Source organism: Ranitomeya variabilis, chromosome 7, assembly GCF_051348905.1.
Source record: "Ranitomeya variabilis isolate aRanVar5 chromosome 7, aRanVar5.hap1, whole genome shotgun sequence".
NCBI classification, from domain to species: Eukaryota; Metazoa; Chordata; class Amphibia; order Anura; family Dendrobatidae; genus Ranitomeya; species Ranitomeya variabilis.
The window spans coordinates 180,966,196-181,097,813 of NC_135238.1; the positions used below are offsets into that span (position 1 = coordinate 180,966,196).

A 131,618-nucleotide genomic window follows, 5' to 3' on the forward strand; every position below is an offset into this window, starting at 1 on the left:
TGTAGTAACCTGTTGCCTTTATTCCCAGCGTATCCGTATTCTGCCTGTAGTAACCTGTTGCCTTTATTCCCAGCGTATCCGTATTCTGCCTGTAGTAACCTGTTGCCTTTATTCCCAGCGTATCCGTATTCTGCCTGTAGTAACCTGTTGCCTTTATTCCCAGCGTATCCATATTCTGCCTGTAGTAACCTGTTGCCTTTATTCCCAGCGTATCCGTATTCTGCCTGTAGTAACCTGTTGCCTTTATTCCCAGCGTATCTGTATTCTGCCTGTAGTAACCTGTTGCCTTTATTCCCAGCGTAGCCGTATTCTGCCTGTAGTAACCTGTTGCCTTTATTCCCAGCATATCCATATTCTGCCTGTAGTAACCTGTTGCCTTTATTCCCAGCGTATCTGTATTCTGCCTGTAGTAACCTGTTGCCTGTATTTCCAGCGGATCCGTATTCTGCCTGTAGTAACCTGTTGCCTTTATTCCCAGCGTATCCATATTCTGCCTGTAGTAACCTGTTGCCTTTATTCCCAGCGTAGCCGTATTTTGCCTGTAGTAACCTGTTGCCTTTATTCCCAGCATATCCATATTCTGCCTGTAGTAACCTGTTGCGTTTATTCCCAGCATATCCGTATTCTGCCTGTAGTAACCTGTTGCGTTTATTCCCAGCGTATCCGTATTCTGCCTGTAGTAACCTGTTGCCTTTATTCCCAGCGTATCCGTATTCTGCCTGTAGTAACCTGTTGCCTTTATTCCCAGCGTATCCGTATTCTGCCTGTAGTAACCTGTTGCCTTTATTCCCAGCGTATCCATATTCTGCCTGTAGTAACCTGTTGCCTTTATTCCCAGCGTATCTGTATTCTGCCTGTAGTAACCTGTTGCCTTTATTCCCAGCGTAGCCGTATTCTGCCTGTAGTAACCTGTTGCCTTTATTCCCAGCATATCCATATTCTGCCTGTAGTAACCTGTTGCCTTTATTCCCAGCGTATCTGTATTCTGCCTGTAGTAACCTGTTGCCTGTATTTCCAGCGGATCCGTATTCTGCCTGTAGTAACCTGTTGCCTTTATTCCCAGCGTATCCATATTCTGCCTGTAGTAACCTGTTGCCTTTATTCCCAGCGTAGCCGTATTTTGCCTGTAGTAACCTGTTGCCTTTATTCCCAGCATATCCATATTCTGCCTGTAGTAACCTGTTGCGTTTATTCCCAGCATATCCGTATTCTGCCTGTAGTAACCTGTTGCGTTTATTCCCAGCGTATCCGTATTCTGCCTGTAGTAACCTGTTGCGTTTATTCCCAGCGTATCCGTATTCTGCCTGTAGTAACCTGTTGCCTTTATTCCCAGCGTATCCGTATTCTGCCTGTAGTAACCTGTTGCCTTTATTCCCAGCGTATCCGTATTCTGCCTGTAGTAACCTGTTGCCTTTATTCCCAGCGTATCCATATTCTGCCTGTAGTAACCTGTTGCCTTTATTCCCAGCGTAGCCGTATTCTGCCTGTAGTGACCTGTTGCCTTTATTCCCAGCATATCCATATTCTGCCTGTAGTAACCTGTTGCGTTTATTCCCAGCATATCCGTATTCTGCCTGTAGTAAGTTGTTGCCTTTATTCCCAGCGGATCCGTATTCTGCCTGTATTAACCTGTTGCCTTTATTCCCAGCGTATCCGTATTCTGCCTGTAGTAACCTGTTGCCTTTATTCCCAGCATATCCATATTCTGCCTGTAGTAACCTGTTGCCTTTATTCCCAGCGTATCTGTATTCTGCCTGTAGTAACCTGTTGCCTGTATTTCCAGCGGATCCGTATTCTGCCTGTAGTAACCTGTTGCCTTTATTCCCAGCGTATCCATATTCTGCCTGTAGTAACCTGTTGCCTTTATTCCCAGCGTAGCCGTATTCTGCCTGTAGTAACCTGTTGCCTTTATTCCCAGCATATCCATATTCTGCCTGTAGTAACCTGTTGCGTTTATTCCCAGCATATCCGTATTCTGCCTGTAGTAACCTGTTGCGTTTATTCCCAGCGTATCCGTATTCTGCCTGTAGTAACCTGTTGCCTTTATTCCCAGCGTATCCGTATTCTGCCTGTAGTAACCTGTTGCCTTTATTCCCAGCGTATCCGTATTCTGCCTGTAGTAACCTGTTGCCTTTATTCCCAGCGTATCCATATTCTGCCTGTAGTAACCTGTTGCCTTTATTCCCAGCGTAGCCGTATTCTGCCTGTAGTAACCTGTTGCCTTTATTCCCAGCATATCCATATTCTGCCTGTAGTAACCTGTTGCGTTTATTCCCAGCATATCCGTATTCTGCCTGTAGTAAGTTGTTGCCTTTATTCCCAGCGGATCCGTATTCTGCCTGTAGTAACCTGTTGCCTTTATTCCCAGCGTATCCGTATTCTGCCTGTAGTAACCTGTTGCCTTTATTCCAAGCGTATCCGTATTCTGCCTGTAGTAACCTGTTGCCTTTATTCCCAGCGTATCCTTATTCTGCCTGTAGTAACCTGTTGCCTTTATTCCCAGCGTAGCCGTATTCTGCCTGTAGTAACCTGTTGCCTTTATTCCCAGCATATCCATATTCTGCCTGTAGTAACCTGTTGCCTTTATTCCCAGCGTATCCGTATTCTGCCTGTAGTAACCTGTTGCCTGTATTCCCAGCGGATCCGTATTCTGCCTGTAGTAACCTGTTGCGTTTATTCCCAGCGTATCCGTATTCTGCCTGTAGTAACCTGTTGCCTTTATTCCCAGCGTATCCGTATTCTGCCTGTAGTAACCTGTTGCCTTTATTCCCAGCGTATCCGTATTCTGCCTGTAGTAACCTGTTGCCTTTATTCCCAGCGTATCCGTATTCTGCCTGTAGTAACCTGTTGCCTTTATTCCCAGCGTAGCCGTATTCTGCCTGTAGTAACCTGTTGCCTTTATTCCCAGCATATCCATATTCTGCCTGTAGTAACCTGTTGCGTTTATTCCCAGCATATCCGTATTCTGCCTGTAGTAAGTTGTTGCCTTTATTCCCAGCGGATCCGTATTCTGCCTGTAGTAACCTGTTGCCTTTATTCCCAGCGTATCCGTATTCTGCCTGTAGTAACCTGTTGCCTTTATTCCCAGCGTATCCGTATTCTGCCTGTAGTAACCTGTTGCCTTTATTCCCAGCGTATCCTTATTCTGCCTGTAGTAACCTGTTGCCTTTATTCCCAGCGTAGCCGTATTCTGCCTGTAGTAACCTGTTGCCTTTATTCCCAGCATATCCATATTCTGCCTGTAGTAACCTGTTGCCTTTATTCCCAGCGTATCCGTATTCTGCCTGTAGTAACCTGTTGCCTGTATTCCCAGCGGATCCGTATTCTGCCTGTAGTAACCTGTTGCCTTTATTCCCAGCGTAGCCGTATTCTGCCTGTAGTAACCTGTTGCCTTTATTCCCAGCGTATCCGTATTCTGCCTGTAGTAACCTGTTGCCTTTATTCCCAGCGTAGCCGTATTCTGCCTGTAGTAACCTGTTGCCTTTATTCCCAGCATATCCGTATTCTGCCTGTAGTAACCTGTTGCCTTTATTCCCAGCGTATCCGTATTCTGCCTGTAGTAACCTGTTGCCTTTATTCCCAGTGTATCCGTATTCTGCCTGTAGTAACCTGTTGCCTTTATTCCCAGCGTATCCGTATTCTGCCTGTAGTAATCTGTTGCCTTTATTCCCGGCGGATCCGTATTCTGCCTGTTGTAACCTGTTGCCTTTATTCCCAGCGTATCCGTATTCTGCCTGTAGTAACCTGTTGCCTTTATTCCCAGCGTATCCGTATTCTGCCTGTAGTAACCTGTTGCCTTTATTCCCAGCGGATCCGTATTCTGCCTGTAGTAACCTGTTGCCTTTATTCCCAGCGTATCCGTATTCTGCCTGTAGTAACCTGTTGCCTTTATTCCCAGCGTATCCGTATTCTGCCTGTAGTAACCTGTTGCCTTTATTCCCAGCGTATCCGTATTCTGCCTGTAGTAACCTGTTGCCTTTATTCCCAGCGTATCCATATTCTGCCTGTAGTAACCTGTTGCCTTTATTCCCAGCGTATCTGTATTCTGCCTGTAGTAACCTGTTGCCTTTATTCCCAGCGTAGCCGTATTCTGCCTGTAGTAACCTGTTGCCTTTATTTCCAGCGGATCCGTATTCTGCCTGTAGTAACCTGTTGCCTTTATTCCCAGCGTATCCATATTCTGCCTGTAGTAACCTGTTGCCTTTATTCCCAGCGTAGCCGTATTTTGCCTGTAGTAACCTGTTGCCTTTATTCCCAGCATATCCATATTCTGCCTGTAGTAACCTGTTGCGTTTATTCCCAGCATATCCGTATTCTGCCTGTAGTAACCTGTTGCATTTATTCTCAGCGGATCCGTATTCTGCCTGTAGTAAATTGTTGCCTTTATTCCCAGCGGATCCGTATTCTGCCTGTAGTAAATTGTTGAGTTTATTCCCAGCGGATCCGTATTCTGCCTGTGGTAAATTGTTGCCTTTATTCCCAGCGGATCCCTATTCTGCCTGTAGTAATCTGTTGCGTTTATTCCCAGCGGATCCGTATTCTGCCTGTAGTGAGCTGTGCGTTTATTCCCAGCGGATCCCTATTCTGCCTGTAGTAAATTGTTGCCTTTATTCCCAGCGGATCCCTATTCTGCCTGTAGTAAATTGTTGCCTTCATTCCCAGCGGATCCGTATTCTGCCTGTAGTAACCTGTTTCCTTTATTCCCAGCGGATCCGTATTCTGCCTGTAGTAAATTGTTGCCTTTATTCCCAGCGGATCCCTATTCTGCCTGTAGTAAATTGTTGCCTTTATTCCCAGCGGATCCCTATTCTGCCTGTAGTAAATTGTTGCCTTCATTCCCAGCGGATCCGTATTCTGCCTGTAGTAATCTGTTGCCTTTATTCCCAGCGGATCCGTATTCTACCTGTAGTAAATTGTTGCCTTTATTGCCAGCGGATCCGTATTCTGCCTGTAGTAAATTGTTGAGTTTATTCCCAGCGGATCTGTATTCTGCCTGTAGTAACCTGTTGCCTGTATTCCCTGGTGCTGCATCTCCTGGAACGTGTGGATTTGCCAGAGTTGCTGATTCAATTAGCAACATTGGCTATTTTGGAGACTGTGGATGGCCTGAAAAGTCAGGTAATGCCATGTACAAGCTCTTGTCTCCTTCTCTATGTATCTATGATATTTTTGGGTGAGTGACCAGATGTCTCCTGATTGTAGGCAACTTTGAGGACTCGTATCTTCAAGCATCACCTGGATTTCGGACGCAACGCTGTTGCACATATTCCCGATCACAGCAGGTGAGATGGAGGTCCGATAACTCGTGGTGTGGGGTGCAGGGCCGACAGCTCGTGGAGTGCAGGGCTGACAGCTCATGGAGTGGGTTGCAGGGCTGACAGGTCGTGCTGTGGGGTGCAGGGCTGACAGCTCATGGAGTGGGTTGCAGGGCTGTCAGGTCGTGCTGTGGGGTGCAGGGTTGACAGCTCGTGTTGTGGGGTGCAGGGCTGACAGCTCGTGGTGTGGGGTGCAGGGCTGACAGCTCGTCGTGTGGGGTATAATGCTGACAGCTCGTGGAGTGCAGGGCTGACAGCTCATGGAGTGGGTTGCAGGGCTGACAGCTCATGGAGTGCAGGGCTGACAGCTCGTGCTGTGGGGTACAATGATGACAGCTCGTGGTGTGGGGTGCAGGGGTGACAGCTCGTGGTGTGGGGTACAATGCTGACAGCTCGTGGTGTGGGGTGCAGGGCTGACAGCTCTTGGTGTGGGGCGGAGGTGTGTACGTTGTGCCTGAGCCTTAGACCCCAGAGTATGCTCCATACATGGCCAAATGGAGTATGGAAGCATCTCTTTTTAGTGACAGGCCCTGATCATGAGCCGCTCCATACACCGGCTCCTGGCCTGTAACATACATGCAACTCAATGGTTGGGAATGTATTAAAGGCACCGCAGGAAATAGCAATGGGCAGAAATCTCACAGTGACCCCACTCGTTAAAGTGATACTGTCACGTCGGTTTGCCCCTGTAAGCTGCGGACACCGCCTTTCAGGGCTTATATACAGTATTCTATAATGCTGCAGATAAGCCCCCGGCCCAACCTAAAATAGAAGAAAAACAAGTTTTATTACACTCACCCTGGGGCGGTCGGTTCCGATGGGTGTCTCAGGTCCAGGTCCGACGCCTCCCATCTTCATGCGATGACATCCTCCTTGCTTTGCGCGCCTGCGCTGGCGTACTTATCTGCCCTGTTGAGGGCAGAGTAAATTACAGCAGTGCGCAGGTGCCTGGAAAGGTCAGAGAGGCCCAGAGACTGCAGTACTTTGCTGTGTCAACAGGGCAGATCAGTACGGCTGCGCAGGAGACGCGACACGAAGCAAGGAAGAGGATGTCATCGTATGAAGATGGGAGGCTCCGGACCGCGATGCCCATCGAACGGGGCAGCCCCCCCCCCCCCTCCTAAGTGAGTATAATCTTGTTTTTATTCTATTTCAGGGTAGATCGGAGGCTTATCTACAGCATTACAGAATACTGTAGATTAGCCATGAATGACAGTGGCCGCAGCTTAGGCCTCTTTCACACTTCCATCTTTGAGCTCCTGTCACAATCCGTCGATTTTTGAAAAAACAGAATCCAGCAAATTTTTATGCTGGATCCTGTTTTCCTCATAGACTTGTATTAGCGACGGATTGTGACAGATGGCCTTCTGTTTCATCGTGCACTGGATCCGTCTGAAAATTGCTGTTCGTCGGGTGGCGAAAACGTTCAGAGGAATGTTTTTTCTGCACATCGTAAAATCGCTCAGCGACGGATCCTGCACTGTCCGTCGTTGGCTATAATGGAAGCCTATGGACGCAGGATCCGTCGCTGACCGTCAAAAGCAGGAATCCAGCGACAGGTCCCGTCTTTTGAAATTGCGTAGAAGAATTTCCCATGAGGGAAATTGTCTCTCTCTCTTTTTACTATTGACGCTGCCTATGCAGCATCAATAGTAAAAAGATATCATGTTACAAATATGAAAAAAAATTAAAAACTTCGCAATATTCTTACCTTCCGGGGTCCCACGCAGCGTTACCGATGCTCCCGATGCCGCCAGTAATGCATAGCGAAATGTTACGATGACCTCGCGGTCTCGCAAGACCGCTAGGTCTTCTGGGTTATTGCCGCAATGCATTACTGGGAACACTAGCTGCCGGGAGCATCGGTAACGCTGCGCGGGATACCGGAAGGTAAGAATATTGCGATTTTCTTTTTTCCTTTTTTTCACCTGGGTTGTGCTGTGTATGCTTTTCGCATCGGAAAACCGCTGCGAAGACGCATACACAACAGGTGCACATAGCCTCGATGGATCTGTCAGTAAAATGGGCCCAGTGCACACGTTTTCCACGATCTTCACAGGATCCGTCATTTCAACTTCTTGACGGATCCTGTGCAGATTTGGAAGACGGAAGTGTGAAAGAGGCCTTACAGGGCCAAAACGACGTGACAGGTTCTCTCTAACCCTCACTTAGCCAGAGTAGGTGCCCAGTTACATACTGCGGGAGTGCTGGAATATTAGGGGCTGGTTGGTTCCTCATCCCCCGTGCCCTCTTTTTGCAGACAGCTGGATTGCCTTCGGCAGCTGGTCATCATCCTGTGTGAACGTTCACAGCTCCATGAACTTGTGGAATTCCCTTAAGTGAATTTACAGTGAGGTGAGCGTCGCCTGGCCGGAGCCATCGTCTTCTTACCGAGCCGGCTGTATATCACTGCTGTGTCTCCCTCAGGTTGTGAGCATCATTGAAGCTGGGGCTCAAGTCGTGGATCTGCTGACCCATAATTACTACGACCTCCTGTATGCTTTCCATATTCATCGGCACAAACTCTTCTGATCTTATCTCTAGTAAGAGATTGTATTACAAATTCTGGAGCCGCTAGTTTTAGTACCGTACATTCCCCCTGGACATATGTGCGTTATGTGAAGCCCCTCCATTTGTCTTTGCACACAGAGGGGGGGGCACACTCGGGGGTCAGGTAGTTATCCGTCGTATTTGAGATTGTCCCCTCTAGTGATATCCATTCCTCTTTTGATTTCCGTCTCTGCTGAATGTCGTCTCCTTCCTCAGCCGACACCGTGATGTTTGTGTACAGGATGCATCTCAGCAGAGAGGTCCGAACCCTTATAGGTCTTCAGAAGCAAGTGAATGCGTACCTGGCATTTCTGAACTGTCTGCAGCTTATACGGCCCGAATACTCCTGGATTGTGCTGCCGGCGTCGGGGGCATTGGGAAAGAAATGTATACTTACAGGGGTTTTCCTGTCCAGGGGTGGATTCTTCTCTCAGGCGTTCACAGTAAAATCTGTCAGTCAGCACAAGTGTATGCCATTTATTATTATAGCGCCTTTTTTTTTATTACAGCACCATTTATTGCAGTACGCTATAATACGCCATTCACCAAACTCTTCATTAAGAGTCACAGAACCGGCGCAGCACACCCATATCCGTAGCTTCAACTCTTAAACTTATATTGGGGTCCAAGCCGTGAATGAACTCTGTCTATGCGCTGGTCGGAGCTGTGGAAATGGCTGAGCTGGTCGTGCAATGCCATTTCTGTAAGTGGATGGGCTACGGCCGAAGTGTCTGTAACTCTGAACACTTGACATATTCCCATCAGTGAGTGAGATAAGAAAGTCCCTTTTATTTACCCCACATAACCAGAGCAATTTAGTTTGCGTGATCCAGATTGATAAACTTCTCCGTCTAGAAACTTCTGTTATAAATTTTTAATCTTTGCGATCCAGTATACTTCTCACCAGTGGCCTCTGTCTGTCTTGTCTCCTTTGGTTTGGCTGCTGTATTCCTCCATCAATCACCTTCTGCAAGCGCTGGAAGAAAACAACAGTCGGCTAAACCGAGAGGTAAGAGCCGCAGTCACCGTCACACATGTGTGTGGTGTTCGGAGGGTTTGGTATATGCTCCAATTATAGGACTTGTCCTCCATTAGGCGCTGCACATTCTGCCGCCATACTTACCGGATGCCACAGTAGACCCCATTCTAAGTCTGTGCTGCCTGGTGCTGCTGGGATGATTGACATGTGCCTCATACCCATTTGTGCGAGAAACAGACGAGTGCAATCCGATAAATAATCAGATTGCACTCGGACCAATGTTATTCAATAGGGGACATCTCATTTGCGAGATTATTCTCATCCTAAATAGGACTGATAAAAAAAAAAAAAAAAATCGCACCATGCGAGTGCTCTCCGATTTTTTTACGCACCGGTGTCCTTTGAAAAGCCGGTAATTCATGTGCGGTGTACAGGAAAATCACACTGGCAGGTTAGAATGGAATAGATATCTATACATATAGAATATATATTGTAAGGATTTCACTCACTCAGGTGCGACGGCTGACACTTAGGAGGCAGGTTCCAACAAAAGTTCAAGGGTTTATTGCTTCATAAACCAGTTTAGCATAAACAGAAAAACAAAATAGCCTTTAACTCAGGCAAAAGGGAAAAACAACTGTCCATTCCTTCAGGCTCAGTGCTGGAGCCTAACACACTGGAGGCTAGCAGCTCCACACATATCCCCCTGTGTTAAGGATTAGCCTGTCTTATATAAAGCTAACCACACCCAGTAACCCATCACATGATTAGCCATGTGGTCTGACATCACCACAGGTCCTGAACACACATATATACATGGTAATATACAATCAAGAAATACTCCGGGCTACATTAGAGCAACAAGGCACTTATGTGGCACATACCTCCCATCGACTACACACCCTTTAGCCATGCTACATACTTCCCCCCTCTGCCTAAAGCCGTGGGGCTTGGCACTTTTTCCCACTAAACAAGGGATTCTTGATAGGGCATCCGCATTACCATGCAGCTTTCCGGCCCTATGTTCCACATGGAAACTGAAGTCCTGCAGGGCTAAGAACCAACGGGTGACACTAGCATTTCTACCCCTTGTTTCCCTCATCCATTTTAGTGGGGCATGGTCAGATATCAGTCTGAATTTATGACCCAGCAGATAGTACCGTAACGTGTCCACCGCCCACTTTATGGCCAAACACTCTTTCTCAACGACTGAGTAGTTCTTTTCAGACGAGGACAACTTCCTACTCAGATAGAGAACAGGATGCTCCTCCCCATGTAGCTCTTGGGAAAGGACTGCTCCCACCCCGACATCTGAGGCATCTGTCTGAAGAATAAACTCTTTTTTAAAGTTTGGGGCCATCAGAACGGGTTGCTTACACAAAGCCTCTTTCATTCCTTGGAAGGCTGACTCTGTTTCTTCGGACCACTTACCATTACTGATTTTGTCCCTTTTATCAGGTCAGTCAGAGGCGCAGCCATCGTGGCGAAGTTTGGGATGAACCTCCTGTAATATCCCACGATTCCCAGGAAGGCTTTAACTTGCTTCTTGGAAACTGGTTTTGGCCATGTTTGAATTGCCTCCACTTTACTGATTTGGGGTTTTATTTCTCCACGACCCACTATGTATCCAAGGTACTTAGCCTCTTCTTTACCCAAGGCACACTTCCTCGGGTTTATTGTAAATCCGGCCTCTCTTATAGCATCAAACACCGCTTGGACCTTTTCCAGATGACTTTCCCAGTCCGGGCTAAAGATGACGATATCATCCAGGTACGCAGCAGCGTATGCCTTATGGGGGGCAAGGATTCTATCCATAGCCCTCTGGAAGGTCGCCGGAGCTCCCTGTAGGCCAAACGGCATCCGGACATACTGGAAACATCCATCTGGTGTAGAAAACGTCGTCTTCTCCTTGGCTTCCTGTGCCATGGGGATCTGCCAATACCCCTTCGTCAAATCCAAGGTGGTTATGTACCTGGCGGGCCCAAGCCTTTCGATGAGCTCATCAACGCGGGGCATGGGATAAGCGTCAAACTTGGAGACCTCATTCAACTTCCGATAGTCGTTGCAAAACCTCCACTCTCCATCAGGTTTTAAGACCAGGACAATTGGGCTCGACCAACCGCTCTTGGATTCCTCAATGACTCCGAGCTTCAACATACGCTCCACTTCCTTGGAGATAACTTCTCGACAAGCCTCAGGAATACGATAGGGCTTCACGTTCACCCGCACATGTGGCTCTGTTAGGACCTCGTGCGCTATGACCTTCGTCTGTCCTGGCAACTCTGAAAACAGGTCCCTGTTTTTCTGGAGTAACTCCCGGCACTGTTGTTTCTGGGTCTTCGATAGCGTCTCCGCTATAGTAACCGCTCCAACCTCACCTTCTGGGTTGCTTAACAACGATGGAGTTACTGTCGGCTCTCTATCTTGCCACGGCTTGATGAGGTTGACATGGTACATTTGGAATGGTTTCCGTCTTCCTGGTTGGTGAATTTTATAATTTACTTCACCCAGTTTCTCGACAACCTCATATGGCCCTTGCCATTTGTCCAAGAACTTGCTTTCCACCGTCTGAACTAACACAAGAACTCGGTCTCCCGGATTGAACTGCCTCACTCTTGCAGACAGGTTGTAGATTCTGGCCTGAGCTTCTTGTGCCTGGAGGAGGTGTTCTTTCACGATAGGCATCACCTTTGCAATCCTCTGCTGCATCAGGGCCACATACTCAATGACGCTTCTGTGGGGCGTGGCTTCGGCTTCCCAGGCTTCCTTGGCTACATCCAGGAGTCCTCGCGGATGTCGGCCATATAGAAGCTCAAACGGTGAGAACCCTGTGGAGGCCTGTGGAACTTCACGAATGGAAAACATCAGATAGGGTAAGAGACAATCCCAGTCTCTACCGTCTTTCTCTATAGCTTTTCTCAGCATGCTCTTCAGTGTCTTGTTAAATCTCTCAACAAGACCATCTGACTGGGGATGGTACACCGAGGTCCTCAACTGGGAGAATTTTCAGGGCTTTGCATAACTCCCTCATCACTTTGCTCATGAAAGGTGTCCCCTGGTCAGTCAGAATCTCCTTCGGCAGACCTGTCCGGGAAAAGACATGGACCAACTCGCGGGCTATACTCTTCGAGGAAGAATTTCTCAAGGGAATTGCCTCAGGATAGGGTGTGGCATAGGCCAGGATGACTAATATATACTGATGGCCCCGGGCTGATTTAACTAAGGGACCAACCAAGTCCATGGCAGTTCTCTCGAACGGTACCTCAATAATGGGCAGTGGCACAAGGGGGTTCCGGAAATGAGGAGTGGGAGCAGTTAGCTGACATGTAGGGCAGGACCTGCAATAGTTCACTATTTCTCGGTGACACCCAGGCCAATAGAATCTCTGCACAACCCGTTCCTGCGGTTTTTCCACCCCTAGGTGTCCACCCAAGATGTGTGAATGGGCCATGTCCAACACCTTCCGTCTATATGGACCCGGCACTACCAACTGCTCTACCAACTCCTCCCTTATTTTCGTGACCCGGTACAACAACTCCCCACTCATCAGAAAATGGGGAAATCTTGTGTCTGCCCCCGGCTCCTGTACCACCCCATCAATAACTGTGACATTATTAAAGGCTTCCCTCAGAGTGGGGTCCCTATGTTGGGCAGTCCCCAAATTTTCACCGGTTACCTCTAACTCCATAGTGTCAGATGCAAGGGATACTTCCTCCTCATCCCCAACCAGCACACAAAAAGGAAACCTGTCTGTCTCTGGGTGTGGTGACACCCTTCCAGGGTTCACTGGTTCCCTACTCTTGCTAGGGAGCTCAGAACCTTTTCCCCAAAAATCCCAAAACAGACAGAAATCCTGGCCAATAATTATAGGGTGCAACAAGTCCTGCACGACGCCGACTATGTGGGACTCAGTGCCACATGCCGTTTCAATGTCCACCCTGGCCAACGGGTAGTCCTTGGCATCACCATGTATGCACCGCACGCCGACCTTCTTTCCCGGGAGCAGGTGGAGAGGGAAAGTGGCCCTCACCAGGGTCACTAAGCTCCCTGAGTCTAACAGCGCCGTTGCTGCTCGACCGTTCACCTTTACGGGACACGCTTGAGGTCCCTCGTTGGGCGGAGAGTTCACACTGCAGGCAGGATACGCATAGTATGAACAACGGCGTCCCATGCTGCAGTCCATCTGCTCAGTGGTCTGGGAACAACGAGCAGCTATATGTCCTGGCCCGTGGCACTTCCAGCAAATAATATCACCCGTAGGGACCTTGGGCACCACCTCCCCCACCCTTTGTGACCTTGGACGCGCCACCCCTTTTTGGGACTCAGCAGCTTTCTGGGACCCCCAGTATGGCACGGGCTGCCTCCCAAAGGAGCCTTCCATCCCTTGGTATCTCTCGACCAGTCCGATCAGTTCGTCGGCATTCTGGGGATCACCCTGGGCAACCCAAGTCTGTATGGACCTCCGGAGGGAATGCACAAACCGATCCATCATCACTCGTTCCACCATCTGTGCAGGTGTACATGACTCTGGCTGCAGCCATTTCTGGACCAGGTGCAACAGATCAAACATTTGAGAGCGAGGCGGGTTGTCCCGGTGATAGGCCCAGTTGTGAACTCGCTGTGCCCTGACAGTCAGTGTCACCCCCAAACGTGCGAGAATCTCGACTTTCAATTTGTGATACTCTTTGGCATCCTGCAAGGTCAAATCATAGTACGCCTTCTGGGGTTCTCCCGTCAGGTATGGCGCCAGTACCTCTGCCCACTGCTCTGGCGGGAGTTTTTCCCTCTCAGCGACCCTCTCAAACACCGTCAGGAAGGCCTCAACATCATCCCCGGGGGTCATTTTCTGCAATGCGCGTCTTACCGTCTTCCGGACGTGGGTGTCAACAGCCAGACCTGGGGTTGGGGCACTCGTCTTGCCCTGGATGGCGGTTGCCAGAAGCTGCATCTGCTCCCGTTGCTCCTGCTGGTTCTGTTGCATCTGCTGCCGTTGCTCCTGCTGGCTCTGCCGTTGCTCCTGCTGGCTCTGTTGTATCTGCTGCATCAACAGCCAGTTGGTCTCTTGCTGTACCTGCTGCCGTTGCTCCTGCTGTGATTGCAACTGGACCAAGTGTTTCAGCAGTTCCTCCATTTTCCCCAGCTGGCTTACAACAGACTTGACCCAGGACATTCAATAACAGACTTTCGTCTCCGCTGGGAACGCTGCCTGCACGTCTACCACCAATTGTAGGGATTTCACTCACTCGGGTGCGACGGCTGACACGTAGGAGGCAGGTTCCAACAAAAGTTCAAGGGTTTATTGCTTCATAAACCAGTTTAGCATAAACAGAAAAACAAAATAGCCTTTAACTCAGGCAAAAGGGAAAAACAACTGTCCATTCCTTCAGGCTCAGTGCTGGAGCCTAACACACTGGAGGCTAGCAGCTCCACACATATCCCCCTGTGTTAGGGTATGTTTCCACGGTCAGGATGGCCGGCGGTATCGCCGCTCGGCGCTAAGCCCCGCCCCCTTTCTGGGACGCGATGATGCCGGATGTGTTAACTGTACACATCCGGAATGATCGCTCTCCCTGTCATATGCCTTGCGGGGACGCTGCGTCCCCGCAAGGTGTACGGACATGCTGCGATCTGAAAAGACGCGCAGCATGTCCGGAGTCGCAGGCCCGCCGCGTGCGGGTTTCCACGCATAGTGGAGACGGGATTTCATCAAATCCCCTCCACTATGCTGGAACATCTGGACGCTGCTTGTTTGATGCTGCAGCTCTGCGCAGCGTCAAACAAGCAGCGTTTCCTGACCGTGGAAACATACCCTTAAGGATTAGCCTGTCTTATATAAAGCTAACCACACCCAGTAACCCATCACATGATTAGCCATGTGGTCTGACATCACCACAGGTCCTGAACACACATATATACATGGTAATATACAATCAAGAAATACTCCGGGCTACATTACAGCAACAAGGCACTTATGTGGCACATACCTCCCATCGACTACACACCCTTTAGCCATGCTGCAATATATATATATATATATATATATATATATATATATATATATATATCTATATATAAAGATTCAAGAAAGAGGCAGCACTCCATTGTAAAGGTGAAAAATGTGGTAGGTTTAATCGACCCACATAGCCGGGCGACGTTTCAGCTCAAACTGAGCCTTTATCAAGCAGTGAGTAACCATACCTGTTACTTATTTATATGTGTTTCAACAAGTGTTATATTGGTTACAATCATATTTTACATGCACTAATTATCCATTAAAACATTTACATTAATCATCTTATACTCATGTGTAGTGCTTGTGCATAAAGTGCTACGTGCCTTGTGCAATAAAAAATCCAAAATTCCACATTCCATTTATCTCTCAGAAAGCTTTGCTTAATTGCCTGCAACTTTACAAATAATTAATCTCTTATTGGTGACCATTGCACATACATAATGCTATTGATAATATCTGCTCACCTGCAACTCACTGCAGGCTCATGGAGGACGCTGTATACAAAAGTCGGCGTTCTGTGCTGCTTACTGCGCATGCCCAGAGCGCATCACTATACTGGGACATCATACAAACCAATGGAGCACTCTGTGTGGCAATTTCTTCTCGGCGCATGCGCAGTAGCTCTAAATATCGCCATATTGGTAGAGGCACTCTGTGTGGCAATTTCTTCACGGCGCATGCGCAGTAGTGCTAAATATCGCCATTTTACTAAGGACTCCCTAGATTCTATATACCACCTGCGCTATAATATATATAATTATATAATATCTCTTACTATTTTAGAGAAAGATAGAAAAGCTGGTAATTCAATTGACGGCTTCTGCATAATCATTACAGAAGCTGACAGGATATGAGACATGGTTTACATGCAGGAAACCTGTTGTGAATTTGGATTCTGGGCTCCCCCGGTGGCCGCTTGTGGAATTGGACTTGTCATCCTCTTTCCTGTTTCACCTGGTTCCATCAGTAGTGGGTGTCGCTATTTAAGCTCATTTCTCTGGTGGTTTCTTGCCGGTCAACAATGTTATCTGATGCCTCTCAGTGCTTGTTCCTGCTTCTAGACTACTACTAGATAAGTTGGACTTTTGTCCATGTTTTGTTTTGCCTATTTGTTCCAGTTCACAGCTGAAGTTTTGTTACTGTGTCTGGAAAGCTCTCGTTGATCAGGGATTGCTACTCTGGCGTTATGAGTTAATGCCAGAGTTTAAGGTAATCTCTGGATGGTGTTTTGTTAGTGTTTTTCTGCTGACCATGAAAGTATACTATCTGTCTTCTGCTATCTAGTAAGCGGACCTCAAATTTGCTAAGACTATTTTCCTGCTGCGTTTGTTGTTTCATCTGAACTCACCGTCATTATATGTGGGGGGCTACTGTCTTCTTGGGAATATTTCTCTAGAGGTGAGCCAGGTCTTATATTTCCCTCTGCTAGCTATTTAGGTCTTAGGCCAGAGCTGGGCATCTAGCGATAAATAGGAAATGCTACCTGGCTATTTCTAGTTGCGCGGCAGGCTTAGTTCATGGTCAGTATAGTTCCATCTTCCGAGAGCTTGTCCCTCTATAGGCTTGCTATGATCTCTGCCTGCAGAGATCATGACAGAAACCATTGCATATCCGTTAGATTTGTATATGTCCCTCACTAATAATGTTAGTATTGTGTGTGTAAAATTTTGGAGCTGTAGGTGTTAAATTACGCTACTTTCACACTAGCGTCGTACCGACGCATACTGTGAAATATAAGCACAAGGGGGGCAGCGTATGCAGTTTTTCAATGCATCCTCTGCCCCATTGTAATGTTCGGGGAGGAGGGGGCAGAGTTCCGGCCGCGCATGCGCAGTTGGAAATGGCGGACACGACGCACAAATTTTTTGTACATGTAACGTTTTTTGTGCCGACGGTCCGACGCATCAGTCGCACGACGGATGCGACGTGTGGCAATGTCTCGCTAATGCAAGCCTATGGAGAAAAAACGCATCCTGTGGGCAACTTTGCAGGATGCGTTTTTTCTCCAAAACGACGCATTGCGACGTGCGTCGTACGATGCTAGTGTGAAAGTAGCCTTAAAGGATTAATACACACATCAGTATCACGGACCTGCCTGTTGTGTTCCTTGGTCTTCATGATGCTCTCTGTGCTTCAAACAGAACCCTGAGACTATCACAGAGCAGGTACATTTATACGAAGAATTGATTACACACAAGTGGATTATATTTATTATCATTAGGCATTTAGGACAACATTGGATCATTCAGAGATCCACAATGAACTTCTGCACTGAAAGTAAAGGGGCCAAATAATATTGCACGCCCCACTTTTCAGTTTTTGAATTTCCACATAAATTTTAAATCATCAATAAATTTTGTTCAACTTCACAATTGTGTTCCACTTGTTGTTGATTCTTCACCAAAAATTTACATTTGGTATCTTTATGTTTGAAGCATGATATGTGGGAAAAGTTTGAAAAGTTCCAGGGAGCCGAATACTTTCGCAAGGCACTATATATATATATATATATATATACACACACACACACCTATACTATGTGTATATTTCTATTCTATCTATTGTATTGTAACCTGTCGGTGTGATTTTACTGTATGCGCACAGGAGTTGCCGGCTGTTCTATCTATCTATCTATCTATCTATCTATCTATCTATCTATCTATCTATCTATCTGTCTATCTATCTATCTATCTATCACACACATATTTATTTTTATATATATACAGTTAGGTCCATATATATTTGGACAGAGACAACATTTTTCTAATTTTGGTTATAGACATAACCACAATGAATTTTAAACAAAACAATTAAGATGCAGTTGAAGTTCAGACTTTCAGCTTTCATTTGATTGTATCCACATTAAAATTGGATGAAGGGTTTAGGAGTTTCAGCTCCTTAACATGTGCCACCCTGTTTTTAAAGGGACCAAAAGTAATTGGACAATTGACTCCAAGGCTATTTCATGGACAGGTGTGGGCAATCCCTTCGTTATGTCATTCTCAATTAAGCAGATAAAAGGCCTGGAGTTGATCTGAGGTATGGTGCTTGCATTTTGAAGGTTTTGCTGTGAAGTAAACATGCGGTCAAAGGAGCTCTCCATGCAGGTGAAACAAGCCATCCTTAAGCTGCGAAAACAGAAAAAACCTATCAGAGAACTTGCTACAATATTATGAGTGGCAAAATCTACAGTATGGTACATCCTGAGAAAGAAAGAAAGCACTGGTGAACTCATCAATGCAAAAAGACCTGGGTGCCCACAGAAGACAATCGTGGTGGATGATCGCAGAATAATCTCCATGGTGAAAAGAAACCCCTTCACAACAGCCAACCAAGTGAACAACACTCTCCAGGAGGTAGGGTGTTATGATCCTTAGTGGTTGAGGATCACGAATTACTCCAGCTAAGTAACAAACATAGGACAAGCTCTAGGGAGGTGGCAAACTGGACTGACCGCAAATCTGAACCTATCCAAACACACTAGAAGTAGCCGGTGAACGTGCCTAAAAATCCTAGACGTCTCGAGCCAGCCTGAGGAACTAACTACCCCTAGAGAGAAAGAAAGACCTCTCTTGCCTCCAGAGAAATAATCCCCAAAGATATAGAAGCCCCCAACAAATAATAACGGTGAGGTAAGAGGAAGGCACATACACAGGGGTGAAAACAGATTCAGCAAATGAGGCCCACCAATACTAGATAGGAGAAAATAGTAAAGGGGTCTGTGCGGTCAGTAAAAACCCTTACAAAATATCCACACTGAGATTTCAAGAACCCCCGCACCAACTAACGGTGTGGGGGGAGAAACTCAGTCCCCTAGAGCAACCAGCAAGCGAGGAGATCACATCTTAGCAAGCTGGACAAGAAACAATGAATGCTGATAATCAAAAAATGAACGGACAAAAACTTAGCTTGTCTTGGAGAGGCTGGGAGCAAGGTAATCACAAGGAATCTGAAGAGCACTGAATACATTGATAGCAGGCAAGGAACTGAGTATGCAGGTGAGCTAAATAGGAAACCAACCTGGATAACGAACCAGCTGATGCAGCCAACCTGCAGAAAGACAACACTACACAGTACCGCTTGTGACCACTAGAGGGAGCCTAAAAATAGAGTTCACAACAGTACCCCCCCTTGAGGAGGGGTCACAGAACCCTCTGTTATGACCCCAATGGCGAGGGTCTCAGAGGAACGTGGAAGTCTGCAGAATACAAAAATCCAGCTCATAGGGCAGTGGTAACTGGGTTGACCATATATCTACTCCTAACGCCAACACTAGAAGTAGCCGGGGATCATTCCTACGTTGATTCTAGATGACACGCGCCAGCCGGAGAATCTAGCTACCCCTAGTAGAGGAAAACAAAGACCTTTCTTGCCTCCAGAGAAGGGAACCCCAAAGCTGGATAGAAGCCCCCCACAAATAATGACGGTGAGGTAAGAGGAAATGACAAACACAGAAATGAACCAGGTTTAGCACAGAGAGGCCCGCTTACTGATAGCAGAATAAAGAAAGGTAACTTATATGGTCAACAAAAACCCTATCAAAATCCACACTGGAAATTCAAGAACCCCCGAACCGTCTAACGGTCCGGGGGGAGAACACCAGCCCCCTAGAGCTTCCAGCAAAGGTCAGGATACAGATTTGGAACAAGCTGGACAAAAATACAAAACCAAAACAAATAGCAAAAAGCAAAAGGCAGACTTAGCTGATATAACTGGAACCAGGATCAGTAGACAAGAGCACAGCAGACTAGCTCTGATAACTACGTTGCCAGGCATTGAACTGAAGGTCCAGGGAGCTTATATAGCAACACCCCTAACTAACGACCCAGGTGCGGATAAAAGGAATGACAGAAAAACCAGAGTCAAAAAACTAGTAACCACTAGAGGGAGCAAAAAGCAAATTCACAACAACCCTCATCAAGACCCCCAGGGCGATCAGGATGAGCCGCGTGGAAGGCACGAACCAAATCGGCCGCATGAACATCAGAGGCGACAACCCAGGAATTATCCTCCTGACCATAGCCCTTCCACTTCACCAAATACTGAAGCCTCCGTCTAGAGATACGAGAATCCAAAATCTTCTCCACCACGTACTCCAATTCTCCCTCGACCAGCACCGGAGCAGGAGGCTCAACAGAAGGAACCACAGGTACCACATACCTCCGCAACAAAGACCTATGGAACACATTATGAATGGCAAACGATGCTGGGAGATCCAATTGAAAAGACACCGGGTTAAGGATTTCCAAGATCTTATAAGGACCGATGAAGCGAGGCTTCAATTTAGGAGAGGAGACCTTCATAGGAACATACCGAGAAGACAGCCACACCAAATCCCCAACATGAAGTCGGGGACCCACACCGCGGCGGCGGTTGGCAAAGCGCTGAGCCTTCTCCTGTGACAACCTCAAATTGTCCACCACATGGTTCCAAATCTGCTGCAACCTATCCACCACAGAATCCACCCCAGGACAGTCAGAAGACTCAACCTGACCCGAGGAAAAACGAGGATGGAAACCAGAATTGCAGAAAAAAGGCGAAACTAAAGTAGCAGAACTAGCCCGATTATTAAGGGCAAACTCGGCCAATGGCAAAAAAGTCACCCAATCATCCTGATCAGCAGAAACAAAACATCTCAAATAAGTTTCCAACGTCTGATTAGTTCGCTCGGTTTGGCCATTAGTCTGAGGATGGAAGGCCGACGAAAAAGATAAATCAATGCCCATCTTAGCACAAAAAGTCCGCCAAAACCTGGACACAAACTGGGATCCTCTATCAGACACAATATTTTCAGGAATGCCGTGCAAGCGAACCACATTCTGAAAAAATAGAGGAACCAAATCGGAGGAGGAAGGCAACTTAGGCAAGGGCACCAAATGGACCATCTTGGAAAAACGATCACACACCACCCAGATGACAGACAGTTTCTGAGATACTGGAAGATCCGAAATAAAATCCATGGAAATGTGCGTCCAAGGCCTGTTCGGGACAGGCAAAGGCAAAAGCAAACCGCTGGCACGAGAACAGCAAGGCTTAGCCCGAGCACAAATCCCACAAGACTGCACAAAGGAACGCACATCCCGCAACAAGGAAGGCCACCAGAAGGACCTAGCCACCAAATCTCTGGTAGCAAAAATCCCAGGATGACCCGCCAACACCGAAGAATGAACCTCGGAAATAACTCTGCTGGTCCATCTATCCGGGACAAACAGTCTCTCTGGTGGACAACGGTCAGGTCTATCCGCCTGAAATTTCTGCAGCACTCGTCACAAATCTGGGGAAATGGCAGACAAAATCACTCCCTCTCTGAGAATACCAGCCGGCTCAGAAACTCCCGGAGTGTCAGGCATAAAACTCCTAGAAAGTGCATCAGCCTTCACGTTCTTCGAACCAGGCAGGTATGAGACCACGAAGTTGAAACGGGAGAAAAACAGCGACCAACGAGCCTGTCTAGGATTCAGGCGCTTGGCAGATTCGAGGTAGATCAGGTTTTTATGATCAGTCAAGACCACCACACGATGTTTAGCTCCTTCGAGCCAATGTCGCCACTCCTCAAATGCCCACTTCATAGCCAACAACTCCCGATTACCAACATCATAATTCCGCTCGGCAGGCGAAAACTTTCTTGAAAAGAAAGCACATGGCTTCATCACAGAGCCATCAGGGCTTCTCTGCGACAAAACAGCCCCTGCTCCAATCTCAGAAGCATCAACCTCGACCTGGAAGGGGAGAGAGACATCTGGTTGACATAAGACTGGAGCTGAAGAAAACCGGTGCTTCAGTTCCCGAAAGGCCTCCACGGCCGCAGGAGACCAATTAGTCACATCAGAACCCTTCTTGGTCAAATCCGTCAAAGGTTTAACCACGCTAGAAAAATTAGCGATGAAACGACGGTAAAAATTAGCAAAACCCAAGAACTTCTGAAGACTCTTAACAGACGTAGGCTGAGTCCAGTCATGAATAGCCTGGACCTTGACTGGGTCCACCTCCACAGTAGAAGGAGAAAAAATAAATCCCAAAAAGGAGACCTTCTGTACTCCGAAGAGGCATTTTGAGCCCTTCACAAATAAAGCATTAGCACGCAGGACCTGAAACACCATCCTGACCTGCTTCACATGGGACTCCCAATCATCAGAAAAGACCAAAATGTCATCCAGATAAACAATCATAAATTTATCCAGATATTCTCGGAAGATGTCATGCATGAAGGACTGAAACACAGAAGGAGCATTAGAGAGTCCAAAAGGCATCACCAAGTACTCAAAATGGCCTTCGGGCGTATTAAATGCTGTTTTCCATTCATCTCCCTGCTTAATGCGCACAAGGTTATACGCACCACGGAGATCTATCTTAGTGAACCAACTGGCCCCCTTAATCCGAGCAAACAAATCAGACAATAGTGGCAAAGGATACTGAAATTTGACTGTGATTTTATTCAGAAGACGATAATCTATACAAGGTCTCAAAGAACCATCCTTCTTGGCCACAAAAAAAAATCCTGCACCAAGAGGGGAAGAGGATGGGCGAATATGTCCCTTCTCCAAAGACTCCTTTATATAATTCCGCATCGCGGCATGCTCTGGTATAGACAAATTAAAAAGTCGTCCCTTAGGGAATTTACTACCAGGAATTAAATTTATAGCACAGCCACAATCCCTATGAGGGGGCAGGGCACTGGACCTGGGCTCATGAAATACATCCTGGTAGTCAGACAAAAACTCAGGGACCTCAGAAGGAGTGGAAGAAGCAATAGACACCAACGGAGTATCGCCATGAATTCCCTGACAACCCCAACTTGACACAGACATAGCTTTCCAATCTAAAACTGGATTATGAGTCTGCAGCCATGGCAGACCCAAAACAACAACATCATGCAAATTATGCAAAACAAGAAAGCGAATCACCTCCTGATGTACGGGAGTCATGCACATGGTCATTTGCGTCCAATACTGAGGCTTATTCTCAGCCAATGGCGTAGCATCAATTCCCCTCAGAGGAATAGGAAACTCCAAAGGCTCCAGGACAAAACCACAGCGCCTGGCAAACGACAAATCCATCAGATTCAGGGCAGCACCCGAATCCACAAAAGCCATAACCGGGTAGGACGACAAAGAACAAATCAAAGTAACAGACAAAATAAATTTAGGCTGTATCGTACCAATGGTGACAGGTTTAGCGATTTTTTTTAAACGTTTAGAGCATGCTGAGATAACATGAGTAGAATCACCACAGTAAAAGCACAACCCATTTTGACGTCTATGATTTTGTCACTCAATTCTGGTCAGAGTCGGTCACATTGCATAGACTCAGGTCTCTGTTCAGAAAATACCGTCAAAGGATGAGCAGATTTGCGCTCCCGCAAACGCCGATCAACCTGAATGGCTAAAGCCATAGAATCACTCAGACTTGTAGGGGTGGGAAACTGTTATGACCCCAATGGTAGAGGGTCTCAGGAATAATGCTAAGTCGGTAAATACAGAAAACCAGCTCATAGGGCAGTGGTAACTGGACTGACCATATACCTAATCCTAGCACCACAAATACCAGCAGCCGGGGAACATTCCTACGTTGATCCTAGACGTCTCGCGCCAGCCGGAGAGCTAACTACCCCTAGAAGGGAAAAGAAAGACCTTTCTTGCCTCCAGAGGAAATACCCCAAAAAGTTGGATAGAAGCCCCCCACAAATAATAACGGTGAGGTAAGAGGAAAAGACAAACATAAGAATGAGCTAGGTATTTAGCAAAGAGAGGCCCACTAGCTAATAGCAGAATATAGAAAGATAACTTATATGGTCAGCAAAAAATCCTATCAAAAATATCCACACTGGAAATTCAAGAACCCCCGAACCGTCTAACGGCCCGGGGGGAGAACACCAGCCCCCTAGAGCTTCCAGCAAGGTCAGGAATCACATTTAGTACAAGCTGGACAAAAATGATAGCAAACAAATAACCCAAAAAACAAAGAAGCAGACTTAGCTTAATTTTGCACGAACCAGGACCAGCAAACAGGAGCAAACAGAATGTGTCTGATAACACCGATGCCAGGCACTGGACTAAGGTTCCAGGAGGTTTATATAGCAACGCCCCTGAAGTAACGACCCAGCTGGGTGCAAACTGAGGGAAGGAAATCCCAGAGTCATATCAATAGTAACCACAAGAGGGAGCCAAAAAAGTCTAATTCACAACAGTACCCCCCCCTTAAGGAGGGGTCACCGAACCCTCACCAAGACCACCAGGGCGATCAGGATGAGCAGCGTGAAAGGCACGAACTAAATCGGACGCATGCACATCAGAGGCAACCACCCAGGAATTATCCTCCTGACCATAACCCTTCCACTTGACCAAATACTGAAGCCTCCGCCTGGAGAGACGAGAATCCAAGATCTTCTCCACCACGTACTCCAACTCGCCCTCAACCAACACCGGAGCAGGAGGCTCAGCAGAAGGAACCACAGGCACAACGTAGCGTCGTAACAAAGACCTATGGAACACGTTGTGAATGGCAAACGAAACCGGAAGATCCAAGCGAAAGGACACTGGATTAAGGATTTCCAATATCTTGTAAGGACCGATGAAGCGAGGCTTAAATTTAGGAGAGGAGACCTTCATAGGAACAAATCGAGAAGACAGCCACACCAAATCCCCAACACGAAGTCGGGGACCCACACCGCGGCGGCGGTTGGCAAAACGCTGAGCCTTCTCCTGTGACAATTTTAAGTTGTCCACCACATGATTCCAGATCTGCTGCAACCTATCCACCACAGAATCTACCCCAGGACAGTCAGAAGGCTCCACATGTCCCGAGGAAAAACGAGGATGGAAACCAGAGTTGCAGAAAAATGGCGAAACCAAAGTAGCGGAACTAGCCCGATTATTTAGGGCAAACTCAGCCAACGGCAAGAAGGTCACCCAATCATCCTGATCTGCCGAAACAAAACACCTCAAGTAAACCTCCAGAGTCTGATTAGTTCGCTCAGTTTGTCCATTAGTCTGAGGATGAAAGGCAGATGAGAACGACAAATCAATGCCCATCCTAGCACAAAAGGATAGCCAGAACCTGGAAACAAACTGGGATCCCCTGTCAGACACAATATTCTCAGGAATGCCGTGTGTCATGATTCCCAATGGCAGGGACATGGGCAAAAACGGACTAGCTCTAGGAAGATGGTATCTCAGGTAACCGCGATGCTGAACCTAACACGCAAATAGAAGTAGCCAGGGGGTGTGCCTACGTTGATCTCTAGACACCTCGCGCCAGCCGGAGAGCTAACTACCCCTAGAAGAGGAATACACAGACCTGGCTTGCCTCCAGGGAAACCCCAAAAGTTATAGTAGCCCCCCACATGTAATAACGGTTAGGTAAGAGGAAAACAAAAACGCAGTATGAATATAGTTTCAGCAAAGTGAGGCCCTCTGACTAGATAGATGAAAATACAAAAGAGGACTTCGCGTTTACCTCAAAACCCTAAGCAGCCATCCTGAAACTACCTTAACTCCGTTATCAACTCATGACACCGGAGTAGTAATTTCAGATCACTAGAGCTTCCAGCAGCACAAGAAATATAAATGCATGCTGGACAAAACAAACACAAAAAAAGCCAAAGATTCAACTTAGCTGAATTGCAGACTTGGAGCAGGTAGCAAGCAACAGAGATGCTCTGGTAACATTGATTGCCGGCACTAGAGTGACTGAGAAGCCAGACTAAATAGGAAACTCCCAATTTCCTGATGAAAACAGGTGCACTGGAAACACAAGACCAAAGTCAACCAGTACCACCAGTAGCCACCAGAGGGAGCCCAAAAACAGAATTCACAACAGTACCCCCCCCTTAAGGAGGGGGCACCGAACCCTCATGAGAACCACCAGGGCAATCTGGATGCGCCCTATGAAAGGCGCGAACCAAATCAGAGGCATGAACATCAGAGGCAGTCACCCAAGAATTATCCTCCTGACCGTATCCCTTCCATTTAACCAGATATTGAAGTCTCCGTCTGGAAATACGAGAGTCCAAAATCTTCTCCACAACATACTCCAATTCACCCTCCACCAGCACAGGAGCAGGAGGCTCAACAGAAGGAACAACCGGTACCTCGTACCTCCGCAACAACGACCTATGGAAGACATTATGAATGGTGAAAGATGCTTGAAGGTCCAAACGAAAAGATACAGGATTAAGAATCTCCAAAATCTTATAAGGACCTATGAACCGAGGTTTGAACTTAGGAGAAGAGACCTTCATAGGGACAAAGCGAGAAGACAACCACACCAAGTCTCCAACACGGAGATGATGACCCACACGACGATGACGATTAGCAAACTGCTGAGTCTTCTCCTGAGACAACTTCAAATTGTCCACCACATGACTCCAAATCCGGTGCAGTCTATCCACCACAGAATCCACTCCAGGACAATCCGAAGACTCCACCTGACCAGACGAAAAACGAGGGTGAAACCCTGAATTGCAAAAGAAAGGAGAAACCAGAGTAGCAGAACTGGCCCGATTATTGAGGGCAAACTCTGCCAACGGCAAAAAGGCGACCCAATCATCCTGACCAGCAGACACAAAACACCTCAAATACGTCTCCAAGGTCTGATTAGTTCGCTCCGTCTGGCCATTAGTCTGAGGATGGAACACAGATGAAAAAGACAAATCAATGCCCATCCTGGCACAGAACGCTCGCCAGAACCTAGACACAAATTGAGATCCTCTGTCAGACACGATGTTTTCCGGGATACCATGTAAGCGAACCACATTCTGAAAAAATAAAGGAACCAACTCCGATGAAGAAGGCAATTTGGGCAAGGGTACCAAATGAACCATCTTAGAAAAACGGTCACACACCACCCAAATGACAGACATTTTCTGAGAAACCGGGAGATCCGAGATAAAGTCCATAGAGATGTGCGTCCACGGCCTCTTCGGAATAGGCAAGGACAACAACAATCCACTAGCCCGAGAACAGCAAGGCTTGGCCCGAGCACAAACATCACAAGACTGTACAAAGGTACGCACATCCCGAGACAGGGAAGGCCACCAGAAGGACCTGGCCACCAAATCTCTGGTACCAAAAATTCCAGGGTGGCCCGCCAACACAGAAGAATGAACCTCTGAGATGACTCTACTGGTCCACTCATCTGGAACAAACAATCTCCCAGACGGACAACGATCAGGCTTATCAGTCTGAAACTCCTGCAAAGCACGTCGCAAGTCTGGGGAGACAGCAGACAAAATCACTCCATCCTTAAGGATACCCGTAGGCTCAGAATCACCAAAGGAGTCAGGCTCAAAACTCCTAGAAAGAGCATCTGCATTCACATTTTTCGAGCCCGGCAAGTATGAAACCACAAAATTAAACCGAGAGAAAAACAATGACTAGCGCGCCTGTCTAGGATTCAGACGCCTGGCGGACTCAAGGTAAATCAGATTCTTGTGATCAGTCAAGACCACCACCTGATGTCTAGCACCCTCAAGCCAATGACGCCACTCCTCAAATGCCCACTTCATAGCCAAGAGCTCCCGATTACCGACATCATAATTTCGCTCGGCGGGCGAAAACTTTCGAGAGAAGAATGCACATGGTCTCATCACTGAGCAATCTGGACTTTTCTGCGACAAAACCGCCCCCGCTCCAATCTCGGAAGCATCAACCTCAACATGAAAAAGGAAGCGAAACATCAGGCTGGCGCAACACAGGGGGAGAAGAAAAGCGGCGCTTAAGTTCCCGAAAGGCCTCCACAGCCGCAGAGGACCAATTGGCAACATCAGCACCCTTCTTAGTCAAATCAGTCAGAGGTTTAGCAACACTTGAAAACCCAGTTATAAATCGACGATAGAAATTAGCAAAGCCCAAGAACTTCTGAAGACTCTTCAGGGAAGTAGGCTGCGTCCAATCACAAATAGCCCGAACCTTGACAGGATCAATCTCAACAGAAGAAGGGGAAAAAATATACCCCAAAAAGGAGATCTTCTGAACCCCAAAGATACACTTTGAGCCCTTTACAAACAGAGAATTGGACCGCAAAACCTGAAAAACCTTCCTAACCTGTTGAACATGCGACTCCCAGTCATCCGAAAAAATCAAAATATCATCCAAATACACAATCATAAATTTATCCAGGTATTTACGGAAAATATCGTGCATAAAGGACTGAAAGACTGAAGGAGCATTAGAAAGACCAAAAGGCATTACCAAATACTCAAAATGGCCCTCGGGCGTATTAAATGCAGTTTTCCACTCATCTCCCTGCTTAATCCGCACCAAATTATACGCACCCCGAAGATCAACCTTAGAGAACCACTTTGCCCCTTTAATACGAGCAAATAAATCAGTCAATAGTGGCAAAGGATACTGGTATTTGACTGTAATCTTATTCAACAGGCGATAATCAATACAGGGCCTCAGAGAGCCATCTTTTTTACCCACGAAAAAAAAAACCTGCTCCTAAAGGGGATGAGGATGGACGGATATGTCCCTTTTCCAAGGACTCCTTAATATACTCTCGCATAGCAGCATGCTCAGGCACAGATAGATTGAACAAACGACCCTTGGGAAACTTGCTGCCCGGAATCAAGTCTATAGCACAATCGCAATCCCGGTGAGGGGGGAGAGAACTAAGTTTAGGCTCCTCAAAAACATCACAATAATCAGACAAAAATGCCGGAATTTCAGAGGGAGTAGATGAAGCAATGGAAACCAAAGGTACTTCCCCATGAGCCCCCTGACATCCCCAACTTGTTTTCCAGTCAAGGACTGGATTATGAGTTTGCAACCATGGCAATCCAAGCACTAAGACATCATGCAAGTTATGCAACACAAGGAAGCGAATCACCTCCCGATGGTCAGGAGTCATACACATAGTCACTTGTGTCCAGAATTGTGGTTTATTCCTAGCCAAAGGTGTGGAGTCGATACCCTTCAGAGGGATAGGAACTTCCAAAGGCTCTAGGCTAAACCCACAACGTCTGGCAAAGGACCAATCCATAAGACTTAAAGAAGCGCCAGAATCCACATAGGCATCCACAGTAATAGTTGATAATGAACAGATCAAAGTTACAGACAAAATAAACTTAGACTGCAAGGTGCCAATTGCAAAAGACTTATCAACCTTTTTTGTGCGTTTAGAGCATGCTGATATAACATGAGCAGAATCGCCACAGTAGAAGCACAACCCATTTTTACGCCTATAATTCTGCCGTTCACTTCTGGACAGAATTCTATCACATTGCATAATCTCTGGTGCCTGCTCAGAAGACACCGCCAAATGGTGCACAGGTTTGCGCTCCCGTAAACGCCGATCAATCTGAATAGCCATAGTCATGGATTCATTCAGACCTGTGGGCGTAGGAAACCCCACCATGACATCTTTAACGGCGTCAGAGAGACCTTCTCTGAAATTCGCCGCCAGGGCGCACTCATTCCACTGAGTAAGCACAGACCATTTTCGAAATTTTTGACAATATATTTCAGCTTCATCATGCCCTTGAGAGAGGGCTATCAAGGCCTTTTCAGCCTGAATCTCCAAATTAGGTTCCTCATAGAGCAACCCCAGTGCCAGGAAAAACGCATCCACATTAAGCAGCGCAGGATCCCCTGGTGCCAATGCAAATGCCCAATTCTGGGGGTCACCCCGCAACAAGGAAATAACAATTTTAACCTGCGAGCGGGGTCTCCAGCGGAGCGAGATCTCAGAGAAACATACAATTTACAATTATGCTTAAAATTCAAAAAGCGAGATCTATCTCCAGAAAAGAACTCAGGTATAGGGATCTTGGGTTCAGACATAGTAGCATGTATAACATAGTCTTGGATATTTTGAACCTTAGAGGCAAGAGTATTAAGATTTGAAGCTAAACCCTGGATATCCATTTCTCAACAGCAGAGGTCTGAGCCATTCAGGGGTTAAGAGGAGAGGAAAAAAAAAACAGATTGCAATTATGGCTAGACAGAACCTCTGAGTAAAAAAAAAAAAAAAAGTGTCAGAAACTTCTTTTTTCTCTCCTTCTTTAGCCAATACCTTTAATACATTATGGCCGGCAATACTGTCATGATTCCCAATGGCAGGGACATGGGCAAAAACGGACTAGCTCTAGGAAGATGGTATCTCAGGTAACCGCGATGCTGAACCTAACACGCAAATAGAAGTAGCCAGGGGGTGTGCCTACGTTGATCTCTAGACACCTCGCGCCAGCCGGAGAGCTAACTACCCCTAGAAGAGGAATACACAGACCTGCCTCCAGGGAAACCCCAAAAGTTATAGTAGCCCCCCACATGTAATAACGGTTAGGTAAGAGGAAAACACAAACGCAGTATGAATATAGTTTCAGCAAAGTGAGGCCCTCTGACTAGATAGATGAAAATACAAAAGAGGACTTCGCGGTTACCTCAAAACCCTAAGCAGCCATCCTGAAACTACCTTAACTCCGTTATCAACTCATGACACCGGAGTAGTAATTTCAGATCACTAGAGCTTCCAGCAGCACAAGAAATATAAATGCATGCTGGACAAAACAAACACAAAAAAAGCCAAAGATTCAACTTAGCTGAATTGCAGACTTGGAGCAGGTAGCAAGCAACAGAGATGCTCTGGTAACATTGATTGCCGGCACTAGAGTGACTGAGAAGCCAGACTAAATAGGAAACTCCCAATTTCCTGATGAAAACAGGTGCACTGGAAACACAAGACCAAAGTCAACCAGTACCACCAGTAGCCACCAGAGGGAGCCCAAAAACAGAATTCACAACAGCCGTGTAAACGAACCACATTCTGAAGGAACACAGGAACCAGATCGGAAGAGGAAGGCAGCTTAGGCAAAGGCACCAAATGGACCATTTTTGAAAAGCGATCACATACCACCCAGATGACAGACATACCCCGAGACACCAGGAGATCAGAAATGAAATCCATGAAAATATGTGTCCAAGGCCTCTTCGGTACAGGCAAGGGCAAGAGCAACCCGCTGGCACGGGAACAGCAAGGCTTAGCTCGAGCACAAGTCCCACAGGACTGCACAAATGACCGAACATCCCGTGACAAGGAAGGCCACCAAAATGACCTAGCCACCAGATCTCTGGTGCCAAAAATTCCCGGATGACCTGCCAACACCGAGGAATGAACCTCGGAAATGACTCTGCTGGTCCACTTATCAGGAACAAACAGTCTGTCAGGTGGACTAGAGTCAGGTCTACCAGCTTGAAATCTCTGCAACACACGTCGCAAATCAGGAGAAATGGCTGACAAAATAACTCCTTCTTTAAGAATACCAACAGGTTCTGTGACTCCAGGAGAGTCAGGCACAAAGCTCCTTGAAAGAGCATCAGCTTTCACATTCTTTGAACCTGGTAAATACGAGACCACAAAGTCAAAACGGGAGAAAAACAATGACAAGCGGGCCTGTCTAGGATTCAAGCGTTTAGCAGACTCGAGATACATCAAATTTTTGTGATCAGTCAAGACCACCACACGATGCTTAGCACCCTCGAGCCAATGACGCCACTCAAATGCCCACTTCATGGCCAGTAATTCCCGATTGCCAACATCATAATTTCGCTCAGCGGGCGAAAACTTCCTAGAGAAGAAAGCACATATGGTCTCATTACCGAGCAACCAGGGCCTCTCTGTGACAAAACGGCCCCTGCCCCAATCTCAGAAGCATCCACCTCGACCTGAAAGGGAAGTGAGACATCAGGCTGGCACAAAACAGGCGCCGAAGTAAACCGGCGCTTCAACTCCTGGAACGCCTCCACGGCTGCAGGAGCCCAGTTAGCAACATCAGAACCTTTCTTGGTCATATCCGTCAAAGGTTTAACAACGCTAGAAAAATTAGCGATAAAACGACGGTAGAAGTTAGCAAAACCCAAGAACTTCTGAAGACTCTTAACTGACGTGGGTTGAGTCCACTCATGAATAGCTCGGACCTTGACTGGGTCCATCTCCACAGCAGAAGGGGAAAAAATAAACCCCAAAAAGGGAACTTTCTGTACTCCAAAGAGACACTTTGAGCCTTTAACAAACAAGGCATTCTCACGCAAAACCTGAAACACCATCCTGACCTGCTCCACATGTGAGTCCCAATCTTCAGAGAAAAACAGAATATCGTCCAGATAAACAATCATAAATTTATCCAGATACTTCCGGAAAATATCATGCATAAAGGACTGAAATACTGAGGGAGCATTAGAAAGCCCAAAAGGCATCACCAAGTACTCAAAATGACCTTCGGGCGTATTAAATGCAGTCTTCCATTCATCACCTTGCTTAATGCGCACAAGGTTGTACGCACCACGAAGATCTATCTTGGTGAACCACTTGGCACCCTTAATCCAGGCAAACAAGTCCGACAAGAGAGGCAAAGGATACTGAAATTTTACAGTGATTTTATTCAGAAGCCGATAGTCAATACAAGGTCTCAAAGATCCGTCCTTCTTGGCCACAAAAAAGAATCCCGCGCTAAGAGGGGAAGAGGATGGACGGATATGCCCCTTCTCCAGAGACTCCTTGATATACGAACGCATTGCGGCATGCTCAGGTACTGACAGATTAAATAATCTTCCCTTAGGAAATTTACTACCTGGAATCAAATCTATGGCGCAGTCACAGTCCCTATGAGGAGGCAGAGCACTGGATCTGGACTCACTGAATACATCCTGATAATCAGACAAATACTCAGGAACTTCCGAAGGAGTAGAGGAAGCAATAGACACCGGCGGGGAATCAGCATGAATTCCCTGACAGCCCCAACTTGACACAGACATTGCCTTCCAATCCAAGACTGGATTGTGGGTCTGTAACCATGGCAGACCCAAAACGACCAAATCATGCATTTTATGCAGAACAAGAAAACGAATCACCTCCCGATGTTCAGGAGTCATGCACATGGTCACCTGTGTCCAAAACTGCGGTTTATTTTCCGCCAATGGCGTAGCATCAATACCTCTAAGAGGAATAGGATTTACTAACGGTTCAAGAACAAAACCACAGCGCTTGGCAAATGACAGAATCCATAAGACTCAGGGCAGCACCTGAATCCACAAACGCCATAACAGGGTAAGAAGACAAAGAGCAAATTAAAGTCACAGACAAAATAAATTTAGGTTGCAAATTACCAATGGCGACAGGACTAACAACCCTTGTTAGGCTTTTAGAGCATGCTGATATAACATGTGTAGAATCACCACAGTAAAAACACAACCCATTCTGACGTCTATGATTTTTCCGTTCATTTCTAGTCTGAATTCTATCACATTGCATTAAATCAGGTGTTTGTTCAGACAACACCACCAGAGGATTAGCGGTTTTGCGCTCCCGCAAACGCCGGTCAATTTGAATAGCAAGCACCATAGAATCATTCAGACTTGCAGGAATGGGGAAACCCACCATCACATTCTTAATGGCTTCAGAAAGGCCATTTCTGAAATTTGCGGCCAGAGCACACTCATTCCACTGAGTAAGCATGGACCATTTCCGAAATTTTTGGCAATACACCTCAGCTTCATCCTGACCCTGAGAAATAGCCAGCAAGGCTTTTTCTGCCTGAATTTCAAGATTTGGTTCCTCGTAAAGCAATCCGAGCGCCAGAAAAAACGCATCAATATTCGCCAATGCCGGATCTCCTGGCGCTAGCGAGAAAGCCCAATCCTGAGGGTCGCCCCGCAAAAAACAAATAACAATTTTAACTTGCTGAGCTGAATCTCCAGATGAACGGGGTCTCAGAGAAAGAAACAATTTACAATTATTCTTGAAATTCCTAAACCCAAATCGGTCTCCAGAAAACAATTCCGGGATAGGTATTTTAGGTTCAGACATAGGACTACTGGTAACAAAATCTTGTATACCCTGCACACGAGCTGCCAGCTGGTCTACACTTGTAATCAAGGTCTGGACATTCATGTCTGCAGCAAGCACAAGCCACTCAAAGGTAAAGGGGAGGAAGAGAAGGAGAAAAAAAAAAAAAAAAAAACTCAGAATTTCCTTTCTTATTATCCCACTTCTGCAATGCTTTAAACATTCAATGTTGGCCTGGCATACTATTATGACCCCAATGGCAGAGGGTCTCAGGAATAATGCTAAGTCGGTAAATACAGAAAACCAGCTCATAGGGCAGTGGTAACTGGGCTGACCATATACCTAATCCTAGCACCACAAATACCAGCAGCCGGGGAACGTTCCTACGTTGATCCTAGATGTCTCGCGCCAGCCGGAGAGCTAACTACCCCTAGAAGGGAAAAGAAAGACCTTTCTTGCCTCCAGAGGAAATACCCCAAAAAGTTGGATAGAAGCCCCCCACAAATAATAACCGTGAGGTAAGAGGAAAAGACAAACATAAGAATGAGCTAGGTATTTAGCAAAGAGAGGCCCACTAGCTAATAGCAGAATATAGAAAGATAACTTATATGGTCAGCAAAAAATCCTATCAAAAATATCCACACTGGAAATTCAAGAACCCCCGAACCGTCTAACGGCCCGGGGGGAGAACACCAGCCCCCTAGAGCTTCCAGCAAGGTCAGGAATCACATTTAGTACAAGCTGGACAAAAATGATAGCAAACAAATAACCCAAAAAACAAAGAAGCAGACTTAGCTTAATTTTGCACGAACCAGGACCAGCAAACAGAATGTGTCTGATAACACCGATGCCAGGCACTGGACTAAGGTTCCAGGAGGTTTATATAGCAACGCCCCTGAAGTAACGACCCAGCTGGGTGTAAACTGAGGGAGGGAAATCTTAGAGTCATATCAATAGTAACCACAAGAGGGAGCCAAAAAAGTCTAATTCACAACAGGAAACCCCACCATAACATTCTTAACGGCCTCAGAAAGACCTTCTCTGAAATTTGCAGCCAGGGCACACTCATTCCATTGAGTAAGCACCGACCATTTCCGAAATGTTTGACAATACACCTCTGCTTCATCCTGACCTTGAGAGATAGCCAGCAACGCTTTTTCTGCCTGATTCTCAAGATTAGGCTCCTCATAAAGCAGTCCAAGAGCCAGAAAAAATGCATCTACATTAAGCAATGCAGGATCTCCTGGCGCCAGAGAGAAGGCCCAATCTTGAGGGTCGCCACGCAACAAGGAGATAACAATTTTAACTTGCTGAGCGGAATCACCAGAGGAACGAGGTCTCAGAGACAGCAACAACTTACAATTATTCTTAAAATTCTGAAACCTAGATCTATCTCCAGAAAACAACTCAGGAATGGGTATCTTTGGTTCTGACATAGGGCTATGAATAACAAAATCCTGAATACTTTGCACCCGTGCAGTAAGATGATCCACACTAGAAGTCAGAGTCTGAACATTCATGTCTGCAGCTGAGCTCAAAACCACCCAGAGTTCAAGGGGATGAAAGAAGCTAAACAGACTGCAGCAAAGGAAAAGCGGGAGGGGAAAAAAAAATGTACTCAGGTCTTCTTTTTATCCCACTTCTGCGATGCATTAAACACTTTTTTGGCCTGCTATACTGTTATGATCCTTAGTGGCTGCGGATCACGAATTACTCCAGCTAAGTAAAAAACATAGGACAAGCTCTAGGGAGGTGGCAAACTGGACTGACCGCAAATCTGAACTTATCCAAACACACTAGAAGTAGCCGGTGAACGTGCCTAAAAATCCTAGACGTCTCGAGCCAGCCTGAGGAACTAACTACCCCTAGAGAGAAAGAAAGACCTCTCTTGCCTCCAGAGAAATAATCCCCAAAGATATAGAAGCCCCCAACAAATAATAACGGTGAGGTAAGAGGAAGGCACATACACAGGGGTGAAAACAGATTCAGCAAATGAGGCCCACCAATACTAGATAGCAGAAAATAGTAAAGGGGTCTGTGCGGTCAGTAAAAACCCTTACAAAATATCCACACTGAGATTTCAAGAACCCCCGCACCAATTAACGGTGTGGGGGGAGAAACTCAGTCCCCTAGAGCAACCAGCAAGCAAGGAGATCACATCTTAGCAAGAAACATAATGAATGCTGATAATCAAAAAATGAACGGACAAAAACTTAGCTTGTCTTGGAGAGGCTGGGAGCAAGGTAATCACAAGGAATCTGAAGAGCACTGAATACCTTGATAGCAGGCAAGGAACTGAGTATGCAGGTGAGCTAAATAGGAAACCAACCAAGATAATGAACCAGCTGATGCAGCCAACCTGCAGAAAGACAACACTACACAGTACCGCTTGTGACCACTAGAGGGAGCCTAAAAATAGAGTTCACAACAGTAGGGGTATCAATATCCAAATCTACCATAAAGAGAAGACTGCATGAAAGTAAATACAGAGGGTTCACTGCACGGTGCAAGCCGCTCATAAGCATCAAGAATAAAAAGGCTAGACTGGACTTTGCTTAAAACATCTAAAAAAGCCAGCACAGTTCTGGAGGAACATTCTTTGGACAGATGAAACCAAGATCAACTTGTACCAGAATGATGGAAAGAGAAAAGTGTGGCGAAGGCGTGGTACAGCTCTTGATCCAAAGCATACCACATCATCTGTAAAACACGGCGGAGGCAGTGTGATGGCTTGGGCATGCATAGCTGCCAGTGGCACTGGGTCACTAGTATTTATTGATGATGTGACACAGGACAGATGCAGCCGAATGAATTCTGAGGTATTCAGAGCCATACTGTATGCTCAGATCCAGCCAAATGCAGCCAAACTGATTGGTCGTCGTTTCATACTAGAGATGGACAATGACCCAAAACATAAAGCCAAAGCAACCCAGGAGTTTATTAAAGCAAAGAAGTGGAATATTCTTGAATGGCCAAGTCAGTCACCTGATCTCATGTTTATATTTGAAAAAGTGGATTTATTCACTACCGGTCTTAATAAACAGATTATCTCCAACGTTTCGGCTAATTTAAAGCCTTTTTCACGGAAGTCTATGATAAACAATAAACAACATATAATCATACATTAAATGATATAGTATACAGGACAATTCATCTCATTATCTGTGTATCTAATCAGGTCATACCACATGATAGTGAAAAATCCTAAGGAAAAAAAATCACCAGAAATAAGTGAGTAGATAAAGGAATATGAGAGAAATATATGGGTGAACCCAGCAGCAATAAACCATATGGACATCATGGAGGCTTCAGAACAAGAAAAAAAGAAAAAGAAACAGAAACAAAAGAGCCACGTGCAGTCAGTGAGTAGCTATAACCTATGAAAAAACGCCAGGGTGAATACCATACACTGTAATTCATATAATACCTGAATCCTGGATAAGTGAACAGGCAGTCTAAGGGGAATCAGCCAATCCTATTTACAACAAACCAGAACATCGCTCTAATACCAGGAGGACTGGGTGGCGGTAGAAGATGTAAGATAGAAATATAAATACCTTAATGCATGTCCGTCCTCAGGAGACCGGTGTGTGTATGGGCCAGGAGTGAAAGAGGTGCCGTAAAGTGGATATAAATGCAGTGAACGCTGATACGTCACTTCCGGTCATAGCAAGTGCTATGTATGAAGTAAATGTGAAAGTGAAAGCTAGCACATGCGCAGAAGGCAGCAGGGGGAACTGCTGTAGGTACAACGTGATTCAATGAATTTACTACAGATAATTAATCAGCCTTGTGACAAGCGCCCCCTAGTGTAGTGAGCGGTAACTAACCAGAATAATCTGTGAGAAAAAGTGATGTCTGGGGAATACCAGAGTACGGTACTAACAAACATAAGCTGAATAAATAATACTAAAGCACAATAAATCTGACTTATATACTAAGAACCCACCTGGTCCAAAGGAAAAGAAAAAAAGGGAAACGACACCCATAAGCCAGTGTACTGGAAGACCCAGGCTAGAGAAATGCGAGAAGAGAGAAAATAGAGAAAATCTATTAAGGAGACCAATCAGACTGAAGAAAAAGGAAGGGAACGACATCAAAATATTGTTATAATATAATCCTTATCAACAATGATTATACACATATTATATATAGCAACATATAGTATAGGAAACGTGTTCTCAAGTAAGGAAACAGATCAAGTTGAATAATATTCGAATCAAGAAGGCATCTAGAAAAAAATAGAAACATGATTATACTATGATACAACACAAGAATAAATCTAAAGTTGAATTTCAGTAGGGAAGTACCTCATACTCCCTATTCATACCCAGGGGATGGAGAGTTTGAAGTGTGAAAATCCAAAAGGATTCTCTTTCTTTCAGTTTCGCGACTCTATTGCCACCCCGTCTCAGTAGAGGGATACTCTCAAGAACTTGAAACCTCAATTGAGATATCGAGTGTCCTGCTGATATAAAGTGTGCGGGAATCGGTAGTAATGTACGACCACACCGAATAGTAGACTTATGTTTGGAGATGCGGTCTCGGATATGTTGGGTAGTCTCTCCAACATATCCGAGACCGCAAGGACATTTGATCAAGTAAACGACATGAGTAGAGTCGCATGTAAAAAAACCTTTTATGGGAAACAATTTTCCTGATCGTGGATGTGAGAAGGTTTCTCCTTTGGTAACGTTGGAACACTGTGAACAATGTAGACACGGAAATGTACCCCTTCTCTGTGTCATAAGTGTGGTTTGCCTCAAATCCCTCCTATCACTGCCCACATCTGCTTTCACTAAAATGTTCCTAATATTTTGTGGCTTCTTATAACATAATAGGGGTGGTATCCTGAATTCAGAGATAGTGGGATAGGCTTTATGAAGTAATGGCCAATGTTCCAAAATGGGGCCTTTCAAAAAATTGGTGTAAGGGTGATAGGTGGTTACACAGGCCACTCTCTTCGTCTTTTGGGAACGTATATCAGGTTGATCCGTGGCTCTATTAAGAACCGAGGGGGGGTAACCCCGTGCCCTAAATTTTGTTTGCATCTCATGAATACGTTGTTGCAACACATCAGGTCTGGTGACGATGCGTCTAATGCGTTCAATTTGTGACTTCGGTAAAGATCTTTTTACATGACTTGGATGACAGCTTGAAAATTCCAATAGACTATTTCTATCAGTGGTTTTTATATATAGATCAATGTCTAGTGTCCCATCCTCCTTCAAAATCACCAGTGTATCCAAAAAACTCACTTTCTGGGGATCTTTCACCATAGTAAATGTCAACTTGGGTATCAAACAATTTAGATCCTGAAAGAATTGTGTAAGGGATGACTCGTCGCCTCTCCATATCAAGAAAACATCATCTATAAATCTTTTCCAACATACTACGTGTTGGATATATAAATGATGAATGTAAACAAATTTTTCTTCAAAAAATGCCATAAAGATGTTTGCATATGGAGGCGCGACATTCGACCCCATAGCGGTCCCGACCTTCTGGAGAAAAAACTGATCGGCAAACATAAAAAAATTCTTGGATAAAACCAGATCTAACATAGTCAAACAAAATTCCTTTTGTCTCACAGAAAAGTCGGTATATGTATCCAGAAACCATTGAATAGCATGTAGACCTCTAGTGTGATCAATGCTAGTGTACAAATTATTCACGTCCATGGTGACGAGTAAACATCCCTGAGGTAAGGTACCCATTGACTTAAGATACTGTAGAAAGTCAGTAGTGTCTTTAATAAAGGAGGCAATGTGTGTCAATAGAGGGGTTAGAATTTTTTCAATTGTTCTAGCTATTGGTGACAATAAAGAATCAGTGGACGCTACAATAGGTCTTCCTGGAGGACGTGTTAAATGTTTGTGAATTTTCGGTAACACATAGAAAACCGGAGTTACCGGATGCATATTATACATAAATTCACCAAGTTTAGAGTCAATGACGTTTTGTTCCTTGTACAGTTTAATCAACTGTTGGATCTGTCGGGAGATCTCTGAAGTGGGATCTCTATCCACAGGTAAATAGGTCACGTGATCATTCAAATGTTGAAAAACCATAGTATTATAGTACGAAGTGTCCATAACAACAATCGCACCCCCCTTGTCAGCCGGTTTAATGGTGATAGACTTATTGTTCTTCAGACTGTCCAAGGCTCTCTTTTCAAGGGGGGTGCAATTTCTCTTAATGGGAATAAGACCCTGACCAATTTGAGTACATTTATTCTGAATGTCCTGTGTTACCAGCGAGATGTATGTCTCCACCGGGTGGTTTGATTTAGGCGGATTGTAGTTACTAGGTACAGACAAATTAAGATCACTGAGACTGAATGCACTTTGTGTTATATCAGAGGTAAGATTCGAACTGCGGTCACTGGTTTCAGCCGTAGAAAAATGTACTTTCAATCTAAGATTTCTGAAGAAACGTTGAAGTTCCTGATAAAGTTGGAACTCATTGAATGATGGAGTGGGACAGAAGGAAAGTCCCTTTTGTAGGACAGTTAGTTCAGATGGTGAGAGATTGTATGAGGAGATGTTATAGACCAATTGGTCCCTACCTGAGACCGAGTTCTGATTCTGGAGTTGACGTCGACTGGTTCCGGAGCCCCTCCTCGTCGGCCTCTGTTGGACCGACCTCGCCTTTGCTCTAAAAAAGGAAAGGTATCACGAGGGTTAGAGTCATTATCGGAGCTGGAGGAGGCAGTGGAATATCCACGTCTAAATTGTCGACGATCCCTCTGGGTGTTATTATCACGCCATCTGTATACAGTTTTGCGATGGTAGTCTTCTGTATCTCGTAAAAACTTTAAACGTTTCCTGTCCTGTAGTTGATTTCTGAAGTCCTCAATAGTTTTCTCAATTTTTTGTTTCATACCATCAAATTTCTCAGTAGAAAGTGTATCACGCAGTTGTTGGTGAGTAACCTCCAATTGCTTCTCTATCTCAGAAATCTCTTTCTGAAGATATTCTATGGTTAAAATCATAATATCCATGGAGCACTTATTGAGAATACCTTCAAACTTAGAACAAAAATCTGGTTTCTCTGAAAATAGGGTCGGGCGTAGAGAAACGCGTAATCCCCGAGGTATGCGCTTCACCTTATGATATTCTGCCAAAGTCACATAGTGTAATTCAAGTGCTGTTTTCTTCTTGAGTTCACGTTCCCAATCTCTAGTGCGAATCTCTTCAACCGGAGTGTGTAAAAACTCCCCAGGAATATTAACACGAGAAATAATTTCATCCGCCTCCACTTGGCCATATGAAAGTGTGCTAAATGCCATTATAGAAAAAATTCCAAGGTGCTGCCCTCTCAAAAAATCACAATATATTCAGAGCAGGAGGGGCGCACTCCATATAGTAGGGTGGTGCTCAGAGGAAAAAGAAACTGAATATATATTTTTACAACCTCTGGCACTCAAAAACAGACAAATGTTTATATTTGAAAAAGTGGATTTATTCACTACCGGTCTTAATAAACAGATTATCTCCAACGTTTCGGCTAATTTAAAGCCTTTTTCACGGAAGTCTATGATAAACAATAAACAACATATAATCATACATTAAATGATATAGTATACAGGACAATTCATCTCATTATCTGTGTATCTAATCAGGTCATACCACATGATAGTGAAAAATCCTAAGGAAAAAAAATCACCAGAAATAAGTGAGTAGATAAAGGAATATGAGAGAAATATATGGGTGAACCCAGCAGCAATAAACCATATGGACATCATGGAGGCTTCAGAACAAGAAAAAAAGAAAAAGAAACAGAAACAAAAGAGCCACGTGCAGTCAGTGAGTAGCTATAACCTATGAAAAAACGCCAGGGTGAATACCATACACTGTAATTCATATAATACCTGAATCCTGGATAAGTGAACAGGCAGTCTAAGGGGAATCAGCCAATCCTATTTACAACAAACCAGAACATCGCTCTAATACCAGGAGGACTGGGTGGCGGTAGAAGATGTAAGATAGAAATATAAATACCTTAATGCATGTCCGTCCTCAGGAGACCGGTGTGTGTATGGGCCAGGAGTGAAAGAGGTGCCGTAAAGTGGATATAAATGCAGTGAACGCTGATACGTCACTTCCGGTCATAGCAAGTGCTATGTATGAAGTAAATGTGAAAGTGAAAGCTAGCACATGCGCAGAAGGCAGCAGGGGGAACTGCTGTAGGTACAACGTGATTCAATGAATTTACTACAGATAATTAATCAGCCTTGTGACAAGCGCCCCCTAGTGTAGTGAGCGGTAACTAACCAGAATAATCTGTGAGAAAAAGTGATGTCTGGGGAATACCAGAGTACGGTACTAACAAACATAAGCTGAATAAATAATACTAAAGCACAATAAATCTGACTTATATACTAAGAACCCACCTGGTCCAAAGGAAAAGAAAAAAAGGGAAACGACACCCATAAGCCAGTGTACTGGAAGACCCAGGCTAGAGAAATGCGAGAAGAGAGAAAATAGAGAAAATCTATTAAGGAGACCAATCAGACTGAAGAAAAAGGAAGGGAACGACATCAAAATATTGTTATAATATAATCCTTATCAACAATGATTATACACATATTATATATAGCAACATATAGTATAGGAAACGTGTTCTCAAGTAAGGAAACAGATCAAGTTGAATAATATTCGAATCAAGAAGGCATCTAGAAAAAAATAGAAACATGATTATACTATGATACAACACAAGAATAAATCTAAAGTTGAATTTCAGTAGGGAAGTACCTCATACTCCCTATTCATACCCAGGGGATGGAGAGTTTGAAGTGTGAAAATCCAAAAGGATTCTCTTTCTTTCAGTTTCGCGACTCTATTGCCACCCCGTCTCAGTAGAGGGATACTCTCAAGAACTTGAAACCTCAATTGAGATATCGAGTGTCCTGCTGATATAAAGTGTGCGGGAATCGGTAGTAATGTACGACCACACCGAATAGTAGACTTATGTTTGGAGATGCGGTCTCGGATATGTTGGGTAGTCTCTCCAACATATCCGAGACCGCAAGGACATTTGATCAAGTAAACGACATGAGTAGAGTCGCATGTAAAAAAACCTTTTATGGGAAACAATTTTCCTGATCGTGGATGTGAGAAGGTTTCTCCTTTGGTAACGTTGGAACACTGTGAACAATGTAGACACGGAAATGTACCCCTTCTCTGTGTCATAAGTGTGGTTTGCCTCAAATCCCTCCTATCACTGCCCACATCTGCTTTCACTAAAATGTTCCTAATATTTTGTGGCTTCTTATAACATAATAGGGGTGGTATCCTGAATTCAGAGATAGTGGGATAGGCTTTATGAAGTAATGGCCAATGTTCCAAAATGGGGCCTTTCAAAAAATTGGTGTAAGGGTGATAGGTGGTTACACAGGCCACTCTCTTCGTCTTTTGGGAACGTATATCAGGTTGATCCGTGGCTCTATTAAGAACCGAGGGGGGGTAACCCCGTGCCCTAAATTTTGTTTGCATCTCATGAATACGTTGTTGCAACACATCAGGTCTGGTGACGATGCGTCTAATGCGTTCAATTTGTGACTTCGGTAAAGATCTTTTTACATGACTTGGATGACAGCTTGAAAATTCCAATAGACTATTTCTATCAGTGGTTTTTATATATAGATCAATGTCTAGTGTCCCATCCTCCTTCAAAATCACCAGTGTATCCAAAAAACTCACTTTCTGGGGATCTTTCACCATAGTAAATGTCAACTTGGGTATCAAACAATTTAGATCCTGAAAGAATTGTGTAAGGGATGACTCGTCGCCTCTCCATATCAAGAAAACATCATCTATAAATCTTTTCCAACATACTACGTGTTGGATATATAAATGATGAATGTAAACAAATTTTTCTTCAAAAAATGCCATAAAGATGTTTGCATATGGAGGCGCGACATTCGACCCCATAGCGGTCCCGACCTTCTGGAGAAAAAACTGATCGGCAAACATAAAAAAATTCTTGGATAAAACCAGATCTAACATAGTCAAACAAAATTCCTTTTGTCTCACAGAAAAGTCGGTATATGTATCCAGAAACCATTGAATAGCATGTAGACCTCTAGTGTGATCAATGCTAGTGTACAAATTATTCACGTCCATGGTGACGAGTAAACATCCCTGAGGTAAGGTACCCATTGACTTAAGATACTGTAGAAAGTCAGTAGTGTCTTTAATAAAGGAGGCAATGTGTGTCAATAGAGGGGTTAGAATTTTTTCAATTGTTCTAGCTTATTCAGCTTATGTTTGTTAGTACCGTACTCTGGTATTCCCCAGACATCACTTTTTCTCACAGATTATTCTGGTTAGTTACCGCTCACTACACTAGGGGGCGCTTGTCACAAGGCTGATTAATTATCTGTAGTAAATTCATTGAATCACGTTGTACCTACAGCAGTTCCCCCTGCTGCCTTCTGCGCATGTGCTAGCTTTCACTTTCACATTTACTTCATACATAGCACTTGCTATGACCGGAAGTGACGTATCAGCGTTCACTGCATTTATATCCACTTTACGGCACCTCTTTCACTCCTGGCCCATACACACACCGGTCTCCTGAGGACGGACATGCATTAAGGTATTTATATTTCTATCTTACATCTTCTACCGCCACCCAGTCCTCCTGGTATTAGAGCGATGTTCTGGTTTGTTGTAAATAGGATTGGCTGATTCCCCTTAGACTGCCTGTTCACTTATCCAGGATTCAGGTATTATATGAATTACAGTGTATGGTATTCACCCTGGCGTTTTTTCATAGGTTATAGCTACTCACTGACTGCACGTGGCTCTTTTGTTTCTGTTTCTTTTTCTTTTTTTCTTGTTCTGAAGCCTCCATGATGTCCATATGGTTTATTGCTGCTGGGTTCACCCATATATTTCTCTCATATTCCTTTATCTACTCACTTATTTCTGGTGATTTTTTTTCCTTAGGATTTTTCACTATCATGTGGTATGACCTGATTAGATACACAGATAATGAGATGAATTGTCCTGTATACTATATCATTTAATGTATGATTATATGTTGTTTATTGTTTATCATAGACTTCCGTGAAAAAGGCTTTAAATTAGCCGAAACGTTGGAGATAATCTGTTTATTAAGACCGGTAGTGAATAAATCCACTTTTTCAAATATAAACATTTGTCTGTTTTTGAGTGCCAGAGGTTGTAAAAATATATATTCAGTTTCTTTTTCCTCTGAGCACCACCCTACTATATGGAGTGCGCCCCTCCTGCTCTGAATATATTGTGATTTTTTGAGAGGGCAGCACCTTGGAATTTTTTCTATAATGGCATTTAGCACACTTTCATATGGCCAAGTGGAGGCGGATGAAATTATTTCTCGTGTTAATATTCCTGGGGAGTTTTTACACACTCCGGTTGAAGAGATTCGCACTAGAGATTGGGAACGTGAACTCAAGAAGAAAACAGCACTTGAATTACACTATGTGACTTTGGCAGAATATCATAAGGTGAAGCGCATACCTCGGGGATTACGCGTTTCTCTACGCCCGACCCTATTTTCAGAGAAACCAGATTTTTGTTCTAAGTTTGAAGGTATTCTCAATAAGTGCTCCATGGATATTATGATTTTAACCATAGAATATCTTCAGAAAGAGATTTCTGAGATAGAGAAGCAATTGGAGGTTACTCACCAACAACTGCGTGATACACTTTCTACTGAGAAATTTGATGGTATGAAACAAAAAATTGAGAAAACTATTGAGGACTTCAGAAATCAACTACAGGACAGGAAACGTTTAAAGTTTTTACGAGATACAGAAGACTACCATCGCAAAACTGTATACAGATGGCGTGATAATAACACCCAGAGGGATCGTCGACAATTTAGACGTGGATATTCCACTGCCTCCTCCAGCTCCGATAATGACTCTAACCCTCGTGATACCTTTCCTTTTTTAGAGCAAAGGCGAGGTCGGTCCAACAGAGGCCGACGAGGAGGGGCTCCGGAACCAGTCGACGTCAACTCCAGAATCAGAACTCGGTCTCAGGTAGGGACCAATTGGTCTATAACATCTCCTCATACAATCTCTCACCATCTGAACTAACTGTCCTACAAAAGGGACTTTCCTTCTGTCCCACTCCATCATTCAATGAGTTCCAACTTTATCAGGAACTTCAACGTTTCTTCAGAAATCTTAGATTGAAAGTACATTTTTCTACGGCTGAAACCAGTGACCGCAGTTCGAATCTTACCTCTGATATAACACAAAGTGCATTCAGTCTCAGTGATCTTAATTTGTCTGTACCTAGTAACTACAATCCGCCTAAATCAAACCACCCGGTGGAGACATACATCTCGCTGGTAACACAGGACATTCAGAATAAATGTACTCAAATTGGTCAGGGTCTTATTCCCATTAAGAGAAATTGCACCCCCCTTGAAAAGAGAGCCTTGGACAGTCTGAAGAACAATAAGTCTATCACCATTAAACCGGCTGACAAGGGGGGTGCGATTGTTGTTATGGACACTTCGTACTATAATACTATGGTTTTTCAACATTTGAATGATCACGTGACCTATTTACCTGTGGATAGAGATCCCACTTCAGAGATCTCCCGACAGATCCAACAGTTGATTAAACTGTACAAGGAACAAAACGTCATTGACTCTAAACTTGGTGAATTTATGTATAATATGCATCCGGTAACTCCGGTTTTCTATGTGTTACCGAAAATTCACAAACATTTAACACGTCCTCCAGGAAGACCTATTGTAGCGTCCACTGATTCTTTATTGTCACCAATAGCTAGAACAATTGAAAAAATTCTAACCCCTCTATTGACACACATTGCCTCCTTTATTAAAGACACTACTGACTTTCTACAGTATCTTAAGTCAATGGGTACCTTACCTCAGGGATGTTTACTCGTCACCATGGACGTGAATAATTTGTACACTAGCATTGATCACACTAGAGGTCTACATGCTATTCAATGGTTTCTGGATACATATACCGACTTTTCTGTGAGACAAAAGGAATTTTGTTTGACTATGTTAGATCTGGTTTTATCCAAGAATTTTTTTATGTTTGCCGATCAGTTTTTTCTCCAGAAGGTCGGGACCGCTATGGGGTCGAATGTCGCGCCTCCATATGCAAACATCTTTATGGCATTTTTTGAAGAAAAATTTGTTTACATTCATCATTTATATATCCAACACGTAGTATGTTGGAAAAGATTTATAGATGATGTTTTCTTGATATGGAGAGGCGACGAGTCATCCCTTACACAATTCTTTCAGGATCTAAATTGTTTGATACCCAAGTTGACATTTACTATGGTGAAAGATCCCCAGAAAGTGAGTTTTTTGGATACACTGGTGATTTTGAAGGAGGATGGGACACTAGACATTGATCTATATATAAAAACCACTGATAGAAATAGTCTATTGGAATTTTCAAGCTGTCATCCAAGTCATGTAAAAAGATCTTTACCGAAGTCACAAATTGAACGCATTAGACGCATCGTCACCAGACCTGATGTGTTGCAACAACGTATTCATGAGATGCAAACAAAATTTAGGGCACGGGGTTACCCCCCCTCGGTTCTTAATAGAGCCACGGATCAACCTGATATACGTTCCCAAAAGACGAAGAGAGTGGCCTGTGTAACCACCTATCACCCTTACACCAATTTTTTGAAAGGCCCCATTTTGGAACATTGGCCATTACTTCATAAAGCCTATCCCACTATCTCTGAATTCAGGATACCACCCCTATTATGTTATAAGAAGCCACAAAATATTAGGAACATTTTAGTGAAAGCAGATGTGGGCAGTGATAGGAGGGATTTGAGGCAAACCACACTTATGACACAGAGAAGGGGTACATTTCCGTGTCTACATTGTTCACAGTGTTCCAACGTTACCAAAGGAGAAACCTTCTCACATCCACGATCAGGAAAATTGTTTCCCATAAAAGGTTTTTTTACATGCGACTCTACTCATGTCGTTTACTTGATCAAATGTCCTTGCGGTCTCGGATATGTTGGAGAGACTACCCAACATATCCGAGACCGCATCTCCAAACATAAGTCTACTATTCGGTGTGGTCGTACATTACTACCGATTCCCGCACACTTTATATCAGCAGGACACTCGATATCTCAATTGAGGTTTCAAGTTCTTGAGAGTATCCCTCTACTGAGACGGGGTGGCAATAGAGTCGCGAAACTGAAAGAAAGAGAATCCTTTTGGATTTTCACACTTCAAACTCTCCATCCCCTGGGTATGAATAGGGAGTATGAGGTACTTCCCTACTGAAATTCAACTTTAGATTTATTCTTGTGTTGTATCATAGTATAATCATGTTTCTATTTTTTTCTAGATGCCTTCTTGATTCGAATATTATTCAACTTGATCTGTTTCCTTACTTGAGAACACGTTTCCTATACTATATGTTGCTATATATAATATGTGTATAATCATTGTTGATAAGGATTATATTATAACAATATTTTGATGTCGTTCCCTTCCTTTTTCTTCAGTCTGATTGGTCTCCTTAATAGATTTTCTCTATTTTCTCTCTTCTCGCATTTCTCTAGCCTGGGTCTTCCAGTACACTGGCTTATGGGTGTCGTTTCCCTTTTTTTCTTTTCCTTTGGACCAGGTGGGTTCTTAGTATATAAGTCAGATTTATTGTGCTTTAGTATTATTTATTCAGCTTATGTTTGTTAGTACCGTACTCTGGTATTCCCCAGACATCACTTTTTCTCACAGATTATTCTGGTTAGTTACCGCTCACTACACTAGGGGGCGCTTGTCACAAGGCTGATTAATTATCTGTAGTAAATTCATTGAATCACGTTGTACCTACAGCAGTTCCCCCTGCTGCCTTCTGCGCATGTGCTAGCTTTCACTTTCACATTTACTTCATACATAGCACTTGCTATGACCGGAAGTGACGTATCAGCGTTCACTGCATTTATATCCACTTTACGGCACCTCTTTCACTCCTGGCCCATACACACACCGGTCTCCTGAGGACGGACATGCATTAAGGTATTTATATTTCTATCTTACATCTTCTACCGCCACCCAGTCCTCCTGGTATTAGAGCGATGTTCTGGTTTGTTGTAAATAGGATTGGCTGATTCCCCTTAGACTGCCTGTTCACTTATCCAGGATTCAGGTATTATATGAATTACAGTGTATGGTATTCACCCTGGCGTTTTTTCATAGGTTATAGCTACTCACTGACTGCACGTGGCTCTTTTGTTTCTGTTTCTTTTTCTTTTTTTCTTGTTCTGAAGCCTCCATGATGTCCATATGGTTTATTGCTGCTGGGTTCACCCATATATTTCTCTCATATTCCTTTATCTACTCACTTATTTCTGGTGATTTTTTTTCCTTAGGATTTTTCACTATCATGTGGTATGACCTGATTAGATACACAGATAATGAGATGAATTGTCCTGTATACTATATCATTTAATGTATGATTATATGTTGTTTATTGTTTATCATAGACTTCCGTGAAAAAGGCTTTAAATTAGCCGAAACGTTGGAGATAATCTGTTTATTAAGACCGGTAGTGAATAAATCCACTTTTTCAAATATAAACATTTGTCTGTTTTTGAGTGCCAGAGGTTGTAAAAATATATATTCAGTTTCTTTTTCCTCTGAGCACCACCCTACTATATGGAGTGCGCCCCTCCTGCTCTGAATATATAGTCACCTGATCTCAACCCAATTGAGCATGCATTTCACTTGTTAAAGACTAAACTTCAGACAGAAAGGCCCACAAACAAACAGCAACTGAAAACCACCGCAGTGAAGGCCTGGCGGAGCATCAAAAAGGAGGAAACACAGCGTCTGGTGATGTCCATGAGTTCAAGACTTCAGGCAGTCATTGCCAACAAAGGGTTTTCAACCAAGTGCTAAAAATTAACATTTTATTTAAAATTATTGAATCTGTCCAATTACTTTTGGTCCCTTTAAAAACAGGGTGGCACATGTTAAGGAGCTGAAACTCCTAAACCCTTCATCCAATTTTAATGTGGATACCCTCAAATGAAAGCTGAAAGTCTGAACTACAACTGCATCTGAATTGTTTTGTTTAAAATTCATTGTGGTAATGTCTATAACCAAAATTAGAAAAATGTTGTCTCTGTCCAAATATATTTGGACCTAACTGTATACACATATATATATGTATGTGTGTGTATGTGTATATATATATATATATATATATATACATATACGCATATGGAGCGCCCCCACTGCCGCAGGGCCGAGGGGTACCCGGTACCGGGCCCCTGAGTCTCTGCTCTGGAGTTGTCACGGTGGCTAGACCCAGTCCGTGACCCTGCTGAGGGGCGTCCAGTGAAAATGGAAAGTGATAATGTTGTGGTGTGCGGTGCAGGTCGCGGTGAATAACGAGGACACCAGTTTACAGTCTCTTTACCTCTTTACTGAAGGTCTCAAGGTATCCAATCCAGAGCACTGTTACAGGGCTGTCTGAGACCGGCCAGTCCGAAGGCACATCCGGAGTTCCCTTAACAGGTGGGAATCAGTGTCTACCTCCTAGCGCCTGTGTGTTGTAGTCCTTCCCTGCTGAGCTCCCGGGATAGTCCTCACAACTGATTCTGTCTGTCTCTGATGTTCGTTCTCTCCGTCCCCCAGATGATATGGTTAGGACGCACCCGTATGACGGGGTAGGCCTGGAGTTCTTCCGGGACCCTAGAGTCGCTCCTCTCCCACAGCTGCCTCCGTTGTCTGCTTAGGTGATTTGGGTGAGACAGCCAACCTATAATTGGCTGTCCTGCCGTGGTTTGAAGTAATGCTTGTAGTCTCTTACTTGCTCAGCGTTCCGGCCACCGACTGTTTGCGCCTCAGAAGGATGTTGCCTCGATCTTACAGCATGACTCCTTCTGGTCCTATCGCCTCTCTGCTGTTTTCCCGTTGCTCACTTGTCTGTCCTTTTCTTAGGAGTCTGCCAGGATCCCATCCCTGACAGGTCCTCTCTCTAGCTCTTCCCAGTTACTTCTCCCTGTCTTCCTGTCCAACCCCCAGTTTTACCAGAGTGTGAGGAGTGGCCGACTAGATAGAACCACTCCCCCTGGTAGCCGGAGTGTGAAGTGTAGTGTGTGTGATACCTGGTCGGTTGAACTCCTTTAGTGCAATCAGACGTACCAATACCCCCCTGTTGTGAATTTGGATTTTGGGCTCCCCCGGTGGCTACTGGTGGAATTGAACTGGTGTCTTCATCTTCTCTGTTCACCTGTTCCCATCAAGATGTGGGAGTCGCTATATAACCTTGCTTCTCTGTTAGTTGCTTGCCGGTCAACAATGTTATCAGAAGCCTCTCTGTGCTTGTTCCTGCTCCTAGACAACTACTAGATAAGTTGGACTCTTGTCCATGTTTGTTTTTGCATTTTTGTTCCAGTTCACAGCTGTAGTTTCGTTACTGTGTCTGGAAAGCTCTTGTGAACAGGAATTGCCACTCTGGTGTTATGAGTTAATGCCAGAGTTTTAAAGTAATTTCTGGATGGTATTTTGATAGGGTTTTCAGCTGACCATGAAAGTGTCCTTTCTGTCTTCTGCTTTGTAGTAAGTGGACCTCAAATTTGCTAAACCTATTTTCATACTACGTTTGTTATTTCATCTTAATTCACCGCCAATACATGTGGGGGGCCTCTGTCTCCTTTCGGGGTATTTCTCTAGAGGTGAGCTAGGACTAATATTTTCCTCTGCTAGCATTATTTAGTCCTCCGGCTGGTGCTGGGCATCTAGAATCAACGTAGGCATGCTACCCGGCCACTGCTAGTTGTGCTGTAGGTTTAGTTCATGGTCAGCTCAGTTCCCATCTTCCAAGAGCTAGTTCCTATATATGCTGATGCTATGTTCTCTCGCCATTGAGATCATGACACCCCCCTTAGCGGCGGAGCATCAGTACTGCAACGACCAGGACTCTGGGGCGCTGCACATATATATATATATATATATATATATATATATATATATATATATATATATATATATATATATATATATATACATACACACACACACACACACACACACACACACACACACACACACACACACACACACACACACACATATATATATATACATACATATGTGTTTTGATAAATATTTAGTATTAAAATGATGTGTAAATGACAGATAACTGCTGTATGTAAAAGCTCATGTTCAAATCGCATTGCATACGGATGTTGCGATACAAAATCACATTGACCTCGCATGACACTCGCATATGTTTCTTTTTTTCTGTCCGGAAATCGGACCTTTTTTTTTATCGCAAATGGGTATGAAGCCTAAGGATGAGAATCGGCAAAGCCAAAGCTTGTCCTCTGCATGCGCCTGGACTCCCTGACCGTTTACGGTGAGAATTCACATCACATGACCGTCGTGACTAATGGTGATATCATTCATGGTGACGTAATGCCACACTCAGACACTGTGAGGGATTAGAGCCATGGCAGCCGGGCTCAGACCATGTGTGCACCATTAATGTCTTCCTCCATTTCCTTTACAGCTGCGGCAGAAGCTCAGTGACAAACTCAACTACTACTTTCGGAAGTTGGGAGACTCCACGTACCATCTGCTCCGTTGGAGAAGCGAGCGCCGCTATGTGCTCCATGGTTTTCCTCTTTATATCTCTATTTAGTCATTTTTGTATAATAAAATTTTATATTTTCTATGCTTTTGCGATACTGAGTCGCTGGTTTCTCGGTAATGGGCCGAGTCCTCAGCGTTAGATAATTTACATCAAGTTTATGGCTTATATTAATTAATTAATTAAACCGCTAGCAGACTGCGCCCCTCCCACTTAGCCTTTCCCACTTTTTAGAACTGTGTCATAAAGGTGGGCCCAGCTGGCGGAGCATAAGTAATAGCTCTTTGTAGCTGCTTGCAAGCAGTGAATTGAAACATCCCCATTCTTGCATTTTCACAACTGCCACGATATAAACACGAGTGGCTTGTGGTCCTCGTCCTCACGGGTCTCTTGTGTACAGATGTCATCAGTACGGCCGACGATGTGGTGCTGATCTGCTGCAGCAGCGATGGAGGCGCTGCCATGGTGGGCATGAGCTTTCATCCCTTGAACTGTTCTCTTTTTAAAGGGGTTGTCCATGACCGTGACATTGATGGTCTCTCATTAGAGTATGTCATCTGTGTGTGATCTGTGGGGGTGTGACACTGGCACCTCCGCCTTTTAAGTTGTTGGATGGAACTTGTCGGTCCCTGCGCTGCACAGCTCCGCCGACAGACGTGCTGTACCCGACCTTGGAAGCAGCTCCGGCTGACACCAGGGAAGAGCTAACAGCCAAGATGGCAGGTGTAACCAGTGGTAAAGACGGGCTATCAATGTTAACCCCTTATTGACCAAGGCAATTTTTACATTTCTGACCACTGTCCCTTTGAGGTTATAGCTCTGGAGCCTCAATGGATCCCGCTGATACTGACAGATTTTCGTGACATATTATACATTATGATATTGGTAAAATTTATTCGATATGACTTGCGTTTATTTCTGAAACAAACCAGAAATTTTGCAAAAATTTTAATTTTACAGTTTTCAAACTTAGATTTTTTGTGCCCTTAAATCAGTAAAATGCGACCCGAGTCATGTTCCCTGGAGATTTTCTGATGCTTGAGGCGCCACACAATTATTTCTTAGCACCGTTAAAGTCCTGGAAAACCACTTTAAAGGGAAGGTGAGGAGTCAGAGTATCATGGTGTCACCCCCACACTGTGCACCCCCCAAGGGAAGTCCCGCCCCCGGGACGGATTCAGGGTATGTGGTGGCACTTTTTATAAGTGTTTATTTCAGCATGTACAGGCGTTTGTGACTAAAAAGCCACCTTATCAGAATGCAGCATTAGTGCTGCACAAGGTGGCTCTTTTAGTTACAAACGCCTGAGGGGGGTGACAGGTTCCCTTTAAGGGTATCCATTTTCTGTACGTTTATTATTAGACGGCTTTTGGTCCCACTTGCTCATTCCAGTTACCAAAATGAGTTTGCATAGATCGTAGGGAAGTGTCTGATGCTTCCCCAGAAGAGGAAACTGAAGAAACCGAAGGGGATCTGTGATTCCTATTTGTGTTAAATGACCGTCTCCACCTATAGATTGGTTTTCGTTGGAAGTCAGTGCTGTCACGGAATTTTTTTTTAGCGTGAATGATTTTAATCTGTGTCTCCCACTCTGCAGAATTTTTATCCATCATGTTGTTAAAGGCTGTAAGACCTTCTGTAGTAGCCAACTTCTTAAAATAAAGGTAAAGACAATCACTTTCGGTTTCCAACAGAGAGACCGATTTATTGAGATCAATGAGCAGTTCCATAAATTGAAATGAAGCTTTAGTACAAACCTCCTGCCACTTGGAGGAAAAAATATCAGTCACGGGAAAGGAAGGGAACATTTGGATACGTAACCCCTGTGGAATTAAATGTTTCTTAAATTAGTTCATACCGGGTAGTAACTGATGAAGGTCCGGATGTAGGACCGAAATGTTTCTGTTATTTTGTGGACATCATTAAATCACCTGTCTTATGTTAAGTTCAGTGCCAAGTTTTTGCTATATACTACGGTGTGGGAACCTACTCTGGCACCTCTTTATGGCTGTGCACACGTCAACTTTTTCATTCTCATGTATTTAGAGTAGAGACCCCTTCTGGTCGGATCCGGGAAGATCCGTGATGGTTGAAGGGAAGACGAGGATGACGTGGTGTCCAACGCTTGTCAGTGAGAGTGACGACGTGGACACCGCGTCATCCTCGGCTTCTCTTCAACCAGCGCGGATGTTCCCGGATCCGACCAGAAGGGGTTACTACTCTAAATACAGAGAAAAGACCTCATTTGGACTCACCACAGTTCATCACCCACCATCTTTTCTTACGTTAGTACGTAACTGATGAAGGTCTTCAGGACCGAAACATTTATTTTTGGTACTACGAATAAACAGAAGTTCATCACATAATCCTAAGTTGAGTGCTGAGTTCTCTTTAGGCATACACATGGTGTGGGAACCTAACCTACCCGTGCACCTTCTTCAGTAGTGCTCACGCCATGTCTTTGCACCACTGTTAAATACCTTATCTGGCTTCCTCATCTGCAATCTCCCTCTGAAGTAGTATTTTAGTTGAGTTCTTCTCTTTGACTGCAACTGACTAGCTCTCCTAACTCTACTAAGTTCAGTGTCTCTGAGTGAAGAGACTCTGTGAGGTCACATGCCCCTCACCCTTGGAGGACAGGAGAAGTCAACATCTTTCCCCACACTGCAGAGTCATACAGTATTTGTCTTCACACTGAAGACTAATGTAACACAGTATAGCTGGAGATGTGTCCTTTGTAGTTGGAGGGTGATTACTGGGAGAGGAAGCCAGAGAAGTTATTTAACACTGTCCTAGCCAGTGTCCAGGAACATTATACTTGCTAGGTTGGAAATAAAAAAAATAATGACAGTTACTCTTTAAAGAAATTTCTTAGCCTAACTCTTCTGATGCTTTTTGCCAATCATTTTGACAGTGAGAGAGACTGCGTGGGGCTACATGCTGCAATTTACCAACAGGCATTACCCAATCTGGTTCAGATTTTTTTGAGATGCAGTACCCATGTTCTGCAACTAATGTCCTTTTTGCAGGACGACCGTTTTGCTGCACATGACGACCACCTAAGTATGTATTCCTCCTTGCCACTGCTGTGGGTTGCACAGGAATTCTCCTTGAAGTCCGAAGAGCAGGAGGACCATTTGATTTTCCAAAAGTGTGGAGGGCAGAAACCAGAGAGGCATCTCGCTTCTCCACTGACAAAAAATTCTTATATAATGCATCCACGCCAGGCCCAAAAATATCTTCTCTTTCAGACAATTTTTCTTCTAAAACCTGGAACATGACCTTCAGGTGCCTGCTGTGTTCATTATTCTGATCTGTCCCAGTCCTTGACACAGTTTTCTCTGCACAAGAATCTTCTTCATTGAGGCATAATTCATCTACCATGACAGTGTGGTCATCTTCTTGTGATAGCGCTACTGTAGAAGTAGTTCCTTGCAGTTTATGATGCCAGCCTTCTGGAACTCCTCTGCTTCCGTGCAAGTTATCATACCAGCCTTCTGGAACATCTATGGAGTCCGCCAAGATCTTATGCAGTGTAAGCTTAGCACGTGCATCTGTAACTGGGATAAACTGGGAAGTAGAAATATTGAATTTAGTTGCTGCAGCAAATTGATGTTTGCAGGGAGCCCCATTGGATCCTATCGGACAGAAACATGTGCCTGTCAACATGTTTACAGCATATTCATGGCCAGATGTTGAATTTTTCACATTATATGTGTCATCAGAAATATGTGTTACAATTAAATTGTCAGTTTGTATTTCTGGAATGAAATAACGTGAGCGACTCACATTTACAGTTCTGTTACTGAGAACACTCATGATCCTCTGTTCAAAATATGTCATGAATCGTGTGGTCAGAAAATCAAATAACTGTACAATATTGAAAGCTTTAACACGCATCAGGACTTTCTCTTTCAGCACCCTTATGTTGGCTTCACTGTAGTTGTTAGTGTCGTGACCCCTTGTTAGCAGTGTCGCTCTGTGGCACATTGCCCATTCCCCTGCTCTGTCTCTCATTTTTGCTAAATATTTGTGCATATTCGGATATTTTTGCAATATAGGACTTGACATAACCTCTGTGAAAAGACTTTCAAACTGTAGTTGACTTTGTTCATTTACCAGTTTCTTGAACAAGGTATATATTTCTTGCCTGTCTACTTTCTGTACATGATTGTTAGAATCCCATATGTATCTCCAAAAGGCCTGGAGTACATGGAATTTGCATAGCAGTAACCGTGAGTCTGAAAATCTGTCCTTCAAGCTATTTCTTTCACTGTGGCTATCATCTGTGATAATTATACCCGGACCATGCTCAATACCGCGACCATAAAATGCATCCTCAGGTAAAATAGACTGCAATAGCTTTAGCGCACGGGTGATAATAACTTGTGCTTCAGAATACATTACCAGTATTGCCAGCGGCAATGCCCCTGCGACACTAGGAGCAAGGAGGAGAAATATTCGGCTGTTATGTCTGTCCATTGATCCTGATGAATCCATAAATGCAATTTCACATGATGTCTGCAAGTACTTATGTACACGTTGCATTAATGGTGAACATATGGCTATTATCAGGTCCTTGTCTTCCTCCAATTCCATCTTTGCACAGACGGACCCACATGACTTATTATATGTGTCAATAAATATCTTCAGGCTAGAGATCATTTCCAGTCCATCTGGTGGTCCATACTTTCTTTGAAAAATATAATAATATGTAATATATGTGGTAATGGAGCGCCCCCACACCGCCGCAGGGCCGAGGGGTACCCGGAGACGGGCCTCTGGGTCTCAGTCCTGGGGTTGTCACGGTGGCTAGACCCGGTCCGTGGCCCTGTCTGTCAGTGGGGGACGTCCGTTGTAATAAGTGGTGATGATGGTGCAGTTGTGGGATGCAAGTCGCAGTCAATAATGAGGACACCAAGTTGCAGTCTCTTTACCTCTTTACTGAAGATCTCCGGGTCCTCAGTCCAGAGTCCAGATCACCAGGCTGCGCAAGTCCGGCCGGTCCAATGGCACCTCCAGAGTTCTCCTTACAGGTGGAAATCTGTGCCTTCCTTCTAGCGCTAAGTGTTGCGGTCCTTCCCTGCTGTGCTTACGGAAAGTCCCCACAACTGTTGTGTCTGTTTCTTAAGTTCCCTCACAACAACTCGATTAACTGATCTTCTGCTAATCCTCCGTCCCTCCCTGTTGTTACAGTTAGGACGGCACCCGTTTGACGGGTAGGCTCGGAGCTCTTCCGGGACCCTAGAGTCGCCCCTCTCCACAAGTTGCCCCCCAAGACATCATAGGTGATTTAGGTGAGACAGCCCGCCTTAGACTGACTGTCCTGCCACTGTTTAGAGTATTGCTTGAAGCTGTCTATTGAAATACTCCCTCAGCGTTCCGGCCACCGGTAGTGCGCCTCAGTAGAATGTTGCCCCCTTCTCACAGCATCACCCCTACTGGTATTCTCCTTTTGCGTTGATCTCGTTTCTCACTCAGCACAATCTATCTCTCTTCTGTTCCTTCCTTAGGGCACCGCCGCTTCTCTGTGCAGGCACGGTCCCGTTACATTCTTTCCTGTAGCCAGGTCTCCATCAGGGTCCCAAACCTGACAGAGACCCTACCAAATCTTCTCCCGCAACACCTTCTGCCACAAGGTGTTGCTCGGTTCCAACCCAGTCAGCTCTCTCTCTAACTTCCTGCCTGACCCCCAGTTTTACCTGTATCTGTGAGGAGTGGCCTAGTGAATAGAACCTTTTGCTCCCCCTGGAGGCCCGGCGGTGAAATATATTGGTGTCTGTGATACCTGATCAGAGGAACTCCTTCAGTGCCATCGGACGTACCATAGCTCCCCTTAGTGGCGGAGCCACAGTACTGCAACGACCAGGACTCTGGGGCGCTGCAGTAACACCATTGTATATCTGGGCATTTGGACCTATCTGAAAGTACCAGAAAAGCCTGTTCTCCAAACTGCTCTTGCAAATCAAATTTATAACTTTATAGAGCTGAAGATGGTGAATGTCCCTTAGCAAAAGGATTCTAAACGCCTCTTCAACTTCTGAACTTGGTCGCCTGAAGCGTAGAGCATCAGCTGCAAATATAGCATGGTTATGTTCATGATTGATGGAGATGACACATGGATGTGTGGAAAGCAGCTTATCCTTAGTCCTGTAATGCAACACAAATGTTAATGAAATCTAATGATAATAGGTTTCGTTTTTCAGGCGAAAACTGATTTTACTTGGCTTTTCATAGCCATATTTCTCACTGTGATTGACAACGTTGCTCCACAATTTGTGTGTTTTTTATGAAATTGTTTTATTGTTGAACTTTGGAAGTTTGATTTTGTATTGTTGTGGCAGCGGAATTCCTTCTGTAAAAGACAAATACATTTCCATTATCTCAAGAATTATTAAAAATTATTACATGTTCAGTATAATTAATGAAACAAACCCTAAAAACAACTTTATCTGTGTTTTCTTTGAAAGTCTTTGATACATGTAGATCACTATGTGATGACTGCTGAAATCTCTGCAGCCATTCTTCAGCTTCTTCTTTGGCAAAAATCTTTGTTCTAACCTTTGCATGGAACCAGCCTTCATTCTCACCTTCCTTGAAGGATTCTACGTGATAATCATAGCTGCTTGGTAGAATATCCTGCAAGGTGGTATTGCAGAAGGGAGAAAAAAGGTTACGTTCTGCAACGGGTATCACATGACCAAGTGACAGCGGCCTGACAGTTACTTGCTGCGGTGTTCATCTCCCTCCTATGTTGCATACGAGAACTAATCTATACTAACTATATGCAGTATTTCACAAAACTGAGTACACCCCTCACATCTTTATAAATGTTATATCTTTTCCTGGGACAACACAGAAGATAACACACTTTGATATAATGTAAAGTAGTCAGTATTCAGCTTCTATAAGGGGGACTTTTGACATTCAATCATCGCTTTTATGATCGCTGCTCAGAGCGATGACTGAATGTGTAAACGGGCAGACGACTCGGCAGCAGGAGCGATGATCGGCTCCTTGCTGCGAGTCATTTGATTTCAATATGCTGTAAAATTGTCGCTAGTTGCACCGATTTTTAAACATGTAAAGTCCCCGCAGCTACTCGTGAGCAGTGAGTGTGGGGGTAGGTCATCCCCTGGGAGCAGCAGCTGCTGCTGCTTGCATAGGGGAGAAAAAGGCCGCCGCCTGAGTCTTGTACCTGCTCCAAGTCCGCTCTGCCTGCACCTGGAATAGCTCCAGAGCAGAGCCCACGATGCGCCCGGCATCCACCGGTACTGGGAGCTTCACACGGCAGAGAAAGAAGCCTGCGGCTTTGAGGGGGCATGGCCTAGCGGTGTAAAAACGCTTGCTACCCAGCTCCCACCAATGGGAGAGGGGTGGCCACACCCTCGACACTCCCATAAATTGTGCAGCAGCACGAGCTGCACAGTCTTGAGCTGGCCGCCAAAATGAGATTTTAGCAACAATTTTTTTTTTATTTTCCCAAGGCTAACAGCAAAAAGTGCACATCAAACGTTGTTGTCCAATTTCTCCTGAGTACACTGATACCCCATATGTGCGATAAAACTACTGTATGTGTGCAGCGCCCCCACTGCCGCAGGGCCGAGGGGTACCCGGTACCGGGCCTCTGAGTCTCTGCTCTGGGATTGTCACGGTGGCTAGACCCGGTCCGTGACCCTGCTGAGGGGTGCCCAATAATAAGTGTGGATGGTGGTGGTAGTGCGATGCAGTGCTGGTCACAGTAAATAACGAGGACACCAGGTTGCAGTCTCTTTACCTCTTTACTGAAGGCTTCAGGATCCTCAGTCCGGAATACGGTTAACCAGGCTGCGCAAGTCCGGCCGGTCCGATGGCACCTCCAGAGTTCCCTTTGCAGGTGGAAATCTGTGCCTACCTTCTAGCGCTTGTGTGTTGTGGTCCTCCCCTGCTGTGCTTACGGGATAGTCCCCACAACTGTTGTGTCTGTTTCTCGTGTTCCCTCACAACTCGATTCTGATGTTCTTCTTCGTCCCCCAGATGATATGGCTAGGACGCACCCGTATGACGGGTAGGCTCGGAGCTCTTCCTGGACCCTAGTGTCGCCCTTCTCCTGTTGTTGCCCCCTATGTCTTCGTAGGTGATTTGTGTGAGACAGCCCGCCTATAGCTGACTGTCCTGCCGTAGGTTTGAAGTATTGCTTGGAGCCTAGTACTTCCTCGGCGTTCCGGCCACCGGCTACGCGCCTCAGTAGGATGTTGCCTCGTCTTACAGCACGACTCCTACTGGTATTTCTCCTTGTTGCGTTGATCTCGTTTCTCACTCAGCACAATATACCTTGCTTCTTGTCCTTTCTTAGGGCACCGCCGCTATCTAGGGCAGGCGCAGTCCCGTAACGTTCTCTCTGTTCGCTAGGCCTCTGTCAGGATCCCACCCCTGACAGGGACCCCACCGAGTCTCTCCCCGCAACACCCTCTGCCACAGGATGTTGCCTGTTCGATTCCCAGTCAGCTTCTCTCTAACTTCCTATCCAACCCCCAGTTTTACCAGACTGTGAGGAGTGGCCTAATACATAGCACCCTTAGCTCCCCCTGGAGGCCAGACTGTGAAGTGTATTGGTGTCTGTGATACCTGGTCAGGTGAACTCCTTCAGTGCCATCAGACGTACCATAGCCCCCCTTAGGGGCGGAGCATCAGTACTGCAACGACCAGGACTCTGGGGCGCTGCATGTGCGCATGTCAGAGCACGGAAGGGAAGTAGTTTTGGAATGCAGACTTTTGGAATGGTCTGCGGGCGTCATGTCGCGTTTGGAGAGTCCATGATGTGCCTAAACAGTGGACACCCCCCACAAGTGACCCCATTTTGTAAACTGGACCCCCTAAGGAACTTATCTAGATGTGCCCCCTTTCTTGAACTAATCTACGTGTTCCTGTAAAGTAAATTAGTGCATTGAGGTGTGGTACAATTTAAAGCAATCCTTCATACACAGGCCAGGTTTTTCGGGTCAGGTGTCGCATTGATAAATAGTGTCCTTGCGTATTCCCCTTTTGTAACACACTTGGCACCTTTTTGCGACTTACCGTTTCTTTCAAGTTTGTGTGACCTCCTCTGGGAAATGCTGGCCTGGTACGATACGAGGACCTTCAGTTTCGGAAGTGGCCAGCTCCTTCCGGAGCGCCAAAAATCGGGCCTTAACCACTATGTCCTTGAACTGAAGGTACAACGTATCGGTGTGGCATGAACATCATGACAGCAGGAAAGCGTTGAGCATTGCCATTTGTACGATATGCACGGCCAGGTTTTTGTACCACACCTTGGCCTTTCTCAAAGCACTGTACGGTTGGAGGAGTTAATCAGAGAGATCAACACCCCCCCATGTTTTTATGGTACCCCAGTACACAGTCCGGTCTGCAGACCTGTGTAGAGGTACCTGTCAGGACTCTGAACATTTTGATTACTTTTTGTGCATTACTGCCCTTTTCCAAGATGGCGTCTTTGGTCTCGTGCACTGTGTCTTCCTGCTATATAACTCCACCCCAGCCTTTAGTTTGTGCTAGAGTATTCTGCCTTGCATCCACCTCCTGACCCTGGCGACTACCTGGCTATACACCTGCTCCTGTGAGCCTGTGTGGTGATCCTGCTACTCAGCTCTGAGTTTCTGCTGCATCCATCGGTTTCCAGTAATCCTCCATCTGGCTGCTTGTGTTTGTTTCCATCTGCATTTGCTGGACATGTAAGCTGTTGCTGCTCTGCTTAAACCTGAGACCTTTACCCAGGCCTCCCTGGTTGTGCTAAGATATTATTTGACCTGCCTTATAAGCATATCTATCTGTGTTTGGACTACCAAGGACTTATTCGTGTCAAGTATCCTCAAGAGTAATTGTGCTTCATAGACTTTCTGCGTGATTGCATTTTCCTCTGAAGTTTCCTATAGACTGTTAAGCTGCGTTTAATATTTACACCAAGTGTTGTGGACTTGAGTTTCTCTCCACATAGGTTTTAATCACCGTGTGATAATATAGACTTTACCACTTATAAAACTGTGTCCTGTAGTTGTCTTGTTCCACGCAAAGAGTATCCTGAGTTATCCCTTATAATCTTTACAGTACCTCGTACAGTGCTGAGGGCGCTGCCATCACTGTGTATGGTGGTCAAGAGAAGGACATCCCTCCTGTCCTTGTACTTGACCACCACAGCAGGCGGTCGCTACATTGGGCTCTGCCATCACCCCTTCTGAGCATCTGCCCAAGTAGCGTTTTCGCGAGGCCTCTCTGATTTTTCCGGAAAGATTTTTGCGTTACCTCGCGCAGAGAGGGATTTGTAAAGTGGGACGCTGGTATAAAAGATAACAGTGTAGAGGTGATAACCTTTATCCAGCAGTGGGTGCACAAAATCACACACAATTTTCACACTCACTCCCAGGACAGGAGGACACTCAGGGGGTTCAATCCTGGTGTCCTTTACTTCATAAACTCTAAAGCTGTGGGTGTACCCTGAGGTACTCTCACACAGTTTGTAGAGTTTGATTCCGTACCTGGCCCTCTTGCTCATCCACGCAGATGTGCCTTTGGGGCACATACACTTCAGCAAACTTTTTGTTGAAGTGTTCGATGACAGGCAGAACTTTGAACAGATAGTCAAAGTTGGGGTCATCTCGTGGGGACACTGTGCATTAGCAGTATAATGCAGGAATTTGTGGATGGCCTTAAAACGCATCCGGGCCATGACCATTCGGAACACTGGAGCGTTATATAAAATATCAACACTCCTATATTGCCGAAATTTCTGCCTTCTTGAGGATCCCCATGTGGAGGACCAGGCCCCAAAACTTTATCATTTTAACTGCGTCTACAGGAGACCAGTTAGAATATGATGAACTGGGGTTTTGGTCCAAAACTTGACGAGCGTGCAAATTAGTTTGCTCCACCATGAGGTTAACAAAATCCTCAGAGAAAAAGACTTTAAAAAAGTCAATTTCTGTGAGGCCGGTGGTGTCAAACTTGATTCCTGATTCTGCCACAAAATCAGGGATCAGTGGATCATTATTTTCGGGGGGGGGCGAAGGTCAACACAGGGTCAGCAATGGGGTGTGCTAGTTACTCATCTGGAATGGTGGGCGCTGCCTTATCTTCTGTCCTGGAACGTCTGCGTGGCGGTTCCGCAGGACCCGAGGAGGAAGATGAGGAGGAGGAAGAGGAGGACGAAGAATGGGAAAAGTAAAGAAATGTGGGATCCTCTCCCTCACTATCAGTGTCGGAGGCAAGGAAAGCATATGCCTCCTCTAATGAATAGCGCTGTTGAGACGAACGGGACATTTTTTTGTGTGAATATGGTGCTTGGGTGTACTTTATTTGTAACGATGTGTATGTGTGGTGGGGATAGTAATGGGTGAAAAATACTATGATAAGAAAAAAGATAAAAGAAAAAAAACCACTTCAAAATTTTTCAGCTGATGGATGTGCGCACGGGGGTGGCGCAAGGGGGGGTTGAAAAAGAAAAATGGAAAACAGCTGGCACAAGCTCTAATAAATGAACTGCATTACCTATTAAAGTTTGGCGGCTCCGGGATGTGCGTACGGAGTTGGCGCAAAGGGGGCTGAGGAAAAAAAAGCGAGCACGAGTGTTGATCCGTGAACTGTGCCACCAATCAACGCTCGGAGGCTGCTAAATGCTTGAACCCTGCCCAACAATTGTAGTTGTAGGGTACTCAATCCTAGACATGTCTTTGTGGTATTTTCCTGATGAAGAGGTCAGCTAGACCTTGAAACGTGTTGAATAAACCACCAGAGTTTTCATTACATTCAATTCTGAATTATTGTGGCAGCACAAACTTAATCCACGAATCATCCTGTTCAACGTCTCTGAGAAGGTCGCGTGGGTGGCCCGTGGATCTGCAGTAGCTGATACGCACATGCTTTTGCTTTACACCATCAGGTGAGCAGCTCCCTGTTAAAAAAACTGCACTTAATCTGCGCTTTCTCCCTAATCTACAAATCGTATAAATGTAATTCTACCACCTGAATAAAGTACAATATGTGACAAAAACAATGTCAGAATTACTTGAATGTGCAAATTCTTTACGGAGTTATTGTATGTTTAAAGGGAACCTGTCACCTGAATTTGGCGGGACCAGTTTTGAGTCATATGGGCGGGGTTTTTGCCTTGCGCAGGTGTCTACTCCGGAGGACAGAGAATGAACTTCAATCCAATATTGCGGCCAGCATGCAGCCAGCGGGTAAGGAAAGGGTGAATCAAACACCCCAAAACCCCGCCCATATGACCCAAAACTGGTCCCGCCAAATTCAGGTGACAGGTTCCCTTTCAGCGACACACACCAGATTTCCAAAATTTGCCTTGGTCATTAAAGGATTACTTTGTAAGATAGGGGTTAACTAACAGATTTCTGTGGGTCTGCCCATTCATACCCACAACGATCGTCAGCACGGGGGCTCTGGCCCAAGTATTGGCAGCGTGAGCAGCAAGCACTGGCCATGTGCGGCAAGTTCAATCCTATGAAAGCGACAAAAGCAAGATGGCCACGGCTCCCATAGGAATCAATGGTGCACTTGCCGCACAGTGCAATGCCATTCAGGCTGCCAGTACTTGCGCTCGTTCAGAGACCACGTGCTGGTGATAGGCGAGGGTGTGAGCGGCCACACCCGCACAGATCTGCTAGAAAGGCTGGGGTCACACTAGACCGTAATACGGACGAGTGCTATGCGATAAAAAATCGCATAGCACTCGGCCCAATGTTAACCTATGGTGCAGCTCCCATCATCCGATATTTTCTCCACCGTATTCAGGATCAGAGTGAAATTGCAGCATGCTGCGATTGTCAGCGTATCTCGGCCGAGACTCACCAATGAAAGTCTATGGGGGCGAGAATAAATCGGATTACACACGCACCATGCGTGTGCACTGCGAGAAATACGCAGCGGTGTTCTATAGAAAAGCCGGTAATTCAATTACCAGCTTTTCATTTCTCCTGCACAAACCCGACAGGATATGAGACATGATTACATACAGTAAACCATCTCATATCCCCTTTTTTTTTGCATATTCCACACTACTAATGTTAGTAGTGTGTATGTGCAAAATGTGGGTGCTGTAGCTGCTAAAATAAAGGGTTAAATGGCGGAAAAAATTGGCGTGGGCTCCCGCGCAATTTTCTCCGCCAGAGTGGTAAAGCCAGTGACTGACGGCAGATATTAATAGCCAGGAGAGGGTCCATGGTTATTGGCCCCCCGTGGCTACAAACATCTGCCCCCAGCCACCCCAGAAAATGCACATCTGGAAGATGCGCCTATTCTGGCACTTGGCCTCTCTCTTCCCACTCCCGTGTAGCGGTGGGATATGGGGTAATGAAGGGTTAATGCCACCTTGCTATTGTAAGGTGACATTAAGCCAGATTAATAATGGAGAGGCGTCAATTATGACACCTATCCATTATTAATCCAATTGTCTGAAAGGGTTAAAAAACACACACACATGATTAAAAAGTATTTTAATGAAATAAACACACAGGTTGTTTTAATATTTTATTGTTCTCTCAATCCATCATAAGACCCTCGCTTGGCAAAATAATAAACGCACAAGATACATACCCTCCGATGAACCGTCACGTCCAACGAGGTAATCCATCTGAAGGGGTTAATTATTTTACAGCCATGAGCTGCGCTAAAGCACTAGCTCGTGGTTGTAATCCCTGGGGAATGAAGGAAATCTGAGTGATCTGTACTTACATTGAGTTGCGGTGAGGCGCCCTCTGGTGGATTTTCTCATGAACTGCAGCCTTGGTAAAGTTCCCACGCTCGAGTTCATATGAGTTCATCCACCAGAGGGCGCCTCACCGCAACTCAATGTAAGTACAGATCACTCAGATTTCCTTCATTCCCCGGGGATTACAACCACGAGCTAGTGCTTTAGCGCAGCTCATGGCTGTAAAATAATTAACCCCTTCAGATGGATTACCTCGTTGGACGTGACGGTTCATCGGAGGGTATGTATCTTGTGCGTTTATTATTTTGCCAAGCGAGGGTCTTATGATGGATTGAGAGAACAATAAAATATTAAAACAACCGCTGTGTTTATTTCATTAAAATACTTTTAATCATGTGTGTGTGTGTGTGTGTTTTTTAACCCTTTCAGACAATTGGATTAATAATGGATAGGTGTCATAATTGACGCCTCTCCATTATTAATCTGGCTTAATGTCACCTTACAATAGCAAGGTGGCATTAACCCTTCATTACCCCATATCCCACCGCTACAGGGAGTGGGAAGTGTTGTGAATTTGCTTTTTGCTCCCTCTAGTGGTTACTAGTTTTTTGACTCTGGTTTTTCTGTCATTCCTTTTATCCGCACCTGGGTCGTTAGTTAGGGGTGTTGCTATATAAGCTCCCTGGACCTTCAGTTCAATGCCTGGCAACGTAGTTATCAGAGCTAGTCTGCTGTGCTCTTGTCTACTGATCCTGGTTCCAGTTATATCAGCTAAGTCTGCCTTTTGCTTTTTGCTATTTGTTTTGGTTTTGTATTTTTGTCCAGCTTGTTCCAAATCTATATCCTGACCTTTGCTGGAAGCTCTAGGGGGCTGGTGTTCTCCCCCCGGACCGTTAGACGGTTCGGGGGTTCTTGAATTTCCAGTGTGGATTTTGATAGGGTTTTTGTTGACCATATAAGTTACCTTTCTTTATTCTGCTATCAGTAAGCGGGCCTCTCTGTGCTAAACCTGGTTCATTTCTGTGTTTGTCATTTCCTCTTACCTCACCGTCATTATTTGTGGGGGGCTTCTATCCAGCTTTGGGGTCCCCTTCTCTGGAGGCAAGAAAGGTCTTTGTTTTCCTCTACTAGGGGTAGCTAGATTCTCCGGCTGGCGCGTGTCATCTAGAATCAACGTAGGAATGATCCCCGGCTACTTCTAGTGTTGGCGTTAGGAGTAGATATATGGTCAACCCAGTTACCACTGCCCTATGAGCTGGATTTTTGTATTCTGCAGACTTCCACGTTCCTCTGAGACCCTCGCCATTGGGGTCATAACAGTTTGCCAGGCCAGTATTAAATGTTTAATGCATTGCAGAAGAGGGATTATAAGAAAGAAGATTCTGAGTTTTTTTTTTTTCTTTCTCCTTCCCCTTTACCTCAGAGTGGCTATGCTTGCTGCAGACATGAATGTCCAGACCTTGATTACAAGTGTGGACCAGCTGGCTACTCGTGTGCAGGGCATACAAGACTATGTTATCAGAAATCCTAGGTCAGAACCTAAAATACCGATTCCTGAACTGTTTTCCGGAGACAGGTTTAAGTTTAGGAATTTCGTGAATAATTGTAAATTGTTTTTGTCCCTGAGACCCTGTTCATCTGGAGATTCTGCTCAGCAAGTAAAAATTGTTATTTCGTTCTTACGGGGCGACCCTCAGGATTGGGCTTTTTCGCTGGCGCCAGGAGATCCGGCATTGGCTGATCTTGATGCGTTTTTTCTGGCGCTCGGTTTACTTTATGAGGAACCCAATCTTGAGATTCAGGCTGAAAAGGCCTTGCTGGCTATGTCTCAGGGGCAGGACGAGGCTGAAGTGTATTGCCAAAAATTTCGGAAATGGTCCGTGCTGACACATTGGAACGAGTGTGCACTGGCCGCTAATTTTAGAAATGGCCTTTCTGAAGCCATTAAGAATGTTATGGTGGGTTTTCCCATTCCCACAGGTCTGAATGATACTATGGCACTGGCTATTCAAATTGACCGGCGGTTGCGGGAGCGCAAAACCGCAAATTCCCTCATGGTGTTGTCTGAACAGACACCTGATTTAATGCAATGTGATAGAATCCTGACTAGAAATGAGCGGAAAATTCATAGACGCCGGAATGGCTTGTGCTACTACTGTGGTGATTCTACACATGTTATCTCAGCATGCTCTAAACGTATAGCTAAGGTTGTTAGTCCTGTCACCGTTGGTAATTTGCAACCTAAATTTATTCTGTCTGTAACTTTGATTTGCTCACTGTCATCTTATCCTGTCATGGCGTTTGTAGATTCAGGTGCTGCCCTGAGTCTCATGGATCTCTCATTTGCTAAGCGCTGTGGATTTACTCTTGAACCATTAGAAAATCCTATTCCTCTTAGGGGTATTGATGCTACACCATTGGCAGCAAATAAACCGCAGTATTGGACTCAGGTTACCATGTGCATGACTCCTGAACACCGCGAGGTGATACGTTTCCTGGTTTTACATAAAATGCATGATTTGGTTGTTTTAGGGCTGCCATGGTTACAGACCCATAATCCAGTCCTGGACTGGAAGGCTATGTCAGTCTCAAGTTGGGGCTGTCGTGGTATTCATGAGGATTCCCTGCCTGTGTCTATTGCTTCTTCTAAGCCTTCGGAAGTTCCGGAGTATTTGTCTGATTATCAGGATGTCTTCAGTGAGTCTGAGTCCAGTGCACTGCCTCCTCATAGGGACTGTGACTGTGCTATAGATTTGATCCCAGGCAGTAAATTTCCTAAAGGAAGACTGTTTAATCTGTCGGTACCTGAACATACCGCTATGCGTTCATATATCAAGGAGTCTCTGGAAAAAGGACATATTCGTCCGTCTTCTTCCCCTCTTGGTGCGGGATTCTTTTTTGTGGCAAAAAAGGACGGATCTTTGAGACCTTGTATTGATTATCGGCTTTTGAATAAGATCACTGTCAAATTTCAGTATCCTTTACCGCTGTTGTCTGACTTGTTTGCCCGGATTAAGGGTGCCAAGTGGTTCACCAAGATAGACCTTCGTGGTGCGTACAACCTTGTGCGCATTAAGCAAGGTGATGAATGGAAAACCGCATTCAATACGCCCGAAGGTCATTTTGAGTACTTGGTGATGCCTTTTGGGCTCTCCAATGCGCCTTCAGTTTTTCAGTCCTTTATGCATGACATTTTCCGGAAGTATCTGGATAAATTTTTGATTGTTTATCTGGATGATATTTTGGTTTTTTCTGATAATTGGGATTCGCATGTGGAGCAGGTCAGGTTGGTCTTTAAAATTTTGCGTGAAAATTCTTTGTTTGTCAAGGGCTCAAAGTGTCTCTTTGGTGTACAGAAGGTTCCCTTTTTGGGGTTCATTTTTTCCCCTTCTGCGGTGGAGATGGACCCAGTCAAGGTCCGAGCTATTCTTGATTGGACTCAGCCCTCGTCAGTTAAGAGTCTTCAGAAGTTCTTGGGCTTCGCTAACTTCTACCGTCGTTTTATCGCTAATTTTTCTAGCATTGTGAAACCTTTGACGGATATGACCAAGAAGGGCTCCGATGTAGCTAACTGGGCTCCTGCTGCCGTGGAGGCTTTCCAGGAGTTGAAACGCCGGTTTACTTCGGCGCCTGTTTTGTGCCAGCCTGACGTCTCACTTCCCTTTCAGGTTGAGGTGGATGCTTCGGAGATTGGGGCAGGGGCCGTTTTGTCGCAGAGAGGCCCTGGTTGCTCTGTTATGAAACCTTGTGCCTTTTTCTCTAGGAAGTTTTCGCCTGCCGAGCGAAATTATGATGTGGGCAATCGGGAGTTGTTGGCCATGAAATGGGCATTTGAGGAGTGGCGTCATTGGCTCGAGGGTGCTAAGCATCGTGTGGTGGTCTTGACTGATCACAAAAATCTGATGTATCTCGAGTCTGCTAAACGCCTTAATCCGAGACAGGCCCGCTGGTCATTGTTTTTCTCCCGCTTTGATTTTGTTGTCTCGTATTTACCAGGTTCAAAGAATGTGAAGGCCGATGCTCTTTCTAGGAGCTTTGTGCCTGATGCTCCTGGAGTCGCTGATCCTGTTGGTATTCTTAAAGATGGAGTTATCTTGTCAGCTATTTCTCCGGATCTGCGACGTGTGTTGCAGAGATTTCAGGCTGATAGGCCTGAGTCTTGTCCACCTGACAGACTGTTTGTCCCGGATAAGTGGACCAGCAGAGTCATTTCCGAGGTTCATTCCTCGGTGTTGGCAGGTCACCCGGGAATTTTTGGCACCAGAGATCTGGTGGCCAGGTCCTTTTGGTGGCCTTCCTTGTCAAGGGATGTGCGGTCATTTGTGCAGTCCTGTGGGACTTGTGCTCGAGCTAAGCCTTGCTGTTCTCGTGCCAGCGGTTTGCTCTTGCCCTTGCCTGTCCCGAAGAGACCTTGGACACATATCTCCATGGATTTCATTTCTGATCTTCCGCTATCTCAGGGCATGTCCGTTATCTGGGTGATATGTGATCGCTTCTCCAAGATGGTCCATTTGGTTCCTTTGCCTAAGCTGCCTTCCTCTTCCGATCTGGTTCCTGTGTTTTTCCAGAACGTGGTTCGTTTGCACGGCATCCCTGAGAATATTGTATCAGACAGAGGATCCCAGTTCGTTTCCAGGTTCTGGCGATCCTTTTGTAGTAGGATGGGCATTGATTTGTCGTTTTCGTCTGCTTTCCATCCTCAGACTAATGGACAGACGGAGCGAACCAATCAGACTTTGGAGGCTTATTTGAGGTGTTTTGTCTCTGCTGATCAGGACGATTGGGTGACATTCTTGCCGTTGGCTGAGTTTGCCCTTAATAATCGGGCTAGTTCCGCCACCTTGGTTTCGCCTTTTTTCTGCAACTCTGGTTTCCATCCTCGCTTTTCTTCGGGTCATGTGGAGCCTTCTGACTGTCCTGGGGTGGATTCTGTGGTGGATAGGTTGCAGCAGATCTGGAATCATGTGGTGGACAACTTGAAGTTGTCACAGGAGAAGGCTCAGCGCTTTGCCAACCGCCGCCGCGGTGTGGGTCCCCGACTACGCGTTGGGGATTTGGTGTGGCTTTCTTCCCGCTTTGTTCCTATGAAGGTCTCCTCTCCCAAATTTAAACCTCGTTTTATTGGGCCTTACAAGATATTGGAAATCCTTAATCCTGTATCTTTTCGTCTGGATGTTCCTGTGTCGTTTGCTATTCACAATGTATTTCATAGGTCCTTGTTGCGGCGGTACATTGTGCCTGTAGTTCCTTCTGCTGAGCCTCCTGCTCCGGTGTTGGTTGAGGGCGAGTTGGAGTACGTGGTGGAGAAGATCTTGGATTCTCGCCTCTCCAGGCGGAGGCTTCAGTACCTGGTCAAGTGGAAGGGCTATGGTCAGGAGGATAATTCCTGGGTGGTCGCCTCTGATGTTCATGCGGCCGATTTAGTTCGTGCCTTTCATGCCGCTCATCCTGATCGCCCTGGTGGTCGTGGTGAGGGTTCGGTGACCCCTCACTAAGGGGGGGGTACTGTTGTGAATTTGCTTTTTGCTCCCTCTAGTGGTTACTAGTTTTTTGACTCTGGTTTTTCTGTCATTCCTTTTATCCGCACCTGGGTCGTTAGTTAGGGGTGTTGCTATATAAGCTCCCTGGACCTTCAGTTCAATGCCTGGCAACGTAGTTATCAGAGCTAGTCTGCTGTGCTCTTGTCTACTGATCCTGGTTCCAGTTATATCAGCTAAGTCTGCCTTTTGCTTTTTGCTATTTGTTTTGGTTTTGTATTTTTGTCCAGCTTGTTCCAAATCTATATCCTGACCTTTGCTGGAAGCTCTAGGGGGCTGGTGTTCTCCCCCCGGACCGTTAGACGGTTCGGGGGTTCTTGAATTTCCAGTGTGGATTTTGATAGGGTTTTTGTTGACCATATAAGTTACCTTTCTTTATTCTGCTATCAGTAAGCGGGCCTCTCTGTGCTAAACCTGGTTCATTTCTGTGTTTGTCATTTCCTCTTACCTCACCGTCATTATTTGTGGGGGGCTTCTATCCAGCTTTGGGGTCCCCTTCTCTGGAGGCAAGAAAGGTCTTTGTTTTCCTCTACTAGGGGTAGCTAGATTCTCCGGCTGGCGCGTGTCATCTAGAATCAACGTAGGAATGATCCCCGGCTACTTCTAGTGTTGGCGTTAGGAGTAGATATATGGTCAACCCAGTTACCACTGCCCTATGAGCTGGATTTTTGTATTCTGCAGACTTCCACGTTCCTCTGAGACCCTCGCCATTGGGGTCATAACAGGGAAGAGAGTGGCCAAGTGCCAGAATAGGCGCATCTTCCAGATGTGCCTTTTCTGGGGTGGCTGGGGGCAGTTGTTTTTAGCCACGGGGGGGCCAATAACCATGGACCCTCTCCTGGCTATTAATATCTGCCCTCAGTCACTGGCTTTACTACTCTGGCGGAGAAAATTGCGCGGGAGCCCACGCCAATTTTTTCCGCGATTTAACCCTTAAATTTAGCAGCTACAGCTCCCACATTTTGCACATACACACTACTAACATTAGTAGTGTGGAATATGCAAAAAAAAGGGGATATGAGATGGTTTACTGTATGTAAACCATGTCTTATATCATGTCGGGTTTGGGAAGGAGAAATGAAAAGCCGGCAATTGAATTACCGGCTTTTCACTAACACCGCTGCGTATTTCTCGCAAGTCACACTGCTGGTCCTTGTGGAATCTGTATTTTTCTCGCCCCCATAGACTTTCATTGGCGATTTTTTTGCGCAATACGGTGACAAACGCAGCATGCTGCAATTTTCTACGGCCGTACAAGACCGTATAATACGGATGCGTAATATACGGCAGATAGGAGCTGGGACATAGGGAATGATTGGGCCGTGTGTTATGCGTATTTTACGGGTGTATTTTCTGCGCTCATACGTCCGTAAAACTCGCCAGTGTGACGCCGGCCTCAGTCTGTAATTGTTAATTTGCTCACTGTAAGGGATGTCTGTAATTTGTATGTAGCCCCTTCTCATGTACAGCACCATGGAATCAATGGTGCTATATAAATAAATAATAATAATAATGTGGCATTTGCACCTATTTAATTCTGCAGATTTATATGTGGCCGCACAACAATAAAGACATTTTTCAGCTATACTCTAGATGTAGTATTTTATTTTGATCAGTCATTTTTGCCCTTTTATTCACAGTCCTGCTGAATATATACGAGTCGTACCACATTCCCGCCCTTCGCCGACGTGCGGTGCATGAATTATATGACCATGTAATAGCAGATGACCGGTTTACAAAGTGTATCAGCATTGGTCCAGTAAGTGTAATGGAAACAGTTCTTTTTTTTGTATTAAAAATGACTGGTCTTAAAACACATCTTCTTGTTTCACAGATCTCTAAAGTGATTAATATGCTGGTCTGGTGGCTTGTCGATGGACCAGAATCTCCTTCATTTCAGGAACATGTAGATCGCATCCCTGATTACCTCTGGTAAGTAGTGATTCCCCATCCTGGGCCGAGATACAGGTCTTAGTGCTCGTGTTCTTAATAAGATCCTTTGATTACAGCAGCCTCTGCATTATATGGGCATGTAGGTCATAGGAAACTGAATATAATGATACCTTGATATCTGCGATCTGATGTCTTATTCCTGAGAAATCCACAATTTTCTTAGATGTAAATGAGCTGTTAAGATCTATGGGCTTGACATAGATCTCCCTGAGAATCTGCCTCCAGTGCTTATTTTAAATAGATAGGGGTATTACCAGTGTGACTTGTAATGGTTACCAGTGTGAGGTGTAATGGCCGCTCTCTGCTCTCCTGATCTCACTGCAGCGCCGTGTGTGATTATAACTGACACATCTGCAGGTTCCTCTCAGCTTCAGCTTCCATCTCACAGGCAGACAGGGTTGCAATACAGCAGAGCTGTGAGAGCTGCAGCAAATCTAATATATAATTGCCTAGAATACTACTTCCTGCAATTTGTGCCAACTTCCGTGGCTTTGTCCGGAGCTAATGTCCGGAGATAATGTTCGGAGCTAATGTCCGGAGGTAATGTCCGGAGCTAATGTCCGGAGCTAATATCCGGAGATTAATTGCCTAGAATACTACTTCCTGCAATTTGTGCCAACTTCCGTGGCTTTGTCCGGAGCTAATGTCCGGAGATAATGTCCGGAGCTAATGTCCGGAGATAAGTGACGTCACCAGTGTCCTAAACCCAGGCAGAGCACAGGGGCCCCAGGCAGCATATGGGGCCCCAGGCAGAGCACAGGGGCCCCAGGCAGAACACAGGGGCCCCAGGCAGAGCACAGGGGCCCCAGGCAGAGCACAGGGGCCCCAGGCAGAGCACAGTGGCCCCAGGCAGAGCACAGTGGCCCCAGGCAGAGCACAGGGGCCCCAGGCAGCATATGGGGCCCCAGGCAGAGCACAGGGGCCCCAGGCAGCATATGGGGCCCCAGGCAGAGCACAGTGGCCCCAGGCAGCATATGGGGCCCCAGGCAGAGCACAGTGGTCCCAGGTAGAGCACAGGGGCCCCAGGCAGCCTATGGGGCCCCAGGCAGAGCACAGGGGCCCCAGGCAGCATATGGGGCCCCAGGCAGAGCACAGGGGCCCCAGGCAGCATATGGGGCCCCAGGCAGAGCACAGTGGCCCCAGGCAGAGCACAGGGGCCCCAGGCAGAACATGGGGCCCCAGGCAGAGCACAGCGATATTTTGGACCACTGTGCGGTGTTTCAGACCCCCTGTGTGATGTCTGGGGCCCTGTTCTTAAGTAAAATAAAGATTAAAGTAACGTATATTAAAGTATATTATAGATCAAATTTGACACGTTTATGAGCACCATTGAGTGATATACTCAAGAATGACATAATTTTTCAACATTTTATGGTTTCAAACTGTAAACACTCAGAGTTTTTTTTACTTCAACCAGAAAACCTTAACGGTTCATAAAAAACTTGACTGTTCAGGATATGATAAAAGTCATAGTATTCTGAATCTTTAACTTATAAAGATACCTTTACATGGGGTGATTATTGGTTCCAGAGAGGCTTTCGGCCGATAATCGTACACATGGCTGGTGACAGGACAATACAATATAAACGTTCAAAGGTAAACACTGATAACATTAAAATCTAATATATAATTGCCTAGAATACTACTTCCGGCAATTTGTGCCAACTTCCGTGGCTTTGTCCGGAGATAGTGTCCGGAGATAAGTGACGTCACCAGCGTCCTACACCCGCTCAGGGTGGACAAAGATATATGCCTTCGTGGTGCGCGGCACTTTTCTGATTGGTTGCCGCCTGCCGCGAGCGACCAATCAGAAATGTGCCGTACTGTGACACACTCCGCCCGCCATTTTGGTGTGATTTTTGAATTTTTACCTCACAGCAAGTTTCTACTGCGTGGAGGCGGTCCCAGTGACGTCGCTCTTCGAGCTCCTGCCGAATTTCGTCAAAAAAATGATAATACCACACGTAAGCGCAAACAGCGTGTTAACAAGAGTACAGAGGATAGATGCAAGCGCCTGGATACTGTTAAGTATACTAATGACACAGAGTGTAAAGCTGCTGATGGCGCAAGTAAGATCAGGTCTGATATAAAGTATGGTAATGATGCAGAGCGAAAAGCCGCCGATGCCACACGTAAGCGCAAACAGCGTGTTAACAAGAGTACAGAGGATAGATGCAAGCGCCTGGATACTGTTAAGTATACTAATGACACAGAGTCCAAAGCTGCTGATGGCGCACGTAAGATCAGGTGTGATATAAAGTATGGTAATGATGCAGAGCGAAAAGCCGCCGATGCTGCACGTAAGCGCAAACAGCGTGCTAACAAGAGTACAGAGGAGAGATGCAAGCGCCTGGACACTGTTAAGTACACTAATGACACAGAGCCCAAAGCTGCTGATGGCGCACGTAACATCAGGTCTGATAATAAGTATACCAATGACGCAGAGCGAAAAGCCTCCGATGCTGCACGTAAGCGCAAACAGCGTGCTAACAAGAGTACAGAGGATAGATGCAAGCGCCTGGACACTGTTAAGTATACTAATGTCACCAGCGTCCTACACCCGCTCAGGGTGGACAAAGATATATGCCTTCGTGGTGCGCGGCACTTTTCTGATTGGTTGCCGCCTGCCGCGAGCGACCAATCAGAAATGTGCCGTACTGTGACACACTCCGCCCGCCATTTTGGTGTGATTTTTGAATTTTTACCTCACAGCAAGTTTCTACTGCGTGGAGGCGGTCCCAGTGACGTCGCTCTTCAAGCTCCTGCCGAATTTCGTCAAAAAAATGATAATACCATTTACCAAAACTATATATATTTAGTTGTGAAGTGGTTCAGTGACATTTTCACACCAATTTTGAACTTTTATTTGGTGTTTTCTCCATATACTGCCTATTATTCACTGACTGTTATACTGAGAGACTGCCGTTTATTAACCTCTTCTTTGCCACACTGGGTATATTGCTCTATTATTTGCCACATAAGGACATTGTCCATTATTGCCCAGCAATTTCTCTGCAATATAAACTGCCTATTTATTAATATCTGTATTCCTGCAAAGAACTATTGCCTATTATTAACTGGCTATTTTCCTACTACCTGACACTGCCTCTTATTAACCTGTTGTTTGCCACCACCACGCTTAAAGCTGTTTAGCTTAGCCAACATGAGCTCTAATAGTAAGGATACTAATGACACAGAGCCCAAAGCTGCTGATGGCGCACGTAAGATTAGGTCTGATATAAAGTATACTAATAATGCAGAGCAAAAAGACGCCGATGCCGCACGTAAGCGTAAACAGCGTGCTAACAAGAGTACAGAGGATAGATGCAAGCGCCTGGACACTGTTAAGTATAGTAATGACACAGAGTCCAAAGCTGCTGATGGCGCACGTAAGATCAGGTCTGATATAAAGTATGGTAATGATGCAGAGCGAAAAGCCGCCGATGCCGCACGTAAGCGTAAACAGCGTGTTAACAAGAGTACAGAGGATAGATGCAAGTGCCTGGATACTGTTAAGTATACTAATGACACAGAGCCCAAAGCTGCTGATGGCGCACGTAAGATCAGGTGTGATATAAAGTATGGTAATGATGCAGAGCGAAAAGCCGCCGATGCCACACGTAAGCGCAAACAGCGTGTTAACAAGAGTACAGAGGATAGATGCAAGCGCCTGGATACTGTTAAGTATACTAATGACACAGAGTGTAAAGCTGCTGATGGCGCACGTAAGATCAGGTCTGATATAAAGTATGGTAATGATGCAGAGCGAAAAGCCGCCGATGCCACACGTAAGCGCAAACAGCGTGTTAACAAGAGTACAGAGGATAGATGCAAGCGCCTGGATACTGTTAAGTATACTAATGACACAGAGTCCAAAGCTGCTGATGGCGCACGTAAGATCAGGTGTGATATAAAGTATGGTAATGATGCAGAGCGAAAAGCCGCCGATGCTGCACGTAAGCGCAAACAGCGTGCTAACAAGAGTACAGAGGAGAGATGCAAGCGCCTGGACACTGTTAAGTATACTAATGACACAGAGCCCAAAGCTGCTGATGGCGCACGTAACATCAGGTCTGATAATAAGTATACCAATGACGCAGAGCGAAAAGCCTCCGATGCTGCACGTAAGCGCAAACAGCGTGCTAACAAGAGTACAGAGGATAGATGCAAGCGCCTGGACACTGTTAAGTATACTAATGACACAGAGCCCAAAGCTGCTGATGGCGCACGTAACATCAGGTCTGATAATAAGTATACCAATGACGCACAGCGAAAAGACACCGATGCTGCACGTAAGCGCAAACAGCGTGCTAACAAGAGTACAGAGGATAGATGCAAGCGCCTGGACACTGTTAAGTATACTAATGACACAGAGCCCAAAGCTGCTGATGGCGCACGTAACATCAGGTCTGATAATAAGTATACCAATGACGCAGAGCGAAAAGCCGCCGATGCCGCACGTAAGCGCAAACAGCGTGCTAACGAGACTACAGAGGACAGACAGAAGCGCCTGGACACTGCTAATGCTGCTTGCAATAAACGCATTACTAATGAGTCTTTTGAGGACAAAACTAATCGATTAAGTAATAAAGCTGCTGCTGCACGCTCTCAACGTTGCAAACATAATATTTCCACGTCCTCAGTCATAGATTCTGCCCACAATACAGCTTCTTTGTCTCCATTCATAGAATGTGTGCAGCCTGAAGCTCCTTTAACCGTTGGTAAATCTGCACGTAAGCGCAAACACTGTCCTACTTACACTCCAAATGATAAACGCCGTCGCCTGTACACCGTTAAGTCTGCTTATAAGACATGCTTCACACCTGACTCTTCTAAGGCAAGAAACAAACCATTACCAAATGCAGCTGGTGCACGCCGTGAACGGCGCAAAAAAAACGCTTGCACCTCCATATTAATAAACCCTGACCACGATACACCTTCCAACTCCTCAGTGATTGAATCTGTGGACAGTGAAGATCCTCTACCAGGTCCACGCTTTATATATGTTGGCTTAAAGAAACATTCCAATGCTCCGTTACCACAACCTGTACCTCAACATCCTACAGGTTTTACTAATGATGACAGTACCATAGTAGAACACTCCTATGGTCCTATGAACTATTTATGTGAACATTTTGTCAAGCATTACATTTTAATGCTGAGATACCAGCAGATAAAAATTTTACTCTGTGTTGTCACAAGAGTAAAGTGCATATACCTATACCCCAATATACCGAGGTCTTTAAACAATTGCTGACAGGGGAGAGTGAGTTCAGTAAGAATCTCATGGAAAATATTCGTAGTATTAACAGCTCATTTGCTTTCGCCTCCATGGGTGCCAATATATCCCCTCCACCTGGACATGGCCCTTACTGTTTCCGTATACATGGACAAATATATCATCGTACTGGAACCCTACATCCCAGTGATGATCAAGTTCCAGCTTATGCCCAACTGTATATTTTGGATACCGCTACCGCGAATGAACAACGTTTAAACTGTGAACAAAATCAAAAATGTCATCCCACTTTGATGAGTATAATTGCTCTTCAGTTAGACAATGTGAATCCCTTTGTTGCTGCCTACAAAATGTTACGAGATGTGGAACATGAAGAACATCTTAAAGCTGAAGCTAATGGCACTCTCATGCCAAATATCATCATGGCCCTTAAACAAGATCGGAATCAAGACCCTCGCCGATATAATAATCCAACTGTCAATGAAGTTGCTGTCGTATTTGAAAATGACAATGGAGAGCCACCATTTAATCGTGATATTTTAATACATTTACAACCGGACCCCAAAAATCCTTTGGCGCCAAAAACACAACAGGTCAGCATTCTACACAGTAATTTAGATGCTTTACTCTATCCTGTATTTTTCCCTTACGGAGACCAGGGCTGGCATGATGGCCTCAAGCAACAAGGGCAAAGTCCACGCAGAGTTACACAACTGCAATATTACTGCTATGTGCTGTCTGTCCGTAATCAGTTTAATCCACTCCTGAATGGTGGCAAACTCACTCAGCAGTACTTAGTGGATGCTTATGTGAAAATCGAGGCAAATCGCCTAAATTATATCCGTCAACACCAAAAGGATTTGAAAGTAGAGGATTATTGTGTACTCCAGGAACATCTCCAGAAAAAATCCATTGAGAAGGGCATCCCCATTGGAAAAACGGTCATTTTACCATCTTCGTTTGAAGGCAGTCCCAGGAATATGCAGCAGCGGTACCAGGATGCCATGGCTATTGTGACTAAATATGGTCGTCCTGATCTATTCATCACCATGACCTGTAATCCGAAATGGAATGAGATTACTGAGAATTTGGAACCTTGGCAGCGTGTGGAACATAGACCTGATTTGGTGGCACGTGTTTTCAAAATAAAACTGGAAGCACTCTTAAAAGACATTAACAACGGATTATTTGGGAAAGTTTGCGCTATGGTTCATGTAATTGAATTTCAAAAACGTGGCCTTCCACACGCTCACATTTTGATTATTCTGGACAGCAACTCCAAATTAAGGACTGAGGAGGACATAGACAATACAGTGTGGGCTGAAATTCCCAATCCTACCCACTACCCTCAGCTCCATAAAATTGTTCTCCAATATATGATTCATGGTCCGTGTGGAGAACACAACCCAAATTCTCCCTGTATGGATCTGGGGAAGTGTACAAAAGGTTTCCCTAAAGATTTGCAACCAAGAACCATCATAGCTAAGGACGCCTATCCTACTTATCGCAGACACTTTGGCCCATCTTTTCAACACCATTCTAACATGATTGACAATTCGTGGGTGGTTCCATATAATCCGTTCCTGCTATTAAAATACAAGTGCCATATAAATGTCGAAGTTTGTGGTTCCATTCAGGCTGTGAAATATTTATTTAAATACGTCTACAAAGGACATGATAAAGCCAATCTTGAAATCTGCCAGACTAACATCCAACATGATGAAACACACAAATTCATGGATTCAAGATATGTCAGTGCACCAGAGGCAGCTTGGCGAATATTCTCATATCCAATGCATAAACAATCTCATAGCATCATTCGCCTTGCTGTACATCTACCGCATTCTCAGCCACTCTATTTTCATGAGGATGACTCTATTGGAAACATCAAACAAAAGCTCCATCAAAATTCTACACTTATGGCCTACTTCAAGCTTAATCAGAACGACCATCATGCTCATATTTATTTATACCGTGAAATTCCCGAAAACTATGTTTGGAAAGAAGGTTCTTGGGAAGTTAGAAAGCGAGCAGGTGGTTCTGTGATTGGACGAATGTATACTGTCAGTGTGAAAGACCAAGAACGCTACTATTTAAGATTGTTATTGTTACATGTCAAAGGTGCAACCAGTTTTGACAGCATAAAAACTGTACACGGAGTCACACATGAAACCTTCAAAGATGCGGCATTAGCTCTTGGCTTACTATTTGATGATAGTCTGTGGAGAAATACATTACTTGATGCCAGTATTCTCAACATGCCAGCACAGCTACGTGACATGTTTGCCTACATTTGTATTTTTGGTCCTCCAGCTAAACCTCGGGACTTATGGGATGAATTTAAGGAACACTTTGTAGAAGACTACTGCTATGCATACCACTCCGACACTCTGGAGTGTGTCAATTGTGAAGGCTATGCTATGACAGATGTCCAACATGTTCTTAAAGCTCATGGCAAAACTTATACTGATTTTAATTTGCCACGTCCAGTCAAGAAACAACACCTCCTCCCACAGTATGATAAAGATTATGAGTTATCAGGAGCTGCTGAAATGAAAGCTACTCTAAATGAGGACCAACTTTTTGCTTTTGATGCTATCACTCAAGCTTTAGAAGACACTAATTCTACAGCAAAGTGTTTTTTCCTTGATGGTCCTGGTGGCAGCGGAAAAACGTACCTATATCATCTACTCCTACATCAGCTAAGAGGACAAGGAGACATTGTGTCACCTGCTGCCACTACTGGAATTGCCGCCAACTTGCTACAAGGTGGACGAACCATTCATTCTCTTTATGGGATTCCAATTCCTGTGAATGAAACATCTGTTTCCAGGATTAAGAATGATACCGATGCAGCAAAAGATTTGCACAGCACTAAACTTTTTATTATTGATGAGTGCACAATGCTATCCAAATATGCATTGCATGTCATTGATAGAGTTTTACGTGATGTCATGACAACAAATGTAGCTCACAAAGAAAAAACACCGTTTGGAGGTAAAGTGATTGTTTTTGGAGGCGACTTTAGACAATGTCTTCCTGTCATCCCTCATGGGACAAGAACTGATGTTGTAGAGAGCTGTATAAAATATTCACAACACTGGCAACATTTTACTCGCCTGCCACTTATTAACAACATGCGTTCCATTGATCCTCACTACAGCAGTTGGTTGCTTCAACTGGGAAATGGTGAACTATCTAATGAACATAACCTTGGAGATGATGTAATTGAAATTCCTCCAGACATGGTATGCACTGGCTCTTTAATAATTGAAATTTTTGGAGATAATCTTTGTATTGATGTGAATGACACCGAAAGCATAAATACAGCTGCATCTCATGCAATTTTATGTCCAAAAAATGAGGACGTTGAGAAAGTCAATTCCCAAGTCATGGATTTATTGATAGGTGACTATACTGAATATATCAGTGATGATTCCATCGATCCTGATGAAGCTGATGACCTCGATCAATACCCACTTGAGTTTTTGAATTCACTAACACCAACTGGAATGCCTTCACATCGGCTGAAACTTAAAATTGGCACCATTGTCATGTTATTACGTAATCTGAACACGAACAAAGGTCTCTGCAATGGTACGCGGCTCATTGTCACTGCCTTACATGCCAATATCATACTGGCTAAAGTAATTAGTGGGTCAGCAGCAGGAAATGTGGTATTCATTCCACAAATTGATTTGTGTCCATCAGAGACTGGATTACCTTTTAAATTAAGATGGAGACAATTTCCCATCAAGCCCGCATTTGCAATGACCATAAATAAATCTCAAGGCCAGACCCTCCATCGAGTTGGCATTTATCTACCAGAACCTGCTTTTGCCCATGGTCAATTGTATGTTGCTTTTTCCAGGGTGAAGCAATGTTGCAATGTGAGGGTTAAAGTGGTTAATACACCACTTCAAGGACAATTATTGGCTGATAGTACTAAAGTCTTCACACGTAATATTATCTACAAAAATATTTTAGTTTAAAGTTACTTTTCTTTTTTTTCATTATTCAGTTTTTCTAATAACATAGACAGCAATAGGCAAATTCTATGTATAGAGATAAAGAAAAAAAACAAAAACAAAAAAAAATTAGTGTAGCCATAGACATATAGATTTTAAGTACTTATGTAGGAAATACGTATATAACATACGTACTCATTAGCATATAGGGTTAATAACTCTATATCATATCTACATAAATTTAGAAATATAATATATCAATACATATTTTTATAGGTAAGTAGAACACACATTAAGTACAAGATGTAAGATGTGTATCATCCAAATGCCTGTATTTGGTGATAGGAACCTGTATTTGAAGCTCCAGCAGTATAGCTGCTGAGAGATTTCATTTTGTTTTTAAAAAGGGTGAGGTTTTTGTGAACAGGTAAGAGACGGGTGGGATGGCTGTTCACACACATCTCTATCTCCAGGTGTGTTCTGTACATAGAAATAGACATATAGATAGGTACATATTTAGATAGATAGGGAAAGAATAGAGATTTTGCTTTCACATCAACATTTTTCTGCTATTTGGAGAATTTATGGTGGAAAAAAGGCTATTTCTGCACTTCCTGCCTAAGGGCTGACCCACGCCACTCTTGCTGTAAGTTGCATGCAATGTATACGGAATTTGTACTTCACTTGCGGCAGGTGCGGCACATGTGGTTTCTGCAGTTTTCGCCACAAAATCTCCACTTACCAGTGTTTTTGTTGTGGCTGCATTTAATGCAATTGTCGAAGCCGCGTTTGCCGCATTTACTGCAAGTTAACTGCTTCATCTACATTGCATGGCACTTGCTGAAAGTGTGTTGTAGGTCAGTTCTTTGGTGCCAAGTGTGGAAGTTGTATTGTTTTTAACATTACTTCTGCAAATATCAGAAACATGCAGATGTGAAAGAGGTTTGAGTATTAAGAAATAGGAATCAGTTAGTTAGGACCCATCAGTTCAAAGGCTACCGTGACGTGGTTGATGGGCATGTTTATATTAGCCCATCGGTGTACTATGAACGTTGATTTCTTAAATTTTACACTTCTGTAAAAATAAACACAAAAAATTTGGATACACAAAAAGGCTTTTATTTCTGTTGTACTTATTAGAATTATTTAAAATGAAGGCTTAGCTAAGCCCAAGAGATGATTAAAAACGTTTCATACCAACCCATCAGATGTAAAATTACTGTGAAAATACCTGATGGGCACACAAGTATGCGCCAGTATGGGTACTAAGAGCTTTTCCACATAATAATGAAATATTTTAAAATGTCATAGAACATACCAATATACATAGTTATTGATACATATTATTTATTATTTACATTATTGTTCTTAAGCAAAGAACCGTTGTTGTGGCATTTGCCACAACACGCAAAGTTGTTGTCTGATGTCTTTCATCACTCCCCTCATAAGCATGTTCATGGATCTTGTGTAACTGTACCTTAAATAACAAGAATTGTCAAGAGCTGGTGAGTGCAGCCATTTTTTGTTCTTTCTTACTATTATTTATTAATTGTATTATTCTTACATTTGAATAAATAAAGTATATATGGATTCTAGACTCCCGATTCTTTAGAATCGGGCTGCCATCTAGTGTGTAATAAGGCAAAGTTCAGTTCTACTGTTCTGTGTTAGTTACACTAGTAACACTCCCTGCCATTCAAAATTAATCTCTGGAGGCAGATTCTTATGCAGATCAGTGTCCGGCCCATAGCCTGGAACAGCTCCAATACATATAAGAAAAACGTGGATTTCTCTGGAATAAGACATCAGATCACAGATATCAATGTATCATGTTATTCAGCTTCCTATGACCTACATGCCCATATAGACAGCTTAGGAGGGTGGGTCCTACTGACAGATTCTCTTTAATAACATGTGCATTGAGATGAAGAAGATATCTGCAAGTGCGGCACATACAGCTGAGCTGTGAAGGGAAAGGCGTCTCAGGTACTGCACATGGGGACCTAAAACTATTGCACCTGTTTTCTTTTTTTATTAGAGCTACATGTTACTGTACAATGTAACATAAGAATTCACCTTGAAAAAAAAATAATTTTATGCTGCCACATGTAACTGAAACTTAGTTCCTTTCTCCATTTTTCTTTGTACAATGATCTTCTTGCAGGCTCGGATTGGATGGAATGAAAATGCAGGTAAATGAATTATTTTTTTTATATTTTCTTCTTCCTATACACTTGGAAAATAGGAACTAGACAACCCTTTAGTAATGGGCACAGGGTGATGAGAAAAAAAATATTCAGTATCCTTCCTAGACCGGCCCCACAACACTGACTATGGAGGAGAGGGGCCGGTTTTCGGAGATGAGTATCATTTTTTTTTTAATTCTATTTCCCATCTCCTTTAGATCGCTACTGGACAAACCCTTTAACTAAAGGCTGAAATCTATGTTTTTTTTTATTTTATTGGTATCTTTGTTGCTTACACCACTGCACCCAGATTTTTCCTGCCGTATATCGCCCTTTGGAGGTCCTGTTCGCCCTACAAGTAGTCAGGTTGCCTACATGGTAGAACATTTTATAGAGTGACGTGTCAGGAGATTAGTTGGGGTTTATGAATTTAGAATCTCTAAAATTTTTACAACAAAGGGAATCCCAGCATGTTTTTGTTTTTTTTGTTTTTACTCTGTCGCCTCATTGGGGGACACAGGACCATGGGTGTTATGCTGCTGTCCACTAGGAGGCGACACTATGCATAATCTGAAAAAGATTAACCGTGGCTCCTCCTCTGCAGCATACACCCCTGGACAGCGTCAGCCTTCTCCAGTTTTTGCTTAGTGTCGCATAGGATGCACACCTAAGATTTTTTACTCCGTTTCTTTCCGACGGATTACAGATGAAGAAAAATGGGTCTCCTGTGAGACTCCCTGCATGGCTCCTTCCTTGGCCCCCTATTACGGGGTGCCCAGTTGAAATAGAGATGGCTATTCCCCATGTTGCTCCTTTCCCAGTCCCTCGGGTGCTTGTTCGAAGTCGAGACTCCCCCTCCTTCCCCAATTCCTCTTGGTTTCTGGGTTGAGGTCGAGGCGAGGATAAAGGCCCCTGAAGGTGTGACAACAGCACCCTCCCTAATCCCCCTCTGGGGGTATTAGGTTGAGACACCTCAGGTAGGGCCTGTACAGGCAGCATTCTACAGCTCCCAGCAATGGGCCAGCACACTGCGCCTGCATCCAGGGACCCCAGCCCAACTGCGGGCTCCTGTTGGGGCCGGGGGGAGTGCAGGCAGGAATGGCACAATAGAGACGGGCTCCCTGCGCCCCTGTCTCTGCGGCAGCACCAGCTCTAGACTGCCTCAGGGGGACCCCTCACCGGGCCCCCCTTCCGCTTACAGCCCCACCGCTATCCTGCCTTTAAATCCGGGGGGGTCCGGTTTAGATCCAACCCCCTCCCGGACTTTCGCACCGGCCTGGAGCCCTTTTGGGCATCAGGCATCTAATTTAGACCCCGGCTTCAGCCTAGCTGAAGCCGCCGCCTCCTCTCTGCCCCCTGGATGACAAATATGACACTCTACAGTGGCATAGAAGGGGCGGATCGAGACAGAAAGGGCGCGTTTTTACACAGCTTTGCCGCCTTTTTCTCAGCTCTCCGCCCCCTTCTCCCCCTGCCTCTTCTCCTCGGCGGCCATTTCTACTGCAGCAAGGTTAACCCTGCATCTCCCAGTCATCAGGACCAGGCCAGCCAGTCTCCGAGGGGCACAGGACTGTGGATCTTCGGTGCTGGACCTAGGGGCAAACTGGTGGGGCAAGAACACAGCTGGGTTGTTTTAGTCGGCTGGGAATCCATATTCCCTATAAGGCTCCCCTATAGGATCCTCTGCATAGCTACCCCTGTAATGTCCTCTGCATAGCAGCCCTTCTGCACTCTGTGCACTATGCCGGGCTCAAGGTCCAAGAGAACCAGGCAGGACTGCTATTATGCATTCTGCACAGCCTGCAGGACCGCTCTCCCCAAACTGCCAGGACTGCACTCAGACTACTGTGTCGGAGCCCCAAGAGGCCCCTGCCAATGCTTCGGTGTCTAATGCCACGCCGGAATGGGTCACTCAGATGTTGCAATCTATGACGCAGTCTATAGATAACCTAACCTCCACATTGCTTCAGGCTCTACAGAGTCATGCCTTGGCTATGACCGTTACCCAGCAAAGGGAGAGCTTGACTCAGGGACAGGACAACCCTGGCACATCCATGTCTAAGTCAGGACGCAAGCGGACCAACAGTCCATCTACGTCATCCCATAGCACTTGGTCATCCCCTTCTAGGGAGAGACACCGTAGTTCCAGGTCATCTAGACCGTCCCCTTCCAGGGACAGACAATGCAGATCTCCGCAATCCCCGACCAGAGAAGGCCTCCTCCCCAGCTCACCCAGCAGGGGACGCCTCAGTGATACACAGGATTCGGAAGGCATCTGTGACTCCGACTCAGACAAGGAAAAGGAGGGGTCCCTAATCCCAATCCCCCCTAGCAATACAGCGATAGTTGAGGACTTAATCTCTTCCATCCATCGAGTGCTGGACATTTCTGATCACCAGAGGCCCCAGAACACAAGATTTCCTTTGAAGGACCTCTGAAGCCGCCTAAGGTTTTCTCTAACCACCCAGAGTTTAAGGCGATCCTTAAAAAACAGTTCTCACAACCTGAGAAAAAATTAGCTAACCGCAAATATCTGGAGACAAGGTACCCCTTCCCGCAGAAGGATACGAAGGAGTGGACAGACCCACCCGAAGTGGACCCCCCAGTCTCTAGACTAGCAGCACAGACCCTCCTTTCACTGCCAGATAGCTCAACCCTCAGGGACGCAGCAGACCGGCAGGTAGAATGCATGGCTCGTTCAATTTTCGAGGCCGCAGGGGCCTCCCTGGCTCCCGCGTTCGCTTCAGTTTGGGCTGCCAAGGCCATTCTGGCCTGGGCCAAAAATTTACAAGCTGGCCTCCAAGCATCCGCTCCTGAGCTGTCGGACCAAGCGGTTTAAATAGCAGTCGTAGCAGATTACATGCTTCATGCAGCTCTGGATTCAGCAAGGGGTGTAGCGGGGCTAGCATCAATCGCCATCACAATTCGGCGTATCCTCTGGCTGCGGGAATGGAAAGCCGACGCAGCCTCAAAGAAGTCCCTCTCGCATCTCCCCTACCTCAGTGGGCGACTTTTCGGTGAACAGTTGGACACGATTATATCCAACGCCACCGGGGGTAAGAGTACCTCTCTTCCCCAACTGAAACCTAAACGCACTTACAAGAAGCGTAACCAAACTCGATTCCGATCCTTTCGGAATTCTTCGGGCTGGTCCGTCTCGCGTCCAGCACAGAATCGTAACCGTTCCCCACGCAGGGACAACTCACGATCAACGCAAAGGTCGGATAAGACCTGGCAGTCAAAAGCAGCCTAAGCAGTCTAAATCCAGAGGAGGAAAATCTCAGACTTTCTCCTCATCATGACTCACGGACCCCGGAAGACACCACACCCGTAGGCGGCCGACTTTTGCTCTTCCATCAAGTCTGGCTGCCTATTACAGAAGACAGATGGGTCAGGGAACTAGTGTCTTCCAAACAAGATAGAGTTCTGTCATGGTTCCCAATGGCAGGGACTCAGGCAAAAACGGACTAGCTCTAGGAAGATGGAATCTCAGATGACCGCGACGCTGAACCTAACACGCAACTAATAGTAGCCAGGGGGTGTGCCTACGTTTTATCCCTAGACACCTCGCACCAGCCGGAGATCTAGCTACCCCTAGTAGAGGAATACACAGACCTGGCTTGCCTCCAGGGAAACTCCAAAAGTGATAGTAGCCCCCCCACATATAATAACGGTTAGGTAAGAGGAAAACACGTACGCAGTATGAATATAGATTCAGCAAAGAGAGGCCCTCTGACTAGATAGCAGAAAATACAAAAGAGGACTTCGCGGTCACCTCAAAACCCTAAACAGCCATCCTGAAATTACTTTAACTCCGTTATCAACTCATGACACCGGAGTAGTAATTTCAGATCACTAGAGCTTCCAGCAGCAAGAGAAATATAAATGCAAGCTGGACAAACAAACACAAAAAATGCCAAAGATCCAACTTAGCTGAATTGCAGACTTGGAGCAGGTAGCAAGCAACAGAGGTGCTCTGGTAACATTGATTGCCGGCACTAGAATGACTGAGAAGCCAGACTAAATAGGAAACTCCCAGTTTCCTGATGGGAACAGGTGCAAGACAAAAGTCAGCCAGTACCACCAGTAACCACCAGAGGGAGCCCAAAAACAGAATTCACAACAGTACCCCCCCCCCTTAAGGAGGGGGCACCGAACCCTCATGAGAACCACCAGGGCGATCTTGATGCGCCCTATGAAAGGCGCGAACCAAATCAGAGGCATGAACATCGGAGGCAGTCACCCAAGAATTATCCTCCTGACCGTATCCCTTCCATTTAACCAAATATTGAAGTCTCCGTCTGGAAACGCGAGAGTCCAAAATCTTCTCCACAACATACTCCAATTCACCCTCCACCAGCACAGGAGCAGGAGGCTCAACAGAAGGAACAACCGGTACCTCGTACCTCCGCAACAACGACCGATGGAAGACATTATGAATGGTGAAAGATGCTGGTAGGTCCAAACGAAAAGATACAGGATTAAGAATCTCCAAAATCTTATAAGGACCTATGAACCGAGGTTTAAACTTAGGAGAAGAGACCTTCATAGGGACAAAACGAGAAGATAACCACACCAAGTCCCCAACGCGGAGATGATGACCCACACGACGATGACGATTAGCAAACTGCTGAGTCTTCTCCTGAGACAACTTCAAATTGTCCACCACATGACTCCAAATCCGGTGCAGTCTATCCACCACCGTGTCCACTCCAGGGCAATCCGAAGATTTCACCTGGCCAGATGAAAAACGAGGGTGAAACCCTGAATTGCAAAAGAAAGGAGAAACCAGAGTGGCAGAACTGGCCCGATTATTGAGGGCAAACTCTGCCAACGGCAAAAAGGCGACCCAATCATCCTGATCAGCAGACACAAAACACCTCAAATAAGTCTCCAAGGTCTGATTAGTTCGCTCCGTCTGGCCATTAGTCTGAGGATGGAATGCAGACGAAAAAGACAAATCAATGCCCATCCTGGCACAGAACGCTCGCCAGAACCTAGACACAAATTGAGACCCCCTGTCAGAAACGATGTTTTCCGGGATACCATGTAAACGAACCACATTCTGAAAAAATAAAGGAACCAACTCAGATGAAGAAGGCAATTTGGGCAAGGGTACCAAATGAACCATCTTAGAAAAACGGTCACACACCACCCAAATGACGGACATTTTCTGAGAAACCGGGAGGTCCGAGATAAAGTCCATAGAGATGTGCGTCCACGGCCTCTTCGGAATAGGCAAGGACAACAACAATCCACTAGCCCGAGAACAGGAAGGCTTGGCCCGAGCACAAACATCACAAGACTGTACAAAGGCACGCACATCCCGAGACAGGGAAGGCCACCAGAAGGACCTGGCCACCAAATCTCTGGTACCAAAAATTCCAGGGTGACCTGCCAACACAGAAGAATGAACCTCCGAGATGACTCTACTGGTCCACTCATCTGGAACAAACAGTCTCCCAGGCGGACAACGATCAGGCCTATCAGTCTGAAACTCCTGCAAAGCACGTCGCAAGTCTGGGGAGACAGCAGACAAAATCACCCCATCCTTAAGGATACCCGTAGGCTCAGAATCGCCAGAGGAGTCAGGCTCAAAACTCCTAGAAAGGGCATCTGCCTTCACATTTTTTGAACCCGGCAAGTATGAAACCACAAAATTAAACCGGGAGAAAAACAACGACCAGCGCGCCTGTCTAGGATTCAGACGCCTGGCAGACTCAAGGTAAATCAGATTCTTGTGATCAGTCAAGACCACCACCTGATGTCTAGCACCCTCAAGCCAATGACGCCACTCCTCAAATGCCCACTTCATAGCCAAGAGCTCCCGATTACCGACATCATAATTTCGCTCGGCGGGCGAAAACTTTCGAGAGAAGAATGCACATGGTCTCATCACTGAGCAATCGGGACTTCTCTGCGACAAAACCGCCCCCGCTCCAATCTCGGAAGCATCAACCTCGACCTGAAAAGGGAGCGAAACATCAGGCTGGCGCAACACAGGGGCGGAAGAAAAGCGGCGCTTAAGCTCCCGAAAGGCCTCCACAGCCGCAGAGGACCAATTGGCAACATCAGCACCCTTCTTAGTCAAATCAGTCAGAGGTTTAGCAACACTTGAAAACCCAGTTATAAATCGACGATAGAAATTAGCAAAGCCCAAGAACTTCTGAAGACTCTTCAGGGAAGTAGGCTGCGTCCAATCACAAATAGCCCGAACCTTGACAGGATCCATCTCAACAGAAGAAGGGGAAAAAATATACCCCAAAAAGGAGATCTTCTGAACCCCAAAAATACACTGAACCCTTTACAAACAAAGAATTGGCCCGCAAAACCTGAAAAACCTTCCTAACCTGTTGAACATGCGACTCCCAGTCATCCGAAAAGATCAAAATATCATCCAAATACACAATCATAAATTTATCCAGGTATTTACGGAAAATATCGTGCATAAAGGACTGAAAGACTGAAGGAGCATTAGAAAGACCAAAAGGCATTACCAAATACTCAAAATGGCCCTCGGGCGTATTAAATGCAGTTTTCCACTCATCTCCCTGCTTAATCCGCACCAAATTATACGCACCCCGAAGATCAATCTTAGAGAACCACTTTGCCCCTTTAATATGAGCAAATAAATCAGTCAATAGCGGCAAAGGATACTGGTATTTGACTGTAATCTTATTCAACAGGCGATAATCAATACAGGGCCTCAGGGAGCCATCTTTTTTACCCACGAAAAAAAAACCTGCTCCTAAAGGGGATGAGGATGGACGGATATGTCCCTTTTCCAAGGACTCCTTAATATACTCTCGCATAGCAGCATGCTCAGGCACAGACAGATTGAACAAACGACCCTTGGGAAACTTGCTGCCAGGAATCAAGTCTATAGCACAATCACAATCCCTGTGAGGGGGGAGAGAACTAAGTTTAGGCTCCTCAAAAACATCACAATAGTCAGACAAAAATGCCGGAATTTCAGAGGGAGTAGATGAAGCAATGGAAACCAAAGGTACTTTCCCATGAGCCCCCTGACATCCCCAGCTTAACACAGACATTGTTTTCCAGTCAAGGACTGGATTATGAGTTTGCAACCATGGCACTAAGACATCATGCAAGTTATGCAACACAAGGAAGCGAATCACCTCCCGATGGTCAGGAGTCATACACATAGTCACTTGTGTCCAGTATTGTGGTTTATTCCTAGCCAATGGTGTGGAGTCGATACCCTTCAGAGGGATAGGAACTTCCAAAGGCTCTAGGCTAAACCCACAGCGTCTGGCAAAGGACAAATCCATAAGACTCAAGGAAGCGCCAGCATCCACAGTAATAGATGATAATGAACAGATCAAAGTTACAGACAAAATAAACTTAGACTGTAAAGTGCCAATTGCAAAAGACTTATCAACCTTTTTTGTGCGTTTAGAGCATGCTGATATAACATGAGCAGAATCACCACAGTAGAAGCACAACCCATTTTTACGCCTATAATTCTGCCGTTCACTTCTGGACAGAATTCTATCACATTGCATAATCTCCGGTGTCTGCTCAGAAGACACCGCCAAATGGTGCACAGGTTTGCGCTCCCGTAAACGCCGATCAATCTGAATAGCCATAGTCATGGATTCATTCAGACCTGTGGGCGTAGGAAACCCCACCATGACATCTTTAACGGCGTCAGAGAGACCTCTGAAATTCGCCGCCAGGGCGCACTCATTCCACTGAGTAAGCACAGACCATTTTCGAAATTTTTGACAATATATTTCAGCTTCATCATGCCCTTGAGAGAGGGCTATCAAGGCCTTTTCAGCCTGAATCTCCAAATTAGGTTCCTCATAGAGCAACCCCAGTGCCAGAAAAAACGCATCCACATTGAGCAGCGCAGGATCCCCTGGTGCCAATGCAAATGCCCAATTCTGGGGGTCACCCCGCAACAAGGAAATCACAATTTTAACCTGCTGAGCGGGGTCTCCAGCGGAACGAGATCTCAGAGAAAGATACAATTTACAATTGTGCTTAAAATTCAAAAAACGAGATCTATCTCCAGAAAAGAACTCAGGTATAGGAATCTTGGGTTCAGACATAGGAGCATGTATAACATAGTCTTGGATATTTTGAACCTTAGAAGCAAGAGTATTCAGGTTTGTAGCTAAACTCTGGATATCCATTTCTTAACAGCTGAGATCTGAGCCATTCAGGGGTTAAGAGGAGAGAAAAAAAAAAAAAGGTGTCAGAAACTTCTTTTTTCTCTCTTTCTTCAGCCAATACCTTTAATACATTCGGGCCGGCAATACTGTCATGGTTCCCAATGGCAGGGACTCAGGCAAAAACGGACTAGCTCTAGGAAGATGGAATCTCAGATGACCGCGACGCTGAACCTAACACGCAACTAATAGTAGCCAGGGGGTGTGCCTACGTTTTATCCCTAGACACCTCGCACCAGCCGGAGATCTAGCTACCCCTAGTAGAGGAATACACAGACCTGGCTTGCCTCCAGGGAAACCCCAAAAGTGATAGTAGCCCCCCACATATAATAACGGTTAGGTAAGAGGAAAACACGTACGCAGTATGAATATAGATTCAGCAAAGAGAGGCCCTCTGACTAGATAGCAGAAAATACAAAAGAGGACTTCGCGGTCACCTCAAAACCCTAAACAGCCATCCTGAAATTACTTTAACTCCGTTATCAACTCATGACACCGGAGTAGTAATTTCAGATCACTAGAGCTTCCAGCAGCAAGAGAAATATAAATGCATGCTGGACAAACAAACACAAAAAATGCCAAAGATCCAACTTAGCTGAATTGCAGACTTGGAGCAGGTAGCAAGCAACAGAGGTGCTCTGGTAACATTGATTGCCGGCACTAGAATGACTGAGAAGCCAGACTAAATAGGAAACTCCCAGTTTCCTGATGGGAACAGGTGCAAGACAAAAGTCAGCCAGTACCACCAGTAACCACCAGAGGGAGCCCAAAAACAGAATTCACAACAGAGTTCACCTCCAACCCACCGGACCGATTCTTCCTCTCTATCCCTCCAAAACCACCAGCCAAGGCTAGTGCTTTCCGGCAAGCGGAGTCCTCGCTTTTTCAAGCAGGAGTCATAATACCGGTCCCCACGGCCGAGCACTTCCGAGGGTTCTACTCCAATCTATTCCTAGTCCCCAAGAAAGAAGGCAGCGTGCAGCCCATACTGGACCTAAAACAACTCAACAAATACGTACGGGTCCGTCACTTCCGCATGGAGTCCCTTCGGTCCATCATTGCGTCCATGGAGAAGGGAGAATATCTCGCCTCCATAGAAATACAAGACGCATACCTGCATATACCGATTGCACCTGCCCATCAGAGATTTCTCAGGTTTGCAATCGACCAGGACCACTACCAGTTGGTGGCTCTCCCGTTTGGACTCGCCACGGCTCCCAGAGTGTTCACCAAAGTCATGGCAGCCACCATGGACGTCCTGCACTCCAGAGGCATAGTAGTCGTTCCATACCTGGACGATCTACTCATCAAGGCTCCCACCTTCAAGGACTGTGAGCTCAGCGTCTCAATCACAATCGACACTCTGAGTCGCATGGGCTGGTTAGTCTACCTACAAAAATCATCACCAACCCCGAGTCAGTCTCTGACCTTCCTGGGAATGTGTTGTGAATTCCGTTCTTGGGCTCCCTCCGGTGGTTATAAGTAGTAATGTTGTGAGTTCTGATCTTGGGCTCCCTCCAGGGGTTATTAGTGGTATTGCTGCTCCTTTGGGTTTCTGATCAGGTGCTTTCACTTGTTGCCAATTCTCTTGGGCTATTTAATCTGGCTGGATCTTTTCCTTAGTGCCAGTCGTCAATTGTTCCTTGTTGGATTCACATCTCTGCTTTGATTTCCCTGCTATTCTGACCAAATCATCAAAGATAAGTCCTGGCTTGGTTCTTTGCAGTCCACATGTTGTGGACTTAATTGTTCAGTTTATTCTATGTTTTTCTTGTCCAGCTGTCAGTATGGATTTATTCAGCTAAGCTGGAAGCTCTGGAGAAACAGATTTATCCTCCACACCTTTAGTCAGGTGGTGGAGATTTTTTGTATACTCTGTGGTGGATTTTTCTAGTATGTTAATACTGACCGCATAGTATTCTGTCCTGTGCTATCTATCTAGCTAGAGTGGCCTCCTTTGCTCATCCTTGTTTCATTCTGCGTATGTCATTTCCCTCTCCACTCACAGTCAATATTTGTGGGGGGCTATCTATCCTTTGGGGATTTTCTCTGAGGCAAGGTAGCTTTCCTGTTTCTATCTTTAGGGGTAATTAGTCCTCCGGCTGTGACGAGGTGTCCAGGCAGTGTTAGGAACATCCCACGGCTACTTCTAGTTGTTGTGTTAAGTTCAGGGTCTGCGGTCAGTACAGGTACCACCTCCTCCAGAGCTTGTCCCATGTTGCTCCTAAACCACCAGATCATAACAGGAATGCTATTCAACACCTCCAGGGGTCTAGTGCTCCTTCCCAAGGACAAGGCACTGACTCTCCGTCTAGGAGTTCGCACCCTCCTCCGCAAACCCCCTCGATCTCTCCGGTTTGCCATGAGAGTCCTCGACAGGATGGGGGAAGCAATAGAAGCCGTTCCATTTGCCCAGTTTCGCCTCAGGCCTCTCCAACTAGCCATCCTCAAGTCCTGGGACAAGAACCCTATCTCTCTCGACAGGGAGTTCCGGCTAATGTCGTCAACCTGCGAGCCTGACGGGTTGGGGTGCAGTGCACCTACACCACAGGGCAAGTGGTCCCCAGTGGAAGCGACCATGCCCATCAACATCCTGGAAATTCGTGCCATCATCCTGGCATTGAGGGCCTTTCATCACTTACTGGCAGCCTCTCACATCAGAATACTGTCGGACAATGCCACGGCTGTGGCATATGTGAATCATCAAGGGGTGACCCGCAGTACCCAGGCGATGCGAGAAGTGTCACACATCCTCCACTGGGCGGAGGACACAGGGTCGGTTCTCTCAGCGGTCCACATTCTAGGTGTGGACAACTGGGAAGCAGACTTCCTCAGCCGACAAGGACTAGACTCGGGAGAGTGGTCTCTCCATCCCGAAATTTTTCGCAAGATCTGCCATCGCTGGAGGACCCCGGATGTGGACCTAATGGCATCCCACTTCAATGCCAATGTCTCCAACTTCATGGCTAGAACACACGATCCGCGGTCGCTCGGAGCAGACGCTCTGGTTCAGGACTGGACCCAGTTCCAGCTTCTGTACATTTTTCCACCTCTCCCCCTGATACCCAGGGTGGTGAGGAAGATCAAGCAAAAGGGAGTTCCAACCATCCTAATTGCACCGGACTGGCCCAGATGTACATGGTACGCCGACATCATACAACTTACAGCAGACGCCCCCTGGCGTCTCCCCGACCGCCACGATCTTCTATCACAAGGCCCGTTCTACCACCAGAACTCAGGGGCTCTCAATTTGACGGCGTGGCCCTTGAGACCTGGGTTCTAACCCAGGCAGGGCTCTCGCCGGACGTCATTGGAACCATGATCAGGGCACGGAAGCCAGCCTCTGCCAAGATTTATTACTGTACCTGGAAAGCTTTCTTTACCTGGTGCGAATCTCGTGGCCAGAACCCACTCCCTTATTCCCTACCCAAAGTACTTGGTTTTCTCCAATCGGGTCTGGAGGCCAGGCTGTCATTGGGCTCGCTTAAGAGCCAGGTGTCAGCCCTCTCAGTGTTTTTTCAAAGGCGCATCGCTACCAAGCCGCAAGTAAGGACTTTTCTTCAGGGGGTTTCCCGATTGGTTCCCCCCTACAGACGACCACTAGAAACGTGGGACCTCAACCTGGTCCTGAAAGCATTGCAAGAACCACCCTTCGAACCCCTTAAGGAGGTCCCGCTCCGCCTTCTCTCCCAGAAGGTGGTTTTTCCTGGTGGCAATCACCTCGCTACGCAGGGTGTCTGAACTGACAGCACTCTCCTGCAGACGGCCCTTCCTGGCCTTTCACCAGGACAAGGTAGTTCTTCATACGGTCCCATCCTTCCTTTCGAAGGTTGTGTCCAACTTCCACCTCAATGAGGAAATTTCACTACAATCCCTTTGTCCAGTTCCGGTTCATAGAGTGGAGAAGGCGCTGCATACGCTTGACCTCGTCAGGGCATTGCGTATATACGTGTCTAGGACTGCGTCCTTCCGGAAGTCTCATTCTCTTTTCCTCCTTCCGGAAGGCGGCCACAAGGGTCTGCCAGCTTCCAAAGCTACCCTTGCCAGGTGGATCAAATCCACCATACAAGAGACCTACCGCCTTAAGAATTCTCCTCTTCCAGCCGGTATTATGGCACACTCTCTGACAGGCGGTGGGGGCCTCCTGGGCCATTCGGCACCAGGCTTCGGCACAAGTGTGTAAGGCGGCCACTTGGACTAGCCTACACACGTTTACTAAACACTACAGGGTTCATACCCAGTCCTCAGCGGACGCGAGCCTGGGTAGATGTGTTCTGCAGGCGGCGGTGCCCTAAGTATATGGGCCTGTCTGCACAATATTCGTCCATTGCTTCCCACCCAGGGACTGCTTTAGGACGTCCCATGGTCCTGTGTCCCCCAATGAGGCGACAGAGTAAAGGAGATTTTTGTGTACTCACCGTAAAATCTCTTTCTCTTAGCCTCTAATTGGGGGACACAGCTCCCACCCTGTTGCCGTTTCCGGGCCGTTGTAACTGTTGAGTTCTCATATTGTTTTCTTGAGCTCGTACATAGTTGCCTTCTTACAGGCATAATTATGTTATTCATGTTACGTTCCTCCTACTGCTTTTGCACAAAACTGGAGAAGGCTGACGCCGTCCAGGGGTGTATACCGCAGAGGAGGAGCCACAGTTAATCTTTTTCAGATTATGCATAGTGTCGCCTCCTAGTGGACAGCAGCATAACACCCATGGTCCTGTGTCCCCCAATTAGAGGCTAAGAGAAAGAGGTTTTACGGTGAGTTTCTCTCCGTGACGATGATGCAATTGTGTTTCTGCTTGGAGGCGTTTGAATTGCCTAACAAATGTTGATTGAGCTACCCTAGTATTTACCGAGTTCCAGGTCAAAAGTGGTCAGGTTTTGCTCTGATTTTTATTCCCGCTGCTCCCCTGACCATTCTTTTGTTTTGGGATATTTTTTGTATATTTTTATTTTATTTTTTGTCATAAATCTGACATACAGTTTTAGAAATATAGGCCTTTTTTATTTAGCGATAAATTTCATAGTCTTTACAAGGTGGCAGAGCTCATAAGATAATTATGCAAAACAGGCTACATATGCCCTTAGATAACCCTGGGAGCAACGTCTCCTTGGTAAAGAACATAAACATTGGCATTAGATAAAAAGACCAGAGATCTGGGACCATGTGGTGGATTTAAAAAAAAAAAAAATATATATATATATTTACATATATATTATTTTTATATACAGTATAAAAACTATATGTAGTTTTTCTCATATGTGAAGAAAAAAAAATTCCAATCTGATTTTTTTTTTCCCTTGGTTCCATAAAGTCAGATCAAAAACAGACATGTGTCAAAAATTTTTTGGTCCTCGAAAATCACGGATATGTGAATGGCCCCATAGTGTATCACGGGTATGAGTGCTATCCGTGAAAACCACAAGTTGTACTCGTACGCGACAATCAGATGTCTGAATGAGGCCTGAGTGCGTGTGAGATTTTAATGATATTTTTAACAACTTGGTAGCTTTTCATTCGGAGGTACCATGTGCTGTGTCCAAGTGTGTAGCCAAAATGTAACAGTTGTCTGTTCATTTTTCGCAGGGAACAAATGGATCGCAGCTCTGGGACACGGCATTTGCAATACGGGCATATTTAGAGGTAAAGTATGTGAACTACAAGCAGTTGTGCCTCATCTTGGGGACATTTTGTAAGATTTAATTTCTTTTATTTACATTAGTGAAAAAAACCTGAAAAAAAATTACAATAAAGCCCATATTTTTTTCTTATCAGTTTTTATATAGTTTGTTTCAGTATGTTTTTATTATTTTTTTTTTTTTGCCGTCTGTCTACAGGCTGGAGCACACAAGAGAAAACAATTTGAGAAAACTTTGGAGAAGGCGCATGAATTTCTTCGCATTACACAGGTGACGTTTTGGAAAATATTAAGAGGAGCTTGAAGAGATGTGAACACTACAGTATATACATCTTTTGAACACTTTTTTTTTTTGCATTGGATGCTGCTTTTCTTTTGTCTTCACTACTTCAGATGAGATGATGAATCTTGAAGCTAATCTTAGCTTATATATATATATACACAGTACAGACCAAAAGTTTGGACACACCTTCTCATTTAAAGATTTTTCTGTATTTTCATGACTATGAAAATTGTACATTCACACTGAAGGCATCAAAACTATGAATTAACACATGTGGAATTATATACTTAACAAAAAAGTGTGAAACAACTGAAAATATGCCTTATATTCTAGGTTCTTATATTCTAGTAGCCACCTTTTGCTTTGATGACTGCTTTGCACACTCTTGGCATTCTCTTGATAAGCTGCCAGAGGTAGTCACCGGGAATAGTTTTCACTTCACAGGTGTGGCCTGTCAGGTATAATAAGTGGGATTTCTTGCCTTATAAATGGGCAGCATCAATAGTAAAAACTTGGTCACACAGGGTTAATAGCGGCAGTAACGGAGTGTGTAACCCGCGGCATAACGCGGTCCGTTACCGCTGGCATTAACCCTGTGTGAGCGGTGACTGACTGACTGGAGGGGAGTATGCGGGCGCCGGGCACTGACTGCATTGGAGTAGGGAGGGACTAATCGGACTGTGCCCATCGCTGATTGGTCGCGGCAGCCATGACAGGCAGCTGGTGAGACCAATCAGCGACGCGGGATTTCCGTGACGGAAGTTGTCGAAAGAAAGACGGAAGTACCCCTTAGACAATTATATATATAGATATATATATATATATAATATATATATATATATATATATATATATATATATATATATATATATATATTAAAAAACACAACTAAAATTAACATAAATGAAGAATCTGAGCTTAGATTAGCTTCGGCACAGGTCACAGAGCTTACATGATGCAATGAGAAAAGTATGCTATCGAGCAGCGTGCACTGTTCTGTATTACATGCAAGCTCTACAAGTTACACAGTAGTACATTTTTAATAACAGACAACTGCAAGCCTGTTCTTTTTATTTATTGTGGCATCCCAGGAGTCATACGTTGTGGTTTTTGGGTGACAAAGTCAGATGAGGGCTTGTTTTTTTTCCGTGATCAGTTGTGTTTGTCAGTCACATACACATAATATATGATTAATATCTTTATGTTGCAGATACCTGATAACCCACCAGAGTACAAGAAATACTACAGACAGATGAACAAGGTGGGTATATATTATAAAGGAGTGTTCGTGGTCCTCTGTAGGTTTCCTGAGGGGGCAGGTGTATTTACCATACAAATTACATTACATCATTCTTCCTAACAAGTGACTCTTTTAGAAACACAGTATCCGATATCTTGTTTTCCTTTGAGTATTTTCAGTACTATGACTTTTTGTTGTAATCCAGGGCGGATTCCCATTCAGCACTCGGGACTGTGGTTGGATTGTAGCAGATTGTACTGCGGAGGGGCTGAAGTCTGCAATGCTGCTCCAAGAAAACTGCTCTTTCTTATCTGAACATATTCCAAGGAGCAGATTACGGGATGCCGTCGATGTGGTAAGAAACGTGCAGCTGTATGTGGGAATTGGTGGTCTTCTGTGATGTAACTTGATAATTTCGATGTGCTGTAGCTACTTAGTATGAACAATTCTGATGGGGGATTTGCTACCTATGAAACCAAACGAGGTGGCCGCTTGTTGGAAAGGCTCAATCCCTCTGAAGTGTTTGGTACGTACATAGTAATGTAATAAATACATCCTGATGAGGAGCATGGAGATCACATTCAATGCTTTCACTCACTGCAGGCGATATTATGATTGACTACACCTATGTCGAGTGCACATCTGCTGCAATGCAAGCCTTGAAACATTACCAAGCCTGGGACCCGGACTACAGAGCACATGAAATCGGGTAATTTCTCAGACATTCTTCTTCAAAGGCAATGTTACATATTCCTGATGTTCAGAAAATTATTTACTTTATATAAATTTGCCTTTCAGATTTGTATGGCAAACTCATTTAAAGGGGTTGTTTGGTCAGAAGATATTGATGCCCTATCCTCTTGAATAGGAGCTGTTCTGCAGTACCTGGCAGCGGCTGCTACACTTAGAATGAATCTGATCAGTTTGGGTCCTGGGTATCTGCCCACCACCGATCTGATATTGATGACCTAGCCAAAAGAAAAGTCATCAGTATCTTAAGATCAGAAAACCCCTTTAAGGTTTTTTCATCTTAAAGCACCTTCCAATGATAGATTATAAATGCATGACCGCTTGTAAATGATCAAATTCTGGTATTACCGCTGCACTGGCACTTTTAGGTCTGTGACATTGCATCCACAGTACTGTACTTCTTGGCCATAATTCCCTTTCCAGCAGGGAAATGGCCCTCGTATAGAAAGGAATCTTTCTCAAAACTATAAGGCTAGGTTCACATTGCGTTTGGGCAATCCGTTTAGCGCTAGCGGATTGCGCTAACGCAATGTATTTGTAGGGGTCGCGTTTAGGGGTCGCGTTAACGTCCCCGCTCTCGCAGATCCCCGATCTGCGAGAGCGGGGAACGGACCTCGGGCGCGCCGCGGACGCTGCAAGCAGCGTCCGAGGCGCGCCACAAAAGAATGGCACATCGCTAGCGCGAGCCGAAAAAGGCACGCGCTTGTGATGCGCTTCAGACAGAAACAACATTGCTGTCAATGGGTGCGCTAACGGACCCGTTGCACGGCGCTAATTGCGACATTTTTGCCGTGCAACGCTGTCCGTTAGCGATCACCCAATAACGCAATGTGAACCTAGCCTAATGGGCGACTGTACTGATTTTCTGATCAAGACTTTTCTTCTCTTTTTTTTGTTTACTTAGGGAAACTCTCAAACAAGGCCTGGATTACTGTCGCAGGGTTCAGCGTAAAGATGGATCCTGGGAAGGGTAAGTATTCTAGAACTGTGTTATCATATAGATTTTTGAACTTTTGGTACAATCCTTCTCTCGATGAATACGTTAAGGAGCGCAGCACCTAGAACCTTCCAGTAGTAGGCAGAAAAGAAGCATTGTCTCTGTCTGGTGGGCTAACTGGCCAGCTCAGGTTTGTGCCAAAAGCAGCAAGAGAGAAAAAAAAAAAAAATCTGTAAAAGTAGAACCAACATGATCTGAACCCGGGGAAGAGAGCCATGTGCAGAGCGGTAGGAAGTCAACTCTGGAGAGCAGTAAAATATGTATAGGGTAGGACTGGTGTGCCCTAGTGTAGTCAACAGCACAGGGATTTTACAAGACGTGGAAAGGTTTAATTTTCTCCATAATAGCAATGGACCTGTTGGGAGGATAATGGTTTTTGTAGCAGAAAATGTGCATTAAAAAGCTGCTGTGTGAGCACGCTGCCCTCCACATGTTCTCTTGTGTGGCGCTTTCCACGTCACCCCCACCAGTTTACTTTTTATTCTACCTAATATCAGCCTCCTAATGACAGATCCTGAACCAATGATGCTGGGTCCCCAATGCTCAGAACAAGAAATGTTGTTTTTTCTTAGTTTAATATATTCTTCTATTTCTCCCCATTGTCGAGGTCCTGGGGTGTGTGCTTTACATATGGCATATGGTTTGGACTGGAGGCCTTTGCTTGCATGGGATATAAGTACTCAGATGGGTGAGTGTCATCAAGGAGCCGACACGTACATGCAAAACAATGTCTGATATGTTAGTTGTTGAGTTGTGTGCAGTCGTTGGGACTAAGGTTGTCCAAGGGGATATTATTAGTTAAAATGATTACTTTTTTTATCTACTATCACTTTTTGGTACTTTTAGCTACAAAAAAAATACAACTTGAGGGTGAAGAGGTTGACCCTGACTTTTATTTTCTTCAGTTGTCCTAAATGGGTATTCCCATCTCCAAGATCCTTTCCCAATAGCTAGTAGGTGTAGTACTAATATTATCAAATACCTCCAATTAGAAATGTAGAATAGTTCTTCTGATTCGCTATGTCTCTTACCCCATGTGCAGAGCATTGCAGTAGCTTAGATGTCCATGGTTACAACCACTGGCGTAGTGATAGTTGCTACTGGTCGTAACCATGGATACCTAAGCTATACCCTGCACATGAGGTAAGGGACATGGCTAATCAGAAGAACTCTACTGAATTTCTAATTGGAGGTATTTGCTAATATTATTATTATTGCACCTGCTACATATTGGGATAGGATCTTGGATATGGGAATGCCACTTTAGCTCTAACAGGCATTTATGTTACCTAGAAACAAAGAAAAACTTAGCAGAGTAAGTTATTGCTGGCATTTGTGAAATGAATTGATTTCTACCAATCCGCCTTGTTGTGTCCTACACCATTCAGTTGCCCGGAGGTCACCCGTGCCTGCGATTTTCTTCTCTCTCACCAAATGGAAGATGGAGGCTGGGGGGAGGACTTTGAATCATGTGAAGAGAGAAGATATGTTCAGAGTGCCAGCTCTCAGCTACACAACACCTGCTGGGCACTGCTGGCTCTGATGGCCGTCAGGTACGACCACTTTTATGGCGACTGGTGCTGGATGTTCTCTTTGCACTGAGGTTTACAAAAGCTGACTGTGCGTGTTCCCGGAAATATGGGGCCGGTTCTCGCTGTAGAGGACAATCTGCATTCACACATTCACGTGTCAAGGTCCGAGCATGAATTCATGGACTGTTCACGGGTCTCCTGGCTCAAACTTGGCAGCCTCAAATATGCTTATGACGCCGTCAAGTTCGGATCAGGAGACCCGTGGACAGTCCATGGATTACGGCCCGTGCTCAGACCGTGACGTACGGATGTGTGAATGCGACATGCTTTTTATGTGCTGTACTGATCACAGGGTCGGGCTGTGTGATAGAAGCTTTCTGTTGAGCTTGCTGATCTTTTGCAGGTTTCCCAATGTTGGTGTTTTGGAGAGAGGAGTAAAACTGCTACTGGAGAAGCAGCTCAGCAACGGAGACTGGCCTCAGGTACAGCAAAATATAGAAACACATAAAATAGATTTATATCAAAGAACCTAAAAATGCTTTCATTGTTAAAAAAAAATAAAAATATAAAAAAAATCAGTAAGGTATAGAAGCCTTGGTTTGATTCCTCTGTGACTCAAAATAGCCCCCAAATAATGAGGAGTATTTTCTTGAGATACAGTATGGGATATTTGGTGCCTGACATGGGGGGGTCTTATGGTTTTGGTTAAAGGGACTCTGTCACCTGAATTTGGAGGGAACAATTTTCAGCCATAGGGGCGGGGTTTTCGGGTGTTTGATTCACCCTTTCCTTATCCGCTGGCTGCATGCTGGCTGCAATATTGGATTGAAGTTCATTCTCTGTCCTCCATAGTACACGCCTGCGTAAGGCAAGATTGCCTTGTGCAGGCATGTACTACGGAGGACAGAGAATTAACTTCAATCCAATATTGCAGCCAGCATGCAGCCAGCGGATAAGGAAAGGGTGAATCAAACACCCGAAAACCCCGCCCATATGACTGAAAATTGTTCCCTCCAAATTCAGGTGACAGAGTCCTTTTAATGAGAAATGCTTTGTTCTATGATGTAACCTTGTTATGTTGGAAAATCCTCTATAAAATTAATTAAAAAAAAATGATGGTGCATGGTTAAAGCTTCTGCTCATAGGATGAGCGTGTTCTGTCTCCAGGTATCAAATGCAAACCCTGTGGAAAAGACAGAAGTGGTTTATTACTGCATTTGTCTTCTTTTTCACTGGCTACATAGCACTCAATGACCGCTGTGTAGCGTGCCGAAGCATTGGCACTGCCGACCAGTAGAGTGCACTGTCAGTCATTACATGTCTTACGCTGGTAACAGCATTTAACATGTTAACAGCCGTGGGTGGATCGCGATTCCACCCGCGGCTGTTAGGGGCACATGCCAGCTGATGAAATCGGCTGACATGTGCCAGAATAGATGTAGGCTCATCGCAACGGGGGAGACCCGACATGCACCGCACATGTACGGCACACCTGGTGAAGAGGTTAAACAACAACCACATGTCACGGGGAGACTAGGTGGGTAAGAGCTTATAACCCTGGCCCCTGCAATTTCCCTCAGACTAGGGAAATCCTGACTGACCCTCTACCTGGAGTTTACACTGATGGTGTGCATGTCCAGGGCTCCACCCTCTCCCTACCTCCTGTTAAGCCCTAGGCTGATACCACCGCCCACAACCCAGTGAAGATGTAATAACAATACCCACAATTAGAACAGACAAGGATAACGGAAACTATACACCACACAACAGTCACTCAGGAATACACTATAAATGTGCAGGGCAAAATAAATACAAATATAGGAAGGAGTTAATAAGACACAGGAAAATACACCACCAGCAATGACTCTCCAACTACCAGCTCACCACTCCAGACTGAGATAACAACGGAAAAGACAGAAGCTATAATCGGCGACGCCCAAAGATCAGGAGAACTATTTAAAGGAAATGGGCATGGCCCAGCTTCCAATCCGAGGATCAGGTACATTAACCCCGGAACAGCTAAATAAAAACTAGCCGACGCCAATGAGCAAATAGTGGTCAAAAGCGGAATTACCGCTGTCTGTCGGACGACCTGGTCTGAACAGCGTCCGACATGACAGTACCCCGCCTTCTACGAGGGACCCCAGGGCCCTCACGGCTTATAGGACCCGGCTTGTCTGGATGGCGACGACGAAAAAACCTGACCAGCCGATCCGCATGAATGTCCGAGGCTGGTACCCAGGACCTCTCCTCAGGCCCATAACCACGCCAGTGTACCAAGTATTGTAAAGTGCGGCGCACCACACGAGAGTCAACCACCCTGGAGACTTCAAATTCCAGGTTACCATCCACCAAGACTGGAGGTGGCATAGGCGCCGTGTCCACAGAACCCACCACCTTCTTTAGAAGAGACCTGTGGAACACGTTGTATATCTTATACACCGTAGGGAGCTCCAGTCGGTACGCTACTGGGTTAGTGACGGTGGTGACCCTAAATGAACCAATAAACCCAATTTAAGGGATGGTATCTTGAGTCTTATGATTTTTGTGGATAACCACACCCAGTCATCCACACTCAGGTCCGGACCTGGCACACGACTACTGTCAGCCACACGTTTGTACCTAGCACCCACACTCAACAGGCGCTGTTTAACTCTCCTCCAGACTGTTGACAATTGTGCTCCTAACTGGTCTTCCTCCGGAACGCCGGAAGAGCCCCTCTGACTCAAAGTATAAAACTGAAAATGTAGCCCGTGAACACAAAAAAACAGAGACTCCCCAGACGACTCCTGGCGGTGATTATTGATGGCAAACTCAGCCAAAGGAAGGAATGTAGACCACTCCTCCTGATTATCAGAGACAAAGCAGCGTAAGTACTGCTCCAAATTTTGGTTCATACGCTCGGTCTGACCATTTGCCTGGGGATGAAATGCAGACGAATGAGACAACTTGATCCCCAGCCGTGAGCAAAATGCTTTCCAAAATTTTGCTACAAACTGAGTACCCCTATCTGACACGATGTCAGACGGAACTCCATGAAGCCTGACCACCTCCTGCACAAACACCTGAGCAAGAGTCTTAGCGTTAGGTAAAGAAGGCAAAGACACAAAGTGCGACATTTTAGAAAACCGATCAACAATCACCAAAATGACCGTGTTCCCAGCTGAGGGAGGCAAATCAGTGATGAAATCCATGGAGATTTCCATCCATGGCTTACTAGGTACCTCGAGAGGAAGTAGTGTGCCAACAGGACGGGAGCAGGGCGTCTTAGCCCTAGCGCACGTGGTGCAAGCTGACACATATGAGACCACGTCCTGTCGGATTTTGGGCCACCAAAACCGACGTGACACCAACTCCAAAGTACCTCTAACCCCTGGGTGGCCCGCCAGGACAGTATCATGATGCTCCGCCAACACCTTTAGGCGGAGATGAAGCGGTAGAAAAGATTTGTTAATGGGAAGCTCAGATGGTACCTCCTCCTGAGCCTCGGCAATCTCAGCCTCAACCTCGGTAGTGAGAGCTGAAACCACAACAACCTTTTGGAGAATGGGTACTGGGTCTTCCCGAGGTTCTCCCCCCGGAAAACACCTGGACAGAGCGTCCGCCTTAGTGTTTTTAGACCCTGGTCTGTAAGTGACAACAAAGTTGAACCGCGTGAAAAACAATGCCCAGCGAGCCTGCCTGGGAGACAGACGCTTGGCAGACTCCAAATACAGCAGATTCTTATGATCGGTAATAACAGTGACCTGATGTACCGACCCCTCCAAGAAGTGTCGCCATTCCTCAAAGGCCAACTTAATAGCCAACAACTCCCTGTTGCCGATATTGTAGTTACGTTCGGTGGACGACAGTTTTTTGGAGAAGTAGGCGCACGGACGCAAACTATTCAAAGATGAGCCTTGAGATAGTACCGCCCCCACACCAACCTCAGACGCATCGACTTCCACCACAAAGGGTTTAGATACGTCTGGCTGCACAAGAATGGGGGCTGAAACAAAACTGTTCTTGAGAAATTCAAATGCGCGCACAGCAGCCTCAGGCCAAACGGAGAAATTGGTACCCTTTTTAGTCATGTCAGTTAGCGGTTTTTCAATGATGGAAAAATCCTTGATAAATTTCCTATAGTAGTTAGAAAACCCAAGGAACCGCTGAAGTGCTTTCAGGTTATCAGGACGTTCCCAATGCAGCACCGCTTGCACCTTAGTGGCGTCCATTTTAAAACCAGAAGCAGACACAATATAACCCAAGAACGGCAACTCTTGAACAAAAAATACACATTTCTCAAGTTTAGCATACAGCTTATTCTCTCTGAGAAGCTGTAACACCTGCCTGACATGATCTAAATGAGCATCACGGTCGCAAGAATATATGAGAATGTCATCTAGGTACACGATAACGAATTTCCCCAAAACATGCGAGAACACATCATTGATGAAATGTTGGAACACTGCAGGTGCGTTAGTCAACCCAAAAGGCATCACCAACTTTTCAAAATGACCTTCAGGGGTATTAAAAGCCGTCTTCCACTCATCACCTGGACGGACTCTTATGAGGTTGTACGCCCCCCTGAGGTCAAGCTTGGTAAACCACTTAGCACCTGCCACCTGGTTGAACAAGTCAGGTATCAGTGGCATAGGGTATGGATCACGAACCGTAATCTGGTTCAATTCCCTGAAATCCAAACACGGGCGTAATCCGCCATCTTTCTTCTTCACAAAGAAGAACCCTGCTGCCACCGGCGAGGATGACGGCCTGATGTGCCCTTTGCTCAAACTTTCAGAAATGTAATCCTTGAGCGCTTGTCTCTCCGGACCGGAGATGTTGAACATCCTTGCTTTAGGCAACTTGGCCCCTGATTTAAACCTGATAGAACAGTCATAGGGGCGGTGTGGTGGCAACTCTGAACAACCCGTCTCAGAGAACACATCCGCATAATCCTGAAGTGACTCAGGAACGCTTGAAGTCACAGCGGACACACATGTGGCCAGGCAATTCTCCTGACAGAAATCACTCCACTGGATTATGTCCTGAGTTTTCCAGTCAATAACCGGGTTGTGTGTAGGCAACCATGGAAAACCCAGAACCAATTGTGTCGGAAGACTCTTGAGCACCTTACATGTGACCTGCTCGAAATGAAGAACCCCAATGTGGAGTTTAACCTCAGCCACGAACTCAGTAATCTCCCCCTGAGGGAGAGGAGCAGAATTGATGGTGACCACGCGGATAGGATGAGGCAGTTTTTCAATCCTAAAACCAGCAGTGCGCGCAAACTCCTCATCAATGAGATTTGTGGCAGAACCACTATCCACAAAAACAGTGATTGGTATCTCTCTGCCAGCGACAACAACTTTGGCAGGGAGCATGCACTGAGAAACCATCATGGAGGATATACGTACATAAGCTCAGATTGGACTCCTCCACACCCTCTGAGCTTAGAAGTTTTCCGCCGATGCATTTTTCTTTAACAGTAGAGGACAGATATTAATAAAATGACCAGTTTTACCACAGAAAAAACAGGCTCCCTGCTTCCTGAGTACAGGGGTACAATTCTTAACATGTGACACTCCTGCGATTTGCATAGATTCCGTGGGCTCACCTGCAGCAACCTCACGTGAACCTAAACCTTCACCCACAGGCGGCGTCTCATGATTCCCCTGATGCAAACGGCGATCAATGCGGAAAACAAGACTCATAGCGGAATCTAGTGAAGTAGGAGTCTCGTACATCAGGAGGGCTTTTTTAACCCTATTAGAAACTCCATGAATGAAGTGACTCCGCAGGGCAGGCTCATTCCACTGAGTGTCAACCGCCCAGCGGCGAAATTCAGAACAATAATCCTCTGCAACACGCTCCCCCTGGCAAATAGTGCGTAACTTAGATTCTGCTAGAGCCATTCTGTCTGGATCGTCGTAAATGTGTCCTAGAGCAGAAAAGAAACTCTCCACTGAGTTAAATTCAGCAGAATCAGACGGCAACGAAAATGCCCATGCTTGGGGATCCCCGCTTAATAATGACAACACCAGGCCCACACGTTGAGCCTCATTACCAGAGGAGATCGGGCGCATACGGAAATACAGTTTGCAAGCTTCACGAAAAGAAACAAATCTACTGCGTTCCCCAGCAAATTTTTCAGGTAAGGAAATTTGGGCTCATTAACTCCTCCTGTCGCTCCAGCTTGTATATTAGATACTGCTAGTCCCTGTTGCTGCACTGCTCCCCTCAACTCAGTGACCTGTAGGGACAGTGCCTCCAACTGGCGGGTTATGGAAGTCACGGAATCCATGACAAAACACACAAAAAAAAAAGAACCCCCTTTTTTTTTTGTTGTTGGGTCGATTATAATGTCACGGGGAGACTAGGTGGGCAAGAGCTAATAACCTGGGCCCCTGCAATTTCCCTAAGACTAGGGAAATCCTGACTGACCCTCTACCTGGAGCTTACACTGATGGTGTGCATGTCCAGGGCTCCACCCTCTCCCTACCTCCTGCTTAAGCCCTAGGCTTATACCACCGCCCATAACCCAGTGAAGTGGTAATACCAATACCCACAATAAGAACAGACAAGGGTAACGGAAAATATACACCACGCAACAGTCACTCAGGAATACACTATAAATGTGCAGGGCAAAATAAATACAAATATAGGAAGGAGTAAATAAGACACAGGAAAATACACCACCAGCAACGAATCTCCAACTACCAGCTCACCACTCCAGACCGAGATAACAACGGAAAAGACAGAAGCTATAATCGGCGACGCCCAAAGATCAGGAGAACTATTTAAAGGAAATGGGCATGGCCCAGCTTCCAATCCGAGGATCAGGTAAATTAACCCTGGAACAGCTAGATAAAAACTAGCCGACGCCAATGAGCAAATAGTGGTCAAAAGCGGAATTACCGCTGTCTGTCGGACGACCTGGTCTGAACAGCGTCCGACATGACAGACAACCTCCTGATGGTGCTGTCAGGAGGGACATCCTGGAAAGTTCGGATTTGGGTACCAGAACAGTACCCTGACCCGAACTCAGGCCCCATTCACTTGAATGGGGGGCCCGAACATTCAGTGTTTGCCACGCTGTCATGTGCATGACAGTGCGGCAAATACCGCTTCTGATTGACAGTGAAATCATCCCCGTTGGTCACAACGCTTCGGTTCCCACGCTGTCTAAAGACAGCATGAGCGCTCAGCTGAGATCGGAGATATAAAGTTTACCTCCGGTCACTGGAGTGGACCCCCTCTGTTCTGGTTACCAGACCCAGCCTCAGGATTCTGCCGGCTCAGTAACTGCCCGTGCGTTCTCAGACGCACAGGCAGTTAACATTTGTTGCCGTGCGGGAGATTCTTACTGTATGGCAACAGTTAACAGCTGCAGCCAATTACAGGCCAGCAGCTGACATCAGCAAGCACGTCACCAGCGTATGATGTCACTGTCAAACGCCAGAATGACGCTGTGCGCCTCAGATGTATCGAGCCGAGGACATTGCTGGATCTCAGCCAGGTAAGAACAGTTTTGTTTTTTTGTACAGCTGCGGTATGAGGCATATGATATTATACCCTGGGGCTGCATTATACCCCTATGGGGGAGCATTATATTATGGGGGTGCATTATACCCCTATGGAACTGTATTATACCCCTATGGGGGAGCATTATATTATGGGGGTGCATTGTACCCCTATGGAGCTGTATTATACCCCTGTGGGGCTGCATTATACTATGTACGTGCATTATACCTCTCTGGGGATGCATTATACTATGGGGGCTGCAATATATTGTTATGGGGCTGCATTATACTGCTATGGGGGAGCATGATATTATGGGGGTGCATTCTACCCCTATGGAGCTGCATTATACCCCTATGAGGGAGCATTATATTATTGGCCTGCGTTATACCCCTCTGGGGCTGCATTATATCCCTGTGGGGCTGCACTATGCCTCTATGGGGTACATTATACTATTATGGGGCTGCATTATACTATGGGGTGCATTATACCGCTACGGGGCTTCATTATACCCATATGGGGCTGCATTATACTGCTATGGGGCTGCATTATACTACTATATACGACTATGGGATGCATTATATTATTATCGATGACTATGGGGGCAATATGGAGAGACATGAGGCAGAATGGGTGAACAAGTGGGCTCCAGAATGGGAGGACACGTGGGGTCCAGAACAGGAGGACACGTGGGGTCCAGAATAGGAGGACATGTGGGGTCCATATGGGATAGTATTGGAATGTGGGATAATATTACTGTAGGAGCTAATTAAAAGATATTATTTTTGAGGATACTGTTTTCAGTATGGGTGAGAAGAGGTCCTGTTACTGTGCAGGGTGACATGGTCTCTTTTTTCTTCATCTAGCGTAGTACAGAGATTGGGGAAAAATTGGGGAATGTGCTCTAGATTACTTGTTTTCTGCAGAGACGAGTCCTGACTGAAAGAAGTGATGGCGGTCTGAACTGGCAAAAGAAGAAATGCGAAGATAAAAGACTTCAACTAGAGACATCACCAGTGAGTCAGTGTGTTACCTGTACACTTACACTATATAATCAAACTATATACAGAGCTCCTGTGTATAATGTCTCTGGGGATCCCCTGTATTACCTGTACACTAACACTATATACAGAGCTCCTGTGTATAATGTCACCTTTGATCACTGAATTACCTGTACACAGACACTGTATACTAAGTACAGATCTCCTGTTTATAAAGACATTATTATCATGTAGTATTCGGTCACTATGTGGTGGTAATTTGTGATCTGGTCATGGTGTGGTGGTATTTGTTCCTTGTATTTGCTATTTTTCGGTCGCTATATGGTGGTACTATGTTGTACGGTCATGATATGGCGGCATTTGTTCCTTGTATGTGGCATTATTGGTCTCCATGTGGTGGTAATATGTTGTCTGGTCATGGTGTGGCGGTATTTATTCCCTGTATGTGGTATTATTCTGTTAATGTGGTGGTAATATGTGATCTGGTCATGGTGTGGTGGTATTTGTCCCTTGTATGTGATATTATTGGTTATTTTAAAAATGGAAAAATAAATAAAAATACACCTAAACTTGTACTGGATATTTTAACAAATGTTTAATAAGTTACAGCAGAGTAGAGTGCGGCCAAAAGAGTCTACTTTATCGTGGTGGCGGATTAAAAAAATCTTTTGGCCAAAACAAAAGCTGGTGGCTATGTGATCTGGTTATGGGAACTGTTAATGTGTGATTGGTGAGGACATGGTGCAGAAGTGGTGTTTTCCCAAGAGCGGGTGGTGGGACTGTAAAAAGTTCGAGGGGTAGAGTCAGGGCTAGGGTGGAGCCTGGGCAGAGTTTCAAGAGTGCCCCAAAATTTTTGCCAGTATGGGACCCTGAAATTCCTAGTGGCAGCCCTTATAGGGACACAGCTACCTGAATATCTGCCATCAAAACAAGAAAGAGAGTCAGCAACCACATTATTGGTACCTGGAATATGGCTTGCGCAAAACCAAATGTTAAACATTTTAATACCAAAAACCTAATTAACTTTATAACTGTCATGGACAAGGAAGCCAGATGATTTATGGCTTGAGCAACACCCATGTTATCAGACCAGAAACAAATATGCTTGTTGCTCAAACAGGGACCCCAGATGGCAATTGGGATGGCAGTGGGAAACCATTCTAACCACGTGATGTTTTTGACCAAGATCCCGTCGACCTGTTCAGCACACCAATGCTCTCCAAAAACACCAAAACTGGTAGAACCTGCAGCATCAGAGAAAAGAGACAAATCCTCATTAGAAAATTTCAATGACTGAAAAAAAAGTGTCGACACTATAAGAAGAGAGGAACTCTCTCCAAAAAGGCCAAGTCTTCCCGTAACGGAGGGTTGATATGGATCCAATGGGAAGGAGGCTGTACAACTCTAGTAGAAAGAGACAGGTGGTGGGATTAAATCCTTCCCATGGGCATGACTTGGCACGCAAGAACAAGAAGTCCCAATAGGGACTGCATCTGCCGAATCGTGATGCTTTGAACCGTGAAAAAAACCTTCAATGAGCGACAACAATTGCACAATTTTATCTACAAGGAGATGAAAAAACATCCAATGGATCAATTTCAATACCCAAAAGATAAAGTAGGCACTGGACCATCCATTTTTTCACTGGAGAGGGGAACACCGAAATGTGACATGAAGGAACAGAAGGGGTCCAACAAAAACAAGACGATACACCCTGTGGACCTACAAAAAAGAAATCACCAAGATAGTGAATGATGGAAAAAAGACCTTATCTCATACTTAATAACGCATTTAAGAAAGGAACTGAATAAGTCAAGATAATGGTTAGTAATTGAACATGCCACAGTAAGACAGGTATCATAGTAATATCTACCATCCACAAAACATCCCAATAAGTGGTGACAATCCGGTTGAACCGGCAAAAGCCGAGTCAATGTCAGATTTTGCCATTAGGGCCCCCCAGACCAGCTTGTTTAATCAGAGTAACCGCTCTATCAAAAGAAACATTAGCGACGGATGTGTCACTTTCGGGAATGCAGTCATTCACTGAAGAACCCTTAGGGTGAGAAAGATGGTGAATTAAATGGAACTTTCCACATTCCTTCTTTGGAACAATAACTAATGGGGAAACCCTTAAATTAGGAAAGGGTGGTGATGAAAAAGCACCCACAATTCTGCCAAAGGATCCTTTCTTCTGCAACCTCTCGGACAGTATATGGGGGGATTACTTGGCAGATTTCAGTTTTGAAGCAAAGAGCGGAAGTTTACGGAAAATAAAAGGAAGAAAAGAAACGAAAGTGAAACCAAAGTATAATTGGGTACCTGCTTCTTTATTGTGGTACTTGTCGAGCCAAGGCCCCATCACAATTACGCTCACTGGGGTCCTTACTTTCTGCCTGACTGGTAGACTTTGTTGGTAACTTTGTGGAGGGATGGGGGCATTTCACAGCTGCAAGGAAGGCTACACAAGTGGAGCACTCATGCTTGTTCTTACAAAGTCCGTAAAAACGGCAGTGACCCAAGTTGAAGAGGCAGCACGAGCCTGGTCTGCAGACAGCCACTGACCCAGTGCCAGAAGAGGAACCAATGGCCATTGAGTGAAAGGAATTTGACACCTTCTGGGTGTGGCTTTAACACCCCAACCCAAATGTGGCTGAGTGGCCAAACCCCTTCTGAAATACTCATCGTAGCGCCACCAGGCACTACCACCATGGGATTTATACAATTTATAAATGGTATTGAGATAAATGAACAACTCAGAGCATCACTCAGGATGATTTTGACCCATAACACAGCCCCTTACAGAAAAAGCCTGAAGCCAATTGTTCATTGTTTTAGCAACATTTGGTTTCCTATTGTAAGGTCTGTCTGCCACTTGGCGTTCTTTATCCACTGAATGCTTGTTAGTGAATACCAAGGACCAGATGTGAATATAAGCAATCGCCCAAAACTTAACAGTTTTATCATCTAAATGACCTCCCAGCGGGGTAATCCCGCAAAAGAACAACCTTGTGTATACTGGCCAGAGAGGAACCCTTTGAATAGGGAGGTTCTCATCCAACAGAAGAGGGGTAACCAAGATTTTTCTGGTAGAAGTGGGCACTGCTACTACTCTTGCACCCCCACTCCAAGAACCCACATAATGGTACTCACCGCTACCTTGTTAAACCAAATGTCACAATTTCCAGATGTTGACTCATACACATTACTTGGTCACTACTTTTGCTTCCATAACAATACAAAAACACTGGAGAATAGTAGGAGTTTTGATAAAAAATGTAGAAAAGCTTTATTTGTTTAGCCCAATGACGAGACCGTACATGCGGACTCGCCGAGGCACCGGAGGACTCTTCTGTAGATGACAGAGAATGCTAGCTAGATCAGTAGCCCCTTCTGAAGGATCTGGAGCAGCCTGACGAATGTCTGCTGTGTCTGTTACAGGACTTAACGGACCGTCTACGAACGTGACTACAGAAAGTTGATGGAGATGAAGAGTCAGCGGTGGTTACCCTACCCATAGTTGGGACTAATCTGGGCCAGGGATCCTGCTTCCAGAAAGTTACTGGCCTTGGAAACTGATGCCATGGTAGGGGCAAATGACAGTGGGGGGTGCTGCAGATGAAATGAGAGGGGAGTCAGAAAACAAATGCACTGGATTTTGAATTTGTGGAGGGGAGGGTGGTAGCATAATGGCCTCTGAGCTATACACTTCCTGGCCTGGAAGGAGAACTTGTGGGACACAGACTGAAGCAGGGGGGTGCCAATACAGAAGCCACATCAGGAGGCTGAGCGACACAAGCTACAGCAGGGTTCTGTGTAATATTAGCAGCTTCCTCAGCAGAGGAAGAACTGCAGCTTGCCTGACCGCCCATGACTATATTGATAGGCTTGAGATGAAATATGGAGGGGAATTATTATGACCTGGTGGTTAAGGAGCAACATGGGACTAGCTCTGGAAGAGGTGGTACCTGTACTGATCGCAATCCCTGAACTTAACACACAACTAGCAGTAGCCGTGGGATGTTCCTATCACTCCCTGGACACCTCGTCACAGCCGGAGGACTAACTTCCCCTAAAGATGGAAACAGGAAAGCTGTCTTGCCTCAGAGAAAATCCCCAAAGGACAGAGAGCCCCCCACAAATATTGACTGTGAGTGGAGAGGGAAATGACATACGCAGGATGAAACCAAGATGTAGCAAAGGAGGCCACTCTAGCTAGATAGATAGTACAGGACAGAATACTGTGCGATCAGTATAAAAACTAGAAAAATCCACCACAGAGTTTACAAAAATCTCCACACCTACTAAAGGTGTGGAGGGCAAATCTGCATTTCCAGAGCTTCCAGCAAAACCTAATAAATAAATACTGATAAGCTGGACAGAAAAAACATAGAATGAGCTGAACGATTAAGTCCACAGCAAGTGGACAGCAAATGAACAAACAAGGACTTATCTTTGCTGAACTGGACAGAATATCAGGAATGTCCAAGGAAAGATGTGAATCCAACCAAGAAACATTGACAACTGGCACTGGCTGAGGGATTAAAGCCAGGCTAAATAGCCGAGCCCAAAGAGAATCAGTGGAAGCAGCTGCTACAACTAAATCCAAGGAGCAGCAGTTCCACTCAAAACCACCGGAGGGAGCCCAAGAGCAGAACTTACAAAAGTGCCATTTACAACCACCGGAGGGAGCCCAAGAACGGAATTCACAACAGGGAATGGGTGCACTGTATGCAGGCTCTGAAATGCTCTAACAGCGTGCAGCAGCCTCATTGGTGGATGGGTGTGGCTAATGATGTGTAAGGAGTGGGAATAGTGGAGCAAGATGGAGATTGTGCAAGACTTATTATGGGCATAAATTGCAGCGGCCAAAGCAAGTGATCTGCGGCGGGAGGTAAAGAGTCAGGCTCACCAAGAATGCAGGTGAGCCACGCGTTACCCTCCCATCCAATCCTGTCACGAACAGCTTCAGCTAGGCTGCCACTCGTGTGCCGGTCTCTCACCAGCAGACAACTAGTCTCCCGATCCCACGCTGTGAGGAGAAACCAGAAGATGACAGGTAGGGAGTTTTATAGGGAAAAGTAAAGGAGGAGAAACTGGAAATGGGGAGCTATTGACCAGGGAACAGTTAAGGAGGGAGCCTGGGAATGAAATACATTAACCCTTTAAAGCAGGGCACCTCAGTCAAGAGCATCCAAATGAGGGTTGGAATGCCCTGCGTTGTGTGCTACTATTTTTCCTTGATAAAACCTACAAAAGATAAAATGAGCAAAAACCCTGCTGTAACTAAGTAAGTAAAAATCAAAAGTGCATTTAAATAATGCAGGGTTTTTAGTAATACTGTTTTTGATCAAAAATAGCATAATGCCATCCCACCGTCGACAAGGTGACCCTGATCGGGAAGGTCCTATGCAGCACCCCCAGGTAACCGGTTGCTGCAGTGATGTTGCCTTCCCTTTGGGGAGGGTGATATCACGCTTGGAGGCAAGGGAGATCCTATCTATCAAGTAAGGCTCTCACATTCAAACACAATCTGAATCTAGGCCAGGAGGGGGAGCTCAGGACCCGGATTCAGGTGAGCTCCCTTACACTTTATGTATCCTGGTCTGGAGGAGGAGCCAGTCAGTCTCTGGGAGTCTGAGGGAGACAGTGGAGGGAGACAGTTGGTCTCCAGGTGAGCAGAAGGATGTCTGGAGCAGACATGGGGGCCGAGCAGCCACGAGGGAGCTGCTACCCCAGGAAAGAGAAGCAGAAGGAGAGTTGAATTGTGGAGGAGCTTAGATGAAAGAAGCACAGAGGAGGAATGGGCTCAGGAGGGGAACAGTGGAAGGACACCCTCAGAGTCAGAGCGCAGAAGCCGAGTACCGGGAGCCCGAGGTAGTGTTGTTCTCCAGGACGCGCAACAGAACCGGAGGGCAAAGCACTATATGTCATTTGCTTGTAACAAGTCTGAGGTGAAGCAGTGACCGTGAGACCGGGTCATCTAAGAGATCCTATAAACAGGCTCAAACTGCCTATCGTACAGACATCTGTCTTAGGACAGGAGAGAGGGGACTTGCACTGAGCTTCAACCAGCATGGACCTAATTAACTAAACGGCGCTAGCAGGAAAGGCTTACGGACCTCACCTGGTAAAGGGATCTCTTATTGCCTCCAAGCTGGCCGGACCACAGCTACCCTGCACTTAGTACCCTGGACTGAGGACTACTACTGCTACCATCAGTAAACCAGGTAAAAGACTGCAAACTCTGTGTCCTCCATTTTTTCGTCGGCATACTGTTGTGAATTCTGCTATTTGGCTCCCTCCTGTGGTTGTAGATGGTATTGCAGTGGTTCCTGGTTCACAGTCTTGATCAGGTGAATCTGCTGATTGTAGTCTTGACTGGAGTATTTAGCCTTGCAGAACCCATCAGTTCCTGCCAGTTGTCCATTGTTTTTGGAGGTTTTGTCCATGCCTGGTTCCTCTGTCTTACTGCCATCTGCAAGATAAGTGTTTGGTTTCTTTTCTGCACACATGCTGTGCTTAATGATTTTGTCAATGTGTTTTTGTCCAGCTTTGATTGTGTCAGTGTTTTCACAGTCTTGTTGGATTCTCAGGAGTTGCAGATATACATTCCCTGACTATTAGTTAGTTTGTGGAATCTTTTTGTATTTTCTGCTGTGGGTATTTTTGAAGTATTTTAATACTGACTGCTTAGTATTCTGTTCTATCTTTCCCTGTCTAGTTAGAGTGGCCTATTTGCTGGAATCTATTTTCTGCCTATGTGTGTCTTTTCCTCTCCTATTCACAGTCAATATTTGTGGGGGGCTGCCTATCCTTTGGGGGTCTGCTCTGAGGCAAGTTAGTTTTCCCATTTCCATCTATAGGGGTATGTAGTTCTCCGGCTGTGTCGAGGTGTCTAGGTCTGTTAGGTACACTCCACGGCTGCTTCTAGTTGCGGTGTTAAGTTCAGGGTTTTGCGGTCAGTACAGATTCCATGTCTCCTGAGAAAGTTCCATGCCGCTCCTAGGTCACCGGATCATAACAGCATACACCATCTTTGCCACATACCTTGGGAGCCCTGGGGACCCCACTTCACCTGTGGGAAGCGTTACCATCTTGCTGCAACAACATCACCCCAGAGGACCCCTTTAAGCAGTGTCAGTCCCTACTGACCGAACACCACAGGTGGCGTCACGAACATAGACATTACAAATCCCCTTAAAGACCTTTCCCTTTAATTGGGTTACCAGGGCCACGGACCGGGTCGCAGCCACCGTGACATCCCCTTTAAGACCGGGCCCGGTACCAAGTACCCCGCTGCCCTGGTGTGGGCGCTCCACCTACGCTGTCTAATATTAAAAACCTTACCATTTGTCAGAGTTGACCTCATTGCGTGAATAAGGGCAGAATAAGGACCAGGTCCCGACCTGGGGACACCAATCTGGGGACACCAATCTGGGGAAGCCTTTAATTGTAATCTCCAGCTCAGGAGAGGGAGGCCGCACCCCAGCTTGTATAGAATGCAAAAATACAAAGAAAAAACACAAAAATTGAGCTTGGTTTAAGTTGGTATACATGCAGCACAAACGCATGTTCACATTGGCAATAAAGCATGCAACCCTATAGTACAAGCATATAGTATGTTGGCTGGTAGGGTGCGTGTGGCAGGATAGGTTTTTTTTTGTCCCAGCCCAGCCCTGTATAACGCATTCCCAAATAATTTTCAAAATGCCCTTGGGCCGTCATGAAAACTTGTTTACCAGTCCAATTCCTCATTTTCCAAGTAATCTCCATAACATCACTATTGGGAGCTACAAAAGAAAGTTAATTAAGGAGGGATAATGGCATTAAAGACTTTTGTCATGAGCCATGTTTCCAGAAACTAGTTAATAGGTCTGATATGGTTAGAAGAAGAAAACAGTATCTGAAAGCTTATGTTTCATAGAAGAACAAATAAGCATCTTTTGAGGCAGTAGGGGACCATCATCATCAAGGTATATGCACATAACGTCTTGTCAGCCCGATTTCCAGGTGTAATCACTGGCAAAAGTGCTAGAAAATAAAAAGGACAAACATGCACAGAGCAATGTCACAATTACTTGCTGTGCATATGGAGCGCCCCCAGTCCCAGGGCCACAGAGCACTCCGTACCGGGTCTCTCTTCTGTGGTTCTGGCGATGTCACGGTGGCTAGACCCCGGTCCGTGACCCTGCTAGGGAGTGCCCAATGAAAAGTGTAAAGTCCGGTGTGTGGTGCAGGGCGCGATGAATAAGAAGGACACAGGGTTGCAGTCTCTTTACCTCTTTACTGAAGGCTTCAGGATCCTCAATCCAGAGCACTGCTAACCGAGCTGGCTGAGACCGGCCGGTCCAATGGCACATCCAGAGTTCCCTTTGCAGGTGGAAATCGGTGCCTTCCAACTAGCGCTGTGTGTTGTAGTCCTTCCCTTCTGAGCCCACGGGATAGTTCTCACAACTGTTGTGTCTGTTTCTGATGTTACTTCTGATGTTCCCTCACAACTCGATTCTGATGTTCTTCTCCGTCCCCCAGATGATATGGCTAGGACGCACCCGTATGGCGGGAGGCCTGGAGTTCTTCCGGGACCCTAGAGTCGCCCCTCTCCCACTGTTGCCTCCTATGTCTGCTTAGGTGATTTAGGTGAGACAGCCCGCCTATAACTGACTGTCCTGCCGCTGTTTAAAGTACTGCTTGTAGTCAATACTTCCTCGGCGTTCCGGCCACCGGCTACGCGCCTCAGTAGGATGTTGCCTCGGTCTTACAGCACGACTCCTACTGGCTTATTCTCCTTGTTGCTTTGATCTCGTTTCTCACTCAGCACAATAAACCTCGCTTCTTGTCCTTTCTTAGGGTACCGCCGCAATAATGTGCAGGCGCGGTCCCGTAACGTTCTTTCTGTTCGCTGGGCCTCTGTCAGGATCCCACCCCTGACAGGGACCCCCCTGAGTCTCTCCCCGCAACACCCTCTGCCACAGGATGTTGCCTGTTCGATCCCCAGTCAGCTTCTAACTAACTTTCGGTCCAACCCCCAGTTTTACCAGATTGTGAGGAGTGGCCTACTGCATAGTGCCCTTAGCTCCCCCTGGAGGTCTGACTATGAAGTGTCTTGGTGTCTGTGATACCTGGTCAGGTGAACTCCTTAGATGCCATCGGACGTACCAGCACTCCCCTTAGCGGCGGAGCGCCAATACTGCAACGACAGGACTCTGGGGCGCTGCACATATGTTCCATCTTTTGTCACATCTTTTAACCACTTCAGCATTTGAAAACTGCAAAATGGCTATTAAAAGTGACCTGTCCATTCAACAGCTCACTAGAGCAGCGACACCATGAAGGAAGATAAAAAGCCCCTTGTGATACGTAATTAGGGAACAGGGGTACATATGGGGGAGCAGGTATAAGCTGGTTATTTGGATGCAACAGCGCAGACAATGAGGAGACTGATCGTTAAATAGTATTAGTGAACACAAAGGAAGATCTATTTATAAATACACATACGTATCTAAGGACTATATGGCGGGCTACAGTAACTGGGACGATGCAGTATATTAGGACACAGCTACTCCTCACTTTCCCCGACTGACTCCACAGCCCTGGTCGCTACTGAGCATGTACATGAAGTGCAGCACAGATTCATCTCCACTACGACTCCACAGCACCGGTCACTACTGAGCATGTACATGAAGTGCAGCACAGATTCATCTCACCTAAAAGCCGAGATCCTTAGATCAGGACCAGAACACACATTTATAGGACATTTCATAACTTTCTCAAATTATTATGAAAACATTTACAGCACATCCTGCACTGAACCCAATGTGTTATATATTTTAGGAGTTGGAGTCGGTCCATTTTATACCGACTCCACAGCCCTGCAACTAAAACACAGTGTTTTTGTTATCTAGCAGTTAAAAAACTGTGAATGCCTTAGGCTACTTTCACACTAGCGTCGTGCACTGCACATCGCTATCCGTCGTTTTGTAGAAAAAACGCATCCTGCAAAAGTGCGACGCATTGCCACACGTCGCAACAGTTGTGCGACAGTTGCGTCGCCACCAAAAAACGTTGCATGTAACGTTTTTTGGTGCGTCGAGAATGTCTTTTCCGACCGCGCATGCGTGGTCGGAACTCTGCCCCCGCCTCCCCGCACCTCACAATGGGGCAGCGGATGCGTTGAAAAACTGCATCCACTGCCCCCGTTGTGCGGCGCTTTCGACGCTAGCATCGGTGCGCTGCAACGACGCATAGCGACGTGCAGTGCATGACGCTAGTGTGAAAGTAGCCTTAAGGCCCCGTCTCACTTAGCGAGGTCGCTAGCGAGATCGCTGCTGAGTCACAAGTTTTGTGACGCAACAGCGACCTCAGTAGCCATCTCGCTATGTTTGACACGTAGCAGCGACCAGGCCCCTGCTGTGAGATCGCTGGTCGTGTCGGAATGGCCTGGACCTTTTTTTGATCGTTGAGGTCCTGCTGGGTAGCACACATCGCTGTGTTTGACACCTTACCAACGACCTCGTTGACGGCTCAGACACCGACACATAGGCGTGCATTTGCGTTGCCTTTTCCGCATCCCTCCGCTCCGATTGGTGGTCGCTACTGCGTTCTGATTGGCGGTCATGCCTTCAACAGAAGGCGACATAGTAGCGCTTCCATCCATCGCAGGCCGGAGAACTCTATAACGATCTGCAAACCACCACGCGGTCAGGAACAAAGGAATGAAGGGCTATTGTGTCGCCTCATAAGGCAAGGCCGCCACCAATCAGAACGCAGTAGCGACCACCAATCGGAACTGAATGGGTGCGGAAAAGGCAACGCAAATGCACGCCTGTGTGACTACAACGTCACACAGGACGTCCCTCATCGAGGTCTGAATCGTCATAATAGCTGCCATGTGACAGGGTCACAACGACCAACGACATCGTTGTACAGGTCGCTACAGGTCGTCGCATCGCTGCTGCGTCGTTGGGAAGATCTCACTGTTTGACATCTCACCAGCGACCACATAGCGATGCAGCAACGATCCCTGACAGGTCGTATCGTTGTCGGGATCGCTTTAGCGTCGCTAAGTGAGACGGGGCCTTTAAAGTCTCAACTTCACAGGTGTCAGTCCCAGTACTAGGCCAGTCACAGTCTCTTTAAACACCTCTGATCATTACAGTGGAATTTCGTGCTAGGCCGCAAGTCCTAGATATGCGAGTCACTGGGTATACAGTGTGTTCGTCACACTGGTACTCTCCATTCCCTGAAGTACGGTCTCAAACCACACCCCTTGTCAAGAATTGTGTTTGGGCCCCCCTATTATAGTAAACATTTATGTGTAATATATACAGCTCTGGCAAAAATTAAGAGACCACTGCAAAATGTTCAGTTTATCTGATTTTTCTCTTTATAGATATATTTTTGAGTAAAATGTAAATTGTTTATTTATTCTATAAACTACTGACAACATGTCTCCGAAGTTCCAAGCAATACATTTTGTATTTATTTTCTGAAAATGAGAAATTGTGAAAAAAAAAAAATAATGCATTGCTTGCAGACCTCAAATACTACAAAATAAAAACAAGTTCATAATCATTTAGAAACAACAATAGTGGCATAAGGTCGCCCAAAAGCAGTGTGAAAGAATGGTGGAAAGAATGGCAAGACGCATGAAAGCTGTGATTAAAAATCATGGTTATTCCTCAAAATACTGATTTCTGAACTCTTCCTGAGTTAAAACATTAGTGTTTCTACATGATTATGAACTCTTTTTTTTTTTTTTTGCATTATTTGAGGTCTGCAAGTAATGCATTTTTTTTAGATTTCGACCATTTCTCATTTTCAGAAAATAAATAAAAAAATGTATTGCTTGGAACTTCAGAGACATGTTATCAGTAGTTTATAGAATAAAAGAACAATTTTCATTTTACTCAAAAATATACCTATAATGAGAAAAACCACAAAACTGAAAATTTTGCAGTGGTCTCTTAATTTTTGATAGAGCTGTGTATATATTATATACACACACACACATAAAATGGGTGTCAGGTCCAAGCATTCCTACATGAACAGTTTCCTGGAAAGTGGATTGGTCTTCGTGGGCCAGTTGAATGGCCACCAAGGTATCCCAATCTGACCCCCTTAGACTTATCTTTGGGTTCATCTGAAGGCAATTGTCTATGCTGTGAAGATGCAAGATGTGCAGCATCTGAAACAATGGATACTGGAAGCTTGTGCTAGCATTTCTGTGGTGTTGCTATCAGTGTGTCAAGAGTGGGAGAAGAGGGTTGCATTGACAATCCAACACAATGGGCAGCACTTTGAACACATTTTATAGGTGGTCATAAACTAAATAACTCATGAAAGAATAAAGTGACGTTACAACCAAGCACACCATTGTTTTTCTTGTGGACTTCTCAATAAGTTTGATGTGTCACATGACCCTCTTCCCATTGGAAAAGAAAGTTGGATCCAAAATGGCCAACTTGAAAATGGCCGCCATGGTCACCACCCATCTTGAAAAGTTTCCCCCCTCCCATATACTAATGTGCCACAAATAGGAAGTTGATATCACCAACCATTCCCATATTATTTAGGTGTATCCACATAAGAGTGTGTGAGTGAGAGTCTGTCTCTCGACATGATGCTATGTAATAATGAGACAGCACTGGACATAAAACAGAGGACACTATGTAATAGTTGACCGCCCCATACATAACTAGAGAGGATGGTACGCAAGCCTTCTTAGGCTGGTTTCACACTTGCGTTTAAAAACGCAGCGTTTTAAACGCAAACGCAGGTGGTGAAAAAACGCATGTAAACGCGTGCAAACGCTGCGTTTTTTCCTGTGTTTGCGTTTTTGAAACGCATGCTGAGAAGTGTGTGACAGCTGCCAAACATCAAAATTAGGGTTGAGCAAAGCAGATCGGCCAATTTCAAAAGTCGCCGACTTTTGGCAAAGTCGGGTTTCGTGTAAATATATATACCGTATATACTCGAGTATAAGCTGAGATTTTCAGCCTACTTTTTGGGGCTGAAATTGCCCCTCTCGGCTTATACTCGAGTCATACCCGGGGGTCGGGAGGGGAGGGGGAGCGGGGGCTGTCTAAAAATACTCACCTAGTCCAGGCGCGGTCCCTGCAAGTCCCTGTCTTCCCCGGCGCCGACAGCAGCAGCTTCAGCTTCTTCCTGTACCCAGCGGTCACATGGTCCCGCTGAGTACAGGATGAAGCGCTGCGGCGTCGGGGAAGCAGGATCTACACAGCGGCAGGACCAGGTGAGTATACGGGGAGGGGAGCGCTGCGCTGCGCGAGTCACCTGCTCCTCGTTCCGGGCGCCGCTCTGTCTCCAGCAGTGACGGTCAGCAGAGGGCACGGTGACATAGTCAGTGCGCGCCCTCTGCTGAACGTCAGTGCTGGAGATAGAGCGGCGCCCGGAACGAGGAGCAGGTGACTATTGAAAGTGCCGGGGGCCTGAGCGACGGAGAGGTGAGTATGTGATTTTTTTTTTTTTTATCGCAGCAAATGGGGCAAGTGTCTGTATGGAACATCTATGGGGCCATAACGTTCCTGCAGCACTATATGGGGCCATAATATTCCTGCAGCACTATATGGGGCCATAACATTCCTGCAGCACTATATGGGGGCCATAACATTCCTGCAGCACTATGTGGAGCCATAACATTTCTGCAGCACTATATGGGGCCATAACCTTCCTGCAGCACTATATGGGGGCCATAACGTTTCTGCAGCACTATATGGGGCCATAACGTTTCTGCAGCACTATATGGGGCCATAACATTCCTGCAGCACTATATGGGGGCCATAACATTCCTGCAGCACTATATGGGGCCATAACGTTTCTGCAGCACTATATGGGGCCATAACATTCCTGCAGCACTATATGGGGCCATAATATTCCTGCAGCACTATATGGGGCCATAACATTCCTGCAGCACTATATGGGGGCCATAACATTCCTGCAGCACTATGTGGAGCCATAACGTTTCTGCAGCACTATATGGGGCCATAACATTCCTGCAGCACTATATGGGGGCCATAACGTTTCTGCAGCACTATATGGGGCCATAACGTTTCTGCAGCACTATATGGGGCCATAACATTCCTGCAGCACTATATGGGGGCCATAACATTCCTGCAGCACTATATGGGGCCATAACGTTTCTGCAGCACTATATGGGGCCATAACGTTCCTGCAGCACTATATGGGGCCATAACATTCCTGCAGCACTATATGGGGCCATAACATTCCTGCAGCACTATATGGGGCCATAACGTTTGTGCAGCACTATATGGGGCAATAATGTTTCTGCAGCACTATATGGGGCCATAACGTTTCTGCAGCACTATATAGGGGCATAATGTTTGTGCAGCACTATATGGGGCAAGTGTCTGTATGGGGCCATAATTAACGTTTGTAGAGCACTACGGCATATGGGGCAAGTGTCTGTATGGAGCATCTTATAGGGCCATAACGTTTGTGCAGCACTATAAGGGGCAAATATCTTTATAGAGCATCTTATGGGGCCATAATCAGCATTTGTGCAGCATTATATTGGGCAAATGTGTCTATGGAGCATCTTATGGGGCCTTTATTAACCTTTATGCAGGATTATATGGGGCATATTTTAATATGGAACATCTTATGGGGCTATAATGAACAGTATGGAGCATTATATGGGGCTCCTGATTCAATATGGATATTCAAAAACACTTAACCTACTGATGTCTCAATTAATTTTACTTTTATTGGTATCTTATTACTTTTGACATTTACCGGTAGCTGCTGCATTTTCCCCCCTAGGCTTATACTCGAGTCAATAAGTTTTCCCATTTTTTGTGGCAAAATTAGGGTGGTCGGCTTATACTCGGGTCGGATTATACTCGAGTATATACGGTATATATATATCTCTATTTATCTCATTGAGACATTATATATATGTGTGTGTGTCTCAATGAGAATATATATATATATATATATATATATTTACTTCAGCGCGATATAGCAGAAAAGCCGATTGCCGGCTTTTCATTTCTCCTGCCTAAACCCAACATGATATGAGACATGGTTTACATACAGTAAACCATGTCATATCCCCCTTTTTTTTGCATATTCCGCACTACTAATGTTAGTATTGTGTATGTGCAAAATTTCAGCGCTGTAGCTATTAAATTTAAGGGTTAAATCGCGGAAAAAATTGGCGTGGGCTCCCGCGCAATTTTCTCCACCGAGTGGTAAAGCCAGTGACTGAGGGCAGATATTAATAGCCTAGAGAGGGTCCATGGTTATTGGCCCCCCCTGGCTATAAACATCTGCCCCCAGCCACCCCAGAAAAGGCACATCTGTAAGATGTGCCTATTCTGGCACTTGGCCACTCTCTTCCCACTCCCGTGTAGCGGTGGGATATGGGGTAATGAAGGGTTAATGTCACCTTGCTATTGTAAGGTGACATTAAGCCAGATTAATAATGGAGAGGCGTCAATTATGACACCTATCCATTATTAATCCAATTGTATGAAATGGTTAAAAAAAACACAATATTGCAAAGTATTTTAATGAAATAAACACACAGGTTGTTGTAATATTTTATTGCTCTCTCAATCCACCTGAAGACCATCGTTCTGTAACAAATTAAAAATAATAAACCAACAATATACATACCTTCCGTAGATCTGTAACGTCCCACGATGTAAATCCATCTGAAGGGGTTAAAATATTTTACAGGCAGGAGCTCTGCTATAATGCACCTGTAAACCCCGGGGAATGATGGTAATGTAGGTCAATGACCTATAGTTACCTTCAGTCGCGGTGATGCGCCCTCTGCTGGATGTCCTCATATGACGTCGAGCGTGGGAAAAAGTTCCCACGCTCGAGTTCATATGAGGACATCCAGCAGGGGACGTCTCACCGCAACTCAAGGTAACTGCAGGTCACCCTGCTTTCCATTCAGTACCCGGGGAATTACAGGCAGGAGCGAGTGCTTTAGCACAGCTCCTGGCTGTAAAATGTTTTAACCCCTTCAGATGGATTTACTTCGTGGGACGTGACTGATCGGAAGGTATGAGATATTGTTGATTTTTTATTTTTACTTTGTTACAGAACGAGGGTCTTCAGATTGATTAAGAGAATAATAAAATATTACAACACCCTGTGTCTTTATTTCATTGAAGGACTTTGTAACAATGTGTGTGTTTTATTAACCATTTAGTACTATTGGATTAACAATGAATAGGTGTCATAATTGACGCCTCTCCATTATTAATCTGGCTTAATGTCACCTTACAATAGCAAGGTGGCATTAACCCTTCATTACCCCATATCCCACCACTACATGGGAGTGGGAAGAGAGTGGCCAAATGCCAGAATAGGCGCATCTTCCAGATGTGCCTTTTCTGGGGTGGCTGGGGGCAGATGTTTGTAGCCAGGGGGGGGGCCCCCCAATAACCATGGACCCTCTCTAGGCTATTAATATCTGCCCTCAGTCACTGGCTTTACCACTCTGGCGGAGAAAATTGCGCGGGAGCCCACGCCAATTTTTACCGCGATTTAACCCTTAACCCCTTAAGCCCCGAGGGTGGTTTGCACGTTAATGACCAGGCCAATTTTTACAATTCTGACCACTGTCCCTTTATGAGGTTATAACTCTGGAACGCTTTTACGGATCTTGGCGATTCTGACATTGTTTTCTCATGAGATATTGTACTTCATGTTAGTAGTAAAATTTATTCGATATAACTTGTGTTTATTTGTGAAAAAAATGGAAATTTGGCAAAAATTTTGAAAATTTCACTATTTTCCAACTTTGAATTTTTATGCCCTTAAATCACAGAGATATGTCACGCAAAATACTTAATAAGTAACATTTCCCACATGTCTACTTTACATCAGCACAATTTTGGAACCAACATTTTTTTTTGTTAGGGAGTTATAAGGGTTAAAAGTTGACCAGCAATTTCTCATTTTTACAACACCATTTTTTTTTAGGGACCACATCTCATTTGAAGTCATTTTGAGGGGTCTATATGATAGAAAATAACCAAGTGTGACACCATTCTAAAAACTGCACCCCTCAAGGTGCTCAAAACCATATTCAAGAAGTTTATTAACCCTTCAGGTGTTTCACAGGAATTTTTGGAATGTTTAAATAAAAATGAACATTTAACTTTTTTTCACACAAAATTTACTTCAGCTCCAATTTGTTTTATTTTACCGGTAACAGGAGAAAATGGACCCCAAAAGATGTTGTACAATTTGTCCTGAGTACGCCGATACCCCATATGTGGGGGTAAACCACTTTTTGGGCACATGACAGAGCTCGGAAGGGAAGGAGCGCCATTTTACTTTTCAATGCAAAATTGACTGGAATTGAGATGGGACACCATGTTGCGTTTGGAGAGCCCCTGATGTGCCTAAACATTAAAACCCCCCACAAGTGACGCCATTTTGGAAAGTAGACCCCCTAAGGAACTTATCTTGATGTGTTTTGAGAGCTTTGAACCCCCAAGTGTTTCACTACAGTTTATAACGCAGAGCCGTGAAAATAAAAAAAAAAATTTTCAGAAAAATGATTTTTTAGCCCCCAGTTTTTTATTTTCACAAGGGTAACAGGATAAATTGGACTCCAAAAGTTGTTGTCCAATTTGTCCTGAGTACGCTGATACCCCATATGTGGGGGGGAACCACTGTTTGGGCGCATGGCAGAGCTCGGAAGGGAAGGAGCGCCATTTGGAATGCAGACTTAGATGGATTGGTCTGCAGGCGTCATGTTGCATTTGCAGAGCCCCTGATGTACCCAAACAGTATAAACCCCCCATAAGTGACCCCATATTGGAAACTAGACCTCCCAAGGAACTTATCTAGATGTGTTGTGAGAACTTTGAACCCCCAAGTGTTTCACTACAGTTTACAACGCAGTGCTGTGAAAATAAAAAATCCTTTTTTTTTCCCACAAAAATGATTTTTAGCCCCCAAAATTTTTATTTTCCCAGAGATAACAAGAGAACTTGGACCCCAAAAGTTGTTGTCCAATTTGTCCAGAGTACGCTGATGCCCCATATGTTGGGGTAAACCCCTGTTTGGGCGCACGGGAGAGCTCAGAAGGGAAGGAGCACTGTTTTACTTTTTCAACGCAGAATTGTCTGGAATTGAGATCGGATGCCATGTCGCGTTTGGAGAGCCCCTGATGTGCCTAAACAGTGGAAACTCCCCAATTCTACCTGAAACTAATCCAAACACACCCCTAGCCCTAATCCCAACTGTAACCCTAACCACACCCCTAACCCTGACACACCCCTAATTCTAATCTCAACCCTAATCCCAACCGTAAATGTAATCCTAACCCTAACTTTATCCCCAACCCTAACTTTATCCCCAACCCTAACTTTAGCCCCAACCCTAGCCCCAACCCTAACCCTAACCCTAACCGGAAAATGGAAAGAAATACATTTTTTTAATTTTATTATTTTTCCCTAACTAAGGGGGTGATGAAGGGGGGTTTGATTTACTTTTATAGCGTTTTTTATATCGGATTTTTATGATTGGCAGCTGTCACACACTAAAAGACGCTTTTTATAGCAAAAAAGTTTTTGCGTCTCCATATTTTGAGACCTATAATTTTTCCGTATTTTGGTCCACAGAGTCATGTGAGGTCTTGTTTTTTGCGGGACGAGTTGACGTTTTTATTGGTAACATTTTCGGACATGTGACAGTTTTTGATCCCTTTTTATTCCGATTTTTGTGAGGCAGAATGACCAAAAACCAGCTATTCATGAATTTCTTTTGGGGGAGGCGTTTATACCATTCCACGTTTGGTAAACTTGATAAAACAGTTTTATTCGTCGGGTCAGTACGATTACAGCGATACCTCATTTATATCATTTTTTTATGTTTTGGCGCTTTTACACGATAAAAACTATTTTATAGAAAAAATAATTATTTTGGCATCGCTTTATTCTGAGGACTATAACTTTTTTATTTTTTTGGTTATGATGCTATATGGCGGCTCGTTTTTTGCGGGACAAGATGACGTTCAGCGGTACCATGGTTATTTATATCAATCTTTTTGATCGCGTGTTATTTCACTTTTTGTTCGGCGGTATGATAATAAAGCGTTGTATTTGGCTCGTTTTTTTTTTCTTACGGTGTTCACTGAAGGGGTTAACTAGTGGGAAAGTTTTATAGGTTGGGTCGTTACGGACGTGGCGATACTAAATATGTGTACTTTTATTTTTTTTTGTATTTTTAGATAAAGAAATGTATTTATGGGAATAATATTTTTTTTTTTCTTTATTTAGGAATTATTTTTTTTTTTTTTTTTTTTTTTACACATGTGGAAATTTTTTTTTAAACTTTTTTACTTTGTCCCAGGGGGGGACATCACAGATCGCCGATCTTATAGTGTGCACAGCACTCTATCAGATCGGCGCTCTCACTCACATCGCTGCAGCTTTCATCTGCAGCCTGCTCCGGACCCGGAAGTACTCCCTGCAGGACCCGGATGCAGCCCCGCGGCCATTTTGGATCTGGGGCCTGCAGGGATAGGAGGTAGGAGACCCTCGCAGCAACGCGATCACATCGCGTTGCTCCAGGGGTCTCAGGGAAGCCCGCAGGGAGCCCCCTCCCTGCGCGATGCT

At 45.3% G+C, this 131,618-nt stretch overlaps 3 protein-coding genes across 3 annotated transcripts; 2 read left to right on the forward strand and 1 right to left on the reverse strand.

Moving 5' to 3' along the window:
• Positions 1-17,686: 17,686 nt before the first annotated feature.
• On the reverse strand, positions 17,687-40,931 carry LOC143786267 (uncharacterized). Its single transcript, XM_077275544.1, has 3 exons — positions 40,209-40,931; positions 37,590-37,654; positions 17,687-17,985 (listed from the first exon to the last, which is right to left on the reverse strand). The coding sequence occupies exons 1-3, from the start codon at positions 40,929-40,931 to the stop codon at positions 17,748-17,750; spliced, it is 1,026 nt and encodes a 341-aa protein (XP_077131659.1). The 3' UTR covers positions 17,687-17,747.
• Positions 40,932-44,954: 4,023 nt separating this feature from the next.
• Positions 44,955-48,071, forward strand: LOC143786268 (uncharacterized). The gene is made up of 2 exons (XM_077275545.1): positions 44,955-45,677; positions 48,015-48,071. The coding sequence occupies exons 1-2, from the start codon at positions 44,955-44,957 to the stop codon at positions 48,024-48,026; spliced, it is 735 nt and encodes a 244-aa protein (XP_077131660.1). The 3' UTR covers positions 48,027-48,071.
• A 24,864-nt stretch (positions 48,072-72,935) lies between these two features.
• On the forward strand, positions 72,936-104,163 carry LOC143786269 (lanosterol synthase-like). The gene is made up of 14 exons (XM_077275546.1): positions 72,936-72,948; positions 73,145-73,263; positions 73,339-73,436; positions 84,829-84,856; positions 98,633-98,689; positions 98,884-98,955; positions 100,178-100,228; positions 100,413-100,562; positions 100,637-100,733; positions 100,811-100,916; positions 101,862-101,927; positions 102,562-102,642; positions 103,343-103,507; positions 103,890-104,163. The coding sequence occupies exons 1-14, from the start codon at positions 72,936-72,938 to the stop codon at positions 104,017-104,019; spliced, it is 1,233 nt and encodes a 410-aa protein (XP_077131661.1). The 3' UTR covers positions 104,020-104,163.
• The last annotated feature ends 27,455 nt before the right edge of the window (positions 104,164-131,618 follow it).

Coding starts and splice junctions, on each gene's coding strand:
- LOC143786267 (XM_077275544.1), bottom strand. CDS start 40,931: ATGGCATTTAGCACACTTTCATATGGCCAAGTGGAGGCGGATGAAATT. Junction 37,655..40,208: donor GAATCAGAACTCGGTCTCAG/GTAGGGACCAAT, acceptor GCATTTCTCTAG/CCTGGGTCTTCCAGTACACT. Junction 17,986..37,589: donor TTTCTTTTCCTTTGGACCAG/GTGGGTTCTTAG, acceptor CTGTTTTCGCAG/CTTAAGGATGGCTTGTTTCA.
- LOC143786268 (XM_077275545.1), top strand. CDS start 44,955: ATGGCATTTAGCACACTTTCATATGGCCAAGTGGAGGCGGATGAAATT.
- LOC143786269 (XM_077275546.1), top strand. Junction 73,437..84,828: donor CGCATCCCTGATTACCTCTG/GTAAGTAGTGAT, acceptor ATCTTCTTGCAG/GCTCGGATTGGATGGAATGA. Junction 103,508..103,889: donor CTGGCTCTGATGGCCGTCAG/GTACGACCACTT, acceptor GATCTTTTGCAG/GTTTCCCAATGTTGGTGTTT.